Raw genomic sequence first — 144,179 nt, forward strand, 5'->3', positions numbered from 1 at the left:
ATACAGAACAGTGTGGTAGAAATGACATCTGTGTGGCACAGTGAAATGGGTTTAGCCCATGTCATATGTTAACCAGACATTACATTCATTTGTATGAACTTGGACATGTCACTTAATTCTCTTGCAAAATAGTTTGAACAAACTGATCTCTTAGTTTTTCCGGCCAACTCAGGGCCTGATTTGGGGTAAATTCTTACTTAAAGGAGACAAAAATCTCAACGTAGACAAGTAACAACTATAATTTATATAAAAATATTCACCCTCATAGGGTTCAAATTGTCTGGTTTTATTTTTTTCAAAATGTAAACTCTGAGGCCCTTGGTTTATCTGAGATTCCTTTAACTAGTGAAAGATTTGGCTTGAAAATGTTTTCAACCAAGATGAGAGACCCTCACATTAGCATGCATTTAGGAACCAGATAAATAAACTTTCCACTTCCTTCAGCTCACTCAGTCCCTGGATCTGCCCTCTTTCCTAGAGTTTGGCTCATTAACAGATTCATTTGATACTTTCCCTGGGAATTTGCCACCTTTGTTGGGTGACTTGGGGCAAACAGCTTATAAGAGTCCTGCCTCCCTCCGGATGGTCCCGGATTGTGTTAGTGAGTATCAGCTCCCTGGAGGACCTGATAGGTCCTTAATTAGTGTTAGCGGAAAGGCTGCGAGCACTCCCAGATGGCATCAGGAAGTTGAATGAGTACATCTAGCTGCTCATCTTTCAAGGCAAACTGGAGGAAAAAGAAATGGATCCCTAAAGGCAATCCAAGGGAGAAAACTTACAAGTGTTTGCTAAGAGCACTCTGAATTTGTATTGGGTTTTTCTTTTGGGTTATTTCTTTATTACAAAGAAAATGCATACATATCAGGAGATCACAGTGCAGTGCTACATGAAGAGATCAAAGGTTTAATTTCCTTTGTATTTGTCTTTCTGGGATAACATGGCTTAAGCTTTCATGCCTGTTTTCCTACAGCAAAGATTTACAATTGGGATTGCTGAGAGATTCCCTAGGGATCAGTTGTTCTCAGATACGCTCCAGGGAGCCCTGATAACTACCACTGTGAGCCCCTCCTCTGGGTGGTCAATAGTCTCTCCTCCAGTAGTATTAATTGTATAAATTCTAGTACATCCCATTTAGTTAGTATATCCCATTGAGTTCAAAATTACACCACCTAATCAATATCTCATTGATGGGGAAGCAGGCATCCCATTCCTTCTGATAAAAGTCTTAGTGGGAACTCACCAGTGGCAGGTGATTCAAAAAGTCTTTCTTCCCAGCAAAAGTAATCTCTAAACCAGAGAGGCTGAGGTATCAATGTTTTCAACAATAACAGGATATCTGCATTAAGCTATGAGTAAAATATATAACAACAATTAACAATAGATGTGAGTGCCTGGTACTTTTTTTAGTTTCTTTTAAGCGATGTAACATACTGACAAACTTTAAAAAGTCTAATTATATTACACACTTTATAACAAAAGTGTCTACGTTGGGGCCACAGACAATTCCATGGTCAGCAAATTAATCTGAAGAAAATATGGGCACCGTTGAGAGAGTGGGTGCAGTATGGCTGCCCCTAAAATGCCAGTCTGGGGTGTAAGGGATTAAAGGATAGAAGGAGCTGCTCATAGTACTAGTCACACACTCAGCCATGAGGATAGGGTCAGTCCAATTTTCAGATTCAGAACCAAAGGGAGCTGTGGACATTTTTTCTTCTTTCTTGTTTTACCATAAAAGAGCAGCTTAACAAAAGCCAGGGACATATTACCACAGAGATGATTGCACCACCCTGTTAGGTAGATCGATGTGTATAGAGCAGTGGTAGTTTCCAGACATGAAATGTGTGGCTCCAAGCTCCAGCACACCTCACAGCTGGTCAGCCATGGCTGCCTGGCTTCTCGCTGTCACTCCCATGTGGCAAGCACGTTTTGGGGCTAATGAGCTATACAGGCTAAACCCCAGCTTCTGCCTGAATCATACATAGAGGAGACCTGAATACTTTGAAAATGATCTTTTTCCTTTTGCAGGCCACATGGAGCTTTATTTCTCATTGCATATTACCTCATCGAACAAACACCATTCCATGTGGGAAGGACAGTCAAAAATTTTGCCAAGTACGTTTTCGTTTGAGTGTATATTACTGTCAGAAGCGAAGCATTCTCTCTCCCTCCAAAGTCTTTGCCTCCCTTCATTGTGCATTCCACTCTATCACACATTTCCATATTTTTATAGGCCCACAAAGCACTTAAGGTGCAATGATAAATAGACCCCTGTCCAAACACATTCCTTTCTATTCACATCTTCTTCCATCCATTCACCTCCAAGGATGTCTTTCTACTGGTTGATTAATTTTGTGATTTTTAGCACTATGGTGCAGTACAAAGCTGTTTAAATCAATGATAGATGTGTCTACCCTCAAACTCACACTGACAGGCTATTGTTCATTCCTGACCACAGCTATCAAGGCAATGAGAAGAAATTTGAACATGACAGCAATCCTCAAAACCCACCTATAATAGCTACACCTATCCGGCTGATTCTGGATCCAATAGGAGTCATTTCTATCAGACTATGAAAAGCTATTGGGGAAATTCTTCCTGGGAGGTGTGGATATCTCTGTGCACTAGTTCTGTTCTACATAAAACAGAATTGCCCAACTAGCACTCAAAGATATTTCATAGTTATCTCAAATCTTGGAACCCATTGGGCCCACGCAAACATGTAACATACAGGCAGATGCTCAGGAGGAATGAAAGAATAGGACTTCCTGTCTCTTCTTCACTGTCTTAACACCAGCCATGGTTTCAGTTTTCCACATCCTGTAGTTAAGCCCATGGGGTTTCATGCATAGAATTGCTTTCAATAGGAGAACTCTCTCTGTGCCAGAAGATAACAGCATTCACAATGAGGCATTACCTTTACTTACCTCTTCAGAGGGTTCAAATTGCCTTCACTTAAATTTCCTCACTTGCTTCTGATAACAGAGCTAGAAGAAAGCCAGTATTATTATACCCATTTCACTGATGAGAAAGGAGGACAGAAGGTTCAAGTGACCTGCTTTAGGTTACACATCTTCTGAAAGGCATAACTTGGGACTCCAACCTGGGAAATGAGTCCAGATCCAGGCATCTTTCAACTGCATCAATAATTCCATTAATGTTTATTGAGCACTGGGTAAGTGCCAGGCATTCTGCTGGAGTGTTCCCAGTAAAGCAGTTCTCAAGTTTTCACAACCCAGAGAGGACTAGTGGCTCCCTACCTAAGATCTTGGAGTGCTTTTTATGACCACATTTACCATAGTCTACTCCTCTAGTTATTTTCATATCTTTCTCCCATGACCCTGTGATTTCCTCAAAATCAAGCACTTGTCTTATTCAACTTTCTATCTTCAGCATCCAGCCCAGTGCCTGGAACTCAGGAGATAAGGGATGTGCCCATAAATGAACAGCCACACTCATAAAATAAGCTCAAATATAAATAGTGCTAAAACAGAGGCATGAACACAGTAATATGGAAACACAAAGGGGAAGTGACCAAGTCTGTCTAGCAACTCGGGAAGGTTCCACAAGCGAGGTGACATTTGAGCAGAACCTTGGCTCATTAGAAGGCATTCATGAAATAGAGAAGAGAAGGAAACGCATCCTAGATGTGGAAATTTCATCTTAAGAAAATTTGCCTCAAACTATAGCTCCAAAAAATATTGTTTTAAGCAAGATATTTAGTAAGGGGAAAAAAAAATCCACTCTTTAAGGTTGAAAGTGATGAGGCAGACACAGGCGACCTGTGGGTACCATGGCCTGGTGTCTCCACCCTGGGGCTCTGCCCCTGTCTCTGTCTTGGAGGAGCTGGCTGGCCCTCCTGGCTGGCTCAGCAGGTCCGCCACACCTGGCACGCATTCGAGCCTGCCGCCGCACCTTGGGGGCAGGCCGGCGTCTGAGCCGCAGCGCCCTTAGGGATCCCCAAGGTCCTCTCAATCAATAATCCCCGGGGTTTTTTATGGCAGTTGGATTATGAGGATTTGGGAAGGGGACGATTAAGCAGTACTTCAAAGACAAGCTCCAGCCGCACCTGCAGCATTTATGAAGATCTATTAATAGAAAGCACACGATTTTGCAGTAATCCCTAATTCATAGAAAATCGATGATTTATGCCTTTGTGCCCAAGGGCCACTGAGGACTTTGGTTCACGGACTGCCTGCAGGTAGGGTGTGCTGGCCTCACATCTGGTCAGGGCTGACACTGGTCACTGGAGGTGTGTGGGACCCTTTCTGCTGTGCTAGTATATGGAAAACAATTCTGCAGACCTGCAGGCAGTCCGTGCACTACCCAATATTTTATTTTATTTTATTTTTGTATGGTAGGATGTCAACTGTTTTGGTGCAGGATCCCGATAAACAGTTTGAGTTCTGATGGTAGTAGGATGGTGTCAGTTGACTGGAAACTCGCAGTTAGAACAGGGGTCTGTCCCTCACCAAGCTCCTCACCGCTCCCCCTTCCTCACCTGGACCTCCTGTTTTGTCCTCTGGAGAATGGTGGCAGTCACACCAACAATCGTCAGAGTACCTAGTGGGTGGCTTGGGAATTCTAGAATCTGTCTGGGTCCTATTTGATCCTAAGGTTTCTGTATTTGAATTTCTCACTAAAAGAGTCATGGAACAGATCCATTAATTAATAATGTCTTAGTTCGTCTTAGTGAGCCAAAGGCCAGATGCCCTCTGGGGCTACTTTTGCTGAATATAACAAAAAGAGAAAAACGTGTTTAAATCACAGAGGGAAGGATTCAGATTATATAACACTAAAGTGAAAATTCCACAAATAGCATGGATAGTCAAATAATCTTTTGTCAGTCTTTAAGAAAGGGACATTCAACAGAAAGTGGGGGGTAGGGAGGTGGATGTTCTCTTACTGAGTGGGAAATTTGAGACCAGAGGATTGTTCCATATTCACAGCTGTGTGATACTCAATGTGAAAAAGATCCAAAGATGTATTTCATGATAAATGTTCAACTATTTACAAATGAACAAATGTCTGTGGACATTTCTATTATTTAAAGCCTTGATATGCCTTTTCTTCCCCCCCGGCTCACATATAGTCTCTATCTGTTACCATTTATGTTAAATCCCTTTAATTAAATCATCATGCATATCTTAATTCAGCTACCAAGTATCACCTCTGCCTTATGAACAGAAATCTGATACACAAAACCAAAGGTTCAAAGCCTCATCATTTAGGAGGTGGTTAACCTTACTGCAAAGTCTGCACCATCCCAGAGTTCACCACAGGGCTCCTTTCTGTGGACCAAGATAAGTTTATAGAACACTGACATGAACAGGAAGAAATGCCAGGGATGAGCGGAGGGGATGCAAGCTGAACCACCCCCCTCCACGATGAAGCGTAGCCAGTAATGAAAACAGTGGTCTCAGGATGGAATGCACTTAATGAGAAAGAAGAAATCAGGTTCAACCACATCATTTCCCTACACAGGGATTTTTTTTTTTATTATAAATATATTAGGTGCAGATTCTTTTTAGAAAGAGGCAAATATGAAAAAGCGTAAAGAAGAAAACTAAAATTACCATTCATCCCACTGTCTGGAAATAACCACTGTAAATACATTGGTGTATTTCTTTGTATTGTTCTTTTCTACGTTTACCTATTCAGAGATAGATGATACAGAGGTAGGTACAAAAGATTTTGTTGTTAAACAAAGTTTGGGTCATAGTCTATGTTGTTTTATGTTGTACTTTTTCTGTTGATACCATCTCATGAAGACTTTCCTGTGCTATTGAATAACATTTTAAAACATAAATTTTTATGCCTCTTCAACTTAGGTTACATAATTTATTTAACCATTTTCCCCTTTTGCTGAAAGTTTACTATTAACTTTTCACTATTTTAAATAAGACAAGCATGAACATCCCTGTCTAGCCCAGAAAAGTAGTAAGATGTAGTGTTAAGACCACATACTCCAGAGCCAGATTGCCTGAGTTTGAATCTGAATTCTACCACTGGCTGTGTGTCTTTGGGCAAAGTACATAACTTCTCTACACTTCAGTTTTCTCACCTGTAAAATCGTGCTATAATAGTCTAGGGAGTCGTTATTGGGGATTAAGGAGTTAATATAAACAAAGTGTTTAGAACCTTAAGATAACGCCCGATACATCATAAGGTCTATATAATTGTTGGCTGTTGCCATTAAAGTGAGGCAAGCTTGCTCAGCTTTTCTCTAATTTATTCAGCTGCACCCATGCCAGGGATTCAGAGCACTAGTCATTGTTCATCCTCCTCATTGGGTGCAGTCTTGGTAGTAGAAATGGGGCAGTCATGGGTCTCAGTTACTTGCACTCCCTTTTCCACGACTCTGTCCTCATTTTGTGTTCTGTCATCATTTTGTGTTTTTGGATTGTCTTCACAATCCAAAATAACATCACTGAAGACAGAAACTGATGATCATTCTTTTTTCCCTTTCCTCTTCCCATCCTCTGTCTCTCTCATCCACACCCCAACCCCTCCCAAGACAGGCCACTCCCTTCCCACTACACACTAAAATAAATCTTCAATCCCAAGTAGATCAAGGGGAAAGGAGTCAATCCTGGGTCCACAAGACCTATCTTTGGAGTAATTTCTAACCATAATATCCAAGAGTTTTTGTTTCTTTCTCTTTCTGGGTTTTTTTTTTGTTCTCCTCAGGGCTATGATTTATGCTTTAGGCTGCATTGTCTTTGGAGGACATCATTCCTCCTTTTATTGAAGGGATTGGAAGGAGAAGAGGAAAAATGTACTATACATACATATCTACAGGAAATGAGGAACTCTCTCTCTCTCTCTCTCTCTCTCTCTCTCTCTCTCTCTCTCTCTCTCTCTCTCTCTTTATTCTGAGAGCTACAGCTTGGCAAACACCTCACCTCAGGATTTCTGACATTAATGAGGTAGCAAGGAGTGGAGAATTGCCTGCTGGGAGACAAACTTCAGGAAGATAGCTCAGAGCATCTTGCTCAGCAGAACTGATAAGATTAAACCAACCATAACCCAGTAAACAAACCACATGGGAAAGACCAGAAATATTTTGTGGTTTTGCTCCAAGAAACGTAACTTTGGTGCTCTGGGTGTTGGACAAATTGAGTTATGTGGAAAAGGACTAGGTCAGAAAGCAAACCAAGAGGCTGTTTTCCTGTTTAAAAATCTGCAGCCTGGGATTAGCTTTTATAATCTTGTGGAATAAAACTCACAGGAAAGGAGACTCCTAAAATAGTACTTGCTGAGATCACTCTTTCCCTTTTGCACTCTCTCTGTTCTCTTTCCTTCCTTTGCTTTCCATGGAGCTCCCTACACCCCTCTATGGGCCTGAGGCTAAATTCCCAGCTGGCGCTGATCCAGGCAGATACTTTTTATAGGGTAATTCTATACTCTGGGCACTCATTTCTGTCTAAATGAGTCAGCAAGCCTTTAACAACTTTGTGTTTATATGCTTGCTGATAAGGGAGGTCATGTTCTCTCTCAAGGAGAGAGTATATGGTTATCTGTGGAATGCAGAAGGACCTGTATGCAAATACTGTTTCTGCCCCCATGCAAATGATGAGGTGAGGGGAAGCTACCAAGTCTTAACTTACTCATCTGTAAAATGGGAATCCTGCCTGCCTTACCTACTGCATAAGATCATAATAAGGATTAAAAGAGAGAATGCTTGTATGAAACTCTTCATAAATTGAAAAGGGCTCTCCTACAGACCACAGTGACTGTTCCCACACCCAACTAAGTCTTCTGAAGTAAGCCAGTCCCAAGGAAGAATTTAAATCATATTTCACTCTTGGCCATATGACATGCCCCAGTCACTTGTGCAGTCTCAGTCTTAACTGGTTGGCTCTGTGGGTTGGGCTTCTCCTTTCTGTTCCTGAAATTGTTTGTCCTTGCCCTTTGCATAGAATTCTTTCCTCACTTCTGACCAAATTAAAAAGTCATTAGAAAGCAGTCAGGTCTATATTAGCTCTGAATGTCAAATTGCTGGTCAATTGACTTCAGAGGACAATGTATCTACATACCAGGAAAGAAAAGTTAGCACTAAGTGGCCAGCTGTGAGAAGCTAATTTTCAGAGGGGCTTTTAAGTTCTCCTCTTGCCTGAGACAGTAATTGGATGCTTGTGGCCATAATAATTAGCCAAAATAGCCCTGACCACTTGTCAGGGTACTGTCAGGTACCTTGTAGGGTGATAAGCTGATGAAAAACAGGAGATGCCTGACCATTCACCCTTGGGCATTCACTCCTACACCTCTTCATCTGACGCCCACCCCAAACTTACTAAATTATAAAGCCACTTTCTGAAGTATTAAAGGTAAATCCAGGAACAGAAGATTTGCTTGATAGAATGGAAGTAAATGGAAGTAGTTGATAATGTTTTCATAGCGCCAAGGGCTCTCCAAACTGGATCTCATCACCTTCCTTCTCTTTTAATTTACAGGGCGACAGACACATACCAGGACTTAAATTTGGCCCATCTCTGAAGAATGCCACCTACTTGGGTAAGTGACACACCCTGGGAAACTTGAGCTTGCAGACTGATTTATTTATTTACCTAAAGAATGTATCCACTATACAATAAAAACAGCCAACCAAAGAACATGTAACTCCTAAAACAGAATAATTGGGATGGAAACACTAACATAAAACAAACACAATAAAATACTTCAAGAGATAAAGATATTAATCCTATAAATCAGGGGCCAGTCCTGTGGCCTATTGGTTTAAGTTCTTTATTCTCTGCTTCAGTGGCCCAGGTTCTCTTCCCAGGCGTGGTCCCACACTGCTTGTCGGCAACCATGCTGTGGTGGAGACCCACATATAAAATAGAGGAAGATTGGGACAGATGTTAGCTCAGGGTGAATCTTCCTCAGCACAAAAACAAAAACAAAAACAAAACAAAACAAAATGTAAATTGGGAACAAGAGATCATAACAAAAGCCAAGTAGAAATACTATGTATGAAAAACATAATAGCTGAAATAAGGAATCCAATAGACAGAATAAATAAAACAATGGATAAAGGTTTGGAGTTAAGTAGACGTTTGGGTAATCAGATGGTGATAAGAGAAAGACAGAAACCTTTCTTTTATACAAAATATAAAGGAAAAGTAATGGATATAGAGGGTATATGTGGAAGTATCAGTGTATAGATAATGAGGGTCCTAAAATAAAAGAAATAAATGGAGGAGGAAAACATAAAGAAATAAACTTTTCAGAATTAACAAAAGACAAAATAATTCAGATTTAAAAGGTTCATAGCACGCCTAAATCCATTACAATAAAATCTAAGAATATCAAAGATAAAGAAATTATTCAAAATGCTTCCAAAAGTAAGAAAAAATGAACTACATGAGAAAAAGAATCAAATTTATATCACCTTACTTGGGATCAACTTGAATGCAAAAAGTAAAAGAATTTTTCCTAAGAAAAGAAAAATGCTTAGAATCTTACATTTCATATTCAGGGGTATTGTCACTTAAATATGAAGATGTAATTAAAAATATTCTCAGACATATGGGTTCAGAAGATTTTTCATAAAACTTCTCACTTTGAAAGAAATTATTGAAGAATGTATGCAATTAAAAATAAAAGGATAGGGGCCAGTCTGGTGGCATAGTGGTTGAGTTCGCATACTCTGCTTCAGTGGCCCAGAGTTTGTGGGGTTGGATCCCTGGCACGGACCTATGCACCGCTGATCAAGCCATGCTATGGTGGCATCCCATATAGAAAATAAATAAATCAGAAAGATACTGGAAGAGATATAGGAATTAAAGGTGGTCAAATAGTTCATCTAAGTGGGAAAATTTTAAAAGAGAGAGAGAGAAAGAGAAAGAGATTTTGTATCCATAACAATCAGAACTAAAATTTTAGACAAATTGGTATAATAGAGTGGGGATGGGTGAAGAGTTTTTCCAAGGTAAATAAGACAAGCCAAGATGCTTGCATTGTTAGATTTAAATATAGATGTTGATAAGCTTAAGAAATCTATAGAGAAAATAAACATGGGAATGGATCTTGAGTTAAAAGTAACCATTTTTTAAAAAAAAGAATATCTAACTTTCAAACCTGAAGGATAAAACTTAATAGATCCAATGGAAATCAGAAAAGAAATTTAAAAAAATAAAAGTATAATAAATGGAATATATGGAATTAGATGGTACAAATATGCTTTGCCTTAATAATAATTACAATAACTAACCAAAAAAAGGAGATAGTCATATTGGCTAAAATGAAGCCCGATCTAACAATGTTTAAAAGAGACACGGTTCAAACAAGAGGATATAAAACTGGTGAAAATAAAAGAATGGAAAAAGACAATAAACAAATAAACCAAATAAAGTGGAATGACAAACTTCATATTTGATAAAATAAAATGTAAGACGGCAATATCATAAGGTGCAAAGAAGAATGTTATACTCAGAACGAAACAATAGGGCAGGATGATACAATCAATATCAATCAATGTGTACCAAATAACACAGTGCCAACACGTCAGCAGTAACAACTGTCTGAATTGAAATTGGAAACTTTAACATGTATCTTTCAGAACTGATGATTCAGGCAGACAAAAAATAAGATATATAGAAGACTTGAGAAATGCAAGTAATAACTTTGAACAATTATACATAATGTATAGTCAAATATATACTCAAATCACAATGTATAATATATATGTATATACATAACTCTATTCCCAATAAACAGGGAATATACATTTTTACTATAGCACACATGGGATATTTACAAAAATGTGCCACATACTAAAATATAAAAGAGTACTCAGTATTATACCAAAGAACACAAATCATAACATTAAAAGGATAGGGGCCAGCCTGGTGGCATAGTGGTTGGGTTGAGTTTGCATATTCTGCTTCAGCAGCCCATGTTTATTTTCTCTGTAGATTTCTTAAGCTTATCAACATCTATATTTAAATCTAACAATGCAAGCATCTTGGCTTGTCTTACTGACATTGGAAAAACTCTTCACCCATCCCCACTCTATTATATCAATTTGTCTAAAATTTCAGTTCTGATTGTTATGGATACAAAGACCGTAATACAATAAAATAAAAGATAACTTTTAAAACCACCCATATATCCAGCAAGTACATAACATATTACTAAATAATCCTCAAGATGAAAAATTTGTAAGCTGTTTCAGTGAGAATAAACTAGGCTGTGGTGACATAACAAGAAATTGCCAAATAGTGTCCTGAAACAACAAAATTTTAATTTTTGCTCATCTTATAACATGCCCGCCATGGGTTGACAAGGGTCTCTTCTCTAAGTCATTGTCACCCAGGGATCCGGATTGAAAGAAGCTTAATCTTTGCATTTCCTCGATTGCTATGGCCGAGTAAAGAAATTACCATGATTTAGACAGTCACTCTTAGAATTTCAGCCAGGAAGTGATGTCAGTTCTGCTCACGGTCACATGCTCAAAGCAAATCACATGGCCATACCTAACTTCAAAGGATTTGGAGAAATGCAATTCTACCATCACCTCAGAAGGAAAAGAGCCAGAAATAATTGATGGAAAACACTAATAATTACCACATAACAAAACTTACAAACATTTAGAACTAATCTACATTGCAAACACTGTAAAATGTGTGAAATGCAGATAAAGTATTGAAAAATAAATTTATAATTTTATATACAATTACTATGAAATTTAAAAAACTTGAAAGCATATTAACTAAGCATTCAACCCAAATAAATAAGAAGTAAGGATTTAAGAAATACAAAGATTAAAATGAGTGTAGGGTCATTAGCTGGTGTGCCCTTTTAAAAAATCATGTGTCCTTGAGGCTCCTGTCTGGGCCAGCACTCCCAATGATAACAGTCCTGGGCTTGCCTGACCTAGCTGCTTTCTCATGGGAGAGTTAGCACAAAGACCCTCGTGGTCTGAGGGAACATGGAGGCCATGGTCGGGGGAGCTCTGATCCTCGGAATACAGGTCATACAGGGATGATCCCCCTTGGCAAGCATGCAGGCTTTGTCCCTCTGCCTACTTAAGAAAGCTTCTCTCAGGGCGTGGCAGCAGGTGCATGCTGCTGTCCAGGCGGCTGCCACTGGACCTTCCCTGTAAGTGACTCCACAATAAACCCATAAGTCTCATTTCTTGTCTCCCGGTCTTTTCTTCCCTCTCTCAGAAACCTATCTCACACTGCTCACCCAGATGGGTGTGAGGTGGAACAATGAGCTAGTGAAATGGAAAAAAGGCAATAGAACAGATTAATTAAATTAAGCTGGTTCCGGAGCCGACCCCATGGCTGAGTAGTTAAGTTTGGGTGCTCTGCCTTGGTGGCCCAGGGTTCACCAGTTCAGATCCTGGGTGTGGACCTAGCACTGCTCATCAAGCCATGCTGAGATGGCATCCCACATGGCAGAACCAGAAGAACCTACAACTAGAATACACAACTATGTACTGGGGGGCTTTGGGGAGAAGAAGAAAAAAAAGAAAAAGATTGGCAACAGGTGTTAGCTCAGGTGCCAATCCTTAAAAAATAATTAATTAAGCTGGTTCTTTGGAAGAATTAATGAGGTATAACTCTATCACAACAAATAATAAGAAAAAAAGTTTAAAAAACGTGGAAATACAGACTAAACAGATATTAAAATAATATTAAAAAGTATGTGTATATGCTAATAAATTTCTGGAAAAAACATAACATGGCAAAATAGGAAAAAGAAAAACGGAAAACTTAGTCTAATAAACATTAAGGATAATTAAAGACCTCTTCTGCAAAACACTCAGACTCAGACATCTTTACAGATGAGTTCCAACAAACTTTCAACAGATGGTTTATTCTTGTCTCAGGTAAGTTTTTCCAGAAATTAGTCAAAAAGCGAAAGCTGTGCAGCTCATTTTATGAGGTTAGTCTGGATTCCAACACTGAGTAAGGAAAATCAGCAACAAAGATTTATTTCATAGGCCCATTTCACTTTGAACATAGATATAGAAATCTTAAAGTATTAACTAACCAAACCCAATAGCATATTTTTTTAAATTACCTCAAGATTAAGTAAACTTTATCTCACACAACCAAGGATGACTCACCAACAGAAACGTCAGTCACTACAATTTGCCGTATTAATACACTAAGGAGAAAACTCAGGAAGAGCGTTGAATAAACTTCAACATGTATTTATGATAAAAACTTAAATTAGAAATAGAAAGAAACTTTCTTAAATGTGTAAAGGTTATATAGCAGAAATATAGCAAAAATGTTATTTTTACAGAAATTTTAGACTCATTTGATCAAAAAGAAGAGAATGACAAATATCATTGCTACTATTATCAGACGTTTGTAACTGATTAGATATCTACTGTTATCTCTGGCAAATTTTATAAAAAAATAGAAAAGAAATAAAAGGTGAGTATTGGAAGAGAAGTTCTTATCTGCAGAAGGGTCAACGCTATGGGCACGTCACCTTTGCAGTGGCACAGTGCCCTGAGCTCAGAAGGTCTCCATGCTTGGTTTACTGCTCTGCTCATGCTGGGATTCCTAACCATTTGATTTTTGAACTTTTGTTTGTAAGTGAAATCTAATGAGACAATGGAACACGCATACTGAAGTGTGTAGTACGCTGTTCCCTGCCATTCCATCTGCATATGGTGTTCATGATGCCTCATGAGCACAGAATTCCAGTGGATCCATGAGGCTTAGGAGTTCAACAATACTCACAGCAAGTGTAAGGTAAGTGTGTCTATGTGCAACTAACTGGGGTCCTGACAGCCCAGAGAGGAAATGCTTTCAGTTCAAACCAGAACTGAATTCAAGTGCAGAAAGAAGGCAATGGTGTTCTAAGAAACACAAATGACCATGGAAACCTATCATATCCTTCCTTACTCGTGTTACTTCCCTGTATGAGCAAACTACTTATGCTGAAAGTTATGACATAGAAGGAAAGGGAAAGACAGAGCAACCCGTGGTTCCTTTTTCCTTCAATCCTTCCTTATCTGTCAGTCAGCAAAAGGTGGAGCATGTTGGTAGAATGCTCAGCACATGTCAAGAAGTGAAATAAAAACAGTTGAGTTTGTTTTGTGCAACATTTCCACTATTCTGGCTATTTATATATGTATATATGTACACACACACATGGATAAGCTAGGAAATATGAATTGTGTAGTTCTGAATACAAGTCAAATGCTCTCATATCTGCATTTAAAACTGGCATTGCACTATATAGAAATGAATGGTAAGATTTATGCTAATTGTTAAAAAATTTAGCCTCACATTACTTAGAGCAACATTAAATAGCAAATATGAAATACCATGACAAGCCAGTACAGAAACTGCTGAAAAATTTTATATTTTGGGAACTTTAAAGCCCTTTTTTTCCCCTTCCCCCTGAATTTGTATCTTTTGCGCTGAGCCCTGCAATCTATACAACTGGCCTTATTTGCAGATGATATGATCATCTACACAGGAAAAAAAAAAGAATAACAAAATTCTTAGAAATGATAAAAGAACATAGGCTACAAGATTTGTTTTTAAAAATAACTATTATTTATCCAAACTGTTAATAATCAATTATAAAATATAAAATATTTATGTTTCATACTAAACATAAGATGCTATTTACAAAAGCAAACAAAATATCCAGGATCTAACTTAACCGAAAGTACACGAGGCCTCTAGAGAAAATTTCAACACCCTCATAAAGGATCTAAAAGAAAATCTGATTAAATAGTCCAAATTCTTGGGTGAACAAACAAATATTATAAAGATACCAATTCTGTCCCTAATTAGTCTACAAATTTAACACAGTCCTCATTAAAATCTTTGCGGGAGTTTTCCTTTTTGAGGTCACATTGATTTACAACATTATGTAAATTTCAGGTGTATATCATTACATTTTGACTTCTGTATAGGCTGCATTGTGTTCACCACCAAAAGTCTAGTTGTCATCTATCACCATACATATGTGCCCCTTTACCCCTTTCACGCTCCCCCACCCCCTTCCACTCTGGTAACCACCAATCTGTTCTCCATATCGATGTGTTTATTTGCTTATCTTCCCCATATAAATGAAGTCATACCATAATGGTCTTTCTCTATCTGACTTATTTCACCTAGCCTAATACTCTCAAGGTCCATCCAAGTTGTCACAAATAGCATGATTTCAACTTTTTTATGGTTGAATAGTATTCTATTGTGTGTATGTGTGCATGTGTGTATATATACATATATACGTGCATATATACCGCATTTTCTTTGTCCATTTAAGATCTTATACAAATAAGCCCTCTAAAAAGATTAAAACCTTAAATGTGAAAAATGAAGTAATTATAGTCATAGAAGATGATATAGAAGTACAGCAGGCTTCACGAGTGTGGGACATGCTCAAGGGCCAGCACCCAGAAGTGCCCAGTGCTTGGTTGAATGCTCTGCTGTTGCCATCTTGAAATTCTTAATTTTTGAACAAAGAATCCCATGTTTTCATTTTGCACTGGGCTGGCAATTTATGCAGCCAGTCCCAGGTAGGAGTGTATATTTGTGACCTAAAAGTGAGGAAGGAATTCTTTTAAAAAGCCAAAATTATAAGGCAAATGTTGATTTTTTTCCCAATAAAGAGTAACATGGATAAAAAATTAGACATCTTGACAGATAGGAAGAAGTTATTTGAAAGGTCCAAAACTGAGAAGAAACTAATGCTCAGAATGTACAAGCTACAAGGTAGCCACTTACCTTAGTCTTTCCAAATAGAAACAATAATTCTATTTTATATTATTGTTTGTAACACTATTTAAGTTACCTAATTTCGTTAACAGTTACAACCGACAAACATGTTTGGGAATAAACACAACCACCTCTTGGGAAGCATTTTATAGAGAGATTAGAGTCAGTAAATCCCATGAGTCATTAAATGCAAGTCATTTAATACTACTCAATTATAGGTCCAAAAATTGTTAGATTTCTAAAAGCTTGTGCTGGTTCCCAAAACTTCCCCTTAGAGACTTTGACTTGTTTTAATTTTCTTTAACAGTGAGTTGACTCCCAGTGTGATTACATTAGGTTCTGGGACCCATGGTCAGTGTCAATTGCATGGCTTCCATAGAGCATAAGGGTCCATGGAAACATCTGATAATGCATTTGAAGTGTTTTCCTACAATAAGACATGCACTTAAAGCCAACTTTTAATTTATTCACTCAATATCACTCCTGTCCTATGAGCTATGCTCCATAGGAATGTGGCTAGCAAACTACAATTACACAAAAGAAAATTGAGCATTGCCTAAGAATAGTTTTCCTTCCTTAGAAGGGAGCATTTTTAACAATGTCACAAAAAAACAGGTAATTACTTTGGTTAAAAAGTATGCACAAGTCTCATTTGGAAGTTACACATGGAATAGGAATGCTTTGTGGAAATATTGGCTGACTCAATGCTTTTTCTTTCTCCAATCAACAAGTTGTCTCTTGACACATGTCATTTTGGTGGCCTCTCGTGCTTTATCCTGTTCTTACTGCCAATGGGAAAACTTCTGAAGTTTCACGATATAGTTCGGTGTTTCTAGTAGTTTCCTGGTAGACATTCCTTATGAAACTGAAGATGATTTCTTTCTATTCTTATCTTATTAGGAATTTTTATTAGATAGGCGTTGGAATCTCTATAAAGATTGTCTTATAGTTTTGTCTCTTTTAATCTGGAAATGTAGCACATTGCGTTAATACATTTCCCATGTTGAGCCATCCTTGCACAATATGTTACTGTTTTTGCAAGCTGCCAGATTTTACTGGCACGTATTTATTTATGCTTGTTACATCTATGGCCATGAGTGAGGTGTATCCATAGCTTTTTGATACTCTCCTTGTTCAGTGTTAGTGTCAGGATTACACTAGTCTTGAAAAATAATTTGGAATGTGTTCCATACTTTTCTATCTCTGAAAGAGTTTAAGTAACAGAAATTACGTGTTTCTTGAAGTTTGATAGAATGTGCCAGGAAAATCACCTTGGACTTTTCTGTAATGATAAACAAGACTTTAACAATCATTTCAACTTCTCTTTTGACTATTGCTCTTTTCAGGTTTTACACGTCTTCTGCAGTCACCTTTCTTACATTATATTTTTCTAGAAAGTCATCAATTTCATCTACATTCCAAATTCAATGATAGAAAATAATAAATATATTTGAAATTTTTTTGTATCTGAGTTGTTTTCCCTCTGCTGATTTTCAATGTGATTTGTGTTTTTTTTACTTTAAATAGCTAAATATTTATCTATTTTATTGACCCTTTAAAGAAAAAAGCTTTTTGTTTAATTGAAGGTTGTGTTATTTTTGCTAATTCCTTAGTTTCATATTCCATTAATTTCTGCTTTTATCTTTATTAACCCCTTTCATTTACCTTCTGTTGGTCTATTTCTTGTTTTTATTTTTGCCTTTTTAATTAAATGCTCAATTTTATTTTGGTTCTTTCCTGTTTTCTAAAAAGATGCGCTTAAAATAATGTACAGTCATTTCAGTACTGATTGTCATTTGAGTACTCTCATATTTTATATGTGGTAATTTCATTTTCATGTATTTCCAAATAACCTATAATTCTAACATGATTTCTTCTTTAACCCTAGTTTTATTTAGAAGAGTGTTTTATTAATTTCTAACAAGATACAATATTTGGGTATCTTTTTTTCAATATCTAGTTTTATTGCATTATAATCAGAGAATACCCACATACTGATTTGTATTTATGGAACTTTCGTCATAGTTAATATAGGGCCAATTCTTAAAAAATATTCTGTCTATTTGAGTAAAATGTATTTTTCCTGTTTCTTAGTTAATGAGTTACATACATGTATATTTAACCAATATTAATTCAATTTTAAAAATTTATATCCTTAGCTATGACTATGTATCAATTTCTGAGAGACAACATTAAAGCAATTCATCATCACTGGATTTCTGAATTTCTCCTTTTATTTCCACCAGTTTTTGCTTTGTCTATTTTGATGTTGTTTTGGTGGATTGCTCTTGACTCACAGCCTTTTCACTTGTGTATGCATTGTATGCAGAGAATGCATTATGCTATTTACTCTGCCTACATACATTTCCACACACCATACTGTAATAAGCACATGACTTGCTCATTCCATTCAGGTCACCTCCTTAGAAAGGCATTCCTGAGTGCCCTAGTAAAGTAGAAGCCCCATCACTCTCAGTCTGCTTGACGTCCTTGACTATTACTCATAGCTCTAACCACTATCAATTATATTTATACACCCATAAATTTATTTTGTATATTCTTTCACTAGATTATAAGCCCCTTGAAAGCAGCAAATGTGTTTGTCTATATAAGTGTTATATTTCCAGCACTTTGACAATGGCTGGCACATTGCAGATGTTTAATAAATAAATGTAGGTGTTAATAAGTAAGTGAATGAATGTAGATTTTTCCCATAAGATTTATGTTTAACCAATTTAATGATTTTTGAGTTTTATTTTGTCTACTATTAACAGTTTTAACATTTGCCAGGTGTATCCATTTTATCCATATTCAAAATTTTAGTAACATTTTGTTTTAGGTAGATCTCTAGTAAACAGCCTATATCTGGTATTTGCATCTTTACTCACTTTAGGACTCCGTGTTTTAACATGAAAATTTAACCCACTCACATTTATTGTGATTCCTGATATGTGTGGATGTATTGCTGTCATTTGAAGTTGTCTATTACTATTTTTCCCCCCTTTGTAGTCTTAATAGCTGACAGGTATGGATATCTTACAATGTATTAATCTATATTCCAAGTATCTCCTGGTTTTTATCTCATTTAATGTTCAAAATAATCCTATGATTCATGTTGCAAATAAAGAAATTGGGGCTTGGTAAGGTTCAGGAACTTGTCCAAGGTCCTATGACTGCCAAACAGCCAAATCAGGTCTCAGATATTGTCAGAATGTCTCAAGAGCAATGATCTGATCTCCAGGTGATGCTGCTCCTCTTGTCTGAGTTTTCTTTTGTTCTCTCTCTCTTGCAAATGATTTGACCATTACACCTTTAATTTTTATACCTCTAATGGTAACATGCAGCCAGCCTTGATGGTCTAGTGATTAAGATTCAGCCCTCTCACCACTGCCACCTGGGTTCATTTTCTTGTGAGGGAACCACACCCCCTGTCTGTCAGTTTTCATGCTGTGGCAGCTGTATGTTGCTGTGATCCTGAAAGCTACGCCACCAGTATTTTAAATACCAGCAGTGTCATCCATGGTGGACAGATTTTAGCGGAGCTTCCAGACTAAGACAGACTAGGAAGAAGGATCTGGCCACCCACTTCCAAAAAAATTGGCCATGAAAACCCTATGAGTAACAGTGGAGCATTGTCTGATACAGCAGTGGAAGGGGAGAGGATGGTACTAAAAGATTTGTCAAGGTTCCTGTATGATGTACATAGGGTTGCTTGGAGTCGGAATCCACTCCACAGCACTGCCAACAAAATGATAATATGTTAGTTTTGATCAACCATATTTCAATATATTTTCCAAGAAAATGGATAATTCTTCAGCATCCACAACCCATCACTCCTAAAAAATACAGGGATACCAGCATGCTTCCACTACTGATCTTATGCTTAAAATTTTATTGACATAATCTAGAATTTTTATTCCAGGTTGCCATATTCTTATTAATTTTACTTTGCATTATGCATCTTCAAATTTTTGGCCAATATTTCTAGCTTATATTCTGAAAAGTTTCTTCCACTTACTTTCTTTGTAACTAATATAATCTTCATCAATGTCCATTCTATTACTGGGCTCCTTTCATTTAAATTTGGGGAATTGATTACAGGACCATTAATATTTTAATTTCTTATTTTTTTTCTTCTTCTCTGATTTATCCTCTGTCATACTAATCTGTTCTTGGTTTGGATGAAATAACCTTTGAAATTTTCCTAAAGTTACTTGGGAGAATTTTTTCTAGTTTTCTCCTTTTTCACGCATTATTTCTATTTCCTCCAATGTCAGTTATGCTTCTTTGTTGTATCCTTCTTATATGCTCTAGATTGTTCTCAAATAATTTTCACTGTCTTTTCAGATTTATCACTAAGGTGATTAGTATTGATAGCTGCTATGGGTTTTCCCAGCCTTGTGGAAGACTGTTTCACCAACTTGTATAAGGGAAGAAAGACTTTAGCCTTTGTGTAAACGGGTGGCTATGTTAATAGACAGGCTTTAGGTGCATGAATAAGGAGCAGGAAATCCCCAGTTGCTAAAATGAAAAAGCCTTTCCTTGGGGAGTGCAGTGTCTTACAGCGTATTCCACCACCAAATATAATTATTTCCTATTGTCACCCTCTGCATTATTTTGGATTTCTAAAGTTAACTCAGGCTCTGCTTCACGTTTCTCCTGAGTCCCTCCAGTACAAGCATACTACAACTTCCCCAGATGATACGTGATATTAATCATCATGATGAAAATAACTTTTATTGAGCATTTTTTCTAGTTATTTAATTGGATTATCTCACTTTAGTCTCAAAACCACTGTATGAAGTTGGTACTTTTATTACTCATTGTTTTATAGATAATGAGACCAAGGCTAAGGGTCGTAATGAAACCCATGAAGATTAAATACCTTGTCCAAGGTTACACACCTAGTAAAGGATGTGGATCCAGACAGGCTGACCTAACAACAGGTCCGTACTGCTTCTCTCTGATATGCTGGCACTTTTTTGTAATGTACTGTGGGATATGGAATCTTTTTTAATTCTTGATTGGGTCCTGGAGTGTCGAGGAAAATTCCAGAGAAAAAAGTCTAGATGAGACAAAGGAATGGATTAGAGGAAGGTGTGCCTTATGCAGTGAGGCATGGATTCTTATATCTGAGAAGGCAGTCTTATAATGGCTTACCCAGGCCAACTTTGGAGATTTAAAGGTCTCTGATGGCTCAGTTTCAGGCTTTTGTTGCTATGATTTATAACCAGGATTCAGCCCTGCAAGTAACAGACGTGTGCCATTCTGTTCAGACTGTAGTGCTTGAAAGATTGCCCCTTGTCATTTCAACCCCAGTTTAATAGGAAATGCAAGCCTCCCTTAAGATGACCTATCTTCTAGACATTGACTGGCTGGATGTCCAACTCTTCAGCCCTGCAGAACCTTCTATTTTTAGAGTTTGATGCAGCTGAAGACACGCTGGGTGAGCTTTGTTTCAGGCCCCCAGCCAGACTCAGCTTGCCGCACAAACCAGCCAAAGAGGCAACACAGCAGGCCAATTAGCCAGCAGCTGTCTGTCAACTGAATAAATGAGGTGAGTGGACAGCAAGGGGCTGTCTTTGTCACAGACAGTAAGCAGAACACAAGGATTAACTTTTCTGGTCTTAGAGTCCTGTAGGGGAACATGCCATTTATTCTATCTGTGTGCACAGACTCCTTGATTTTTATTAAAGGGACTTGACCAAACTACCTTTGGCAAAGCACCTTAATTGCCATGGAGAAAATCTATTTTTCAGGTTATCACAAGACCATGCTAACATGAGCATGCTGTCAAAACTCTGGTTGTGAGAAATGATTTTTATCAAGAGATGCCTAAAAGTTGTGTAATATTATAGAGCAGAGTGCTTTAAGAGCATGAACTCCACTATCTGTCTGCCTGGGCTGATGTCTCAGTTCCCATCTTCCTGGCTCTTGTGGTTTTCGACAAGTTATATGACCTCTCTGGTCTTAGCTTCCTAGTTCGTAAATGGAAATAACAACAGTACCCACGTAATGGAGTTGCTTTGAGGATTAAATCAAATCACCCATGTAAACTGCTTAGAACAGTGTTTGGCATAGAGGAAGAGTTTAATGGATGCTGTTTATTGTTATTAAATATTCTGAATTTTCACTGAACAGTAGAATCAAAAGCGAGTATTATCATCACAGTTTTTACAAATGATCAGACTAAGGAAGAGGAAGTAACAGGATCAGGTTTACACATTTTGTGTTTAACAGAACCAAGATTCAATCATCGGCTATTTGATTCTAAAGTCTTGGAATTTTCTGTGGGCTTCACTGAAAGTTACTCCTGTAGAACAGCTTTTACTGCCTTGTTCTTTGGCATTACGCCAACTACCCACAAGAAAGGATGTTATGAAACAGACTCATTATGTCTGTGATTGGAGCTATTGGAGAGATCATGTTAGGACCGTTGTCTACCATATCACACAGCAGTTTCTGCATTCATGGGAGAAATTCCTTGGGAATCAGTTTTCGATAAAACTGTGCTTCTTCTGAACAAGTGGTTTGTTTTATTTTTCTTGTAGAGAACTGTGACTAATCATGGCCCTTCTTTGTTTTGGCTGTTAAGAAGCTTAGCGTCAAATCTGTTGCCTTTCTCTAGTCCTTCCATGTTCTAATTTTATTCCAGATTCATGATATTCCTTTTCTTATTTTCTCTTTACTCACATTCCCTTGATAATATATTTTATCCCATTGAACAGTGTATATTTTTATACATTTCTACAGTACCTTTTGGAGTAAAACAAGAATGAATGTTTTAAAAAAATCTAAAAATGTAGGTCAATACACACTCATCTCTTTTATCAGGATTTGGTCTTTGCTAGTCCTGTTGGATCAGATGCTGTTTATTTCCCAGGGTTGGATAAGTCCTACTAGAACATATGAACTCAGTTACTCAGAGCTTCACGATATCTAGTGTGCCAATAGCAGGAAGAGGCTAGGTTGACATAAACTATAGAAATTTATGAAAATCAAAATTTTCATATCCAACCATATGCTAATTTATTTTATACCCAAATGATTGGCTGCTAGGGGCAGAGAAAATCTGGGTTTTGGGACCAGAAGAGGAAGCAATTACATCAGTTTATGTTCAACCTCCTCTGAAAGCCCTCTGTTCTTTCAAGGCTGGTTCAGGTTCCCCTTCACTGTGCTCTCTGTTATCTTTAAATGGTTACACTGAAATGTAATAAGGATTGTTTCTTGTTTTTTTTTTAATTAATTTCCTAATGCCCAGGGTAGTACTATAGTGATAGATAGATAGATAGATAGATAGATAGATAGATAGATAGATAGATGATAGATAGATAATACAGACTCAACACACGTTTCTTCAATAAATGAATCAAGGGTGCAGAGGAAGGATATGCAATAGAGTGTGGTAGTTGGAAGACACAGAGGATTTCTGGGGAAGTAACATGTACACTGTGTCTATTAAATGAAAATATGTAAGCCAGACAAAGAAGAAGAGGAAAAAAATTCTAAGTGAAGGAAAGTGTGTGCAAAGTCACAAAGCTGTAAGAAAGCATGACATGCTTGAGGAATTGCAAATATTTCAATTTGTCTCCAATTTGGGTTAACAGGGAATAGAAGAGATGAACTGGAAATGTCAGTTTTATCTTGAGCCCTATAGAGAGTCACTGATGAATTTTAGGTAGGGGAAGGGGCAGGTTATGAGATGATCACATATGTGTTTTACAGAGATTACTTTGACTCCAGTAAGGACTGTGGATTGATGGCAGACATTTAGGAGGCTATTACATCAATCCAGAAGAGAAATTATGAAGCTTTTTATTAATTAGGTAGTGGGAGTTGTGATGGCGAGGAGGGAATAAATACATTTGAGGGGTTTTAAGGTGGTAGAATCAACAGACTCAGTGATCAATTGCATGGGGAGGATGTGGGAGAGGGAGGAGTCTATGCTTCCCACGTTTCTATGTTAGTTAACAGAATGGATGTTGGCGTTATTTTCCCAAACAAAAAATGAAAGAAAAAGGTGAGAGGAGAGTAATTAAGTCAACTTTGATGACATTCGCTTGTGATGCCATGGGTACAGCCAAATACTGCAGGTCTTTACATACAAGCATCCAGAGCTCCAAAGATTGATTTGACTGTATAATTTTGGAGGCATTGCATAGTTGATAGCTGCTGGCGTGAGTGGGATGTGTTTTCCAAGCAGATTAAAAGAGGGTAAAGGGTAGAACACGGTGGGACATTGACCTGTGGGAGATGATCCAATGAAGAAGACTATGAAAGATGGCTAGAGTGGGAGGGAAAAATTAATGACGTTTCAAGCCAAGGGAGAAAAAAAATCAGGAAATTGGGAGAGTCTTGCATTTCCAGCGATTTGACAGACTAGATATCCTGAGCAAACCTCCTACTGAAAACAAATGCAGGATAAAATTTTAAACGATATTTCAAATGAAATGCTGAGCAGTTAAGTAGTGAGGAATCCTCAGAAGCAAAAATCATAATGAAGGCATGGATCTGGAGAAACAAACTGGCACTGAGGCCCACTTTCTCAGAGAAATAACTGCTGAACCCCTGAGACTTTGAGCTTTTACTTTGACAGCCATGCAGGGTACACGAAGCAGGAGACAATATAGTGAAGAGTCTAATATGAGATGAAGTAGAAATGCGAGGATCCTAATATAAAAGTGAAAAATAAATAAATGAGCCCGGGAGAGGAGGAGAACACAGAATCTTGCCTACTTTGACCAGTTTCTCTCCTGGAAGAAAGAGGAAAATAATTTCACTCAAAGAAAAAAAGTTTCTAGTAAGAATTTAGAATCACAAACTAGACCTTACATGGTTTGAGCATAAAATCATAGTAAAAAAAGAAAAACACAAATTACTAAAACACACAGTAAACATCACACCAAAACAATAATCAACAGAAATACCAGAGATCTGAGTCACAATGACAAAGACTATAGATTCTGGAGTTACCAAGCAAAGAACAACAAAAAGTGTTTAATATAGGAAAGAAATAAAAGAGGGTATTAGAAATAGAGTAAAAAGTCGCAACTATTACTAATCAAAGTTACGGAAGGAGGCAAGTAAGAGACTGAGGGAGAGGCAATATTTGAAGACATTATGGCTAAAATTTTACAGAATTGATGAAAGAAACCAATTGTTAACAACCTAACAAATTCCTAATAGGATGTGTTTCAAGACACAGTAGTAATATGCAATATGCCAACGACAATATTGTAAAAGTAGACAGAGAGAAAAAAACACCCACAAAGAAAAAATGAGACCAACATCTGATTTCTCCACAAAAATAGGCAGTGAAATAATATACTGAAGGTGGTGAGAAAACAGAGCAATCAGTCTAGAGTTGTTTATTCTATTTCAAGAATGAGGACAAAAATACAAAATTTTCAGATGGGGAAAATAGAGTTTGCCATTCACAGGACTCTACTTAAGAAACTTCTAAAGTATGCCCTTCATAAAGGAAAAGGAAGTGGTTCCAGATGGAAGAGATGGTATACAAAAAGAAACAAAGCACAAAGATCTTAATGTGGGTAAACATAAATCATTGATTCTTTAAAAACAATCTCTAATTTACAGGTTTAAAAAAGATCAAACTGGAATAAAAGACCAAAATATGCATATAAGTTTGAAAGAACTAATTGAAGTGTCTCAAGATCCTTGTTTTATCTGAAGAGAGGTAACAATATCGACAATGTTTAGGTTTGTTAAATACATATGTTAAATGCCTAGAGAACCACTGAAACATTTTTAAATTTTTATTTTATCTTAAGTTTGTGCTTTGACAGGACACTTTAAATCATCTCTGGACAATACAGATAATACATACATAAGTCAATAAATATTCTTCAAAAATAAAGGACTAGCAATAGTGCCATAAGCACAAGAAAGTCAGGCAAGTTAAAGAGTCAAGAGCCCCTTGAATTTGGAACCTAGAAGATCCTTTGGCAACTAAAAACCTTGATGGAAGGAGTTTCAATGCAGCAGTGAGGATGGATGTCTGACTATGTGAGAAGGCAATTGTTGGTAAGGAAGTGGAGACGGTGATTATCAAACATTTTCTTAAGAATTTTGGCTATAAAAAGGAAAACAATATAGGGCTGTGACTAGAGGTGGATGCAAGAGCAAGGAAGAATTTTGTTGTAAGTTTAGAGAGATTTGAGTTTGTATATAGGCTAAGGGGAAGAACCAATTGACTGGGAGTAGTTGAAGATTTTGGAAAAAGAAAGATATTTGAAGAAACCGTGTCCCCAGGACAGGATGCAGAGCACAGGTGGAAAGGATGCACCAGAAAGGTGACAATGCTCCATTAATACAAGGATACAAGGTAAGGATGGGTACAGATAATTACATAATTATAATATATATATGTGTCTGTGTCTATTATATATATATAAAATATATATGTGTGTGTGTATTATATATATAATAGATAATTATATATATATATATATATATATATATATAAAATTGTGTAAGGACATTAAAATAAGGGAGAGAGGAAGCAGCCTAAGATAAATATTTAAGAACAAGGGGGATTGTTTAAATACTTCTTTAGGAAAGTGGAGAGAGAACTCATGCAACACTTGTAGAACCACTGGGCATCATTCAGAGCCTAACTGAGGTTTAAATTGCCAGATCTGTATGGGGAACGACAGGCATGGCAGTATGGTTTTTCTCCAGCAGTGCTCAGCAGGACATCGCAGAGAAAACAGAAGTCTGAATTCAGAGTTGGGATTCTGCTAGAGTTTGGGTCAGAAGTACAAGGAAATTGGGTAGAGGTGCATCAATAGTGAAGCGAATGAAATTTAAGCTCCAGGGCCTCTAAAATGCACACCTGAGAGAGCCCAGCAGAGTCCTCACCTGATCATATGGTTTCTTAAATTTTGCAAAAGTAAACTATTTAATTGGTGAAAGCCACCATCTTTTTTTCATTCTAGCTTCACGTCTGTCACACTTCCCTCTTGTCAGGTCACAGGCATTTTTGTGATCCACCTTACAGGATGTTTAGTCAAGGGTTGGGTTTAGCAGAACATGTTTATGTGATTTGCAGACGTTTCCATCTATAGTTAAGTTACGGTTATATAGTTTATTCCATGGTAGGATTGGCTTTCAGAAAACTCCCACTGCTCCTCATCACATAACGCTGTTATGTCATTCTGGACCAAGAATCCTCCTGGGGTGTGCATGTGTCCTACACTTGCCCACCACCAAAAAGAGGTGGGAAGTGATTAATCACTGTTGACAATTGAAGAGCATTGAAGATTAGTCATTGCGAAAGAAAACCTGAAATGCCAGGACATATGAAAGCTCATAAATGAAAAAGATGTTAGAAATTTCCCCAAACTTGACAAAAATCCTAAAATTTACATGACATCACCATAAGAAGTTGTACAGCTGAAAGAAAATTTTCTAAACTATGGATCATTAAAAATAAGTTTTGATCAACCAAACTACGTCTCAGCCTGTACTTCAGGTGATCACATTCACTGTGTTTCTACCTGCAGGTGGATGACTACTTCATTTTCTCTTCTAATGGACTTGTGCCTGCATATTTATGTATTGAAATTATTTTATTATACATTTCCCTTTCATAATAGTTAGGGCATAATATTAATTTTTTTTAAATCCTGTGCTTACACAGATCATATTATCTATGAGGGTTTCAGGATAATGAAAAGGATCTTATACAATATGATTGGATGCACCTGCAGCTTAGATTCCATCCTCCGGACTCTGCTCTGTGTCTTTCATCTCCTTACCTGCCTCCTTCAATGGATGAACTTCACCTGCCCTTGCCAGCTTTAAGGAGGGCAGGGCTGTGTACAGAGGTCTGCCTCAGACCATTCTAGTTCCCCCTTCCACTTAGCGTAAATCCACCTCAAACCCCTTTTCTCTCATTCACACTGGCCTTCTTTCTGTTCCTGAAAGACATTAATTTGTTTCTGCCCCAGGACTTTTGCATGCCCTCCTTCTCATATCTTTGCATGGCTAATACCTTCTTGTTTTCAGGTCTCAGCTCTGACATCACTCCTCTGAAAGGTCTTCTTCTTCTGAACGCCCTATCCAATGCAGATCCCACATACTTTCCATTACATCACCCTGTTTTTTTCATAACACTTCATAACACTTACCAATCTCTAAAATTAGCTCGCTCATCTGTTTACCTTTTTAGTGACGTTTTCCTTTTCATTGTCATGAAATGTAAGCTCTATGCCAGCAGGGATCCAGCTTGTCTTTTTTAGCTCTGTGTTTTAGCTAGACATCTAAACAGTATGTGGCATAGAATAGATATTCAACAAATTGTTGTTGACTGAATTAATGAACCGATGTGTATTAGTCTGCTAGGCAGCCATAACAACATACCACAGACTGGATAGCTGAAAGAACAGAAATTTATTTTCTCACACTTCTGGAGGCCAGGAGTCCAAGATGAGAGTGCTGGCCGAGTTGGCTTCCTCTGAGGCCTCTCTCCTTGGCTTACAGATGGCCATCCTCTTGATGACTCTTCACAGGGTAATCTCTTTGTACACGTGCACCCCCAGTATCTCTCAGTCTGTGTCCTAAGTTCCTCTTCTCATAAAGACACCAGTCATATCAGATTAGGGCCCCACCTTAACGGCCTCATTTGAACAATCACCTCTTCAAATTTTACCTCCTAATACAATTACATTCTGAGGTGCTGGGGGTTGGAACTTCAACACATGAATTTTGGAGGGACACAACTCAGCCCATAACATCTTGAATAGCCCCATCCCTGTCCTTAATGCACTATCAGTGTGGGAGACAGGAATCACCCCAGCCCCAGGAAGCCTTTAGATAATAGCCTGCGCCAGCTAGCTAGTCATCAAGTCTCCCCAAGGAAGTCCTAGGATGAGGACAGTGGAACCTCTAGTTAGTTTTTAACTCACCTGAAGTATGGATAGAATCAGTTGTTTAGAGATAATTTTAAAGCATAATAAGGAGCACCACTACCCCCCACCCAACAGTTGTCTCCTGGGCTGGAGTCTACAGATGTTTGCCCTTGGGTGGCCCGCTGTGTGCTTGGCCATCTCTGAAACAGTGGGGCCAGCTCACCAGGCAGAGATAAGTTGTGAGGGGCCACACAATACAGTAAGCTGCCAGTGGCGGGGACGTCCGGCTGGCAGGGTGCAATCAGCCTGCACTGTCTGCAGCTGTCTGGGGATCCGATTTCCAAATCACCTGCTCTGGCCCAGGCTGCAGGAACTGAGCTGTCAGACAAAGCCTGGTAATTACCCCAGACTCATCTACGCCTTCCCCGCCTATGTCCTAATTGAGGTTTAATGGCTTTGGTCACAGGAGGGGGCTTTTCCTGCCTTTCTAGATTTAGATTCTTTCATCTGAGCATCAAGCCAATTAGTTTAGCATCTGGAGTAATTGACAGAAGTCAGGCCTGACTGTGTGGAATTCCCAGACCAGAAAGGTCTTTGTGGTTGGTGGTGGTGCTGGTGGTGGTAGTGTGTATGTGTGTGTGTGTGTGTGTTTTCAATATTATTGGGATACAATTTGGAAGATGAAGACTGAGGTAAAGATGGGGAAAATTGGAGCATATGAGTCATTTATGATTTAAGTTGCACGTGACTTTTTTATTTTTTGAGGAAGATTAGGCCTGAGTTAACATCTGCTGCCACTCCTCCTCTTTTTGCTAAGGAAGACTTGCCCTGAGCTAATATCCATGCCCAACTTCCTCTACTTTATATGTGGGATGCCTAACACAGCATGGCTTGCCAAGCAGTGCCATGTCCACACCTGGGATCTGAACCAGCAAACCCCGGGCCGCAGAAGTGGAATGTGTGAATTTAAATACTGTGCCACCAGGCTGGCCCCCTAAGTTGCGCATGACGTTTATTTACATCTTCTGTTTCTATCGCAAATGCTTCTTCTACCTGGTAGGCAACAGATTCACTATATAAAATTGGGTATGATAACTCAGTTGAGTCTCCTTAGATCTTATCCTTTCAGGATAATTTATAATCTATTTGGAGACACAATTCGGAGACTTAATTATCACATTGAGTGGTGTTTCTTCTTGCAATTACCTATAAATATTATTCTGACCCCTTGCCTTTTCCTGTTGCCACTCTCCCCTCTGCTGCCCAGTCACCAACCCTGGCAAAGACATTCAGCTAAACAGATTCCACAAAATTTGAACTGAACTGAACCCAGGAGTAGGCTGCACCAAACTAACTAAAAGGCCTGGAGACAGAGACCATTGTCTCCCAAGTCTTCTTCCTTGCAAGCCAAGAACACATGTGGAAATACATGGCCTCCTAGAACCTTTGGAGCCACTGTGATGAATGGAGATGTTGTCTCAGTAATCAGCAAGCACACATTTGGGGTTCAGGCCAGTCTGCTGGACCCCCTTTGTTTGGGTTGGATTGGCTCCACCCCAGAGGCAGGCAACAGCTTGGGAGATGGATTATTGCTGGGTAAATGGTTGCCATGAAGCCAGGTCCTGATGAGATTTTAGCTCTGCTCTAGACTCTGGAACCAACACTGTGGCTTGAAGCAGCCCCCAAAATAGTCTCACCAAGAGTGAAATCATTATCACCATTAGAGCTTGGCTGTGGAGCAAATGGTTAGCTCAGATTGTCCTAAAAGTGTGAAACAGAAGATTATAACCTTCAGAAATACTGTTTTGAGAAGGGGGAGGTGTGCATGCTTATTGAATTATTGGGTGATGTTCTAGTACTGAATGGAAAAAGGAAGCGGTGGGTAGACTTTGGAAAGCCTGTGAATGAGCGTGTCCTCTGCTGATTCATATATTACAACTTTAAGCCCAAAGTGGCCGCATCATAGGTCATATTATAGGAGGAAAGTAACAGATATGCATAAGTTTCTACTTTAGATATTCAGACATAGATGAGGGAAAAACAATGGCGGTCATATATAGTTAATTTTTGAAAAGACATTCCAATCAATCCACTTAAAAGTACTCCCTAATTGATTCAAATACACCTGGGGTGCTACAGAGCATATGAAGAAGGATAACACAAAGTGCCTGCCCTCAACGTGTTTACAGCATCATTGAGGAGAAAAAGAGTATCACAGTAGAAAAAAATAACAGACAATTAAAGAACCGGCCAGGGTCCAATTCAATGTTGAATTATATAATTTATAGCAAAAGTGTTCTAGGGAGTTCAGGAGAGAGAGATGAAGATAATCACTAACATTTATTGAGTGCTTACTATGTGTGATGCACTTTGTAAATACCTGACAGGCATTAACTTACATTATTAACCCTCACAATTCTCTCTAATGTAGGTACTATTATCATTCCATTCTACAAATGAGGTCCTGGTGCATAAATAAGTTAAATAATTGTATGAGGTACACACTTAATGAGTGACTTATTCTTTTTCTTTAATGAAATAATTCAGTCATACAAAAAGATGTAAAGAACCATGTTAAAAAGAAAATCTGTATCCTCATCACCCAGCTTGAGACATAACATGTTACCAATAGATGAAGCTATCTGAACACCCCTCCCTAATCACATCTCTTCTTCCTCTCCCTGGAGTTAACCTCTCTCCTAAATTTAGAGCTCAGATTCTTAACTACTACCTTAAACCACATCCCAAAGAAATCAACAAGGATGCTAGCCATCAGAGAGATGTCATGGAGGTGGTTCACTTGAATGGTGATGGGGATTTGGGTCAGCAAAGAAAAGGGACTTTCTGAAAGGGAGAAAGCATGATGAAGGACCAGAAGGCTGGATTACAGGAAGGAGATCTGGTAAAAGCCTTGACTGGAGGAGATGGGACACACTGGGGAATGCTCAGAATTATAGCTTTTATAGACTATGTTATAAAATCAGATCATGAATGGTCTTAATCAAGGCATATGTGTGATACAAGAGAAATGATAGAGCAAACTGAGGGAGTCATGAATAAATCATGCTTCCCCAAACTTCACCAGTCAATCACTCTTGTTTAGCACTGAATAGAGGGCCTTTCTCAGGGCCTGACATATAGACGTTTAACAGATGTTTGTTCAATGAAAACTTGTTGAGTTTCTAGAAAGCCTGTGTGTCCCTGTGGTTCATCAGAGTTGCCAAATGTGAGAAAGAGAAAGGAGAGGAGAGGAGAAGAGAGGGGAAAGGAGGGGAGGGGAGATAAGAGGACTGAAGACTAGCATTATTAAATGTGAGGAATTTTATTGCACAGTCAAAGAAGTTGGCAAGAGGCAGATGCAGAAAACCTGAGACCTTTCACAGGAAACATTAGCACATCCCAAGTGTGAATCTGAAGGAGATGTAAGTCTTTGTTCCATTGATGGAAGTGACTTGAGAGCCATTGGTGACACCTGAATTTAGCTCCAAGAACCAGGCTTCTTTGCTTCCTAGAAAGACCTAAAGAGGGGACACAGCCATTCCCCTAAAGGGCTCTAAGTTCAGAAAGTTCCAGTCCTATGATCTCTTGTACTTTCCTTAATATTCTATTCTATTATCAAATTTTCTAACAGGAGCATTAGCCAGTATCTCATCTTCATGACTTTCCATTGTTCATGGGCTAAAATCCAAATTTTCTAGAATGGCGTATAAGGAAGCATCTTTATATTTTGGCCTGCATTGATCTTTCTAGCCTCATTGTCCATCATTAAATGTATGTCACGCCAGAGATCCTTGCTGTTTCCCAAGTAGGCTATGTACTTTCCTATCTCCAGGTATTTGCTCATATGGTTCTTTCTAGCCAACATGTCCCCAATTTCCTGTACCATCTACAGCAATCCTACATCTTTCTCAAGGTACAAATCAGATGGCACAACCTCTATGACCTCTTCTCAACCTTCCTCAAAATTAAATTAATTTCTCCCTCCTCTTGGGACTTATTTTTATTATAGCTTATATCCCATTGCGTGGTAAGTATTGGCCCATGTGTCTGCACAGCTAGACTATATAAATTCCTCAAGAACTGAGCCTTATGTCTGAAACACCAGTGCTTCTCAGCATATAAAACATCACACACTTATTTCTAATTAAATTTCTTGACAGATAATAGAAGGGATATATACATTCAGTTCTAGGGTAATATTGAAGAGGTTTAGATATACATCCAGAGTCACTGTTTACTCACCTGACCAACCTTCAGTCTACTCCAAAAATACCACTTGTTGGTGGTACCAGCTTTGGAAAAACACTACCATAGCCCAGGAGAGGCTGTACCTGTGAGTGTGTGTTAGAAAGTTGATGTATTGACCACACCCCTTCCCATCAGAGAGAAATGGATTGAGACTGTCCCCTCCCCTTGAGTAAGTGCAGGATGAAGTTATTATGTTCTAGGGTAGTGTTCATGAATTAGCCCTATAAAACTATAATTCTGATTCTCTAGAATCTTCATGAAGATCTGGGATTTGGTGATCAAACAAATGCCAACAAACTACATGGTCCAAATGCTTACAAAATACAATATCAAGGCAGCAAACTTTAAACACTAATCTGAATATGATGCCACACAACTTGTCTTGTACATCTTTCCCCAATGAATAGACCTATGTATCCATTTTCTCAGAGGCTCTAGATGTGGCCATAAATTCTTAAGATTTTTAAGGACAAGGTTTTTCAATTACAAACACCTACTACCTTTATGGGGGCAATTGACATAGAAAGTTGTATAATAGGAAGTATCAGGTCTGTAGAATTCAGGTCACCTCTGATTTATCAATGACCCCAGTGAACACAGTAAGAGCCATGGACCTTCCTTTTTATTTTCTCCACCTTTGCCTCCAATGCTGTGCACTCCTCCACCCATCCTCCACCTCCTCTTCACTATCTCAGCAATAACTCTTAGAGGCTTCAGGAACTCAGTGCTGGGAGAGAGGTTTGCTTAGGTAGATTATTGGCTGCAAATTATAACATCTCAGCTTTGCGTTCAGTAGACATTCATGGGTGACTTTGGGAGCCTAACCTGAACCTGTAGCACCATCACTCTTGGAAGATGCCTTTTCAGTTCCAAACAATAGGCTTATAAAATAACCCCTTAAATGTGACCTATTTTGAAGGCTGCCTGCCTCCAACTCATGTTGAGGAACCACATAGGGAAATAAATTCACATGTCTCTTGGACCCCATACTGAAGGAAACCTTTCATACTAAGACATGAGGTAGCTGACTCTTGCAGTGCATTCCTATATGACAGTTGACAGACAGTTGTTCATTTTGGCAGCAGTTAATACTTTTGCCCAGGAACAGATTTTTACATTGCTAATAAGACATATGATGCATTATTGAGGTTCCCAACATTTCAGGAAGTCAATGACTTGTTATTTGGCTAAATGTAGGGTAGCCAGTTCAAGAAAAATGACTCTATTTGCTATTATAGAACATATGCATCTTCAGAGGAAGAAGAATGATCAATTAAAAAAGGATGAAGACATCCAGGCATTTTGTTTCCCTTTGGGAGCTTTATTAACTTCACAAATAAGCATGCCTTTCAATTTTCAATTAGAAATAATTTTGAGATAGATTTGTCTGTGTGAGGACTGAAATAATGGGTTCAGAATTGGTTCTGGATATTGCACCCTCTGTCAAAGGTCCTCCTAGCCATCAAGGGAAAAACTGACCAGAGATTTGGAAGTTACTTATCTCATGGGAAAGGAAGAGAGAATGTCTGTAAACTTCTCCAATCACAATTTCCAAAAAGAGAGATTGAAGTTGTCTTGCCAAACTTGGTAGGCCCATTGCTTCTTTGACAAGTCTTTTTAAATGTCTAACCAGGAGGAGTCAAACAAGGGGAAGAAAGTAAAAAAGAAGGAGAAGGAGGAAGAAGAGAAGGAGGCAGAGGGAGAGGAAGGAGGGAAGAGGAGAAAAAGAAAAATGGACTCCAAATAAAAGTGTTTAAGCATAAACTTCTTGACACTTTTCATCTGGAGAATGTCACTGAATAACATAGTGTTCCTCATTTTTCAGGCTCTATCTTATCTAAAATATTTGTGTGAGTTCATGATTTTCTTTATAATTCTTAGAGAATCTTGCTTTTGTGACTTGAAGTATTAAGGCCTGCTGAGTCCCAACTCATTCATCACTGGTTAGAATAGTCAAGCCCCTTATTTTTATAGATGGGTAGTATTTTGAGTGAGGTCTCAAAGCTAGCTGGTGGCAGATAACACTTTTTCTCAATTAGATTGTAAGTTTCTTGAGGAAGGAGCAGGTCTTCCACTCATCTTTAACCTATCACATGCTAGCACTGCATCTTATCTATCATATAGGACTAACAAAGTCCTACTAAATGAGTGGAGATTCCATTCTGATTTGATCCACTCCAAAAAGCTACCAAACGCAACTGAGACTGGAAAAGTTGGCCCTTCTGAGAATAGAGGGAATATCTCTCTAACTCATAACATCATAGTCTTTGCCAATATTCCTTGTATTCCAGGTACTGTTTCAAGGATTTTATATATGCTAAAGCATGTAATTTAATCCTCACATTTAATCCTCACAACAACCTATGTAGTGGGCTCTTTTATCATCATCACTATGCCCAACATCATCAACCTTGTCTTACAAATAAGGATAGAGGAAAAAAGATTTTAAGTAATTTGTCCAGGACCACATAGCAGGTAAGTTGCAGAACCAGGATTTGGGCACGGTCAGTCTTGCTGTGAGAGTTGTGCTCTTAAAAACATTATAAATGTATTTATACTATACATTATAAATACCATACATTATTGTCTCTTGACATGACACGTGTGAGAATGGAAGCATTCTCAGAACAATGCCAATAGCAGCAACAAAAATCTCTGGATTTTAAAAAAGTAACCTAGTCCTAATAAGACATGGGCGAGTGCTCAAAATTGTGGTTCATCTTATCGAATTTCTCTGCGGGAAATTGACACCTGCTGTTGAATTTGTATGTTTGTTTGCTTGTCAAATTTTGCTATAGTGCCTACTCCATGCAAGTTTCTGACCACATTCAATGTTTACTGACTGAGGAAACATGACAACGAGTGATGCTAATGGACTGCAGATTTAGAGAAGTAGACAACATCAGTACCTTTGACATATTGTCCTGTTCCAAAGGACAATTTGAGAAACAAAAATTTTAATATACATATATATCTTATGTATGTCTATGTATCTTACATATGTATATTTTAATATATCTTCTGTATGTATATGTCTTATATATGTATATATAATCTTTGCCTACTAGATGCCAGGTGTTTGCACATTTTATCTTATTCATTCCTCACTTACTAATTGACAGAGTCAATAAGTGATACAAGGATGGAAAGTGAAGATTGGCTCCAACTTCTATGGGTCCCCTATCACTGGGAGATATGGCCTCTATTAGTTGGTTAGCAGTCTGTGCCTCTTGATAACTCTGTCAGCTCAACCAAGTTACCTAACTTCTGGGAGCCCAAGTTTTCTCACACGTGGCTTTAAGATGGTAGAGGCCACTCTATCATATTATTATGAGGAAGATAAAATGGAAAAACATCCAGCATGTAGAAACCATTTAACAAATTTTAGCCCTCTTCCTTATAAGTATGACATTTGAAATTTCCAAGGATCTTACTTTGTCCCAAATGTCTCCTTCCATCTTGCTTGCCAACTCTTCTCCCAGAAAAAAAGTAAATAGGAGGAGGGCCTTGATACTCTTCACAGATTCTGAAAATCTCCACCTCAATTCCTTTCTCAAATGTGAATTGAAAGGCACAGAAGCTATGCTTTCAAGAAAGCATGCCTGAATTGCATAGCTAAAGCAGATGGTCCATGACTCCGTCTTATCCAAAAGCCAAGTCATTCCCAAAGTCAGCAGTTCAGTCAGCAGGTCCTGACTCATTGGTGGGTCATAAAATTCATTTACCGGTTGCAATCAGCATTTTTAACAATAAAATAGAATAAAGATAAAACCAAATAGATTTTGAAGTAGAGTTTATTGCACATTGGTAGGTATGAGAAAATAAGTTGTGTTTTGTGCAACTCTTATTTCAGTTGTGTTTAGTCTCTGCATACTACATTGCAATGTAATTCTTATTTCAACTCATTGGTGGCTTCTGGGAGATGATGTCAAAATCAAGACACTCTTAAGGAAATTCTGTTATAACCTAGGCTAATACAAGTTGATACCTTTATATTAATTTGGTTCAGAAATTGTCTAAATCTTTTTAGTAGTACTGATCCACCTGTGATGAAGTTTGAGATCCAAAATTAATTTACCAAAGGATTAGAATTCAAAGGCCCAGGAAGACTGGCATCTGACTTCTCCATTATTGATTTCTGATATAGTTCCTGTCTGCAGTTCCTGTCATTTCATTCTCAGTATTCTTCAGTAAATTAGGGAGGGCTTTACAAGTAGACGGACTTGACAAATGTGTTATGAGAACTCAACACGTGTCTTTGTAAGTGGTGCTTTAAAACCCATGACATTTAAGATTCACAAAGACAAGGTCTATGTTTTTCTCAGTCATCCTGCCTTCCCACCTCCCTTAGTCATTCTGTATTCCCAAAGCCCAGCACAGTGTGTGGTACATATAAAAGCTAATGAATATATATTGAATGAGTTAACAGTAAGTCAAACTCCAGATAGGGAAGAAAATGATGATTGTCCCTAATATTCTAATCTATTTACCTACCTAAGTATGTTTCTTGTTCATTTTAAGAGTGAGGCATTCAGCCAAACTTTTCTGTAACCAGAAATAGCCCTGACAGGACAAGAACAAGTTAAATGACACCTCAAGGAAGCAATCAGTCAAATCTCTAGTGTGGAACATTTCTACAGAACAAAATCTGTGTATCACCAAGAAATCTATGGCATAAAACTTAAGAAGAGGAACTGTTCTTTCGTAGAACAAAAGAGACTGAGAAACAAAACAACTAATATAACGAGTAGAACTTGCTTCGATGCTGAACTATAAAAAGATATTTTGAGGGAATCTGGAAAAAATAAATATGGACTGGGTATTAGATGATTTTAAGAATTATCATTAATTTTGTTAGGTGTGATATTGATATGGTGATTATGCTAAAAATAGAAAGCCCTTATCAGTTAGCAATGCATACAGAACTGCTTACAGAGAAAAAGGCATAATATCTGTGGCTTATTTTTAAATCTCCAAGTTAAGAAGTCTATGCATGGGAGGAGGATAAGATAACATAAGATTGGACAAATGTTGATTATTGTGAAAGTTAAAGGACAGATACATGGAGCTTCATTATACTGTTAGCTCCACTTTTGTGTGCATTTGAAATTTTCTGTAAGTTAAATATAGTTAGCCCCGGCAGAACAGAAATGACCATGAAAAACTTCAAGACTACAATTTCATGCAGTCTTGTATGGCCATATTCCAGGGGGGACCCAAGACAGCATTTACTGAGCTTCATGCACTGACTTTGAACACTTTCCAAACGTGATAATCTGGTGCAACTTGCTCATTATTTTTTAAAAAGAAAATATCATATGCACTGTTAGAAGCATCAAAACTTCATTCTATTCATCTTGAGCAAAATGTTCCTCTGAGTACAGCTCTTTCCTTGAAAGAGGAGGAAGGCAGAGAGAGGCTGGGGTGAGAGGTCAGCAGGAGAAACGACCATTGAGTTTTCCACTTTCGGGAGAATGGCAAGATCCTTGGGGAGACAGTAAATTGAAATTAAGGCTGTTTCAGGCAGGCTACAGGATGTGCCTGCAAATGTAGACATATCTAAATGGTGAAAAAGTCTGTTTGTGCCCATTCATATGAAGTGAATGCCTTGTAATGTGCTCCAGCCCCTGGGAATGGTGGCTGGATTGAGGAACGGAGGCCGGAAGAATGGGATGGATTTGACATAAGTACTTTTAAGTGCTCTGAAGGCTGGGCTCCTCCCTGTGGTTTAATAGCAAGGTCCACTGGGAGCTACAAGGAAGGAGCCGAGTGAATCCCTACAGCTTTTCATTTTAAGGATAACAAATCTTAAAACAGGTGTGAGCTCAGAAAGATCCTTTTACTCCTGGTTTTTAGTCTGCTGTGGCCAGCCAGTTCTCTGTGTATTATTATCATTCCACAGAATGAGGTCTGGGGCAAGGGAAGGGAGGAGAGGAAGAGAAGCTGAATAAACAAAAATTGCTTCAAGTGACTAATATTCATTAAGTCCGCTGGTCATGCGCTATGAAATTTATTAAACTGTGGTTTCCAAGAGAACGTATTAGTGGAGCTAATGAACACAAATAAAAAAGAGGCCTCCAGGAAATGGTTTCCTGGCCTAGATGAGACTGCTGAGTAATGTGACAAGAGATTATAACGTTAAAAGCTTCTATTATAGTCTAGAAGGCTGATTATTGAAAGGGGTTGCCCTCAGTGGGGGAGGGGAGATAGGATGGAGACTAAAAGTCTGATTTGTCTGAAAAAGGGGCCTAAAGCTTTCCATTTATTTTCATTCAGGAAGGAAGCTCCCTGCCAAAGGCCTCTGAACTTCAGTGCTGCCATCTGGTGGAGAAGGTGCTCAAGAGGCCACAGAATGAAGATGGCTACCGCCATCTTTAATGTATCAGGAATTTAAGGGGTCGCTTCACTGTTTCCTGAGTGATATTGATAGAAATTCTTTGTAACTGTGGTGTCAGGAGTAAAGACTAATGCTCACAAAGTCAACAGCTATGCATCATCTGACTTAAATAGTGTATAAAGAAAGCTCAGTTATCCCATTCTGCTGTTCTGTTCCATCAGGATCACAGCAATTAATTTTACAGGACCCTACCTGCAGTCTTAGGCTAAGGTGTTACCTCCTAGGGACATTTCTTTCATAACCGACTCCAGTTTCTCCAACCAGAAAGCTTGGGATCATCCTTGACTCTCTTTCTCCTACACCTGGCATCCAATCCATCAGCAAATCCTGTTAGCTATATAGTCACGATATCCCAGGACCACTTCTTATCATGTACACTGCTATTACCCTGATTTGAGCCATTACCTCTCTCTCCTGGATGACTGCAATAGCCTCCTAACTGTGCTCCTTGGTTCCAACCTTGCAGTCTCCAGTCTGTTCTCTACCAGCTGCCAGAATGAACCATGAGAGCATGTTAGATCATTTCACTTCTCTGCTCAAAACATTCCCATGGCTTCTAAGCTCACCCAGAGTTAAATCTAAAGTTCTATAATGTGTTTTAGGCCCTAAATGATCTGACCCCAGCTCCCTCTAATCTCATCTCATGCTCTCCACTCAACCAGTCTGTTCCAGCCACACTAGCCTCCTTGTCAGTCCTCAAAGAGACTACACATGTTCTTGAGTCAATTCCCTCCACCTACAATACACTTTCCCCAGACATCGGCATGGCTCTCCCTTCCTTTCTCCCAGGTCTCTAATCAAAGGTTACCTTATCAAGGAGGCCTGCCATTACCATTCTATTTAAAATAACAGCTCCTCGTCTTCCCTTCAGAATTTTTCATTTCTTTTCTTTGATTTATTTTTGTTAACAGCACATATCAATTTCTAAAATGTTATATATTCATGTGCCCATGCCCTTATTTTCTAACTTCCCCAAACCCCCTACAATAGAATGTAAGTTCCATGAAAAGAAGGGGTTTGGGGGGAATATGGTATATTTAACACAGTTCATTTGTTTCTGAAGCTTCAAAAGCAGGCAATGCCAGCCTGCTCAAAATCCTTATAGACGCTTGCTAATTGTAAGCCCGGTAGGGGAGGGATTTTGTCTGACTTAGTCTTCCTCTATTGCCAGTGCCTAGTACTGTGTCTGGTAAATGGAATATATACAATATGTATTTTTGTATGTGGGATGCTGCCACAGCATGGCTGACGAGTGGCGTAGGTCTGCGCCCAAGATCTGAACCCGCAAACCCCTGGCCACTGAAGCAGAGCGTGCCAAACTTAACCACTACACCACAGGGCCAGCCCCAAATTCAGTCACTATTAAGCATACAATTCAATTATTATTTAAATCAGAGTTATAGACTTGCACAAACAACACCATGATCCGATTTAAGAACATTTCCAAATCTCCAAAAAGTGCACTCAAGCCCATTGGTACAGTCATGTGTCACTTAGCAACAGGAATATCTTCTGAGAAATGCACTGTTAGGCAATTTTGTCACTGTATGAACATTATAAAGTGTACTTACACAAACCTAAATTGTATAGCCCACTACACACCTAGGCTATATGGTACTAATGTTATGGGACTGCCATCCTATATGCTGTCCACTGTTGACCGAAATGTTGTTATGCAGAACATGACTGTGGTTCATCCTTACCACCCTCAGCCCCAGGCAATCCGTGATCTGCTTCCCATCTCTATAAATTTGCCTTTTCTGGAGATTTCATATATATGGAATTATACAATATTTTGTTACTTATATCTGGCTTCCTTAAGTTAATATATATACAATATTTAGTTATTTATATCTGGCTTCCTTAAGTTAATATAACGTTTTTGAGGTTCATCAATGTTGTAGCATGAATCAGTTGAGTTTTTATTTCCTTTTCATTGCTGAATAGTACTCCCTTATATGGATAGACCATTTGTTTTAATCCATTCATCACTTGATGGACATTTGCATTGTTTCCATTTTTGCTATGGACATTCACATACATTCCTTGGTGTGGACATCCTTTTTTATTTTCTTAAGTAGATTCCTAACAGTAAAATTGCTGAGTCATAAAAATTTATGTTTCACTTTTTAAGAAAGTACCAAACTCTTTTCCAAAGTGGTTGTACCATTTTATATTCCCATCAACAATGCATGATGGTTCCAGTTTCTGTACTTCCTCACCAACCTTTGCCATTGCCTTTGTTTATAGCCATTCTAGTAGGTATGTAGAGGTATATCATTATGGTTTTAATTTGCATTTCTCTTACATCTAATGTTGAACATATTTTGTTCACAATAATTATTAGCAATTTGAACATCTTCTTTGGTAAAATGTCTATTGAAATCTTTTGCCCATTGTTATATCAAATTGTTTGCCTCCTTATTATTGAACTATGAGAGTTTTTTATATAATTTAGATACTATTCCTTTGTCAAAAATATGACTCGCAAATATTTTCTCCGTGTGTGTGTCTTGTCTTTCCATTAGCTTAATGGAATATTTTGTAACACAAACATTTTAAATTTTTATAAAGTTCAATTTATCAGTTCTTTACGGATCATGTTTTCAGAGTCATCTTTACAAATTCTTTGCCTACTCAAAATCACAGAGATGTTCTCCAGTATTTTCTTCCAGAAGTTGTACAGTTTTAGCTCTCACATTTTGGTCTATAACCCATTTTGAAGCAATTTTTGCATTTAGTGTGAGATAAGGTTCTAAGTTCAGTTTTTTAGCATGGAGAATCCAATTGTCCCAGCAATATTGTTAAAAAGACTATCCTATCTCCATAGATTGTTTTGGCATCTTTGTTGAAAATCAATTATCCTTTAATGAAATGGATTATTTCTGGACTCTCAATTCTGTTCAATTGACCTATTAAGTGTATTCTTGTACCAATATCACGCTGTCTTTTTAACTGTCGTGTTATAGTAAGTTTTGAAATCAGCTAGAGTAATGCCTCAAGATTCGTTCTTCTTTTCCAAGCTTGTTTTGGCTACCTAGATCCTTTGTATTTCCATAAATATTTTAGGAAAATTTTGTCAATTTTTGCAAAAATGCCTGCTGATGTTTTGGTAGAGATTGCTTTGATTCTATACACCAATTTGAGATGAATTACCTTCTTAACTGTATTGAATTTTTTGATGCTATTAGAAACCAACTTGTTTTGTTAATTTTATTTCAGGCTGTTTATTGCTAATATATAGAACCATTTATTTCTGTGTGCATATATATATATATCAGTTAAAATATTTTTGAGAATTCCTTGAAATTTTTTACATTCATATCATCAGCTAGAAAAGATGTGTGTTTTGCAATAACCGGTGTAAAGTGTTCTGAGTACAGCGTTCTTTTAAAACAGAAATTGAGTTGGTTGAAAGTATAGTACAAATCTTCTATGTTTGATGATTAATTGTCTAATTGTTCTTTCAATTTTTAAGAGTAGAATATTGAAATCTCCTACTGTTACTAAATTATCAATTCTCCTTTCAATTCTGGTTGGTTTTGCCTCATTTATTTTGAGACTCTGTTGTTAGATGTATATATGTTTAGAATTTTTATATATTCCTGATGTATTGACATTTTTACCATTACAAAATGCCCCTCTTTCTCTCTAGTAATATATCTTATCTTAGATTTGATTGTATCAGGTGTTAGTATGATCATTCCATCTCTTTTATGGCTCCTATTTACCTGGTATATCATTTTCCATCCTTTACTTTCAAGCTATTTCTGTCTTGAGTCTAAAGCACATTCCTTATCAACATATAATTGGATTTTGCTTTTTGATCCATTCTGACAATCTTCTCCTTTCAATAAAGGCATTAAGACTTTCCACATTTAATGCAATTATTGATATAACTGAATTACATTTGTCATTTTGCTATTTGTTTTTTATGTTTCCTGTATTTTTAGTCCTCTATTCCTCTTTTAATGCATTCTTTAGTTTTAAAAATATTTTTTAGTGTACCATTTTAATTCCTCTATTGGTTACTTTTTCTAATACTATTTTATTAGAGACTATTTTAAAGATTACTATATGCATCTTAATTTATCACAGTATACTTCATAGATTAATACTGATAATTCTGGTAAAATATAGAGACTAGTATAGCCACATTCCATCTCTCCTTATTTGTACTATAGTTGTCATATATACTGCTTATAGATATGCTCAAAACCTAACCACACAGTATTCTACTTATTGCTTCCTATAACCATGACAGCAAGTTCAGGCTACTAGAGACATAGGCCCTTCCACTGCCAATATCATCACTTCTACCACGCTTCACATAGTCATTGCCCACCACTCCAAATCAAATGATACCCCTTCAATTGTGGCAATAAAGCTCATGTTTTCTTGGCCTGCCTGACTCCTCCAGATCCTCCATGCAGACTGAGCTGGGGGCTGGGTGGGGTGGAATGGGTACAGCCCCAAGCCAGAGCATCACAGACTCCCACTGTTCTCACTTGAAGTTCCGCAGTGTTTCAAGCATGAAGGATTCGCTGATTGTTGCATGCTTTTGGTTGAGTTCCAGAAATAGCTGTTTTTATCAATTTGTCCAGTTCCATATTTGCCTTTGGGGAGAGGATTTGCTGACCCCCTCACACAAACATGTATATGCATTCTATAAGCCCAACTGAACTCTAAGCTCTAGGAGGCAGCTACCATATTTTCCACTACTTTTGCACTCATTAAGTAAGGTAAATTGCCTTCGCTATCACACAATGTCCTGAGACAGAAAGGATTTAATACACTTTAATAACATTGGAGACTATATTCTTGGAGATATGGCAGGAAGAATTGCAAAATAAGCATTGTCATCTTTGGAAAGAGAGAATGTCTGAGAAGTTTCACTGACTGAGGTCGGGCAAGGATCTTGCACAAGAAATCATGGATACCAATCCAGCATTCCAGAATTTACCTCTTTCAAAGACAGGGAAAAAGAAAATAAACTTTAATTCTCATAAAATAGAATTTGGTTAGTTTTATGAGAACTTCTCTAGAGGAGAAAACATAGAAATATTTTTCTAAAGCATGTTGAAAAAAATTATCTAAGAATTATTTAAGAAATGGGACTGTAATTACATTTCTGTCATGTTTTATACTGAGATATGTGTAAGGCTAGGGAATGGGTTAGAGGGATTTTCAAAAGTCCCTTCTAAGAACCTTCAAATCTTGATTTATGGATCCCTCTACCACATCCATATCCATAGTGGTATTTTCTGAGTTAAAGCATAGAAGATTTATCAGTTTTCAACATCCAAGAACCTCACACATTTATTTCTCAAGTGTCATAATGGTGGACTTTCACAGGCCCAAAAGTTTGGCACAGACTTTGAATTGTGTTCTTATTTTTATACCTTTCCTGAACTGAAAGACAAATAGTAGAGAGAAAAGCTAACTCTGTAAGAGAGGGAACACAGCTGATATCCAGGTTGGGCCACCCAGAATGCACCAGGATTAATGACAACTTAGCCTGACAGCATCCTGACCGCAAGAGATGAAGTCACCCTAGGAAGTGTTTTGTAGAATAAAATAAAATCAGCAGAGTGAAAAAGAGAAAAAAAAGAAAAAAAGCATAAAGTATGAAATATATATTATCCAAGTATTTTTCCCCATTAATTTTGGAAGCCCTTGAGTGTTTCCAGGGAAATTTAATCTGCATGTTTCTGAGCCATTTACACTTAACTCACCACAATGTTGTTTTGTAAAAGTCATTTGTTGTCCAAGAAGCCCTCTGAACCTTGTTCATAAAGATTTTTATTAAAGTGATTGTTTTCTTTTTCCTTGAAATGAAATGATGCTTTTCCACATTGAAAGGAACATTGAAATGAACCTTGAATTCAAAATCTGTGAGGCACAAGACAGATCCGCTTTTGATCAAAATGTATCCACATTCAAATTTCCAACCCAAGGTGTTCTGGTTTTGGCAGCATCACAGTAAAAGGTTCAGCTGAAAAGATACAGGTTTATGACTCCTTGGATAGCCAAAGTGAGCCTCCTAAGGCCTTTTAAAAAGTAGAGCTTTTAAGGAACTCAGCCAGCCTAACAATCAATTCCGCTTTAGAATCCATCATGAATAAAGCTCTGAACTTGAGTATGTGAGACACTGGAAGAACTAGATATGCTTCATGATCTTAAGGACTTTGTAGTCCAAGGGACTAAAATGTAAATTGAGGGCAACAATCCCTCCTACCCATAGGATTGTAGTGAGGATTACATGAGATAATTGTGTAAGGTGCTTGGTATTACCTAGAACACAGTAAGCCTTCAATATATTTTAGCTAATGTAATAATAATTACAATTTATCTTTATAAATGTTTGTCTTGACAATCAAACCCTAAAACAGGCATTTCGAAACAAAACGTCCATTAATATAAAAAGATCACTCTACATAAATTCTCATTCATGCATTTACTCACCTGTCAGGTCCAAATAACCCCTGTGAGAACGAATGACTTCTGGGGCTCAAAATAGTTTTGTACTCAATTTTTAAGTCACAATTGAAGGCCTATCTAGAAAACCACCATGAGAAAAGCTATTATCATATTAGGACAATCAGGTTGAGTCTGGCTCACGAATCCACAGATACAATGTATACTGTATATCAAAAGATTACATGAATTTAGGGCCATTTGTATCATTTAATCTTTAATACCTATAAAGAGTATTGGAAGAGGCTTTTGTTAAATTAACTACAGAATATTGGTGTATTGTACTTTTAATATCATATCTGTGATGGTTAATTCCACGTATCAGCTTGACTAGAGAATGGCTTAGATTTATTTAACCAAACTAAGCTAGGTGATGCTGTGAAGGTATTCTGTAGATGTGGTTAACATCTACAATTAGTTGACATTAAGTAAAGGAGATTACCCTCGATAATATAAGTGAGCCTCATTCTATCATCTTAAAGGCTTTTTAAGAGCAAAAACTGAGGTTTCTGGGAGAAGAAATTCTGCCTTATGACTCCAGCCTCAACTCCTGCCCCTGCTTCTAGCCTGCTGAGTTGCCCTGTGGATTTCAGGCTTACCAGCCCCCACAATCTGATGCAATATCTATCCATCTTTAAAAGTACTGATAATTAATATATCAGAGCAGAGGCATGACCGAAAAAGTAATAAGTTGTTTTGCCCAATAACTTCTGAAGCAACCTAAATTGTTTCACTTTTCCATCTGGAGGAAGTAGCGTTGTCTTTGCTGCCTGTCTGTCACCCTGTGATCCAAGGTTATATAGGTTTGCCTGCCCTACTTGTTGCATAATGCTACCACGCGGCACGTGATACAACCTTTATTCAGTCAACAAATATTTATTGAGAGACTATTCTGAGCCAGGTACTCATCTAGGCACTGTGGAATATAGCTGCAAAAAAAGCAAAAAGCCCTTGCCCTCATGAAGCTTACATTTTCATGGGGGCAGATAATGTGTAAACAAATAAGTAAGTAAAATATATTATAGATCTGATGGTGAAAAACTAGTCAGGGAAGGAGATAAGCAATGCTAGAAGTAGGATATAATTTTAAATAAGTTGGTCAATGGAGTCTTCCTTAAAAACATGGCTTTTGAGCAAAGCCAGTGTAATGATTACGCTATTTAATATTGCTAAATACTTCTACTTAAAAATAACAGAAAATCCTATGGTTTAAACAATAAGGAAGACTATTTTCTTCATAAAAGTAACAATAGCTAGCATTTATTGAGTGTCCACTGTGTGCCAGCCACTCTTTTAAGCACTGGAATATATTAATTCACTTAAGGCTCATGATAGCCTTATAAGCTAAGTACTGTCATGATTCCTGTTTCACAGATGGAGAGACCAAGGCTCTGAGAGAATAAGAATTTTCCAACAGTTCTGTGACTGGTAAGTGGCACAGCTCTGCATGTTTGTCCCTGGCCAAGTTTCCTCCCTGGCTCAGACTCCCACCCACCTGAAGGAAGGCAGGTTCCAGGTAGAAGGTATCAGGGCTCTGTCTCAGATCTTCAGTGTCTCTCCTAGCTGGGATCTCCTCTCTGTGATGCCTCATCCTCAGCTGAAGTGAGATAGCTGCAGCATTTCCATGGGCCACACCTAGCAACGAGGAAGAAAGAGATGGTCTCTCGCGGGAGCCTCTCGGAGCACAGGCTAGCAGTGGGTCACAGGCGTATTCCTAAACCAACCACTACTAAGGGGAATGGGATTAACAGGTTTAGGTCAAACTAATTCTTTTAAGGGGATGAAGGGATGTTGAGGATGCAAATGAAGAGATTCTCCAATGATGCATTAAGGGTTTGTGTCTGTGTTCCTTTCATCAGCTGAGGTCCAGTAAGAAAGAAGAGTAAACATCAAGTCTTTCACAGCTGGAGTGCAAGGCTCTGTCCTATTGTCCACTTGGAGAAATTGAATGTTTGATGCATTTGATCCTGTGAGTGGATCTTGGACACGAATCCAGGGATAGCCAGGGGATGTAGTCACAGCTCTGTTTGGGGCACACCCTGCAAATTCTGTTTTCAGTCCTCAAGGTTTCAGTATTGAACTGGTTTACAGTATTCTCTTTTAACTGACATCACCAGAGGTGTTGATAGCAAGAAGGGCTGTTTGTTTTGACCTCATGTTTCAAAGTGGCTGAATTTCTTAGCAGATATTTTCAAAAGCTTTTAGTCTGACTAAAGACCATCAAGAGATTTTTGGCTGTATGCTAAAAGTGAGAGCAGAGAAAGGTCATTGGGCATATTTCTGAAGCCAAACTTGAGTGAAAAAGCAGGAAATATACAACTGGTAATTATTTTGAAATTTATCTGAAGCTAATACATGATTATTCTAACAATAACTTGTTTTATAGACTGTGGTTGATAATGTTTATCTGCTCCACTATAAAGCCAACCAGTTAAAATGCCTAATCACCCATCCAATTTCATTTGATGCCAAACACTGATAGGGAGATTTTCATTATCAAACAAACTTGGGTTTTAGCCCTGTTCAGCATTTGTCTCCAACCAAACTTACTATCTCCCTTCTCAGTTTGGCATGGCAATATAAGTATTCCAAATACCTATATTGTCCCAGAACCTTATCATGGTATTACAATGACAATTTTATTAGGCCCATAAAAATTTTGCAGCTTCCCTGCAGCACACTGTAATTTCACCAACAGTTGTAAAAGGTCTTAAATTATATTTGTGCAAAATTGAGATGAATGGGCTTGAGCATTAATACATTTCTCATTGTGTAATAGGGATTTTTTTCTTCCCTCTCTCTTTGCCAAGTACAGAGAAAAAGCTATTCCCTTCAACTATTTGTCAACTCCCATTAGAAACATTTAATACTAATAAAATTTATGGATTCAGTTTCCAAATGATGCTGCCAGAAGACTTCATGATTACTATATCGGTACTTAAATACAAGCATTGTTCACCTTATAAAAATCTATATGCAGCCTGACAGGTATAAAATGTAGCTTTGTATGCTGAGTCAGCATCAGAGACTTTTTTGGTTGAAGTAGAGTTCATGAAATAAAAGTAAATGTGTTCTCAAGTCAGTGAGGAAAGATTGATCTGAAAACATTTCTCCAATAAATATGAAACTGACAAACTATGGTACTATATGCCCATTCTCAATAGAAAAAAAATAAAGCATGATTCAATCGACTGCATAAGTAGGAAATAAGCTAATTCGTCTTAAACATTTATATACACACACTCATAATTCACATATGAGCATGTGAATTACAAATTTTAAAGTGCTATCTTTCAAACAGGAAGATTGTGCCAACAGGTCCTTGGAGTTGCATTTCTAGAAGTTGTGATGGCTTTGCATTTTTCTACACTTATGCATACTGTCACTCTTGGGACCTGAGTCTTCAAGTCACAACTAATTGTTTCCTCCTCTAAACTCCCTATGTATTCAACTTCACATTTTCTCATTTGTACCATACTTATCTGTGTACAAGCCTTCTCATTTCCACAAAATACTAGCTCCTTATTTTATCCCATTTTTATCTTCAGCTGAGCCACAAAGACTTGCAAATGGTAGGTGTTTATCATGTATTTGCTGAATTAACAAATTCAAAAAATGAATGAAAGAGATGTCTGTCACATAGAGCTAAGCAATCCATAACCCACGGAACTAACCAGTTCATAAGAAATACCTTCAGGAAAGTAAGGCATTTAAAACTGTGATGTCACCATAAACTCAGTGTGTATTAAGCTAAGTGGTGAAGGCTCGGAGAACCATAAGATAGTAGTCATTAAGCTGGAGTGCGTGTGCTTCCAAGGGGCAACCAGCATGGATAATTTTAAGAGAATACATTTTCTGTTCCTCGACTTCCATATTTATTCTTTTGAAAATTCGTCTTTGAGGAAATGTCTGGAGTCGAGATTTCCCATCAGTTCTCCCTCCCACTGATTGACAAAAGACAGACATACTTAGGACGCTGAACTTTATGATGGTGCATTGTCCTGAGGTGTAAACCCCCCCACCCTGCCTGTCAAACAGATCATTTAAAATACGGTGTTGGTGAAGGCTTCTGTGCCCACCAAAGGTGCCATAAACCAGTGAGAGAGCTTCTTGTGTTATCTCATCTTATGCATACATTTGTAAAAGCAAAGTGTGGCATTAGACACTAGGTATTATCAACCCATTTGGGATGTTCTGAATTTAGATATATTTTAGAGTGGAATTGCAAGTGGATGAAGATTTTTATTTAATGACTTTGTCTTTTCCGTCCTCCAACTATTTTCAAAAAAATGCACTGCTCTTGAGGGGGAGTTCTGAGAGAGCAAAGGAGAGCGAATGCTGGATAAAAAAAAAAAAAAAAAAGGAAGGCAGCTGCAACTTTATATACCCAGGCACAAACTCATGGCAAGGTTTCATGCCTTATTTATTCATCTTAAAATTAGAATTCAAAAGTGAAATGGTTGTCAAAGAGAAGTGAATGGACAAGTTTATTTAAATTGAAATATGAAGTCAGGCTTTCATTTAAATTGAAATATGAAGTCAGGCTTTCTTATAGATAGTAAATCTAATTTAGAGAATTTGACAATGAGAACTGAGATTGCCAAATGATTATATGGAAGATGGTTTTCACAAATAAAACTACACCTGCAGCTCAAAGATCCTGATAAAAATACATTTAAATTTGTGATAAGATAAAACAATCTGACTTTAAAAAATACTGTATGGGAAAAAAGACGTATATTTAAGTACACATTATGTTTATTCCTCCAGTATCTCCCAAATATTTTACGTTGAACAGATGCCTCTAAGTGAAAGAGTAACAGGTATAATTAATAGTCTTGTTAAAACTTTTTCTTTGAGAGGAGATGTACTTCCAAAAAACTAAGAAAATGAAGGAGGATCTAATTTAATTGCCAACTGATGAATTATTAAAAAGAATTTTTGATGATAGATCTCCTACATGACTTTTAACACTTAATTCAAAAGGAATTCATTCCTATCTAATTTTTATGTGAATGAAATATCTCAGTGCTACATCTATTAAAATGAAAAATAGAAGTAGAATTGATTCTGAATTTCATTTCAATCTGGCAATGAAGAGAACAAACTGAAAACTAAAAATCTCCTATCATTGAAAAATGTACTTCCCAAGAGTCTAAGATGGTGGCATAGGAAGCCTTTGAATTCACCTCCTCCCATGGGCACACTGAATCTGCACCTATGTATAGAGCAATTCATCTTGAAGAAGAACTGAGGGCTGATTGAACAGCTTCTGCACAACAAATGATAGAGGGACCACATAAAGACGAGTAAGAGAGAGGAAAACATAGTGTGAATGGGAGCCCCAACCCACACCCATGTGGCAACCTGCAGCAGAGAGGGATAGCACTGAGCGGCAGCAGGCAGGCTTCTCTGCCTTGGGGCACAGCAAAAAAACCCCAGCAGTTTAAAGGGCACCTGCACTATACCGGAAGAAATCCATTTACAACCCTGGAGCCTCTGCCAAATGCTGGGGGTGGGCTAGAACTTTCTCGAGGGTTGGAGGTGCAAGAGGACACCATTTTTTGTGTTCCCTTTCCACCTTGACAGTGCAGGCAAGAGCACAGTCCAGATGCTCTAGCTACACTGCTAATGCCCTCCTCAGCTTGTCCCTGCCCCTGGCCCACACCAGCTCCAGCCACACACACACACACACACACACACACACACAAGGTGGCCTCAGGGCAGTGCAGTCAGCCCCCCCAACACACACACCCGCCCCAGCTCCAGCTATCCCACCAAGGCAACCCAGGTGCCATCCACTCCAGGACCTCCATGGCTCATGCGTGCTCCACTTGTCTCAGCAGGGCACCCCTGCCCAGCATACCCCACATCCCCCTGCTGCACCTACTCTAGCTACAGTCATCTCACCAGAGCAGCCCATCTGTGCCCCAGCACTCCCCCAACCCATGCTCACTCCAGCTCTGGCCAGCCTGACAAAGCCACCTAGTACATGCAGTCCACACAGGGACATTCCTACAAAAGCCCACTCCTTCGAGACCTGGAGAGGTAGCTGTTTCATTAACTCATAGGAACAAAAAGAGAAAGCCAAACAAAATGAAAAGATAGAGGAATATGCTCCAAACAAAAGAACAGGAAAATACCCTAATTAAACAGAGAAAAGTAATTTACCTGATGAAGAGTTCAAAGAAATAGTTTTAAAGATGCTCACTGAACTTGGGAGAAGAATGGATGAACACAATGAGAACTTCAAATAAAGAGTTAGAAAAAATAAGAAAGAACAGATCAGAGCTCAGAATATAACTGAAATGAAAAATACACCAGAGGGAATCAACAGCAAATTAGATGATACAGAATGGATCGATGATCTGGAAGACAAAATAGTAGAAATTACCTAATTAGAACAGCAAAAAGAAAAAAGAGTTTTAAAAAGTCAGGCTACTTTAAGGGACCTCTGAGACAAGCAAGCATACTAACATTCACATTACAGGAATCCCAGAAGGAGAAGAGACTGAGAAAGGGGCAGAAAACTTATTTAAAGAAATAATGGCTGAAAACTCCCCTAACTTGGGGAAGGAAATGGACATGCACAGAGTTCTCAGGTCAAGGAAGCATAGAGAGCTCCAAACAAGATGAGCTCAAAGAGATGCACATCAAGACATATTATAATTAAAATGGCAAAAGTTAAAGATAAAGAGAGAATCTTAAAGGTAGCAAAAGAAAAACAAGTCACGTACAAGGGAACCCCATAAGATTATCAGTTGATTTTTCAACAGAAACTTTGCAGGTCAGAAAGGAGTGGCATGATATAAAGTGCTGAAAGAAAAAACTTACAACCAAGAATACTCTACCCAGGTAGGTTATCATTCAGAATTAGGAAGAGCTAAAGAGTTTTTCAGACAAGCAAATATTAAAGGAGTTCATCACCACTAAAGCTAGCCTTACAAGAAATGTTAAAGAGTCTTCTTTAAGTGGAAGAAAAAAGATAACTAGAAATAAGAAAATATATGAAAGGAAAAATCTCACCGGTAAAAGTAGATAAAAAGTAAATATGTAGTAAAGGTAGTAAATCAGTTACTTAAAAAAAAACTAGAATGGAGGTTAAAAGACAAAAGCAGTTAAGGGATACACAAAATAAAAAGATGTAAAGTATGATGTCAAAAACATAAAACATTGGGGGGGGGTGATAAAAATGTAGTGTTTTTAGAATATGTTCTAACTGCTTTATATATAGGTCAATATATATGATAACCACAAACCAAAAACCTACAATAGACTCACAAAAAATAAAGAGAAAGGAATCCAAACATAACACTAAAGAAAACCATCAAACCACAAATGAAGAGACCAAGAGAAGAAGAAAGGAACAGATAAGAACTACAATAACTACCTAATAACAACTAATAAAATAGTAATAAGTACATACCTATCAATAATTACTTTAAGTGTAAATGGACTAAATTCTCTGATCAAAAGACGTAGTGCGCTGCATGAATATAAAAATAAGACCCATCTATATGCTGCCTACAAGAGACTTACTTCAGATCTAAAAACACATACAGACTGAAAGTGAATGAATAGAAAAAGATATTCCATGCAAATACAAACAAAAGGAAAGTTGGGGTAGCAATACTTGTGTCAGACAAAATGGACTTTAAAACAAAGACTGTAATAAAAGACAAAGAAAGGCATTACATAGTCATTAAGGGGTCAATCCAAGAAGATATAACATTCATAAATATTTATTCACCCAATATAGGAGAACCTAAATATATAATGCAAACATTAACAAACATAAAGGGAGAAATTGAAAGCAATACAATAACAGTAGGGGACTTTAATACCCCACTTACATCAATGGATAGATCATCCAGACAGAAAATCAATAAGGAAATATTGGCCTTAAATGACACATTACACCAGATGGACTTAATAGATATTTACAGAACATTCCACCTAAAAATTGTAGAATATGCATTCGTTTCAAATGCACATGGAACAATCTCCAGGATAGATCACATGTTAGGCCACAAAACAAGTCTTAATAAATTTAAAAAGATTGAAATCACATCAAGCATCTTTTCTGACCACAACAGTAAAGAAAACCTGAAATCAATTACAAGAAGAAAACTGGAAAAAAACACACACATGGAGACTAAACAACGTGCCACTAAACAACCAATGGATCAATGAAGACACCAAAGAGGAAATCAAGGAATACCTTAAGACAAATGAAAATAGAAACACAACTTTCCATAATCTATGGGATTCAGCAAAAATAGCTCTAAGAGGAAAGTTCATAGTGATACAGGCCTACTTTAAGAACAAGAAAAATCTCAAATAAACAATCTAACTTTACACCTAAATGAACAAGAAAAAGAAGAACAAACAAAGATCAAAGTTAGTAGAAAATGAGATAATTTAGTAACATTTATAACAAATGTAACATTTATTAAAGTGATTCATAAATAGAAAAAATATAATTTCCGTAAAATTTGTATTATTGTAAGAATAATAATTATAAATTATAGTATAAATAGTTATCAAGTTGTGATATAATCATGTTTTTTTGACTTACTATGCACTAATAGTGATTGAATGATGATGATTCAACCCAGCAGAAGTTCTTTCTAACAGCAAGCCTTGTGGTCATAGAAAATTTAAGCTAAAAATTAAAATTAAACATTTTAAATGTATAATTTGCTAAGAAGAATGATAGAGTGCTCAATAAATGACTTTCAACCATGAAACAATTTTAAATTAGGACAAAATTCTTTGAGAGAAGTGGAATGAAAATATAAGTTCAAGGGGGAAAAAAAGAAAAAAATGTAAAATTTCCAACTGTTATAATAGGGCTTATTTACGTACTTTTAAGTTGTTGATGGTAGGATCGAATCGCTACTGTATATAAAATCCCATTGATATATTTAAAAGAGTGATATAACGGTCTTACATTAGCTTTCAATATTGGCAACGTACAAGAGATTTCCTTAGTTTTACTTAACTTACTACGTAAAATTTTAGATGTCAATATGAAAATGAGCGAAGAGGCATTTTGTCAACATTCTTTTGAAAACTGTAAGCGAAAAAGTTTGAAGTTCACTAATTTCAAACTGGTCCCTGTGTTCAGAAAAAATCTAATCTAGTGGAAGAGATAGAAAAAATTAGTTGATGATAAATATGCCCAACATTCCAGCTTTAGTTTCTTTTTTCTTTCCTCTCAGGGGCTGAGAGTGTAAAACAGATCGTGGAGTCTGGTCAATCCATTCAACAATGCTTCGCTCAGCCACCTACGCACCAGGTCCTCTGCCATATGCTGGGGATGTAAAGGTTAATAAGACAAAGATGTTACCCTGATAGCGTTTCACAGTCTGTTGGGTGAACTCAGCACAAAACAAACTGACCAAGAAATTGTCTAAGAATTTCAGCTACATTAACGTACTTAAAGGATTCCTATAATATGGATTCTCTCTGAGCAATGTTTTATTTCTTATAAAGATGGTAAAATTTGTACCATGTTCATAGCAACATTATTCATGAGAGCCAAAAGGTGCAAACAATCCAAACATTCATGGATGAATGGATGGATGAACAAAATGTGGTATACACATGTAGTGGAATATTATTCAGCCTTAAAAAGAAGGAAATTCTGATACATGCTACAACGTGGATGAACTTTTGAAGACATGCTAAGTGAAATAAGCCAGATTCAATAGGACAAATATTGTATGATTCCACTTATATGAGGTACCTAAAGTAGTTAAATTCATAGAGATAGAAAGTAGAGCGGTGGTTGCCAGAGGCTGAGGGTGGGGGGAAGGGAGAGTTATTGCTTAATGAGTATAGAGTTTCAGTTCTGGGAAGATAAAAATCTTTTGGAAACGGATGATGATGATGGTTGCACAACAGCGTGAAAGTACTTAATACCACTGAACTGTATATCTAAAATGGTTAAAATGGTAAATTTTATGTTATGTATATTTGACTGTAATAAAAAAGATATTAAAAATGAACTGATAAGCTGTTTAACTATACGTTTTGTTCATAATGTATTTATTAAGGACCTACTACATTCAGGCACTGTGCTACTTGTACACAAAGACTAAAATATGATTCCTGCCATCAGGGATCCTTTCATCTAGCTCTGTTTGAGTGTAAATCCAGATTCTACAGCCAAGGAATGAGAATTTTTAATTTAGGAGGAAACAGACAGATCAATTCTCTAAACTAAAATCGAGCAGCTTCTGCAGCCTGATTATTCATTTTGAGCAAAATAACTAAAGAACTAGTAAGTGCATACTTATGGCCAGATGTCTTTACCTACATGCAATATTTTTTAAGTAGAGATTAGTCACAAAACTAATTCTTGAGAATAATACCTGCTTCTTAAGCTACATTATACAATAAGTTGTCTTTGAAATGATCAGTAATTGCACTAATATCAACTTTCCTAAAAACTCTAGGACTAGCATCAAGCCAAAAAATAAAACATAAAAAATTCACCCCTGTTTAAGTCAAATCAAATGAACTGGAGAGCTGCCAAATTTTTCTTTGTTTTATGCTCTTTAGGGACAGCCTTAGTCCCTCAGTCCCTCATCTTTTCAACATTTGTGGGAAGTAGAGAACTCATGAGTATTTTTCTCCTCATGTAGATGGAGGAAAAACAGTTCTGTTCTCTGCCCCAATCATAGGATAAATTGAAAATTCGGTTGTAAGAAAATCCTACCCAATTCCCTTCTTAAGGAAAACAACAACAGCGACAACAAACAGGGCATCTAATGTTATTCCAGGAAGTGACCTCAGAGAGAATGAATCCTTTCAAATCACAGACTGGGAAACAGAGGCTGAGGGAAAGTAAACGACATCTCCAAGGGACCAGAAAGGCAGCAAGACAGATGGTTTTTTAAATCAGTCTCCCTGTGCCCAATTCTGTACTTTACTAACTTCATCCTCCTGAATCTAAGGGGTAAAAAGTGGAAAATTCGTCCCAACCAGTTACTCAGAATCACAGAGAGCAAAGTAAACAAGTAACTGTTGATTTCAGTTGGTAGTTGATTGCGTTTATGACATTTAACATCAGTACTAGGTCTGCTCAGAGTCTGGATGGCTGTTCCGACACCTTTCATCTGCTATGAGCTTGGTGAGGAAAATCAAGAATGATAGCAGCTAGCAAGGACCATCCAGCATGTCTGAGGCCTTTCCCAGAGCAGAACTCTTCCTCCTGATATGAGCACATTGACCATCTGTGTGTCATGACTATTGGGGGAGGAGGCTGGTCAGCCACAAAACAGCCTGTGGAATCCAAACTGTGACCTAAACACAAAGAGGAGGAGAAATACAGGGCAGACAGGATTGCCCAACACCCCCACAAATCTGCACAAACTGGAAAGACTAGGGAGAGAAACCTAATTTCCAGAACACATTGGGGAGAGGGGAAGAGATGCAAAGATTTTCTACATGCCTGTTCAACCCAAATCCCACTTGCAAAATGGAGTTGTTACAAAAATAGACTTCATGATAATGGGGGCCTTGTAGCTGGGGGAACAGAAAGGTATAGCTGACCAAATTGAGAAATAATAAAGACTTTCACAGTGAGGTTTTTCTGTGTTTTTTGATTATCAATGACTACTCTGATACTTTTTTTCCTTCTCAATATTCTCTACAGTAAATCAGAAACCACATGACTGTCCTTTCTCCTGCTGTAATTTACAGAGAAACAGTATAGCAAGAAAAACAAATGATACTGACTCAGATTCCAAAGGACCCAATAGGATCAGATTTCCAGGCAATAGTTGTGAATAGCACTTATCCAGCCATATAATTTTTTTTCAGTGTATGACTGTGTGTGTGGGTGTTTGTATGTATGTATGTAAGCCTGGATCTAGCAAATAGAGGGTGGAAATAGGAGGGTAAAGGGAATAATAATTTTAGTTATCTGAAGCAAAATCTTTTTTATGCTATACGTAAATGCTAAAAATCCCACCAAGATTACTCAGGGCTCAGGAAGGAGAAGAGAAAGTATGAAAAGAGAAGGAAGGAATGGAGGGAGGAAGGAAGGAAGGAGGAAATGAAGGAAAGAAGAAGGGAGGGAGGGAGGAAGAAAAGGAGGAAAGAAGAAGGGAGGGAGGGAGGAGTGAAGGAAGAAAGGGACGGAAGGAAGGAAGGAAGAGTGAAGAAAGAAGGAGAGAAGGAAGAGAAAGAAAGGAAGAAGAGAAGAAAAAGACAGACTTAGGTAAAAACTACCACTTAAGAGAAAACAAAGTGGAGGCCACATGTTGGGGAGTAAATGTGTTTCCACATGTGAACGCCAATATATTATTGACTTACCCTGAGTCATAAATATGACAATTTGCCTCATTTCATAGAGAGGTCAGGCTCAGCCCAAACAAGCAGCCATCCTCTGCTTACTTAATGTTCCTAAATATGAGCTTTCCCCAATGCTCTCCGCGCATATAATATAACGCCATGTGCATTTGCAGTAGGGAGGAGGGATCGGGGAGGTGACAGAAAGCAAGCTGTGAACACAAAGATACTTTTAAGCAGAATACTTGTACATGATATATAGAACAGAAGATCGTCCATCATGGTTATTGAAACTGTGACCAGCGAAGCTATAAACCTGACACGAAAGAAGAGAAAATATGACTTGTTAGGTTGAAAAAGCACCAAAGAGGGAATTATAAAGGGGAAAATTTCATGACAAATTAGTTTGTATTTTTTGTTTTCATTTCTGACACATGGAAGGAAATGCTATATGTTTGCTTAAGGAAGTGCAAATTTCTCCACTTCATCCATTTAAAATCCTCACCCTTAGGCCTTTTGTACTGAAGCATAAAGTTTGGAGACCTTAAATAGTCATAATGTTTCCCTGAAGAATTTGGCCTCAGAAACATATTACAATTCAGAAGGGCTAAAAAGGAAAACCATTTTACAGCAATCTGGTGATGTCTGCTTAAGACGGCTCACAAGGAGCATCAATCCATTCTCATGGTTTCTTTACCATATTTGATGAAATATTAGATGCAATTGGAACAAGCGGCTCAAGCAAGAAAGCCATAAACTTGGAAACAGTGCTGTAAAACAAAAGTGTGTTAACATGAAATAAGTTTCAGATTGGAAAAAAATGCCCAGTGGCTTGCTCATAGAATAGTCACACAACGGGCTGCAAAGTTACAGATGTTGAGGGCCAATCTGGTGTTTCATACACCTTCCCCTTCTGGGAACTCAGATTTGGAGCTGATTAATAACAATTCTCCAGCTCTGGGGAGCAGGTAAAGCAGAGCAAATAAAAGAAGAAAGCTCAAGTTCAAGAGAAAGAACTGAAAATCCCCTATTTTAAAGCGCCCTGCAATTTCTGTGTGTGTGTTTGGGGAGGTGAGGGGTGAAGAGAAGACAAGACGATAATAAGGAAATTCCCCCAAATGTAACATATTAATAGTTACAATAACAATAATACTGTATTATTAGTAGAGTAATCACAACTTTCAGTTACAACTTCAATTTTCAAAGATGTCAATTCACCCTAAATTACTCTTTTAAAAAGTTTGTAGAATTCTACAATCCCAATCAAAATCTTAACAAGCTGTTTTTAACTTGAAAAATGATTTTAGAATTTAGTTGAAAGAATGAACAAGGAGAAATAGCTAGGAAAATTCTGAAAAGGAAGATTAATTGGGAGCGGGGTACTTACCCTAATAGATATTAAAATTACCTATGAAATGACTACTACTGAAACAGTCTAATTTTAGGACAGGAATTGGCCTGAGTGGAAAAAGGGTACCAAGTATGTATGTAAATTTAATGTATATCAAAGGTGGGATTTCAAATCAATGGGAAAAGGTTGTGTGTGCTTAAAATAATGTAGAACAATCTGTTAGTAATTTATAAAATGAATTAAGCTGCATCCCAACTCACTCCTGATTCCAATATAAATTTTAAATGAATCAAGTATTTAAGTAAAAAAAATTCAAATATAAAAGCACTAGGAAAATATGGATGAATACTTTCATAGTTTTGTGATGGAGAGAACTGTTCCAAGCATAACATAAAATTCAGAAACCATAAAATATAATGCAATTTTGCTGCATAAAAATAAGACAAAATGTTATTGCACAAAACAGAAGTTAACGAAGTCAAAATACGAAAGACAACTGGGAAATACATATGAATATTATACTTCTACATTTATATTAGCTAATTATATTTGTATAAATAAATTGATGTCTTTAAGTTAATATACCTAGCATACAGAGAGCTCTCAGAAATCAATGAAAGGACAACCCTCCATTAGAAAAATGTATGAAGAATATGTAAAAGCAGTTAACAGAAGAAACACAAATAGCCAATACTACTACAAAAAATATTAAACCTTACTATTAATTAAAGAAATGCCAATAAAACTCCAGAGAAACATCATTTTTTACCAATCAGTTTAGCTATGATCTTTTAAAGGATCATTGAGAATTTACCAGCAAATCATTCTATGCCACTTTTCACCACCTTTACAGCTACCAACAAGTCAATCAACTCTCTCCTCTAGGCTCCTATAATGGACTCCAAAGGGACAGCTTCCATCCTGCCCCTCTACAGGCAACTTTTCTTACAAGAGGCATCATTTTAAAACATAAATCACATAATTCCAGGATCTGGAGCCTGATTGCCTTGCTTTGAATCCTGGTTCTGCCTTTAACTCACTGTGTGAACTGGAGCAATTCATCTAATATTTTGGGGCTTCAATTATGTCATTTGTAAAATCGGGATGACAGCAATAGTAGCTAAGTCTTACATTGGGAGGATTAAGTGAATTAATACCAGGAACATGCTTAGAACAACATCAGGCATATAGCAAACATTTAATAAGTGTTAGGGATGAGGAAGATGCTGCTGCTACTGCTGATGATGCTGACACTCCCCTGCACAGAATCTTCCAATGGCATCCCATCACACTCAGAAAAAAATATGAAATATTCATCACAGCCTATGAGGCTCTACATGATCTGCAGGTAGGATGTGATAGGTCCCTACCTATCTGCAACCTAACTTCTGGGCCTCCTTTGCTCACTTGCAGCCATAGTACCCTCCGGTCTTAGTCTCTCTGTGTTAGTTTTTTTCTTGCCTGGATCACACTTTTTTCAGACATCGTTCATTGCCTTTCTCCTCAGGTCTCTGCTCAAATGTCACCTCTCCAGAAAAGACTTCCCTATCACCCAACCTAAAATAGTGCTTGCCTCCAACCCAGCCATGTTGGATACTCTCTACATGATTGATTAAACCATTAATTAATCCTACTTTCCAGGGAGCAATTTAGCTACACATGTTATAACTTAAAACGAACATTCTTTTTGATCCAGCAATTTCATTCCTAGGCAATTCTACTAAGAAATTCCCTACAAGTATATGAAGAGCTATATAAATGTTTTTCATCAAAGTATTATTAAAGAAAAATTAGAAACAATCTAAAAGTCCATCAGTAGGTGTATCAATTATCAGTTTGCAATAAAAACTAACAACCCCAGAGACCGCCCCGGTGGCAGAGTGGTTAAGTTTGCCCACTCTGCTTTGGTGGCCTGAGGTTCGCTGGTTCGGATCCCTGGAGCAGACCTACGCACCACTTACCAAGCAATGCTGTGGCAGGCGTTCCACGTATAAAATAGAGGAAGATGGGCACAGGTGTTAGTTAGCTCAGGGCCAATCTTCCTCAGCAACAAGAGGAGGATTGGTAGTGGATATTAGCTCAAGGCTAATTTTCCTCAAAAAAAAAAAAAGGGAAAAAACCCACCCCAAAACTCAGTGACTTCAACAAGAACCGTTTATGCAGCTAATGAGTCATGGGTTGGCAATTTGAGCAGAGTTTAGCTAAGAGGTTCTTCTGGTTTGGGCTGGCCTCACTCATGTGTCTGTAGTTAGCAGTCAGCTGGGCTTGTTCACATGGCAGTTTGGCAGGATTTCAAGAGAACAAAGAGAAGCACCCAAGGTCCCTTGAGGCCAAGGAACACCTTGCATGATATCATTTCCACTTCGTTCTTTCATCCAGAGCAAGTCAGAAGCCCAGCCTGGATTCAAAAGGTGAAGAAATAGATTCCACTTCTTCATGAAAGGGACAACAAATCACATAGCAAAGGAGCATGGATATAGGGGGAGGCAGAAAATTGTGGCCATTTTACAATTTGCCAACATAAGGAACTTGTTGAATAAATTATGGTAATAATTATATCAGACTATTTCGCAGCTATTAAAAGTAGTGATGTTGGTCTATATTTATTGTTTAAGAAAGATGTTTATGGCATACTTACAAATAAATAAAGCATATTACAGATATTACAGACCTTCTGATCTACATCCTGCATACAAACGTGCCTATACACACAAAAGGTATTGGGAAGGATGTTTTCCAAAATATTAATAGTGCCTAGCTCTCAGTAACAAAATCTCTCCATTCTGCTTGCCTTCCTTCCTGACTTTCATCCTGTTGTCTTTTCTTCATTCCTGATATCTTCCTTCCTTCCTTCTTTTCTTCCTTCCTTCATCCTGTCTTCCTCCTTCCTTCCTTCCTTCCCTCTTTTCTTCTTCCTTCCTGCATTTCGACATCCTGGCATTCCTTCCTACATGAGGCGACTAGACTCTGTTCCTTATACCTCATCCTACAGCAGGTTAGTCTAGACATTTTCTTATGGCAAAAGAAGACCAAAAACATTAGCAGAAACTTGCAAGAGCCTCAATTCTCTGCTTGCATCAAAACTACTAAAGCAAGTCCCATGGCCAAACTCAGAATCAAAGAATGAGGAAACAGTCCCCCACCTCTTGATAGGAAGAGTTGGAAAGTCACATTACAAAGGGTATAGTTCAGAGGATGAAGAACTGTGGCCATTAATGAAATCAGTTACCACAAGGATAGAGTGTTATCCAGCTGGAAAGAGAGGGCTAAAGGATTTTGTCCTGAAGCTGTATTTGCACAGCAAACATATTGTTTTTTCTTAGAAAAGTTATTTATTTAGGAATTGATAGGAGGCTAATGGGGACTATATAAAGTAAAGCATCCCCAAATACCACGGTCTGACATCCATTTCTGTTCAGTGTTACAATAGAAATAAAATGAGATAAATTTTACAGTGCTTTGAAAGTTTTAAAGCTATGTACAAATAATTATTCTATGTTGAATTCTCATTGCCAGTAAATGTCTTCTGGGCCTCCTTTCCTTTGAGTATTCAGGCAATGCAAAAATGGTTTCAGTAATAAAGTAAGCCAAACATGATTGGGTAGATAAATTTGTTGCTGCAAAACAAAGGCACCATCACACAATATCTACCGAAGCCAAACATAAATTTCTTTGGGGAAATTGACAACATTAGTGTGGATAATTGAAATTTAGATAGATTATCATCATTATTCCTTCTAATACTTTTGTTTTATGCCTATCAAAGGGCTTGGTGATATTTAAAAATCAGAGAAATTCCATCAAACTATTGCTTTCATTAACATGAGTCTCTTTGCCTTCAGGGATTCTAAAATGAGTCATTCTTCCTTGAAATGCATCCAGTTGCTGTAGCAGCTGTAAACTGTAGGAGTTGATGCTCCTCAATATTGAGGTGAAAGAGTCACTGGACCCACCCTTTGGAAACTACTTTGGCTACAACACTCATACAAAGTTCAAGGCCTTCATGATGAGGCCTAAAGCCTTTAATTAATCTATTTGCCTCTTCAGCTCCTGTGGGCTCCGAGCACTTCACCACTGCATAGCAACAACCCCTTATATTTATTCGCCTCTCTCTCTGAGCAGCAGTACACATTTTTAGATGTCTTACCTAGAGTCTAGCTATGGAAAAATAAAACTTAGCAAAAATCTCTCCAGGAAGATTTCTACCCCCAGAATAGGGAATGTAGAGATACTTTGCAAAGCCCCCCTAAGATGTAAGCAGTCTCTCGCTTTCCTTCAAATAATTATCTAGCCCTCAACTGCTCATCTTTTCCATTCATTTTCTTTCCTTTGTTAATTCAACAAATATTTATTGAGTCCTTTCTCTGTGCTAGACACGGTGATAGGCACCGGCAATCAAATATATGTCATAGCTTAAATTAAAGCTCAGGAAGACTTCTCAAATCAGTTCCATCTATCTTACAACTCAGCAAAACTAGTCACATCTCCTTCCTCTGCAGTGAACTTTTGCTTCAACTTTTGTAGAATATAATGGGTGAGGTGCTCCACTCTCCTATATCTTGTGTGAGCAACCAAGGTGAGCCCTGAACTAGGCGATGGCCTGGGTGTGCTGTCTGTCACAACTGTCTCTCTGGATCTGCTGAGTTGACTACAGCTGGCTTTCCCCAAGCATACAAAAACACACGCACACACACACACAAAACATAAGTGATTCAGGCATGGGCATTAAAGGGAAGGTAAGATACATTGAACAGGTTAGACTGCTTTGGTTTGAGATTATTTTGGACTATCTTAAAATAAAAAGAGCCTCTCATATGGTCTAATTTTCTGATTAGAATCTTGCCTTGGAGTTTAGGACTAATAACAAAGTGTTGCTTAATTTCCTTACTTGTCAATGTTCTTGGTACAGATTTTACCTGGAGATATATTGTTTGAAATCTAGGGCAATTTGGGGTGTTGTATAGGTCCATCTATAAATGTTCTAATCTCACTATTATCTCTAACACTTTGAAAATAATCCCCTCACACACATATAGTCATATATCACAGCACCTGTATATAAAATGTCTTTATTTTACCTTTGCTACAACTGAATGAAAATTTAGCAGGATTTACAATTGTAAATTAATAGGGTTTTTCCCCCCATTTTTTGAAGATATGATCCCATCTCTTTCTGGTTTCTACTGATGCTTTGAAAAGTCAGCTGTGACTCTAATTGTCCTACTCTTGTAGATAATCTCCCTTTTTCATTGCAGCTGACTTTAAGATCTTCCCAAAAGTTTAATCACAACATTTAAGTGAAATTTACTGTTATGTATCTTGGTTGGAAGATTTACATCTTTACAAACCATGGAACATTCTTGCCTTATCCTTTTTTTTTTTTTTTTTTGAGGAAGATTAGCCCTGAGCCAATATCTGCCACCAATCCTCCTCTTTTTTGCTGAGGAAGACTAGCCCTGAGCTAACATCCATGCCCATCTTCCTCCACTTTATATGTAGGATGCCTGCCACAGCATGGCCTGACAAGCAGTGCATAGGTCCACACCTGGAATCCGAACCAGTGAACCCCAGGCTGCCAAAGCAGAATGCAAGAACTTGACCACTGTGCCACCAGGCTGGCCCCTCTTGCCTTAGCCTTTAAAACATTGCCTCTCCTGCATCCTCTAAGTCTTTTCACCTGTATATATATATATACCTTTTTCTTTTCTTTTCCAATTTCACTTTTATGTATCACTGTGCTGCCTCTGGATAATTTCTTCACATCTATCTTTCAGTTTACTCATTCTCTCGTTAGTTATATCTAATCTTCTGTTTCATCTAGCTACTGAGTATTTTTTAAATGATTATTTTTTTTTTTTTTGAGGAAGATCAGCCATGAGCTAACACCTGCTGTGAATCCTCCTCTTTTTGCTGAGGAAGAGTGGCCCTGAGCTAACATCTGCACCCATCTTCCTCTACTTTATACATTGGGATGCCCACCACAGCATGGCTTTTGCCAAGCGGTGCCATGTCCATACCTGGGATCTGAATTGGCAAACCCCGGGCTGCTGAGAAGCTGAACGTGAGAACTTAACCACTGCGCCACCAGGCCAGCCCCAAATATGTTTATGTTTTTAATCCTTTCTTTTTAATATCTTTCACCATCTAATATATACCTTTTTTTATCTCTAAAGGGTAGTTTTATTATTTGAATATCTTGGTCCCCTAATCTCTATTTTTTAAATCTGATTCTTGTTTATGGTCGATTTGTGTTTTGTAATTTCTGATTATGAGTTCATCTTCAGCAGGGGTTATTATGGAAATTTATATAGCCTGGATTGAAAGCATGTCCCTCTAAAGAGGTATTTTGCCTTCTGCCAGTCAATCTAGGTATGTCATCAACCCAGGACATGTTTTATGTTGATATCATAGTCTGGGTATCCCTGGGCCACATTGGTAGTAAAAATATTGAACTATAATCCCACATGAGCACAAGTATCTGTTTTTTTCAAGGCAGACATTTTTGGGTTTGTTGTTGTTGTCATGTGTGTTTATTCCCTCATGAGCTTTAAATCCTAGGCCCTCAGGTCATGAAGATGAAACTCCTACTCACAGCCAAGGTAGTAAGAGCAATAGCATGCTTACTATCTCTGTTAGTTGTTTTCATTTTTTTTTCCTAGAAAATTTCCTTTTCTTCTTGCAAACTTGACTATACATTTAGTCCAATGTTTACTGTATTTTAGTGTATATCTCTGTGTTTCTAAAAGAGAATTTTCATGTAGTCTAATCCAAAATATGTTCAGAAACTGAAGTTCTCCACCATTTTCTTAATAAGGTTAACTCAAAATATCACCAAGCATCCCGACATGTATGCATTTTAACATAGAGTATTTACAATTGTGAATTAATAAGTGACCTTCTCATAGTTAGAGGCAATGTCTGTGTCCTAATTCAGTTATGTGCCAAATAGGTGCTTCATAAATACTATCCTAGTTAATTAATTAAAATACTGTTACTGATAAGCCTCTATTATGGGTACCCCTTGTTTCTCTATGGCTAGAATATTTTTTATTATTATTTTTGTTTTTAAATATGTAAGTGGGTATACTCTAAAGTAATAGGATGAATTGCACAAACTATGCATGAAAATTGATATTAGTAATTTGCCATAGTCACTCCTTGTATGGCAAAAACTTGCTAACAGCTCAGTGAGCTATATCTTGTTGCTGCAAGAAGGAGACATAGAAATGGAGATCATACTTCCTACTTTTCCTTTTAAAAATGATGTTTAAATATATCCTGAAGAGTGGTTGATTTTCAAAGCCCACCATAAAACGTAGATTTAGAAATAAAGACTTCATCTCTCTGGTAAACTGAAGATGCTAGAACAAGTTCTGTGTACTGTGAACTAAGCAAGGTACTGTTTAATTATTTCCTTGATCTGCATATGTCTAAAAATAGTCCCTCATGTTTCAAACAGGATGGCAAATGGAATGACTGATGTTTCTACTTCCGCAGGTTGTGGCAACAGCCCAGCATTTACATTGCTGCTTCCTTGCCAACAGGATGCAAGAGAGCATAAATTTACCATCAAACCTGGATGCCAGAGAAACAGGGATACCTTGCAGGGAATGCCATAGTGCAAGTAGGAGATGTCATTCTTGGGGGGAGTACAAAAAAAGTTAAATAAAAAAGGCCAGAGAGTAGTAAGGATATAGGCAACTTTCAGTAGCATGTTTAACAACCTTGAGACTCCATTTATTCATCCATTAAGATAATCAAATAAAGCCCGTTCATCTCAACTTCATTTCCAAAGTCAAAAAGCATGAAATTTAGAATCAAGACAGCCTGGACCTCATCCTGTGCTAACTCACTGTCTGAGTAAACTTAAGACAAGTCTCTAATGTTGGTTTCCTCATCTATAAAATGGAAATAATAAAAATACCAATATCACAGGATTGTTACTACAAGATAATGAATGTAAGCAATTAACACAGCGTCTGACATTAGTAACTCAAATATTTGCTATAACTATTATATCTACAAGCATTTAAATACTTAAATGAGCAAAACTTTGTGCTAAATACTTCGGTGGATATAGACAAATCAGATATGTATTGTGTCTACCAGGAATTTACATTCTAACAGAAGAGATGAGAAAAGATAAAGTTATAAACTCCATGACAGCAAAGACTGTATGTGTCTTATTCACTCTTGTGTTCCTAGCATCTAGAACAGTTTCTGGTATATAGTAGGCATCCAGTAAATACTTGCTGTATATAAAACTAAATAACTCTTTCACCTCATAGAAAGGGCTAAAAGTGAATAATTACAAGAGACAATCTAGGTAAGAATCAGGACCTTAAAGGCCAATCAAAGAAAGAATTTATCCACAGTTTTTAATCTGTCAAAGGATGATAATAATTACACTTGCCCTGCTCCCCTCATACAGGTTACCGTAAAGCTCAAATAAGAATGTGTTCACCTGACAGCAGCAGATAGAGGAGGCAGGTAACAGAGGGATAATGAATTAACCCATGGAAAATTGATGATAGTTGCCAAGAGTCATGCTGTGCTTACTATGTGCTAGAGATTATTCTAAGCATTTCACGTGTGTTAACTAATTTCATCTTTGCAACAACTCTGTGAGATAGGTCTTATTATTATCCTCATTTTGTAGAAAAGGAAACTGAGACACAGAGAAGTTAAATAACAGGCCCAAGGTCACATAGCTAGTAAGTCACAGAAGCAGGATTTCATCCCTGGCAGGGTAACCCCAGAGCCTGCTTTATTAAGCAAAGGGTGTCTTGTTTACCAAGTAGTGCAGCCAGGGGCTCAGACCCTCTTTTGTTACCTTTACTGAGAAAACGCTGGTCCTTTTAAACCAAGACTCCCTGAACTCCAGGTTCAGCTTCTGTCCCCCTCTTTCTAGCAAACTTCTCCAACACTTTCTACCACAAACTTAATTTCATTATCCCTGCTTCCTGGGAGGAGGAGGAAGGGGAAGAGTGAGCTATAAATATCCCTTCCTAAGTGCCCCCAAAGTAGAACCACCTGCTGGGCCTGTGTGAGGTAGGGGGAGAAGCAGAGCCTTCTCTGTGGGGAGAGGTTTGCATCCCATCTTTCAACTGAAGGTTTTAAAGACCTCCTGCGGAGCTGACTGCTACAAAGCGGAGGAAAGCAAACAAGCCATAACGAATGGGATCCTTACAGGGTTTTATCATCTACCTCCTTAATTACGTCAGTCAGAACTCAAAAGCAAGTGTTGGGCAGATAAAGCATCCTGAGAAAGCTGAGCATTAGGTTTACTGAGCCCCCAAACTGCACAGCCCTCTCTGAGGTCCTGGGCCCTTAGGCAGTTCTTAGGAATATCCTGTTTTCTTTCACCCTATCTTTGGGTATGGGAACACTTTGTAAACTGGAAACAGAACAAATGTTCTTATGACCAAGTAACACAGAGGAAAGGCATTGATGGGATCCAGCTTTCTTTTAAACTGGACGAACAAATACATTTTCTGCAGGTGTCTGGGTGCAGCCCTGCACATATTGTAAAAGACAATTTTTCCAAGGTCAGAAAGTAAATCAGTGAGTAAACTCATTTTTCCAAGTCCATCCATGGTGTTAATTCGTAGCCACGTAAGGCAGGTACAGTGATGAGCCAACCAGCTCTTCTGGGGATCCGCTCACCCTGGGCAGACCATTCTGAAGGTCATCTCTAGAGCAGAACCGAGTTAGCGAAAAGTCGTGCCTTCTCTTGCCAAAGAGAAAGATTTCTCTTCAAACACCCACACACAATCGCGGGTGCGCCACTCACACACGCACAGACAACTACAAGGAATTTTTATTTTCTGCAATCCCAATCCAGAGTCAGAAACGGCTGCCAAATGAGTCCCTCTGACAGCACCTCCTACACAACGAGACGCCGGAGCTGCAAACTGTGCTCTGCAGGCGTTTTAATTGTGAATCCAGATGCTTTACCCCTTCGGTTCTCTGTGCTGACCTTTCACTTGAAAGTCAATTTGTCAGTCTGCTCCATGTGTCTGAAGAAATCATCAAAGCCACCCTGCCGAGGAGATCCCCATACGTTTCTCTGGATGTGGTTGCAACACAGCTAGGCTACACTAGGGGAAAAATGTGGGGGTAGGCTGGCAGCTCCCTTCCCCTTAGGGCTGCTTGGGCATATTCTGTTTCTCAGGGGAGACTGCATCACCAAGGGGTGGACACCAAGTATCTTCGGAGATGGAAGGAGGAAGCGGAGGCAAGAAGCAGCCTCTCCCGACATCAACATGACCATCAGGAACCATTGAAGCGAGAGGAGATAAAGACCCTCCAGAGGCTGCATAGCCCAGGCATGTCTGATTTTCACTCTGAGTTTCAATATTCTGCCAGCACAGCCAAGGGCTCAAGTCTAGAAATAAATGCTCTTCTGCACAGAGGGCCATGGAAGACAGGTATCATCAGAGATACTCTAAGTGTGAAATCAGCTTGAGAGGCACAAGGGGCTGACTGAGGTCAACTCCCTCACCTTAAATTAGAGAACATTTGTGGATTTACTCTCTGGTTGCTAAAAGGAACTAGACAGGGGCAGTCCCAATAGCACACCTCTGTCATCCCCAGGTACTTAAAACTCCCTTTGTAGTTCCTGTCCACCCAGAGCAGCATCCCAGCTCTCGATTTGCTCTCCTACACCACCCACAACTACACCCGCCTGCCACCACACACACAACACATAGACACACACAAACCACCATCACCACCACAACCAAGGTATAACTCCTTCTCAATCCTGTTGAACTTTGTTGAGTGACCAATCTGAGACTTGTTAGTTATTGCTAAGTGTGTGCACTGGGAAAGCACCCTCTGGGAACCAAACAACCAAGATTGTAGCTAGTTCTGCTGTGGCTAGCTGTGTGAGCTCAGATACGTCCCTTAACAACTTTGAGCCATGATTATTACCAAAACATGGTGGAATGCACTTGTTTGGTTTTGCTTTGCTTTGCTTATGTTAGATAATGGTCACTTGAGCAGACCTCTTAGCTGCATTAATATAGGGAAAGTAAGCACTCATTGTGCTGGAATTAGGATTTGACAGAATTTTTTTGTTGTTTTCATATTGCTTGTTTGCTGTACAGAGTATTGGAGAGAGGAGAGGTAGAGAAGGTGGGCCAACTTGCATTAGAAGCTCAGGACATTCCGGGAGGAAAGGGACAAGAAGCCCACAGCTTGAACACCATGATTTTCATCTTGGGAGATGATTTTGGATAGATGAAGAAAAATCCAGTTAGGATCTAGTAACAAAGAAGAGCTATATGGCTACAAAATAAAATTTTCTATAGGAAAAAGAGAAGGTAGGTTGTCCAGTCACAGAACCAGTATCTAAGGCAGTGTGGCCCACAGACCAACTATGTTAAAACCATGAACGGGGTGTAGGGAAATCTGCTTAAAAAGGGATTGCTTTGCTTCTGGTCATGACAAAATAACTGGTACCAGACTAATCTTCACACTATAAATAACCATAGAACTAGAAAAATATGTGAGCAACTATTATCAGGCATTGGACAACAGACAATGAAACATCATGATCTCTGAGCAAAAAGGGAAGCTACACAACTGTGCTTGGGATAAGTTCATAATCATGGAGCTGAAATCTGTGCAGAGCATGGCAGTCCCACTGAGTTGAATAAGCATACATCAGAGCTCAGGATAGTAGAATCTACTATCTAAAATAATTAGATAGTTAAATTCTAATAGTTAATAGTTAGCTAATAGTTAGCAGCTAGAATCTAAAGGACAGGTAATCAGATAGGGAGAAACTGTTCAAAAGTCCAGGTGAGGAAACCAATGAGTCCTTGTTGAGGGCTGGGCTAAATATGCAGAAGAAAAGACTACTTGAGACTATCAAGAGAGTGGCTGCTGTGTGTTTAAGAGTAAAACAGAGATATTAAAGGGATGAGCAGTACTTGGAGATGTTGAAATTCTGCTACAGCCCGAGTAAGAAACTTTGTTAATACCATTAACACCCCAGGCAACTAGCTGAGATGTGAGGAAGGTCAAGCCTTAGGAATAACGACCACATTCTAGAGTAGTCCCCACTGTGTTTCCACCCTAAAAATGTTTAAACTAAGCTGTGACAAAAGCCTTAAGGAAGACAGAGTTTGAAGATTGCTTCTCTTCAGCCACAAGTTAGAGGGGGTTGGAAACACTTTGGGGTCTCCATAGATCTGCCGTAATAAAATAGAAAGCCAAGGCTTTACAAGTTCAGTGTAAATGGCTAGTCATTGAACTGCCTACCAAAACAAAACTCAGCATCCTTTAGAGACTCTGCAGTGTAGCATCCACTAAGTTGAGCACATGATCAGAAACGTCAAGATATGCAAAGAAAAAAGAAAATGTGACCCACAATCAAGAATAAAAGCAAATAGTAGATACCTATCCTGATTAGATATAGCAGACAAAGACTTTAAAATGGTTATTATAAATATTGTCAAGAAAATATGTTCAAAGTATTCTAGGAAAATATGACCTTAATGAAGAAGATATAGGGAATATCAAGAAATAAATTCAACTATAAAATAAAGAATCAAATAAAAATTATTAAACTGGAATGATAATTTAAAAATTCAGTGGATGATAGAGATGGCAGAAAAATAGACTGGAAATGGCAGAAGAACAGAGAAACACCAATTGAAAAAATCAGCAGAGGCTCATGTACTTATGGGACAATTAAAACCATCTAATATATGTGTATTTGAAGTCCCAGAAGAAGTAATAACAGAAATTTCCCATATTTATTCAAAAATACCAACTTACAGATCAAGAAGCTCAGCATATCCTAAGCAGACTGAATCCAAAAGCACACAAAAAAATCACATCTAGGCACATCACAGTGACTGCTGAAAACCAAAGGTAAAGAGAAAAACCCTGAAAGCAGCTGAAGGGAAAACACACATTATACACAGAGGAACAATGATACAAATGACAGTCGACTTCTCATCGAAACAATGGCAGTCAGAAGATAATGGAATGTCATCTTTAAAATATCAAAAGGGAAAAATCCCACTATCAACACAGAAGTATATAACCAATTAAAATATCCTTCAAAAAGGAGGGTAAAATAATCACATCTTCAAATAAGCAAAATTTGATAGAATTTATTATGAGAAAATCCTTTGGATTTCTGAAGATAAATGACACCAGATAGAAACTAGAATCCATGGGAAGAGATTTAAAAAAACACCAGAAATAATAAATGATTTACTATAAAATATCATGTTTCTTTTCTTCTTATAACTTCCTTAAAAGAAATTGACTATTTAAAGCAAAACTAATAACATTATAAGATGAGGTTTATAACATGGTGTAGAAGTAAAATATATTGCTAAAATTTAAAAAGCTGACAACACTAAATTTTTCAGAGCATATAGAGCAGCCAGGACTCTCTCACATTGCTGATGGGAGTATAAAATGGTACAACCCCTTTGAAAAACTTAGTCAACTTCTTATAAGGTTAAAGTTACATTTACTCTATGACCCAGAAATTGCACTTCTAGGTATTCACTAAAGAGAAATGAAAACGTATGTCCCCCCAAAAGACATGGCAGGAATGTTCACAACAGCTTTGTTAATAATGACAAAAAACACAAAGAAACAAAACAAACAAAATAATCCAAATAACTGTCAATAGTACAATGGATAAATGTGGTGCAGTCATACAATGGGATACTAGTCAGCAATAAAAAGAATGAACTACTAGATGTTTTTCCAAAGAAGACATATAGATGGCCAACAGATACATGAAAAGATGTTCAACATCACTCAAGATGAGGGAAATGCAAATAAAAACCACAATGAGATATCACCTCACATCTGTTAGGATGGCTATTATCAACAAGACAAGAAATAATGAGTGTTGGCAAGGATGTGGAGAAAAGAGAACCCTTGTTCATTGTTGATGGGAATGTAAATTGATGTAGCCACTATGAAAAATAGTATGGAGGTTCCTCAAAAAATTAAAAATAAACTACCATATGAGCCAAAAATTCTACTCCTGTATAATTATCCAAAGACAATGAAAATGCTAACTCAAGATACAGGCACCCCCATGGTCACTGCAACATTATTTACAACGACCAAGATACGGAAACAACCTAAGTGTCCATCGATGGATGAATGGATAAAGAAAATGTGGTATCTATATACAATGGAATACTACTCAGCCATAAAAATAAGAAATCTTACCATTTGTGACAACATGGATGGATTTGAGGGCATTATGCTAAGTGAAATAAGTCAGACAGAGAAAACAAGCTAATAGATACAGAAAACAAATTGGTGGTTGCCAGACGTGGGGCATTGGGAGGTGGATGAAATGGGTGAAGGGGATCAAAATGTACACACGTCCAGGTATAAAATAAATTAGTCATGGGGACACAATGTACAGTATGGTGACTATCATTAATAATATTGTATTGCATATTTGAAAGTTGCTAAGAGAGTAAATCTTAAAGGTTCTCATTACAAGAAAAATAAATTTTTTGTAACTATGTATGGTGATGGATGTTAACTAGACTTATTGTAGTGATGATTTTGTAGTGTACACATTTATTGAATCTTTATGTCATACACCTGAAACTAATGTAATGTTATATATTGATTATATCTCAATAAAAAAAATAATGAGCTACTGATCTGTAAAACATGAATGACTCTACAAAACATTATGCTGAGTGGGAGAAGCCAGCCACATGAGAGCAGATACCTATGATTCTATTTCAGTAAAATTCTAGGTTAGATACAACTAACTTATTGGGATAAAAATTGGAATAGCTGGTGCCTGGGGGCAAGAACCGACTGGGAAGGAAAATTAGAAAAGTTTATAGGATGATGAAAATGTATTTTATTTTAACAGAAGTGTGGTTACAGGAATGTATACATTTGACATATTGAACTGAGAGTACACCTAAAATCTGTGATTTCACTATATGTAAATTTTACCCCCCCAAATTGTACATGTCGTTGTGAAAAAATGTAAGTTATATAGTGTCATTTTTTGATTCACACTCTCAAATTCTTTTCCATCTCGAGCCCAAAGCCTGAACCCTTACCATGCTCTCAAGGTCCTACATGTTGTGGTACCCCACGACATCTAACATTCTCCCTATTGCTTACTCTGAAGTACATTGGCCTTTTTACAGTTTCTTGAATGTGTAAGCATGCTTCTGTCACACCCCAAAGCATTTACCCTGCTCTATTTCTCTCAGTGGTAGTTACCACCATTGAACACAGACTTTTCATTTATCTGTTTGCCATCTATAGCCCCCAAATAAGTGTAAGACACTTTATTTTGTTCATATATAAATCTCCAGTGACTAGAGTAATGCCTGGTGCATAATAGATACTCAAAAAATATTTGTTGAATGAAAAATTTAAATGAATGACAATTTTTTATTGAAAACATTTTGGGTTCCCTTTATTCTCAATGGGCTGAAAGTTCAAGAGGTCTAAGCTAAATTGTATTGCTGAGTAGATCTCTGGCTATCTAAAACTATTACTATGGCTAAGTACTACATGCTAAGGCCCCCAAATTCCTTGTGCTGCTACTGGGGGAGAGTTTAAATGCATCAGAGTAAGAAACACCAAGGAAATAAAATGTTTAATATCCCAAGGGGTTGTCTGGGAAGAAGGTTGGAACTTCTTGGAGTTAATTGCCAGATCCAGGAAGTGAATTTACTTTATAAAAATGGAAGGCAAATGAGTATACCTTTGTAGGTTACATCGTGTTTACCACCGAAAGTCTAGTTGCCGTTCATCACCATACGAATGTGTTCTGTTACCCCTTTAGCCTTTCCTCTTCCCCCTCTCCCCTCTGGTAACCACCAATCTATTCTCTATGTGTTTGCTGTTGTTGCTTTTTTATCTTCCACATCTGAGTGAAATAATACAGTATTTGGCTTTCTCCATCTGACTTATTTTGCTTAGTATAATATCCTCAAGTTCCATCCATATCGTCGCAAATGGCAAGATTTAATCTTTATGGCTGAGCAGTATTCCATTGTATATACCTATATATACCACGTCTTCTTTATCCATTCATTCATTGATGCCACTTAGGTTATTTCCAAGTCTTGACTACTGTGAATAATGCTGCAGTGAACATAAAGGTGCATATATATTTTCAAATTAGTGTTTTTGTTTCTTTGGATAAATATCCAGAAGTAGAATAGCTAGGTCATATGGTAGTTCTATTTTTAATTTTTTGAGGAATCTTTATACTGTTTTCCATCGTGGCTGTACCAGTTTACATTCCCACCACCAGTGTATGAAGGTTGCCTTTTCTCCACATCCTCTCCAACACTTGTTATTTCTTGTCTTTTTAATAATGGCCATTCTTATGGGTTTAAGGTGATATCTCATTGTGGTTTTGATTTTCATTTCCCTAGTAATTAGTAATGAAGATCTTCTCATGTGCCTGTTGGCCTTCTGTGCATCTTCTTTGGAAAATTCTCTGTTCAGATCCTCTGCTCATTTTTTGATTGGATTGTTTGGTTTTTTTGTGTTGAGTTGTATGAGTTCTTTATGTAATTTGGATATTAACCCCTTATTGGGTACATATTTTGCAAATATCATCTCCCAATTGTTGTCTTTTTGTTTTGTTGAGGGTTTCCTTTGTCAGGTAGAAGCTTTTCAGTTTGATGTAGTCCCATTTGTTTATTTTTTCCTTTGTTTCCTTTGCCTGAGGAGACATGATATTCAAAAAGATCCTGCTAAGACCCATATCAAAGAGGGTACTGCCTATGTTTTCTTCCAGGAGTTTTATGGTTTCAGGTTTTACATTCAGGTCAAACTATAATGATGTACACCTGAAACTTACATAGTGCTATAAATCAATGTTACCTCAATAAAAAATTAATTTAAAAAAAGAAGAGCACAAACCTAATTTTACCAGTAACCAAAGAAATGCAATAAAATATCACTTTTCAGCCATGAAATAGGCAAAAAATATCACAGAGATGGACAACATTTTATGTTGGCAAGAGAATAAGAAAAGGAGCGCTCATTCATTGCTGCAGTAAATATAAATTGCTGTTGCTTTTCAGAATGCAGCCTACTGTTTATTAAAATAAGAAACACAGAGATTATTTAAAAAATTAGTATGCCTTTAACCCAATGAGAAAGGAACTTACCTTTAATCAAGGTAGTCAAAGTTCATCTAGTTAATCCCCACAAAATGGCTGGGATTAACTTCAAGGATAATTTTGCTTGCTTCATGGTGATGACTTCCTCTTATTGTCTCCTAAACCAGTCCTAAAAATAAGCACACCATGCTTTCAGAGGGAAAGCTGCTTCTATACTGAAAGAGGAAGTTTAAACAGCCACTACATAGAAAGCCAGAGGAGTAACAAGCCTTTGGTGAAAAGAGGAGTCTTACACCAAGACAGTAACCAACCCCAAAGTGACCATGGTGTCTGCCAATTTCACAAGAAAGGGCTGCAATGAGGTTATCCAGGTAGAATGAATGGCACTTTGAGCCATTATACTGCTGCACAAATGAGAATTAACTCTGGCGATCTTAAGCAGGAAAAGAATTTATTGGAAGGATATTGGATAGCTCCCAAATCAACATGAAGGCTGGAGAATTTCACTTAGAAAATGGATGGGAATCAAGGAAAGCTGGGCAGCCAAAAATGTAGCTGAGATCACAGCTCTGAAACCATCTGATTAAAATGTCACCAGCTCTCAATACATGCTATTGTTTTCATTGTCATCAGATTCACTCTGAACACCAGCTGATGGCACCTCAGGACTCTCTCAACTCTGCTGGCCCTGCCATCCTAAATAGCTTTCTACCTGCCCCTTGATCTGTACATCGCTCCCTCAGGTTTCAAAGTCCTGGGTGGGATCCTAAATGTGATTGACCAAGTCTGGGCCACATGGACATACTAATGTCAGGAAGCATGGAAAAGAACTATCTGCTTCCTTTGTTTTCTTAGTGGACAATAGGATCCTACTATCCAACCTATTTTGGGATTCCTCCCAAATAAAGAGAATGTTGAGATTCTGGATAGTCAGATCTATTATAATATATCCCTTTGACTGCCTTACATCCTTATAAACACTTCCTTTCAAGCTTATACTTCCAAAAATATTTCTACACAATGTAGGTAGCCCCAAAATCATGCAGTCAGAAACACATTCACCCTTGCTCAAAACAGAGAAAATACAAAGTTTTATTATTTATTCCCTCCAGTATCAGTCCAAGTTCTCTGGCCATTGCTCACTCTTCCTATAACAATCCCACCTTGAATTTCTAAGACTGAAGATTTAATAGTAATTATAACCACAACACATTCTATACACAACAGGCATCTCTACATATAGACCATAGCTGGTATTTGCAGCTTTTTCGCCACTGCCATTCCATGTACTCTCAGCCTCAACTAGGACACAGTGGGGCAACCTAAACCTAAGTCGTCTCTCTTTAAAAATCCGAAGCTTTGCTGTTCCTCCTTCTATAAGCTTGCAATAGTCTTCTATTCATCTTTACCTCTCAAAATAATAGTACAAGAGGTGCCCTTTGGCTATGTCTACGGTTCTTCCTCTCCTTCATTTTAGTAGTCAGGATCAATGAATCCAGCAAAAATCCATTTTCCAGTGGCATGAGAATCCCTGGATGTCCAAATGGCTGGTTCAACTCCCAATTTTATACAGTTCCTGTAATGTCTCTTAGTGAAAGCAATTCTCCATTGGGTACTAAAATCGCTAAACCAGCAAAGCCCAGCAGCAGAATGCAAAATTTTGACAGGGGTCATTAGACGTAATTCTGAGTGGTTCCCCATGTTTCTTCCCCAAAGCTCCTGAATCTGTGTGCTCTAGAACAGGAGAAAGAGTGCCATTTATTCACCATTAATTCAAAGTAAATGCTTCGTCCTGAGGAATAGCACCCCAAATTTACAAGATCTTGTCTACCAGCTGGTAGTCACTTTTGGTACCATGTCTGAGGCTTCAATAGATGATTCTACCTTTCTGTAAGGTCAGTTGCTTCTGAATAGTGGGACACATGTTTAGACCAGTGAATTCTATGGCCATTAGGCCATGGCCTTATTTCCTTCTCTGTAAAGTGAGTTCCTTAGTGCACTCTATTTACACTTTTAATTTTTATTATAGAATGGTTTTTTAAAATTATTTCAAAAGTTTATTTGAAGGGTACTATCATATATTAGAAATCATCTTAAACATTATTTCAAGAGATTTGGAAAATAAATGTCAAGAAAACCACAACGATTATAAAACAAAAGAATCTAGAGTAGGGATTCCACTATGATGTTCAAGAATTTAAGTAAATTCTTCTGATGGAAGTGTTAGCAGAAGCACAGTGGAGTAGTGAAAACAAATCTAAATATAGAACATGTGTCTATCCCAGTGGTTAGTTTCTGCCCCTTCCACGATGAAAGTATCCCATATAATCAGTTTCTACCAAGTAGCTGACTGGCTCTCCTGGCCATAGGGCCATCCTGGTACTCAGGCCTGCTTACTACTCTGGCTAGTGGGGGACTCAGCTGAGATACTAGCCAGGTCACCATGATGGGAGGAAGTCATTATCATTAGGTTCATTCTTGCCACCATAGCTGTTTTGTTAAAGAGCCCATTAATTAAGTACCAGGGAAAAAGTCTGATGGACAAGTTCAGGGAAAGTCATTTTGCCCTCCTGATTATTTAAAATCTCTCCATAGTGGGAGAGTTCTGGTGAGCATGCAGATTGGGCACGAACAGTCTCATATTCTGGGCTCATTTGAGGAGTTTAGCCAGCTTCTTCCCTAAACTTCCCCATCACCAAGTCTCCAATATTTTTCCTTCTGAGTCCCTGATTGTCTAGCCAAACCATTAACTACTGTCCAGGAATTGTGTCTTGATCATTGCCATAGGCAATCTGTCTTGGATAAATAGATGTATCACTAAACATCTGCTCCTAGGGGAGTTTTTATTTGCCATTGTGCTTTTGGGACCACCCTTGAGTAGAGTTAAAGCAGTACAGCAATTTACAACTAAGAAAATTGACTGGCCCACTGCCATATGCTAGAGAGGAGAATTTGCCTAGCCACAGGGAGAACACTGTATTTCTCTAGGACCCTGCAGGGGGTGGGACGAGGATGTGACCTGGGTGGGGCATGACTTGGGATTCCTACAACTGCATTTAAGGAACCCTGGAACAAGGCTACCGATGTTGTGGCTCACATTCCCTTTGGTTCTGGTATCACTGGAAAACCTCACCAAACTACGCAACACACTTGGGAGGTGCACCCACCAATCCTCATCCCAGGTCTACACTCCAACACAAACAGAGGCTGTCAAAATACATCCTGTCTCTGTGGTGGGCAGAAATCTGGAGAAATTCAGGAGGAAAAAATGCTTTGGAAATGGTTTTAATTCTGAGAACTCTAATTTCCAAAACTTCCCCCATTAACCACATTTTCTTGGAGTTCAAGATCAGAGATAGACTACCCTGGTGGCCTTTTAACCCTAATTAACCCATAAGTCCATTTAGTGCCCCCACCTCATTTAACTATATGATGTAGCTTATAAAAAGATGTGGCCTCTAGTCTGTCAAATGCTGCACATTCCACAGATCTTGCTCAGGCCACTTCCTTCCCTACGGAACCGCTGCCTGACTTTTCCAAAGCTGATATTAATATCACAGACCATTATAATATAGTTATTTTCATGGAAGGCAGGGAGGAAGTCACGTGGTGTTAATTGGTCCCATGGGGTCCTGAAAGTCTCCATTTAGCATGTTGTTTTTACTCACATAAGCAGCAATGAAGTAGAAACAGTGAGGAAGTCACTGTGATTGTATTAAATGAGTATTTTTTTCTAGGACTTGTTTGGTTAATGAGTCATTATTCCTTTTTAAATTGTGTGAACATATGTAGTAGCTAGGTCAAAGGTGCACATGCATTTTCTTAAATGCACACATACATACAAATGCGCACACACAAATGCACACAAACACAAATGCACATACACACAAATGGACACACACACACATATATCTTGGCCACTGTCTGTTTGCCTTATTTTAACCCCTGTTGTGATGTCAGCTTATTGAAAGGATAGGGCACAGAGAAGTTAACCAAGGTATATGAGTTTTTGTAGTTTTTGGGGAAAAAGAATTCAAAAGCTCCCCAGCACAAAAAGATGTATTTTGTCGGGGCTGGCCCCGTGGCTGAGTGGTTAAGTTCGCGCGCTCTGCTGCAGGCGGCCCAGTGTTTCGTTGGTTCGAATCCTGGGCGCGGACATGGCATTGCTCATCAGACCACGCTGAGGCAGCGTCCCACATGCCACAACTAGAAGGATCCACAACGAAGAATATACAACTATGTACCGGGGGGCTTTGGGGAGAAAAAGGAAAAAAAATAAAATCTTAAAAAAAAAAAAAAAAAAAAGATGTATTTTGTCCTCTTTAAGTTACTGAACCAGGCGGGCTTTATATTAAAATGTTGATATCACCACAATCCACTACTTTGTGTTTGCATCACAAATTTTACTTTTCAAAAGCCCATCCCATACATCATCCCTTTTGACCTTTATCATGGACCTGTGAGGTAGGTAAGGCCAGAATGATTATGCATTTTTCCAAATTAGGAACTGATGTCATAGAGGCACAGTGACTTTTGGAGATCATGTAACTAATAAGTGATGACCTGAAACCAAGAGAACCGAAGAAACAAGTTGGGGCTCTGAAGAGACTTTGCCATGGCTTAGAGGTCTTGGTGGGTTATATGGTTAACACGGCAGACTTTGGAGAATGACCCTGAGCTGTTGCCAAGTTCTGCAAGCCCTCCTCACTTCCCCAGGTAACTGCACACACTAACTCCACATTCTTAGGATTGTCCCCACTCACTGCAGTGATGAAATTCTCTTTCAGTCAACAAGTCACATGAAGGCAATCATGAAAGCAAGCAGATGATGAAAAACCCTCTTGAAACACTTTCTGTTTGAAGGTGCTGATATTAGAACAATTCATTGGTTCCTTGGACACGAGGAATAATTCTTTTGACAAGGATGTGCCAGAAAAACATCTATTATGTATCCTTCAATACAGCAGATGTCATGGATTGTGAGCTCTACTTCTCTTGAAGATTCTGAAATGATAAAAAATAAGATTCTGACAAGGAAAATTATGGTTTTTCTCACTCAAGAAGACTTTTAGTGTGGTTCACCCTGAAAATTGGAGATTAACATGGATAAAATTTCATAATTCTTTATACTATACTAATGAAATTTCATCCTCACGATCAACAGGTCATTCAGTCAGGTAGTAAGCAAGTGCATGTTTACTTACTTTAGTTAGATCGAGGTACTAAAAAGCTGTTCAGATCACACAAAAGCCAATTACCTTTACATAAGAGCAACCACAAATAAGTGAAAACTGCCCCATGACCACAGATGTGACACCTTTTCCTGGGACTCTGTCACCCAATCTTTACACAAATGCTTACATGTATTCCCACCAGAAGCCAGGGCCAAAGGCAGCATGGCTCCATTCAAGTCATCGCCATCACCAGAAGCATGACTGAAAAGGCTGCTCCTCCAGCTGACTGTTAACCACTTCATCTTTACAGAGGAGAGCATATCACCACATTGAGATTTAAGAGCCTACAGAGGTTAAAGCCACTCTACAGAGGAAGTCCAGAATTTCCAGTGGGACAGCTTGAGATGAAGTTCTGCACAAGCTATGGGAAATGAAGGACAGCTTACTGATCCAGCTTGTGAATGGACTGAGACCTTTGGTTCCCCTCCCCCGCCTCCTCCCTCCTTGGCATTTAACCGCTTATAAAAGGTCTATGAGTTCAGTTGGAGGAGTCAGTGAAAAATAAACTCATACACTCTATTTAGTTTCTTTCGAGTCGTTCTAGTCAAAGAGGAAAAGGTCCAATCTATCTGCTGGCTTGAGGTATAGGGGTCTTTGATGGATTTTGATTGCCCATACTATCCATGTCCAAACCAAAATGAGAATCCCAGAAGCAGAGAATGAGGAGCTATAGAGATAGGGTAGAATTATTTTTCAGTTTTTCACGTTTTACAGATATAGAAACTAATGCCTAGAGAGCATAAAAGCCTTGGTCAATATCACAGAAGTCATTATAAGTGCTAGAATAAAGCACAAAAGTTATTTAATATTTGATAACTAGTATTGATTATACAGAACATATATGTATGGTTGTTTATTGAATATATATTCAATGTATTTTAATTGAACATATATATTCAACAAAAATTTCACCTTTGGCTTAGTGTTTTTAATAAGTTGTTTTCCATCACAGAACTGCAAGGATGATTTTTATAAGTCATCTGTTAATAGTATTTTGTTTCTGGAGTGCAGTATCCATCAGGTGATCATAAAGTGTGCTGTGAGGTGGCATGCTGTTTGTTTTACAGAAGGGAACAGAGTGAGGTATATCTGGTGACTAAAAGCACGAAAATGCCAACCTGCTACTGTTTCTGTAGAGATCTTACAGGACCTCACAAAGTCAAGACAACTGTTCCCCTTGGGAGGTAAGAAGGGGGAGGGCGGGGGCAGGGGAGTAAGAATAATGAATCTCTCCATCCACCCATTTTCTTGTCACCATACAAACTCTCCCTTCTTACATCTGGAAGGTGTGATTTTAAATTTTGCAAAATCTTGAAAAAGTCTGTTGACACTGGAGAGGTAATAGGCCTTGGCATTAGGGGAGATGAAATTCTAGTTACACTTGGGAAAGCTTTAATTTCAATTTATAATAAAACTCTAATTCAAGGCTGTACTACAGACAGTTAGTAGAAAACTCAATTCAGGAGCAGAAAGACCTCTGGGCAACACAGCGGGCACAGGAAGTGACTCTTGCACAGGAGAAGGCAGGAGGAATATAAGAAAAGGAAAAAATAACAGCAAATAAACCAGGTTCTCCTCAACCCTTGGAAAAACCAAGACAGGAATATTAACAGCACTGTGGATTGAAGAAAAGCCAAATAAACAATCCATAATGATAGCTTGTCCTATAGATTCACAAAAAGTAACCGCCGGAGAAAATGACAGGACCAGCATAATTCCAGAGGAAAGTGAAGTTAGAAACATACCTTTCATTTTCTCTCATGGGCACAGAAAAATGGGTTCTGGCAACATTGAGTTGTCTCAGAAATCTTACTGGCCAAATTCACTCCTCTCATTTAAATTTTGATAGGTGTGACACAGTATTTTCTGTTAATTAAGCCTCTTAACATAACTTTGTGGGAAGAGTGCTTGTCTGGTATTTCAGACATTCCTAGGATTCAAGGGAAGAAGATTCTACAACCCAGCAAATTTCCAAGAAACTAATTACCTAGAAGAATTCACCAAACTGTGCTTTCTTGGCTAAGCTGCTTCAGTCTTTCAGAGCAGGTGAGAAACTTCTGAGCGGTCTTGTTGGTTTTTGTTTCCCTGTCCTTCTCCTCACCCCAGTTTGCTTTTCGGCAAATTATAGAAGGTGCAGTGTTAGGGGGAGTCAACAAGTGTTTAGGGACACCAAAGAGAGTGTGAAGATACAGGGGAGAGGACAGAGGAGGAAAGAAGGCAGTTTGCTCAGTGTGAGAGAAGGGAGTCTGGGAGAGGCAAGCGCAGAGCCTCATGGGAAGCCTCTGCCCTCCCACAGCCACTCAGTTTATCACATCCAGGAAAAGTGCTCAGAAGAAAGAACAAATAACGGTTCCAGTTTCCTTCGCTCTTAATATAGAAGGCCCCCAAAGGTCCAAAACAATTTTAGAAAGAGAGCTGCTGGGTGGGGAGGAAAATGTATTGTGCACCTCTGAGGAAATGAAAGGGAGGACAAACAATATTGTTTTAATGTGACTGCTACAATCTTTGTGGGCTCTCAGCTCTGATCAACCGCATCCTTCTGACCCTAAGACATTTATTGTTAAATTTTCTAAAGAAAAAAAATCTGCTTTGGACACAACTCTCTGAGTTATTCTATTTCACAGCAAACTATTTAAGGCTAAGCTATTAGTACTTTGGCACATTTGTGTTGTTTAGGGGGATGAATAGACAAAATCACGTCTCATTTCCCTTCTCACTGAGTCTATTTATAATTAAAGTGATTGAAGAAGGACAATCTGACTTGATTTTCTAGAAAAGGAATTCTGTAAGTTCTCAGAGAAATATAAATCTGGAAAAGTCATCAGAAATCAATTTAAAAAATACACTTCAAATTTAATTTTCCTTCCTTATTTCCTTCCTTATTGTTCAGTCATCTTCTCTTACTTTATATGATTTTGGGGAAGCCGAATCTCATGTAAAATGGGGCATTATCATTACACACACACAATATGTTTATTAGCTCTAGAACCAAATAGCCCAAGCCTGTCTTCTATTGGATGGGGACCTGGCTTATTATGCCTGCCAAAGGCTACAGATCTGTGCATTTGATCACTGACCATGCTTAGGAATAGTTAACTCTGTGATGTTTAACCAACAAGAGAAGTAGAAATATGTATTAGCTGTCAATTGCTGTGTAGCAAATTACTCCAACACTTAGCAGTTTAGAATAACAAACATTTACTATCATGATTTCTGTGGGTCGCAGGCATGGCTTAGCTGAGTGCATTCTGGTTCAGGATCTCTCATAAAGCTGCAGTGAAGGTGTCAGCTAGGGTTACAGTCATCTCAGAGGGTGACTGTGGGTGGATTCACTTCTAATCTCACTCATGCGGCTGTTGGCAGGCCTCAGGTGCTCACTGGCTGTTGACCAGATTCATGAGTTCTCTGCCATGTGGGTCTCTCCATAGGGCTATACACAATATGGCAGCATACTTCCTCCAGCATGAGGGTTCCAAGAAAGAGGGAGCACAAGAGAGGACATCCAAGATACAAGCTGTAGTCTTTTTGTAACCCAATCTTGGTACAGTCACCCCATCACTTCTGCCATATTCTGTTCATCAAAAGTGAGTCAGTAAGTTCAACCCGCACTGAAAGGGAGAAAATTGCACAAAGGCATTCATACCAGGAGGCAGGGATCATTGGGAACATCTTAGAGGCTGATTACCTCACAGAACATAACCCACAACAGTAGCCTGAAACATTCAAGCTTCATAGAATCAATATATAAAACCAGGTAACTTCTATTAACACAGGAGAAATACCAGCTGAACTGAATTTATGGTGATTTATATATAGGTAACTTGTAATGGCCATAATCTGAACGATCTGCCAAATATTGGAAACAAAGTATGACAAATTCCCTGTTATCATCACTATCAAATTAAGAGACTAAAGAGAAATGGTGTATTCATTCTGATGCATTGGTCATGCTCATTGGTTATGGTTACACTTCAGTCATTTGGTGAATGTAGCAACTTGACATATGAACTGCCTTTGAGGGAAATTTGGTTTAGAAGCCTCAAGACTTCATCCCAGAACAATTTATCACTGAACCTACACAGTATAAATGTAACTAATCCTACCTCAATGCATGTGTGTGTGTGTGTGTGTAAGAAACAGACAAAAAGGTTAACCAAGTTCTGTATATGAGGCTGAAGATCTTTTCAAATTATTATAGCCAAAGGCTCTATAGTACACTAAAAGCTTATCAACCACAATTCAGAAATTGTGGATCCTGGCCACATTCTCCTGGATTAATGGGAATTGCAAAAACCAAATGAAATTTAGATGTAGCTAAAATATTATTTTTTAAAAAGAAAAAAAAAATAAACAACTACAAAGAACTTACTAGCCTATCAAAATTTGGTTTCCTAATCTATTAAGGAAATTTACTCTTTCTGATTTGCTCGTCTACTCAGAGTTTGCAACTTAGAATTCATCTTCTTATTCTTTAGAATTTTGAGGACAAGGCTTACACAAGTATAATACGGCTTCCTATATCTACAATGATATCATACATTCATAAAGTGAAGTGTAGTATATTTGGGGCTCATCATGTAATCTTTGAGAAACCCAAGTGTGTGAGACCATCCAGCCATTAAGTGACAATCTGGCCACCTGTCCCAACTACCGGTCACTTTCTCTAATCCTCACATTCACCTTTTCCTGAACCAGAATACTTGGTGCCTTTACTTCTGTAAGTGTGACATGATTACAACTCTGAGAAGACTTTTGTTGTTCTAGTATTTGGAATCCTTAAAATAGTGCGAAATTGCACAGCTAGAAAATTGTTGGGAATATAAAAGCATTTGGCTCCTTTCCCCTGATCCAGAAGGTACTATGTGTTCTTTGGATCCCAGACAACTTTCTGGGCAGTTCCAGATAAGGTATCCAATAACTTCACTCCGTGTCCCCGTTTTTCTTGCCCTCATTCCAGAAAAAGTTGGATAGTTGCCTCCCAAATAATTTTACTGTGAGGAGAGTTATTAGGAAAGCGTACTCCACTGGTTTTCACTGACCTCCAAAACACACTCCCTAATTAAGTGCAAATGGGAAACTGACTTGGAGCAGGTTGTCTCCGATTTTGGACTTGGGAGAAGTATTAAAGTTTATGAACTCGATATGCAAGCTCCATCTGCCAAATGAGGAATTTCTTGTTTCATTTGGTAACTGCACTGAGATTATATAATGCTCTTCAGAAAACTCTGAATGCTGAAGATGCGTAAACCATCTGTCTGTGTTGCAAAGTCAAAAAATACACTACCCCCACAATGTGTCTCCGGGCATGACTAATTATTTATCCAGAGAAATTTCATCATAGAGGTTTTTTTTAAAACGTTGAGTTTCTACATAATCATAAAATTTAACAGCACTAAAGAGGCAATGATTATATTCATGCTCTCATATCCTTTTATAGGAGGCTAGGGTTATTCAGCTTTAATATTGAAAGAAATCCAAAGACCTGTCTGAGAGAAGCGAGAGAAGGGGAGGAAGAAGGATGGCAAACTGAATTTCACCTCCACCATCTCCTCTTTCCCTCCCCAGCCAGCAGGGGGCAGTAGTAACAGAGGAAGCGAAGCCTGCTTTGTCCTCCGAGTCAGAGATACATGAACAAGGAGAGAGGATGAAAGTTGGGTGGGATTTCTCTACTCTCCAGTGGCTTCCTACTGGCAGGAGTAAGCATCAGGTGTAGTTCTGAATTCCAGTTCTGTCACGTACTAGCTTAAGTTATGACAAATATTTATGATAATAATAGTAACTAATATGTTTGGAGACCATACTCTGAGCCAGGCACTGCATTAAGCACTTTACATGCATTATTTTATCCCATCTTTTGGCAAAGTAGGATAAAGTAGGTTTTATTATTATTTGTGTTTTAAAAACAAGGAAACTGAGGGTTTAAGAGATTAAGTAATTTACTCAAAATTACATAGTTCAAACTCTAACAAACCAGCTAGGAACTAGAACTGGAATACTCGTGTTTAACCCAGGCATCAATTCTTATCCCTGTGAGTTGCTTTTGTGTACTTTAAAAAAAATTTTCTTAATTCTGTAACCTTACGAAGCAGTTAATATTCAAAGTGTCGTGCATGGAATACACAATTATCAGGTGAATTTGAAAGCATCTGTGATGCCAATCAGAATAATTCAAGATAAGGACAATTTTTCCCAAAATTACCAAATTGGCTAACAATGGTGATATTTCTGAACAATATTTTCAACTTAGATATTGCACAGTCTTCCTTTCCTTTAATAGGATAGCCACAAATTGGATATACACCATTTCTCTGACTCTCTGTAGTTGTTTTGGCAAAATGGAATATAGTTAACAGCCCAGAGTTCATAATCAGACAGACTAGGGTTCTCCTCTCAGGTCTGTGCTTTCCTCTCTGAGCCTCAGAACCTTCCTCTGTAAAATGAATACATTCATCATTCAGGACTCATTTAATTGTTGTGAGGGTTCACCCAGCGAGTGCAGGTAAAATATTTAGCATGGCTCTGACACAGAGGAAGTACTCCATAGCTATTATTATTTTGACACAACATCAAACTTGGGAAACAAGTGGAAAATTCAAACAAACGTCCAGATGTTTTGGTTCTGGGTGCCAAATGTCCAGATGTTTGAGAAACCCCAGATAATTAATTGTTGTTGGTGTTCACTGGTCTAGTTGGCACAATGTGATCAAAGATTACATCCGAGGGCAAATGGGGGTTAATGTTCTCCCCATTCACGCACAGGCGTCCTTTGTTAGGAACTAAAAATGCAGAGGTATAAAGGCTTCCCCTTTCCACGTCTGCCAAAAAGATTACCGACAGTCAAAAAGCAGCTTTCTTTTTACAGGCACTTAAATTCCTTTTAAAATGCTAAATGAAAAAAAAAAGCATTTCTTTATTTCCTATACCTTCTTTTCAGCTTTCAAATATATTACGAAAGTCTAAATATAATCTAAGGTTATTTTCTTCACTCTGCTTTAGTCCTAAACAGCCCAGCATTGAAAATAAAGATCCAAGATTTGCCAGTCTCCCTTAGTTAGGGTTTTTGAAGTTGTTGTCTGTACACATACATATTATTTTACATAACCAGCTCCTAGCTCAAAAGTAAATAACTATTATGAGCTATAAATCCCTTTAAACAGAAAGCTCCTTCTTACAACTCTGCCTCATTTAGTAAAACCTTACATAGAAAAATCAGAACTTACACAGTACATAAATTAGAAGGTAATTATTTGTATGATAGAAGAATTGACCAAAGGGAATAATTAGATAAATACTTGTCCTAATAATTGTAAAAATATGACATTATTTCACACAAAATTTTCTCAAACATTTCTCTTTTATTGGCCCTATTTCTATTTTTCTCAATCTCTTTATTTATTCCCCATTTTTTATAATTTTCAGAACATACATTGTTTAACTTCAAAAAATTTTTTCATGCTCAAATAAGACGAATTTATTCCTTTTTTTATAATGCCTTGGAGTAGAAGAGAAATAAAATGTAGAATTTTCCTAAAATCTATCCCAAATCTTAGATGCTGTAGTTAATCGGTCAAAGGGAAGTGTGTGGAGAGCTTTGAAATTAAGATTTTAAAATATTATTTCCTATAAAAATTATAAATTACCCAGCTCCTATAAGTTCCGCCTTTCTAAAGTTAGAATCTGCTCCTGTTTCTGCTTTTAAATGTCTAAGAAGGACTATTCTAGACAAACCAGCAGACAAACCACTGTGCTGGCCCCAAAGTCAAGCGGTGAGCAGGAACATCATTCTGGAAGGGAGAGATCCCCAGATAATTTGTTTCAGTAGGTTGGCGTAACCTGGGAACCAAAGTGATTACCTCAAGTGTCCTTGGAAACCTCTTTATTATTGATTTGATTGATCAGAACTGGAGAGGACAATTCTGCCCATCTCCTACGTCTGTAGGACAATCTGGAGGAAGAACCAACAGGATGAGGCAGCAAATAAACGCAGTATTAATCATAGAGATATATGTATGAGGGAATGCCTTTAATTCTCTTTTTATACTCCGCGGGACTGTTTGTGAACTTGCTTAACCCATTAGTCAACTCTGTGGCTAGCAATTACCACATAATAGGTGTTCAATAGAAGTCTGATGAATTAAAAAATTGAGTCCAACTCTACCTTTTTTTTTATCTTGATGGCCTCAAAAGTTTAAGTGAATTACCCAGCCAATCAGCTACTGAGACATATAGCCATTTTTCCAGGCTTTCAGCCTAAGACTTGTAAATTCTCTCCCAGGTCTCCATTGTTTCTCTCCTGTTCAAGACACTAGCAAAGAGGGCAGTAGGAGTGGAGAAAGGACCTAGACCAAAGGGAAGGCTTGCTAGCTCCCTGTGGAGGTGAGAGCCATGTCAACGCTTCTGGCTCTTCTCTAGTGGCTTTATCCCATGATGGTGCAACCTTAACACCCTCACAAACATCTAGAAACATCACAGTGTCACTTCTCAAGTGCTGGATTCCAAATCATTTGGTTTGGATTTAAAAATAATGCTGTATTTAAAAATAATTTATATCAAAATCTGAGTAATTCTATTATATAAGGAAGGATAATCATAGTCTTTAGTGTAAGCTAATATAATGAGAAAAGCAATACATTTTATGAAAGACTAATAATCATAATTTTATTGAGATTGGGCCACCTGTCACAGCAGGAAGTGAGTGTTGGGAATTTCCCCACTTCCCCAATAATCCAGCAGTCCTATCTAAGATCTTTTAAGTGTAGCACAGGCACAAAAATAATAATAACAATTTTAAAAAACCAACCAATCAAACAAAAAAACATTATTTGGTCCTATTATTAATATAACAGTTCCCACCACTTCTTTGGTAGCCAAGTATGTGCTAGAGGCTTCACAAGCATTATCTCTAATCACTGCATAAGACTTGTTCCAGGATCTTGAATCATTGTTGAATCATTATTCAAATTTTTAGAAGTTGCAAAGAGACATTTACCCTTTGTGAAAGGGTAAATGTAATTGTCAAAATATGACATTTTGTAAAAGGTAAAATGCAGCAAATGTACCTCCAACTCCTTTGAACTGTCTGGGCTACAGGAAGAAGAGAGGTGGCTGGTTCATCCACATTATCCACCAGCTCTCTGATATCAGCACCTCTTATACTCTCAGCCAAGTTCAAACAGGATTTGAGTCAGGAGATCAAGAGAGTAGTCCAGGTTCTGTGGCCTTGAGCAAGTCCTTCAACTTTTATGGGCCTCAGCCGCTGCACACATAAAAATAAAACCAGTTGGATCAGAATATAACTATTAATGGGGTAACTTTAAACCCTTGTCTTCTACAACCAAGATGTGTGGCTGCTTGATCCAGTTTGGAGAAATAGATGAAGTAGGCAGTCATCGATGTGGCACCTGAAGTTCATTTCTCCAAGGACAACTCAGAGGAGAACCTATCAATTCCATGCTTCTCAAACTGAGGTACACGTGCCCTCCTGGGTCTTTGGCACTCTTATTAGCAAATATGCAAGCCCAGAAGCACAAAGTATCTCGTGCATTAATTTTTCTGGAAAATGTTTGAGGAAAATCCATTCATTAACGTTAAAACAAAGAATTGATGGCGTACAATTCAAAATTCTCACAAAAGTGTAAGATAAAACAGGACAGTAAAGCTGTTTGTCACAAAGAGTGTGGCTTCTTTCTACACGTGTACTCTAATATCCTCTACAATAGGAGTTCTTTGGTGAAAAAGCATGTTAGGTTGTCAGTGGAAATATTTGGAGGGTAAGAACACTAATGCTTGGCTTTCTTTCAGAGCCCATGGAAGCCATTAAGAGGGAATTTTCTTGTAGGACATCAGAGAACCCTAGGATAGGATGGGGATCTATCAAGGCCTGGGTAGTGCTGTCACTAGTAAAGGCCTCTAGAGTGTGGGAGAACCCATCAAAATGGTCTGTTTCTTGGTTTTGTCAAAGGCAGATTCTTGGGCAAGATGCTTGGCTTTGAAACCCCATTCCCTGAGACACTTGGCTACATCTAGATTTATCCCCAGACTCAGCCTCTAAATGAATTTGGTTCATCCCTGAGATCCAGAATTGATATTTTGCAAAACCATAGAAACCATCATCCATAACCGTAATTATCTTTACTGGTGAACTGCAGACTCATTTGGTTATCTCTTTGCTATTCCCTTCTCACTATGCTAGGCAAGCGTATCCTCTATAACCCAATTCTCAGGTCAAACTGTCACAAGGTCTCAGGCCTGTTTCCTTGTCTGGTAGGAATAGGAGATCGTGAAAATGTTGCTGAATGGTGTGAAGGAAAATAAGTATATGTTCTGCTTGTTCCCTCCAAAAATGTCCCAATGGGTGAAGGAGGAAGGAGAAGAGTAGGATGGGGTGGAGGAGGAGGGGACTGGACTACAGGCAGGCGAAACTACACAAGGTGTAGACCAAAGCAAGCTCATTTCCAGGGGGCCAATCCTCTAGGCCGACTTGCCAGGTTTGGGCAGTCATTATAGGTCCACGGCCCCTTATCCACTTTCCAAACCCATAAGTTTTTTTATTACTCATTTGGTGGCAGTATGTAACCTGACCTGAACTCATTTGGTAGTGAAACTCAATCTGAACTGATATTAGCCATTTATAGTCTTTATTTGTACAATCTAATGAGAATATTAATTGATATCACCAAAGAAATATCCATTTATTTGATTACAGATTGTTGCATCAAATCCCACTGAGGGTTTTAATACAATATACTATATATGCACCATCATATGTGTATATGCATATTAGCTTTCTAAGATCCCAGAATTCTGAATCCTGAAATTCATCTGGCCCAAGGGTTTGTATAAGAAGATGTGAGCCTTTACTGTCCCCGACAAACAACCTGGAGTAGTGCAAAGAGACTAATCTTAACCCCTCACATTTCAAAGCATCTTCTTAGATGTTATCTCAATGCTAGGATGCATTGTGAAGGGGCAAGAGATAGAAGTGTGATCTGGAAGAAGTGACTGCCCAGAATCTAGTATTTTCTATTGATCTCATTCTTTCTTCACAGCCAAATCAGCACAGAAAACCAATTTTAAATCAGAGTACATTCACCAACCTTGCCATGACAACCAGGACCCACAATTCTGTGAGCATCATTATTTTTTCTTTATCAGTGGAAGAAATCAAAATTCAGAAAACTTTTCTGTGATCGTAAGTTAAGGTCCTTGCTCCCTTGATTCTAATGATGAAATAATAATAATTTAGTATGTATCCCCAGACAATGTTGTAAGTGTTATTTGTATGTTACTGCATTTAAACCTCCTAACAATCATAGGAAGTATGTTGTACAGACTGAGGAAACTAAGGCACAGTGAGATTAAGTAACTTGCTCAAAGTTACCCAGAATTAGATTTGAATCCAAGTAATTTCACATGCCTAAGCACTTAGCCATGCTGCTACTTGGCATAGTTGCTCCCCTGTTTTTTTAGCAAAGAATGCAGGTAACCTCTAGTCAATGATTGGCTGGTAAATATTTACTAAGTGTCTCTCTGAAAATAAAAATGCATGTATAAGTACACACACATAAATTCATTATAAATTTTACTGATATAAAGGATGCATAGCACATAATTTACAAATAATAATAAAATATACCATAGTCCATACTGTAATTTCCATTTAGCCAATTGAGTCTCACAGAATGCTTTCATTGATTTTTGCTAAACTTTCTTATCCATAGCCAACCTATGGCTTCAGTTGACCAACTAGTGTACTCTTCACATGAATGTTGATTGATATTTTCCTTTATGTTATTAACAAGTTACTAATGAGTAAAAAGAAAGTGAAACAATTAAGACTTACATCAGAACTTCACTCATTTGTCAATTACTTGAGTGATTTCTTTGCTGAACTGGATTATAGTTTTTGAATCCTCAAAATGTTATTGTATCATTTTTTTGTGCTATTCATAATGTAACAGCTAAAGACACTATATACTTTTTTAATTTAATTTGATTTTTAATTTTTTTAATCGAAGTCATATTGGCTTATGACATTGTGTAAATTTCAGGTATACATTATTATATTTCAATTTCTGTATAGACTGCATTGTGTTCACCACCAATAATCTTGTTTTTGTCCATCACCATACATGTGCACCCCTTTATTCCTTTCACCCTCCCCCTACCTCCTCCTCCTCTGGTAACTACTAATCTGTTCTCCTTATCTATATGTTTGTTTATCTTCAACATATGAGTGAAATCATATGGCATTTGTCTCTCTCTGTCTGATTTATTTTGCTTAGCATAATACCCTCAAGGTCCATCCGTGTTGTTGCAAATGGGACGACTTTGTCTTTTTTATTCCATTGTATGTATATACCACATCTTCCTTATCTATTCATCCGTTGATGGGTACTTGGATTGCTTCCATGTCTTGACTATTGTGAATAATGCTGTGATGAACATAGGGATACATAAATCTCTTTGAATTGTTGATTTCACGTTCTTTCGATAAATACCCGGTAGTGGGATAGCTGGATCGTATGATATTTCTATTTTTAATTTTTTGAGAAATCTCCATACTGTTTTCCGTAGTGGCTGCATCAGTTTGCACTCCCACCAGCAGTGTACGAGGGTTCCTTTTTCTCCACATCCTCTCCAACATTTGTTATTTCTTGTCTTGTTAATTATCACCAATCTGATGGGTGTGAGGTGATATCCCATTGTAGTTTTGATTTGCATTTCCCAAAGACATTATACACTCTTTAATATGAATTATTAACATTTTCTCCATCACTTCCCTAAGACTAGATGGTCAACAACACAATGAATCAAACCCTTATTTTCATCATTTATTTATTTCCATGGTGTAAATACTCAAACTTCCACCATGACGTCACTGAATGTGGCATAGGAAAGAAATAAGCAGTAGCACACCATTATACAGTATTTCCACCATAATGTTATAGTAGACATAAATAATCTCCAGAGCTTACATAATAGTGAAATGTATTAAAATAATTAGGAAGTAAAGAGTTTTGAGTACCCATTAGTTTGTTTTACTTATAATTTAGTGTAAGCTTTTATAATTTAAATTTTAATAATGGCTGTGTTTAACAACTGGCTCACAGAACTCCTAAAAATTTAACAATAGTCTCTCATGAGCTGCTCTGGCTCCAGCACATGTCTGCCTCTAGCCGCTGGACACTTGGCTGGACCCACTCCACTGACTATTCCCAGAAGCCATTCAACTCATGGCTGCTTTTATTACAACCTGCTTCTCAAGTAACTGTTTGCTCCTTCTTCTGGTACCAAGAGCCTTCCTGTGCCATTGTTTCTTTCTTTATTCACTACTAAGGACTTTCCCAGAGACTGTCCTAATCTTTTCAGCATTCAAAATCTTATTATTGAAAATAAATTTAAAATAAAATTCTTGCCAATAATCCTCTTTGCTATGATGCCTGGACATCAGTCAATATGGTTCCCTAATTATGTTTACAGCCAATATTTTAAAATACATAAATGGTCTAAATAATAAATTGTTTCATTCAAATTTGTTCATTTCAGGAAAAGGGTTGCTCACTGTCAAAGGGAATTATTTGGAATATAATCTGGACAAAGCTTCTTTCTTGCCTTAATTTAAACAGGCCTGACGTCCTTAGTGAGGCCCCTCTACCACCCACTCTGAGCATAAGATGTCACTAGAGTCAGCTTACTTCCTAATTCAGGGTCCCTTGACATGCCTGCTCTTGACTTTGTCACCTCATAAATGTGTCACTTCCAGGACCAGCTTCCTTTTTGAAGAAAATGTTCTGCCCACCCTGAAGAGATCTGGATATATCTCAGAAATGCTGAACCTGAGCCAACATAAAGGAGTTAATTTACTCAATCAACTTATAGTAAGTGGTTCCAGTACACCAAGCCCTGTGATAGGCCCAGGAATAACAAGGAGAATCTCCATCTTCAAAGAGGATACACATTCAACCGGTGGTTCTCAATCCAAGGGGCACATTCAAGCTTTAAAATCTACTGATATCCACTCCAAATAATTAAATCAGAATCTCTCGGGGAGGGACCTACGCAGTAGAATTGTTTAAAATCTCCCCATGTGGTTTTAATGGGAAGCCAGAATTGAAATCCACTGGAATAATAGTTAATAGCTCCCTTTTGCATAAGCACCATCAACCATGTTGTTCTGGATTCTGAAAGCACAAAAGAACCCAGGAAAGTCTGGCTACTCCTTGTGGGCCAAGAATCAGTGCTACCAGCATGACCTGGGAGCTCGTTAGAAATGCAGAGTCTCGCCCTATTTCAGACCTACTGAATGAGAATCTGAATTTTAACAAGATTCCCAGGTAATTTGGATGCGCGTTCATTTTGGAAAATACTGAATCGAGGCAACAATCCTGTTCTCAAGAAGTTTCCAATCCACAGGGGGAAATACACGTAAATACAGATAATTGCAAAACATCTTGTAAGCTCCATGATGAGAGGTGTAAAAGTTATTCCAGGAGGACCTACTCCAGGAAGATTGATGGAGTGGACAGTGCTGGATAAAGTTGTACGTGAAGAGTGTAGATTAATCAGGAAGAACAGACAGCAGCAAACAGTGTTGCTGAAACAGAAGTGGAGACAAGGAGTGTGAGAGAGGCAGGTACGGTCTCCCAGATCTTCAGGTGGCCCTCTCTAGGCCTCGGAGTCAAACTTGAGTCATCCCCTCCTGCTCTGAAAATACTCTTCCAGGCTGGTGATCTTCAAACTCGTCAAGGTAAAGTTTGCTCACAAAGTGCATTGGAAATATAAAGAAAAAGCTTAAATTCATTTTTTTAAAAAGCAGAGGAAAAATGAAAGCGATCTAGTACAGCAGTGATGTTTCCTAAATAGGCTCTCATGCTACCTGTCCTAGTCAGCTAGGGCTGCCATAACGAGATACCATGGACTGTGTGGCTCAACAAAAGATGTGTATCTTCTCACATTTCCGGAGGCTGGAAGTCTAAGATCAAAGTGCCTACGGAGTGGATTTCTGGCGAGGACTCTCTCCTTGGCTGGCAGATGGCTGTCTTCTCGCTCTATCCTCAAATGGCCTTTCTACTGTGTGTGTGGAGGGAGGGAGAGATCTCTGAGTCCTATTCTTCTTATAAAGACACCAGTCCCACTGGGTTAGGCTCCCTTAATATCCATTCCCACACATATTCCCCAGATCTCTGTCTGTATAAATTAGAACACTCTAGTTATTTTGGAGTGTAGCATGTCTCTTTATTTCATTCACACTTCATTCCTCACCTTTAGGGCCTGCTGGGACTTGAGTCTAGTTACAGGCTTAGAAATAAAGAGGGGTTGTGGGGGTGGGTCCTGGGGAGAATCGGTTTTGTCTTGCAAGGCAACTGCTTCAGAGAAGGCCATTATAGTTCCTCAGGCAATTAAAGGTTAATCCCCTCAGACTCTCAGATCCTCAGATGCGGGTGCAAAGACTCCAACTTCTGGCAAAGGAGATTCATCAGAATTTAGGAAATCATATCCCCAGGTCCACCAGGGTCTTCGCACATGTCTGCTTTCCAATTATCAGGATCCCGTTCCTTCCCAATCCATCCTCTCACTTTACCAGTAGACACTCTACAAGGCTGCGGATTCAATTCACTCTGTAATTTAGCCATTGGCAGGAGAGATCCTCAGCCTTGCAGCTGTAGGACATAAGGGTTTCTTCCAGGGCAGACATAGAAGGTTTAAGGTCATTTATTTGACAGGAGCTAAAAATTGGAATCCCTGAGCTCATCCTATTCTTCCCCCACTTTGTCCAGCAACGTTAGGAACAACCAGCCAGGCTCATTATACTCATTAGGTTGACAAAAATGTTTGAAGGTATCATATACAGGATCACCCAGATCCTTGTTTCTTATAAGTCTTTGATTGGGAATATCAATGGTGATATTTTGCGTATCTCTATTACCAAATCACACTGTGGATTATCGGTGCTCACTTTACTACTGGAAATAGAGTCATTAGTGTCTTTAAATCTAATCAGATTAAAGAGCCAATTCCAGAAATCCCAGAATCAATTTAGAAAATTTATCTTAAGATTCTGTTCTTCTAGAATCACTCTTGGTATCAGAATTAAGGGTGGGGCCCTAATCCAGTAAGACTGGTGTCTTTATAAGACAAAGAGACCCTGGAGAGCTCTCCTTCTCTCCACACACATAGAGGAAAGGTCATGTGAGGACACAGACAGTGGACATCTGCAAATCAGGCAGAAAAATCTCACCAGAAACCAACACTGATGGCATCTGGATCTGAGATTCCCAGCATCCAGAACTGTGAGAATAAATGTGTGTTGTTTGAGCCACCCAGTCTGTGTTATCTTGTTATGACAACCCTCGCAGACTAACACACCACTCATCACCGTTCCCAAGGGAGTATCAGTGGAAAGGCTGTTGTTGGGCCTAAAAAAAAAAGGTATCCCCCTCATGTTCTGCCTAAGTCAGATCACCATCACAGTACCTCTTCATCCACACCCCCAATTTACCTCTCTAATCATTCACCTCTTAATCCATTCATTTCTTTAAACATTTAACCAAAATTTATTGAGTGCTATTCTTTTCCAGGCACCGTGCTTGTGTTGGAAATATAAAGTTATCTGTCCTGTCCTCAAAAAGATTGCAATTCAGGTATGTTCATTGATACTTTTTAAAATTAATACTTAATTCCACAAGTAAAACATAGATATAGTCACCTTTAAAAAGCCACAACCAATAAATAAAACTCCTTTCTTATTTCAACTCCTTGTTGGTGGTAGCCCTATTATGACTTTTAAAGTTTTTTAATCATATATACCCACAGAAACTGCTACTTCATGTGTCAGTCGTACTTTTTTCACTCAACAGTACATTTTTTAGCACTATCCATATTGTTATGTAAAGATCCAGTCTATTCCTCTTAATCATTATATAATATTATGTCTTAGGATTGCAATGCATTTTGATGAGCATTCTACTATTTATCGGTTGTTTAATTCACTGTTATTCCAAAGAACATCCTTGCACCTGTTTCGTTACACTTGTGTGCAAGTGTAGATTACATATAAAAAAGGGAAATTATTGGCTATGTGCATTTTTAATTTTTTTTTTTGAGGAAGATTAGCTCTGAGCTATCATCTGCCGCCAATCCTCCTCTTTTTACTGAGGAAGATTGGCCCTGAGCTAACATCCGTGCCCATCTTCCTCTATTTCATATGTGAGATGCCTGCCACAGCATGGCATGACAAGCAGTGCATGGGTCCGGTCCACTCCCGGGATCCGAACTGGCGAACCCCAGGTTGCCAAAGCGGAATGTGCCAACTTAACCACTGCACCACTGGGCCAGCCCCTGTGCATTTTTTCCTTTAATGAATACTGTTAAGTTGCCCTCCAAAATTATATACTACGTCACACTCCCGTCAGCAATGTATTGGAGTACCCACTTCTCCACAATCTTTCTGGCACTTGTCGTTCTTTACATTTTACTTATATGTTTGCTTAATTATTTTTTGCCAATTTGAAGGATGAAAATGGTGTCTCATTTAGTGTTTTATTTTACATTTTCCTAATTAGTACTTAAGTTGAAAATCTGTTCATATTTTATTGGCCATTTGTATTTCCTCTTCTGTGCATTGCCTATTTATATATTTTGCCCATTTTCTATGTCAAGATGTCTGTTCTTTTTGTATCAGTTTGTGGATATTCTTTATATATTTAAAGGACAAATATTTTGGCCATGACATATGTTGCAAACATCAGTCCCAATCATTACAGAACAGAGGCTTTCTACAGTATTTCTCTCCACTTATCCAGGTCTTCTTCAATGTCCTTTAGTAAAAATTTTTATCATTTTTTTCAAAAAGATCTTGCTTAATTTTGCATGGACAAAGAGAACAGATTAGTGGTTTCCAGAGGGGAAGGGGGTTGAGGGGTGGACATATGGGGTAAAGGAGCTCATATGTATGGTGACTGACAAATAATAATGTACACCTAAAATTTCACAGTGTTACAAACTACTATGACCTCAATAAAATAATAATAATTAAAAAATTACGATAAGAGAAAGAAGCCAAACACAAAAGACTACATGCTGTATGATTCCACTTACATGAAATCTTAGAAATAACAAAAGTATAGCGACATAAAATGGATTAATGGTTGCCTTGGGCTGTGGGCCTGGGGAGAAGATGAACTACAAAGGGGGCACAAGGGAATTTTTTGGAGTGATGGACATGTTCTAAATCTTGATTGTGCTGGTGGTTTCATAGATGTCTACAATTGTCAAAACGCATTATATTATATTATATACTTAAAATGGAAAAATAAAGATCCTTTGTAATTTTGTTAATTTTATTTGCAATTGCTTTATAGTTTTCATGCTATTGTGAAAGAGATTTTTTTTATCAGTCATATGTTCTAATTGTTTTTTGCTGATTAAAGGGAAGCAACTGAGTTTTGTACACTGATCTTGTATTAGTCCATTGGTGAAGTCCATTTTATTAATCTTAGTATTTTGCTGGTAGATATGGGAGGGGTTATATTAGATCATGAAATCCTCTGAAGGGATTTCAGGACAAGTTCCCTAGGAAGCAGACTCTGAGATGGAGATTTTCATGCAGTAGCTTTATTAGGAAGAACTTTCCAGATTAACCCCTGTTGGGGAAGAAAAGGTATCAAGATTGGGCAGAGGGAGAAGTTGGGTTGTGATGCTGTCACAACAAAGGCCACAGAGTTTTCCCCCGGAGAGTTCCAGAACTGGGATGGCCCTGCAAAGTTGCACAGTTGAGGCAATAGGACAAGGTCTTTATATCCTCACCTTATCTAGTCTTATATGAACCACATCCAGGAACAGGGTATGACCTTAAATAAGGCAGCTCTCTTCAGCCAAGAGCCACCACCATAAAGGAGAACTCAGCTGTGAGCGCTCATCCATCAACACACACTACAGCTGGGAGAGTGAATGCTTCATGAAAGGGAGAGATCTGTGTGGCACACCACAGCATCCACTACAGAATAAAATGAAAAATTTTATCTTTTTCCTCAAATATTTACATCTCATTTAATTTTTCTTGCCTTCTAGCATGTGGCTAAGCTCTCCAGTATCTTGTTAAATTAGTAAGTAAGAGCAGGCACCCTCATCTTTTTCCTGGGCTTTAATTGGACTTCTTCTAAGAGTTTACTCCTACACGATATTTTCTGTAAGTTTCTAGTAGATGCCTTTTTTGAATTAAGAATGTTGTCTTTTATTCCAAAATAAAATGATAAAATATTTTATCACTAATAAATACTGTAATGTATCAAATGCTTCTGTAACATATAATGAAATGAATGTATGGTATTCTCCTTTAATCTGTCACTGTAGTAAATGATATTGATACTTTTAAAAAATGTCAAACAATCCTTGCATTCCTGGGATAAACCTTACATGGTCATAATATGTTATTCCATTAAAACACAGCTAGATTCTTTTTTCCTAATAATCTCAGTTAGGATTTTTACACCTGCACTTATAACTGAGATTGATCTATAGTATTGTTTTCCCTTTTTGCTAACTTTAGATTATGGTCATACTGGTCTCATTAAAATAATTGGGTAATTTTCCATCTTTTCTATGCTCTAGAATCATTGGTATGATGAGAATTAGTAGGCCTTTAGATTTTTGGTAAAATGTACAATTATCTTGACCCAGTGGTATTTGAAAATTGATAGGTGAGTAGATCTTGAATGGCTGTTTCAATTCCTTTTAAGGTCATTATGGTCACATGTTTTTAAATTCTCCTGCAACAGTTTTGATAGGTGTATTTTCCTAAAAGGTTGGCCAATGCATCTAGGTTTTAAATTTGTTGCTGTAATTTGTTTTATTCTTAGTAAGCTCTTAAGTTTTTTATTTCTTTTGGATGTAGAGTTATATATTTTTATTTTCTTCTTGACGCAGTTTATAGGTTTTCTTTTTTTCTTTATCATACTTGCCACAGGCTTTTGTTTGCAGAGATCTAGCTTCTGGGTTATTGATCAACTCTATTTTCAATCTTTAATTTCTGCTCTTGTCTTTACCATTTCCTTCTCTTTGATCACTTTGTATTTCTATTTATTTTTTTGTTTGCTTGTTTGTTTTTTCTAACTTTATAAGTTAAAAGCCTAGTTCATTTACGACTTATTCCTTTGTAAATGCATTTCGGAGTATAAAATTTCCCCCTAAGAATGATTTTGGCTTCCTTCCCATAGATATTAGAAACTCCATTTGTTTTCTTAAGCCCTGAATATTTTATAATTTTCATTTTAATTTCCTCTTTGCTTACAAATTCATTAATTTTTTTTAATTCACAGATAAATGGTGTTGGTCTTAGGAAAACCAGGATTGGATTTCTTTACGTGTTTACGTTTTTTTTCAAAGATTGGTACCTGAGCTAACATCTATTGACAATCTTTTTTTTTTCCTTCTTCTTTTTCTCCCCAAAGCCCCCCAGTACACAGTTGTATATTCTAGTTGTAGGTCCTTCTGATTGTGGCATGTGGGACGGTGCCTCAACTTGGCCTGATGAGCGGTGCCATTATTGGTCAGGATTTGAACCAGCAAAACACTGAGCCGCTGAAGTAAAGTGAGTAAACTTAACCACTCAGCCACAGGGCTGGCCCCTGTGTTTACTTTTGAATGTATTGAATCATGTTTTCTTTTGAAACCTCTTTTGTGCCGTAGGGCACATTCAATTTATGTAAATGACCCATATGGGTTGAAAGATTATATATATTCTCTCCTGGATGTAAAACTATATATACGCACATACACACACACACATGCATAAATACCCATGCATGACTTTACATATGTATGTACTTATGTATTTACGTATTACATATATATATGCGTGTATCCAAAAGAGCTAATTGTGTTACTTAAATACTCTCTCTATACATATTTTTTTATTTCCTTGTTTGTTTTTGGTTAAATCTTTCTGTCATTTTTTTAGAAAATTGGGTTAAAATTTCCCACCATGTTATAGATATAGACATTGTCCCTATAGTTGTATTAGTTTTTGTATTATATATTTTGCTTGTTGCTTTTTTTGAGTGAAGAAATTTTCTTAATTTGCATGTCTCTTGCTGACAAATTCAGCGTACTTATTTTGTATCTTTGGAATCACAATTATAACTCTCAAGGGTAACTCAAGAAGCCAGCTCTGAAACCTCAGCTTCTTATCAGGCTTCCTTCCCAGATATTCTCTTCGGAAGGACACGGGTAACAGAAAGCCACCGTTAGTCATCAAGCGTTCTAAAATACCAATCAGTAGACCCTTTTCCCTTCTTCACTCTCTAAATTCCAATCTTCTTTTTTCTCTTTTCCTCGCCCCTTCATCTCCCTCACACACACACGCACGCGCGCACACACACACACACACCACTCCAGCAAATACTCAGGCTGTATACTGGTAGGCTTTCTAATCTAGCTTAGCAACAAAGAAAAGCCAACTAGAGGTTTTTAAAATAAGAGCTATCTGTGAGATTAAGGTGTTAAAAAGACTGGCAGAAATGCAAGGTTGGTTCAACAGTTGAGAATTGATCAATATGATTCAGCATATCAACAGATTAAGAAAAACAGGATTATCAACAGATTCAGATAAAGCATTTCAAAAATTCAGCACCCATTCATGACAACAACTCTCAATGTAGGAATAGAAGGACACTTCCTTAGCTTAATAAAGAGCACCTAAAAAATTCTTCAGCTAAAATCATACTTGATGAAAGACTGAATACCACTGTAGGAATAAGAATAAGACAAGGATATCTGCCCTTACCACTTTAATTAAATATTGTCTTGAAGGTACTAGCCAGGACAATAAGGCACAAAAACCAAACAAAAGGTGGAGAGACTCTAAAAGAAGAAAAACAACTGTCCCTATTCAGAAAGGACATAATCTTCTATCTAGAAAAGAGTTTGAGATAGGAATCAAAGTTACTTAGTTTTCTCTCTTCTATCTATAATTCCTTCATTTCATCTAAGCTTTCCTGGGAATTTTTCCTGCAGTCCTTCCAAATTAATAGTAACAAAAGGAACATAGATTTTGATAGTCAAAGGAAATGTAGGTGACCCAAAAGCAGAAATAACAATAGTGGAAAATCAACATACTTGATTACAACAAAATTAAGAGTTCTGTTTAACAAAGGATACTGTCAATAAATTTAACAGAAAATGAAAATTAAGAAAATATATTTTAAACACCTAAAGCAGTATATGATTAATGCTTAGAATACGAAAAGGGTTTTGAAAATCAATATGCAAAAGAGAAATTTCAGTAGAAAAAGGCAAAGAGTATGAACAGACAATTCAAAAAAAGTGAAATTCTAATAGTTATCAAGTATATGCAGTGATATTAAAACTCTCATGTAATCAGAAAAGTTTCAGGTTGACAAGAGGAGAGAAGTTGTTTAATACTAAGACAGGAACTTTCACTCCTGCAACTGGGAGTATAGCTAGGTTACAGCCTTTCTGATGAGCAATGTGGCAGTTTGTAGTCAAATTGAGTCCACATACACTCTATGACTGAGCAGTACAGTTCTGAGAAATCCACCACAAAAAGCCGCTCTTGTTTGTCCACTGTGGATTTGCACTATGACGTCTTTAAGCTAGAATTACTTTTCTAAGAATTCTCTTCTCTGCATAGTTTTTAATTAGTCTCGGCCATCGGGACATTTCACATGAGATTTAGAAGGCAGAAGGGAAGCAGCCAAAATAATCTTTCACACTTGGAGAGTCACTGCTGGACACCAGACACTACGGTCACTCATGTGCATTGTTGCTGATCTGACAGGTCACCTTGTTGGCCAGCATCTCTCGCAGTTCCTGCCGGGTTTCCTACTTTCACTTCTCCATCCTGTACCAGCAATGAGTCTGTCTTGGGCAGCAGCTGAGCCCACGGCTCCTCCAACTCTTTTTGAGTCTCCTTCTTCTACTTCTCCAAATCCCGGGCCAGGTGTGCATTTAGTTCCACGACGGAGCTCCAGCTTCTCCTGCAGGTCACCTGCACCGCCAAACTTGCAAACTTATAAGTAATATGAGAATGATGCAGGTTCAGGTTGTCATTGCAGGTGCCAGTTTGTCCTTGCTCTCCCCTACTTCATGCCCATTTTTTCTTCCCAATTGTCTGCCCTGCTGACGTCAGGCCCAGTACCAGACACGGAAGCAACAGCTATGCATAAACTGTTTAACCAGCTACCACAATTACATAAACTCAAATCCCAATAATAAATCCCTTATTTTATACCTTCCTAGTGGTTCTGCTTCTCTGATTGAACCTGCACTAATACAGGAGTGGATGTTCATCGTAGAGATTTGCAGTATCAGGGAAAAGTAGGCAATCTAGGGGCTTATTATGGGCTTAATGTGTATGTCCCCGAAAATTCGTATGTTGAAATCGTAACCCCCAATGTGATAACATTTGTAGGTTGGACCTTTGGGAGGTGATTAGGTCATGAGAGTGGAGCCTTCATGAATGGGATTAGTGTCCTTAGAAGAGGGACCCCGGAGACCTCTCTCATCCTTTCCACCATGTGAGGACACAGCCAGAAGATGACTGTGTATGAACCAGGAAGTAGGCCCACACCAGACATCAAGTCTGCCAGCACTCTGATCTTGGACTTCCAAGCCTCCAGAACTATGTGAAATAAATGTTTGTTATCTAACCCCGATCCCCACCCCAAGTCTATGGTATTCTTATTATAGCAGCCCAAACAAACTAAGACAGGGCTCATCACTCAAGAAATGGATGAACAAAATGTTATGGATACCCACCATAAAGTACTATACAGCAGTTAAAAATGGTATGTCTTATAGATGGCAACATGAATAGGTCTTAAACACAATGCTGAGTAAAAAATTGAGACAGTATGAAATCGATAGCACAATGACTTTTATGAAAATTTAAAAATGCATGCATATATACAGAAAACAACACCATACCAGGGTACATACAATCTCAGGGACATATGCCAAATCCCTTAGAGGGAGCCAATAGGGCATGGAGAATAAAATGAATGGGAAAAATAACTGAATACATATAGACACACCTATATAGATCAAAGCTAGAAAGAACCCTTCCCCAGAGCAATGATAATAATCTGTCCTGATCTGAGGCTTCAGATTAATTCATTGCCTTGCCCCTAAAGTCAAAAAAATAGAAGCCAGCATCTGAGGGTTTCCTTGCTCCCAGTTCCTGTTGACTGTCTGCCACTTTCCACATCTCCAGGTGTTATCCAGGCTTTCGGAGCTCACCTGCCATCACTGACCCTTTAAAGAGAGGTTTTGCTCAGCTGCCTCAGACCAGTGTACTTCTTACACAGTGGGTGGAGTCACTGATCCTGGGTTTCCCCCCTCCTACCAGCTTGGAAGCAGACTGCTCCAGAACCACTAGGAGCAATACCTTTCCTGCTAGTAAAAGCCCCAGATGAGGAGAACATAGAAGATGAGAGAGGGAAGCAAGAGTTGGAGCTGGAGATAGGGATGCAGTGAATTCCAGCTCTATGGGCCTGTCTTCGGACTGCCTGCATCACTGTTTTTGACTCTGTAGGGTCTTCGCACATGTTGTTCTTTGTAGAACACTCTCTCTTCCCCCTTACCTAGTTATCCCCTGTCATCCTGTTTCTCAGGCTCATTGTCACTTTGGAGTGAAAGACATCTTCCTTTAACTCCTTGACTATGTTTGACAACGTTATATTTTCATAAACACACGTGAACCCTCCTTCAAAGAACTTATCACAGTTCCAGCTTTACAATTTCTTTTTGTGTTTGTCTGAAATGTATCCCACTCGATTGTAAGCTCCAAGAGGGCAGAGACAGTGTGTGTTTCTTTCACCACTGTGTGCCGAAGCATAGCCTAGTGCCCCGTGCTTAGTTAATGCTCAAAAATATATTGACTGAATGAGTGAATTTATTTTTGGTTGGTTGCTTGCTTGCTCAATTAATTTAAGTTCATGGTGCAAGAGAGGAGTAAAAAACTGGCTTCAATTGTGGCCAATTCTTAGCCACCATCTGGCATTCCCAGGCCTAGTTCCAGGGCCGTGTACATTCATAGACTAAATTCAGATTTGTGTATTCTATTTCTGGGCTTTACTGTTTATAAAATTGCTGACAATTGTGAAACCTGTCCTCTGTGTGTCCATCCCTCTCTCCGTTTTCTTTTCTCTTCCTCCACTCTTCTCCCTTGTTCTTTCTCCCGCCTCTGCAAAAGACTGTGAGGATGCCTTATGATTAGTTTTGTTAAAAACCCTTCAGGCCAAAGAGACTAAGTTATAATCAACTGAATAACTCTCTATCCAGGAGATGGACCACAATATATTAATAATCCTTTCTAGACACCTAATTTGATGATTGCATATCACTGCTTTAATGCTCCTGCTAAGAAAATTATAAATTAAATCCCTCTTTATTAAAAAAAAAAAAAGGGGAGAGAGATTGCTATTTCACTAACCCTGCTGTTAAACTGAGATTAATGTTCTGTATCTAACGTATAAATTACCTAATAATTCCTCCCACCGCACAGCTCAGGAATTTAGAAATCCTGTATCAGGATTTCCTCTGTAAATGCATATCATGAATCTCTGCCTCCTTAGGACACATACCAAAATGGCATTTTTGAGTTGTCAAGGACAGCTAATTCCACCCCAAATGTCTCAGCTTTGATAAAACTCAAAAGCATTGCACACCAGGGCCCTTTCTCCCCACTTTTCCTTTATTCTCTCCCTCTTCCCTTGTTTAATTCTTATGGACACACAAAAATATTATATACTCATATATTTTTATTTCAGCTTTCCATTGTAAAAAGAAATATTAGTATTTTTAAAAAGTACTTCAATCTATTAGTATTTCTTTATAAACCAGATCCTAAAATTTAAAAAAATAAAAACAGAGAGAAACTCTTTTCACTCTTGATTTTAAGGAATGTTGAGGCACTTCCTGGACTGGATTTCAAAGCCTGAATCCAAGCCTCTCTGTGATTTAGGCTCAGAATTTTACCATCATCCTCAAGAAAAAAATCAGTAAAACTTCACATAAAATATTAAAGTATTAATCCTATCGAAATGCACATTGGCATGTAGTGACCTGTGCACATTTTTACTAAGATTATCTTTCTTTCTCTACTAAGAAAGCTTGCTTTGAAAGCTGGTAGGGAATCATTTGGTAAAATGAGGAAGTTAGTGACAATGCAAATGATTGTCCCTTAATTTGTCTTTGAAAATGCGGGGAGTGTTGAAATGCTTTATAAAACAGAGACCTAAAGTGAGTCTATAAAATGTTAAGGATGGAGTTTAGGAAATCAGGAACTTCTCTTTCTTCAAGCCAACTGTTCTATTGATTGCTATGTAATAAACTACCTCAAAATGTCATGGCTTGAAACAAAAATTTAACGTTATCTCTCAGAGGTTCTGTGGTCTGACTCTGGCTCCCAGTTCCCTGGTTTTCCTTTGGGATTTCTCATGGGGTTGGTCGAATCAGATATTAGCTGGGACTGCAGGCTGAACACTCAACTGGGCTGGGCATGTAAAGTGGTTCCCTCAGATGGCTGGCAGTTGATGCTGGTTGTCAACTGGAAGCTCATCTAAGAGGCTGTGGTTTCCCCTCACATGAGTCTTCCACCAGAGTCTTGGGCTTCTTACAGGAAGAGGAAATCCAAGACACTAAGAGGTCCAAGTGGAAGCTGCAAGACTTCTTACGGAGCCTAGCCTCAGAAGTTCCAGAACAGTATTTATGCTGCATTCTGTTGAGTCACTAAAAAGAGCCATGGTTGACGAGGAGAGGAATTAGATTCCACGTCTTGGTGGAGAGTGACAGAACCATATTGCAGAAGGACATCTGGGAAGGGAGAGGCTTTAGCCACCATCTTTGAAAGATACAATCTGCTTCACCAATTCAGCCCACTTTAAACCTAAATGAGATAGAACTCCTTCCCAATAACAACTCAGATGGATCAGAGATCGACTGTTTGACCACTACATTTTACCCAAGATAATCTAGGAAAGTAATGTTGTGGGGTGAATTGTATCCTCCAAAATTGATATGCTGATGTCCTAACCCCCAGTACCTGAGAATGTGACCTTATATGAAGATAAGTCTTTACAGAGATAATCAAGTTACAATTAGGCCATTAGGTTGGGCCCTAATCCAATGACTGGTGTCCTTATAAAAAGGGAAAATTTGGATACAGAGACACACACACATACAGGGAGAATGCGACATGAACATGACTTTGGAGTTTGTGGTGAAGCATCTACAAGCCAAGGAACATCAAAGATCGCCACCAAACTATCAGAAGCTAGGAGAGAGGAATGGAACAGATTGTTCCTCACAGCCCTCGGAAGGAACCAACACTTGATCTCAGACTTCTAACCTCCAAAACTGCGAGACTATAAATTTCTTTCATTTAAGGCACTCAGTTTGTGGTACTTTGTTACTGCAGCTCCAGGAAACTAATACAGGTAACAACGTTAAATCAACAGATCTGACCTTTCCACAGGAGTTACACACACCCACACTAATATTGACCTACTTCTTTATAGGTACAATCACAGGCAAACTCAAAACGAAACAGAATATTTAAAGGGGGTTTTCTCCTGAGCCCAATAAAAGATCTAAAAATTGTCCAGCTACACCTGCCTACTCATCCTGAATTGAATAGTTCCTTCTCTCTTTCCTTCTTTCTTTTCTTTTTTCTTTCTTTCTTTTTCTCTGTCTCTCTTTCTCTCTCTTTTTCCCTCTTTCTTTCTCTCTTTATTATATCCACTTCCTTCCTTCCATCCTTCCTTCTTTTCTTTTTTCTTCCTTCCTTTCTTCCTCTTTCTTTCTTTCTCCCATGTGATCCTAGGAGCAACTCTTCCTTTTAGGATTTCAGGCTGATGTCCTTAATAAAGCCTTTGGTTTTCCTAATTGAGTTTTACCAGATGACTGTGAACCAAGGTTGAGCAACCTGCAGAGAGAGAATCAAAGGACTGAGTCTGGACTTTGAACACCAAGGTTTGTGGAATCAACATTAAACTGTGGCAAAGAAGACCAGAGCCTCCCAGGAATGTGCATTTAGTACCCGGCAGTTTCCTGAGGGTGAGTCTTCGGATCTGGTGTTAAAGTTGCGATTCCTCCCAGATGTTAAGGGGGCAGCATTCTCCCAGGACCCAGAATCACTTCAGCTGGAGATTATTAAAAGTTTTCAGCATGCGTGTTGACAAGACTTTGCAGGTGTGTTGATTAGCACCTGCAGGCCATTGCATAGACACCCAAAGGGAAGACCTCAGCAGGATAGCTCCCAAACCCTTCTCCCCTATGGCATAGGAGAAAGCTTAACTTGGCATGGCTGCCCCAGAGAAAAACTTTGTCCCTCCCCAGCCAAACTCCTCTACTGTACCAAGGTATAGTGGCTGGCTTCTGATCGAGCAGCTCTTGTAACTACATCTTTCTTTAGTATACTCTGCAGTCACTGTACATTTAGAAAACTATACATTAAGGTGGCATTGCTAACTAGGACCACTTGTGAATCTATTCCTTATAAACGTTTATTGAAAACAATAGGGGCTAAATTAAATATTCTAAGTAGGAATGGCAATTTCGCATGTTCAGATAAGTGAAGAGGCTTATCTTTCACACAGGAAAATCATTTTTTCCAGTTAACTGGCTGAGGGACTCTAAATGAATCAGATAATCAGAGACTGTCAAAGAATCTCACAGGTCCTCTTGTCCAACCTCCCCTTTTTACAGATGAGAAAACAAAGACCCAGTGAATAAAGTAACCCAGGTTACAAAGAAAGCCAGTCAATGGCAGCATTCTAAGGGCTGGAAACTTCCTTATGTAATAAGATCTTCTGCAGACAAACCTTGTTAGAATTCTGTAATGTCCACCTCGACAACATGTCGTTGCTAAAAGTCCTGTCAAGAGATTTAGACAGTTTTGTTTTGTTCTGAGAAGTTGCTACAATCAACTTCCATAGGAGTGTAAAAACTGCTGGAGCTTAGAATATAGCTTTCAGTGGTTTTGACAACATGGACCCTCTGAGTTAAAACACCCTCTCCCACTTTGCCTTCTACATCTATGTACAGGAGCAGGAGTAACAGCCCATTAGAAGGATGCCTTCTTATCAGACTTTCACCGGACTCTATTGTTTCATTTGAGGAACACCACCTATGGGTTAGATCTCAGAAGTGAGCCTTGAGAGTTACGTAAAGCTTTGGAGAAGACAGACGTGTGGCTGTTGTGGTTTATCATAAATGGAGAAAATAACAGCCTTCATCTGCCAGGATCAAAGCAGCGAGAGTAATTTTGCATGGTTTGTGCTTTTGTTGTTTTAGTCCCTTTGAAAGTACTCAGTATAGTTGTCACTCCTGTGCTGAAAGTCCCTCTCTATCCTAAGCATGATACTTCTTCCTCCATGGCCAAGGTTCTCGAGAGTCAAAATCAATGGATGAAAGGACAACATTGTTGGTGTGGAGCAGTGGTCCTTCAACTTGAGCATACATAAGAATCACCTGGGGGACTTGACAAAACAGATGGCCAGGCTCCACCTCCAGAGTTTCTGTTTCAGTAGGTATCTGAAAGAGGCTGAGAATTTGAATTTCTAACATGTTTCCAAGTGATGCTGATGTTGTTTGCCTGGGAACCACACTTTGACAACCATTGGTGTAAGTGTTAAGCTCAGAAACTACAAGCCAAACTACCCTTTCATACACCTTCACCTATACCTGAAAATGACACACATTTACTACAGCTGCCTTTCTTCTGTGCACCTCATTCCTTTCAACTGTCCCTTTAAATTTGGGGAAAATGAGAGGGAGAGATTTTGGAATCTTAAAATCCATCCCTAAATGAGGAAGGCCAGACATAGTTGGCTTTGTGTCCCATGGATGAATATTGCTCACTTCCTACACAGTCCAGTCCAAAAGACAAAAGAAATGTATTCATGAGCAGATTCATTCCTAGCAGCCCTACAATCCTTCCTGAATGCCTTATAGAAAAGAGAGTAGAAGGAGAGGCAGAGGAGACAATTTCTCCAGGATTAACTTCCTTCAAGACCAGCTAAGTGCCTCTTAAGCATTGTGCAGGAGGCACTTGACCCACCTTTTTGTGTCTGTGAGGAAGTCAGTAATGAGCAGGTTGTCTTTGACCTTCAGCCCCAGCAGCGATGGAGCAGGCCCCCGCCATCTGTGGTGCACATTGGCCAGTCCTAGGCCATTACTGTCTCCCTGATATTTGCTATTTAGAACCATACTCTGCAGTGGTGAATTGGCCAAAATCAGACTTATAGGCAGCAGGGCCAAATAGAGCTATAAATAAAACAACAAATATATATCAAAGGGACCTAATTCTGCTTCTGCTGGAATCCTGGTGGAGTAATGTGAGCTCCATATGGGCCTGGGACCTGCACAGTCTTTCTTTCTGTGCCGTCCCGGCTGCAGGGCCCTGTGCACGTTAAAATCCAGCAGGTGCACCTCCTCGGTTGTTTTTCTTCCTTAGCTCCTGAGGAAATCATAAACCAAATATATTACTAGAGGATGGTTTCTGGGGTGCCCTGTGAACAAACGGAGAGGAAAAATGGATCAACAACCAGCCAAAAGGGACAGTAAATCAACAGACTAAAGGAGGAGTTTGAATAGACTCTCACGGGCCTCCAGGGCTCAGCCAAGGACAAGTCCCCTGTCAGTCAGGGGCTGAGCACTAATGTCAAAGCCAGCTGGTGCCGGGAGCCTGCTGGCCCTGAGGAAATGATTGAGCCGTCTGTCAGCTGCTTGTGGGCCACTAGAGGCCAATGTGATGCCGAGGGCAGAGTAGTGTTCCTCAGCCCTGAGCTGCACTTCCCCAGAGCTCTAAGGCTGCATTCACATTGATCCATTTGCTCAGGGCCTGCTATTCTCAGCTCCTTCCTACATCAGAGGATGTGACGGCCACAAGATTGATTTGTTCAGGTCACACGTACTCCTTCCAAGCAGATGAAAACCATTTTCTTCCTAGATTGTAGGAGAACTCAGCACAAGGGGTTAGTGGAATTAAGGGAAATTGGGAAGACAAACAGAAGGCTTTCAGGAAACCCTCTCCCTAGACTGTGGGGTGTGACTCTGTGGAAGCTATTGCAGTCTTGGGCACAACTTTCAATCTTGACCTATGTTCAGAGATTCTAGCCCAAATGAGATGGAATAGGGACAGTGGATAACATCCAAAGCAACCTGATCATTTCTTTTCCTTTTCCTTTTTTTTTTCAGAGTGTGGGTGTGAGGGTCAAGAAATGTGTGCTCTGGGTTGAAGCTGAGTTTGGTTGTAATTTGAGCAAGTCTTTGAATCGCTCGAGCCTTCACGTCTTCATTTCTACAGTGAAGGACTGTGCCACAGCAGTTTCGCCAGAAATCAAAATTATAGCAGCACTTGCATGGCATTATCATGTCACAGTCTCTGTTTCATGCATTTTATTTACTTATTTTTAATTTTTTACTGATATAAATGACATATAATATTGTATTAGTTTCAGCTGTACAATATAATGATTTGATATCCACCTGATTATTTCTTAAACACATGATTAGATGTGCGATCTGAAAATCAAAAGATTCTTGATACTTTAGTCTCCTATTTATATAGAATGGAAGCAATTACCATAACTATAATAATAGTTACAGTTACAATGTATTTTCTATGTGCCCGACGCTGTAGGAAGAATTTTAACTGTACCAACTCTTAGTCCTCATGACCACAATAGGTAGATAATATTCTTATTCTCATTTCACAGATAAGAAATCAGAGGCACAGAGAATTTTAGTAAAGATTATCTCCCTGCTCTTTATCACTTTGCTCTGATATCTTCATGCATTTCTTCAAGAAATATTTATTGAGCTGCCACTAAGTGCCAGAAACTTGCTACACACTAGCTTTCGAGCATTGCGGAGGAGATACAAACCAGCCTTCAAGACAGGGACTCTTTGTACCCTTTCCTGAAGGGGATCCAAACTATACCTCAAAAACAATCAATTAAAAAATTCTAGCTATTATAGAAATCACTCACTATTTTCCCAATGCTTCCTGACTTACTAAAAAATTTGTTTACTTTTTAAAATAATGATTTTACAATGGAAGGATAGCAACCTCAGCATTATTTACCATGTTGACAGAAGTCAATTTAAAAGTGACAGCCTGGTGGCCAAGTGGTTAAGTTCATGCTCTGCTTTAGTGGCCCAGAGCCCAGGGTTTGCTGGTTCAGATCCCAGGTGCAGACCTACACACTGCTCATCAAGCCATGCTGTGGTGGGGTCATACATACAAAATAGAGAAAGATTGGCACAGATGTTAGCTCAGGGCCAATCTTCCTTACAAAAAAAAAAGTGAAGGAAATGATTAACTGTAAGGGATTTGAGCACCTCAGGAACCCTAAAAGCATTGCTTCCTAGTGCCACCTAAAGAATGCCTGTGTCTATGTGCCATCTCTCTCTCACACACACACACACATCACACCATACGCACATGGCATGAGTCTTTAAGCCTGTCCTAAAAGCAGCAGTGCAAGTTCCTGAGCTGTTTGTATTATTCCAGTCACAGTAATTTCTGAGATCACGAAATCATAATATCAAGGGACCATGTAAACATTCTTTTAACAGCCCTAGTTTTTGGCTCATGTCCAGTTTGAGAAAGTTTTTCAATAAATTGGAGCAAATTTCTCATAAACTTGAGAGAACTGAGTCCAAATTTGCAGGTCTCCATTCTTCCATTGTGTGTGGGTGTTTGGGGGGAACTTGGTTACAAGTGGCTGTCAGCAGTAAGTCTAAAACTAAGAAAAGAAGGAAGTCCTGATTTATGACCCAAAGCGCTGAGTCTCATTTCAGAAATGTGAAGAGTGTAGGCATAAACATAGCACATATACACATGCCTGCATGCACACACACACAAGCACACACTCCCCACTCACATACATACTCATACACACAATCATATGCCACTCCGACATACACTTACATACACACACAGACACACACCACATATATACATATATGCATACACACACATGCACTTGAAAACATACTTTGATATAGATGTTCAAAAATTATCTAGAGACGCTTCATGCCCAATTAATACTTAATATTGGACAATTAATTAATATTGACAATTAATACTTAATATTGAACTGTTCAATAACAGGAATGCAGAATTTAGCCTTAGTCTTTCTTTGAATTTCCAAGTGAGATTGGTAAAAAGGCCATCTTATAAGACTGTCTCATCCATGCAAGAGAGTCTTTTGTCTATAAATACTAAAACAATATCCTTTGGGTTGAAAAACAAGACAGTAGTTATCATTTATATAACCACTTACTACGTTCCAGAAACCACTAAACTGAGCTCCGTTTGTTCTTGGTTGTTTGGAGGTTTGTGTTATGTGAGAAGGGGTGGTGGACAATTATTCTCATTGACTTGCAGAGATAATTACCTTGCAGACAGGATAAAGGAGATATTAATCTATTTCCTGATTCCTTGAGGTTTAAAAAGACGCTAACCATGTTGAGAATTGCATTGCTGGTGAAAATCAGGGAAGAAGCTGCAGGGATAAGAAGTAATGTAATTTCTACTTTTTTGCAGGTTTCAGTTACATTATGAGATCATGAAACCCTAAATCTCCTCTGTCACTTTTTATGGTTTCCTATTTCCTGTAGATATTTTCAAGCTTTTTGTTTAGTACTTAAACTTTGTAAGCATAGTTTTTTTTATAATCTAGGTCTGACAATTCTAAAGTCTGATAGCTGTCTTGACTGATGTCTGCTGCTGACTGTTGTTTCTGCTAATTCTAACCCATTGCCTTGTTTCCTTGCGTGGCTAGTTATCTTTGAGTGCATGCTGATCATTACCCCTGAAAAATAATCTACAACCGAGGATGAACAATTCCCTCCACCAAAGAGGCTTTGTATTTGCTTCTGCCAGATATCTGGGACACTCCTAAACAGGGACCACCTCAAACCAAGACTTGAGGTTCTAGGGTTCACCCAAGTTATATACGTCCAGGGTACAAATCTGTACCAGTCCCTAGCCATCTCCGAGATAGGTTTTTATTGTTTTCCTCCTTTCCTTCTCTTCTTCTGCTATGCTCAGCACTGATGAAGTCTCTTCTACACTCCCTAACATTAGGCGGAAGAGAGTGGGTTTAGTTCTGGATCAGCCCTAAGTATATAGCTCTTTGAATTCCTGCTTAATTAGTGAGGTATTCCATAAAATTCCTAATCTTCAGCATGCTGCCTTGGGCCTTTACTTCTGTCCTTCTTACTCCACTGAGCCATTGAACCCAAATCCAAGTGCTCTGCATGGGAAAATACTTTAACGGCATAAGACACCTAGGTGTTCCAAGATTCTACTTACCTTTCTGGGTACTGGCTTTCATCCATATATTGACCTCATTACATTTTTAGCACTTCAAAGATATTATGTTGATTTTTAAACGAAAATTTTACCCATAATTTTTTATTGTTTTTGACAAAAAGATAGATCTGAATAACCTAGACTACAGTTACCAGAAATAGTCTATAAGAGGATACTTTCAATTTGGAAGTTAGATGAGAAATCTACTGTTTAAATGAATCTAAACTGTTTATCTCCCACAATACTCTGAGTCTCATCAGAGAGCTTTGTGGTGTACTGTACATAAGCTCACATTGGTATCATACCTGAGACCCTTGACAATACTGATTATAAATGATGTATAGATGGATTGAGAAAACCCAAAAATAAACTCCAAAAAGACTCTTGCATTTGCTATATTTCCCACATTGTGTATCATCTGTCATGTGATATCTAGGTCTATTGACAGAAACCCTCCATACCATTTTCCAATATAGGACATTTTTGAAAGCACAGTGTGAGCGTGTTGCAAAATGGATGGTTTTAGGGCAACTTATCTGCTCAAAGCTTTCCCCAGATTTATCTTAGATTATATTTTCTCAAATGACCACATAGTCCCACTTAGACTCAGTCAACTAGTAATTCATTGAAAAGGCAGACACTATAATTTTACCTTACAAGGAAAAACCTGTGGTGTTGTCTGGTTTCTTTACAAATGAACTAATTTTGATTATTTGTTTTTTTCCCAGTTCTAATATCAAAAACAATAGTCCCCGAGTAAAGAAAATGCCAAGGAATAGAAACAAGCCAATGCATTTAAATTGTAGAGTTACTTTTTAAAAATAAGACTAGACTAGACTGTAATTTTATATCTGAACCACATTTTAATTCTGTCTTGCACAAGGTCACTGCACACATGATTTGAGTTCTCCTTAGAGCTTTCCCATCTCTTCCTAGGAGGCTGAAGAATTTATAGAGATAAAATAGGCAAGGACATTTCTTAGAGAACATGCAATGCAGTTCATCCAGAATGACATCTTGGAGGTTATTTTGTCCTCCCTGGTCTCACATAAGTCATGCTGACGCTGTAAAATATTTGTAAAATTCATAACCAAAGTATTCTGTTATATAAAAAAATTAAGTACTTCCAGCCAAAGTCCTAACGAGACCAGTCTCAGCTTTACATTCCCCGTGAATAATGAAAATGCTCCTCTTGAGAAAGTATGAGATTTTAATTTTATGAGTTCTGATACTAGAAAAATCCCCTCATGTACTCGTCCTCACTTTAAGGTACCTTTTCGATTATTATTAGACAACTCAGGACTGAGCATTTGAAAATACAGTGCTTTTCATACGGTAAACCACTCAGCTCTTTAATCCATCTCAGTTCTAGTTTCTAAATATGGCAGTCACAAAAAGATAGATCCCGTCAATGTGTCGTATTAGAGAAAAAGAAACTGGTTTTCTTTTGATTTACCTGCTACCACTGAGCATTTCCAGAAAACCATGCTTTTACAGAGCACATTAGGATCATAAATGTGTTAATGCATAAAACATCCCATTATTCTTGCTATCTCCTCCAGAGAAGGAAACGGTGATAGAGAGAGAGATTAATGGATGGACCAAAAGCCATCCAGGAAATTAGTAGCAGGTCTGGGATTAAACTTCTGAGTTCCTGCCACCCACTGTTAAGTAGAAGTCAATAGTCCAGGCAGCCTCGCCAGATTCCATTTAAAGCTGTAGTGGAAATGTGGGAAGGGAGGGCACTGCTCATTAGCCCTGGCAGCCTGGTATGCAAATCATCAGCTAAAACACAATGGTGAAAACAGTCATGGAGCCTGTTTCCATTCCAAGTTCCTTAGAAGCCTCCTGCTGTCTCAAAGATGTCGTCCCAACAAAGGAATCTGAAGGCAGAACATGGAGAAACGCTGAGGCTATTTGAAATGCAAACTGCCAAACTACATTATTTCCATATCCATGCAGAATGATGCTACAAATTGTCTGACAAAGAAGGGAATACTCTGAGAGTCACATTAAAGTCATAAAGAGAATATAGGATGGGAAGATAGGGGCCCAGGATTGCCTCAATGGCGTCTCCATTGACTTTTTTATATGATGGCGACTGATAGCTCACAGTGGTCTCATGTCGGTCTTCAGGCACATGAGCCAAGTGTCTTACGCGGAGAGTTGTTTGTAAAATAGTGAAGAGTGAAAAGGTCTGCCACTTTCCAGCGTGATGAACTTGGACAAGTTGCTTACCTTTCCATGACCTCATTTTTACCATCTGTGTCTGGAATTCAAATTACTTAAGTCATACATACTACATAGGGCTATTGTGAAGATAAAATGAGATGACAAAAGATATAGTTGTTTATAAAACTGATAGCCTTAAGTCCACAAAAGCAATTATAATAGTTGCATGTAAAAGCATCCAGAAAAATTCTTTAAAACTTCAACCTCTATACACCATAGATATACACTTGTAGATCTATGATGAACTGAATGTTTTATTTTTTAGTTGTTTGCTTTTAGAACAGCAGTGTGTTTGATGGCAGGAACACAGGCTTCAGAGCCAGAGTCCTGAGTTCAAATCCTGATTCTGCTACTTTCTAGCTATGAACTCTTTGATTACTGTCCTAGGTTTTCTGAGACTCAGTTTTCTTCACTTGTAAAATAGGAACACCAATACCTACCCTACAGGATGTTGTAAAAAAAAAAAATGATATTGTATGTGCAGGTTTGGACCATTGCACATAGAAGGTACTTAAAATGTGTCAACTATGATTATCATCAAAATGAGTTATATAGAAATGTGTTCATTCTGCACATACCAACATATAAGTTGTATAAGTAGAGCCATAGGCCATCCAGCTCAGGGTTCTGGATTCTGTTAAAGATTCTGATTTTGATGGTCTGATTTACTAGCCACTGGCCCACTATGCTCAATACAGTAGTGTAAATCTCTGAAGTGGGTGGTGAGAGAGTTGCCCTGGGGTACACCTGAGAAAACAGAATTATGGGAAAAAAGTCTGAGGGCATAGTGAGTGCACCCAAGCCTGGACCTTTAGGGAAGTGAGTTTATGACAATATAGCAATTGCAGAGTATCCAATCTGAACCTGTCTTTCATTAATTAAAGTATATCTTAAGTACCTTTTGTATACTGTACTGGGTACAGAGAAAGATTTGTTTGTTTGTTTGTTTTTGGTGAGGAAGATTGACCCTGAGCTAACATCTGTTGCCAATCTTCCTCTTTTTGTTTGAGGAAGATTGGCCCTAAGCTAACATCCATGCCAATCTTCCTCTATTTTGTATGTGGATGCCACCACAGCATGGCTTACTGAGTGGTGTGTAGGTCCACACCCAGGATCCAAACCCATGAACACCAGGCCACCAAAGCAGAGTGCATGAACTTAACCACTACGCCACCAGGCTGGCCCCTAGAGAAAGATTTTAAAAGAAGTGTCAATTTTTAAAGTATAATACATGGCCCCTACCTTCCAGAAACTCATAATCGAATTAGTTAAATCAGGTTAATACTCGTGAAACAGCTAAATAACAGCCTCCTGCTGACCTTGGCCACGATGAGACCAAGCAAACCATTGGGTCACTCTTCTTCTGCAAGTCAGATGCAGAGTTCAGAAGGTCATTGATTGTTATGCTGCCTTGTAGTGCATATCAATGTCTCTCCTAGTCCATGGATCTAACTCTTGCTCCCTGAGAAAGTCAGCAGAATCCGTATGTTGCCCTACACCACCGCTCACTGGGTTGTACAAAAGATTTCCACTTTAAGTCCCTGATCATCCAAATGAAGACATACTGACAAGGATGAATGTGCTTCCAAATTGGGTTAATGCACACACGCAAGCATACACACGCTTCCAGCTGCTTCTTTTAACATGACTCAGTGCACAATGCAACGCCAGGGCTCTAGTCCCTCTAGGTAGGTGCTGTCTTTCCAGTCACACAAACTGAGCACATCCCATTATGCCAATGGATCAAATGTTTGGCCTTCAAAAGAAGTGACTCCCCTATATTTTCATTATATTTTAGTTAATTTCTGTATCAATTGTTGGAATTTTACTGCAACTTCAGAGTTACAGCTATTTTTTTCCCATCTGTCTGCTAAAATTCTCTTGATTTTCCTCAGTACCTCTTCCTGGCATCGAGTGAGTTACCTTTATCAAATGCAAAAACTGGGAGTGGAGTTGAAAGCAACAGAGTATTTGGGGAAGTATGATCATTTGCTAAGCCTTACCATTTTAAAGTGATTAGCCAAGGTTTGAGAAATTTCTCAGAGTGACTGTAGCGTGGAACCAAATAAAAAACCACAGAGATATTTGTAGTTTAAATGTTCTTTAAGTAACTGCATTATTACCACAGCACCTCTGAGCCTTCCCCTTTTTGCAGATTGCACATTGTCACCACTTCCTAAATAGCTGGCCTTATTAAAACACTACAGGCTTTTATAAAAATATCTCATGCTTTGAATAATTTAATAACTGTGTTGAAAGGGGAAGACCTGGTTTTGTCCTGCAAAATCCTAACTTTGGGTTTACCATCTGAAAGAAACAAATCGATTTAAAACGTGTGTATGTAGTATGTACTGTGTGCCCAAGACCACGCTTGACAGAGAGGCAGATGGAGAAGAACTTACAAAGGAGATGGCAGAGATCACGAACACCCTCAAAACGATATAATTAGAGTTTCGGGGGTTGGGTTATTCAAAGGGTCAGACAAAGGAGAAACCATTGAGTACCAGCCTCCTCCTCAAGCTTTTGTTCACCGCTGCTCCTTTTAGTTATCAGTTTTACCCTCGACTGTTCTATGAAGCCAAGTTGTCACAATCTATAGTGGGATAATGTTTTCAATAAGCTCAGTTGTATTCTTGTTCTTGTGTAAATATCGTTTTGATATTTACTGGTTGCTCACCAAGAGATTAAAGGTGGTCAGAATGCCCAGTGTTATCCCAGCTGTGTCATGATCCAAGAGCAGTGGCTATTGATGGGTAGAGGCCCATTGATATACAGGAAAGTTGGTCCTTTTCCAAGCAGCCTTGTGCCCAAGTTAATGATTCTACAATACGGGTTTGTTACCTAGGAGAAAGTGTCCCCTTAGAGCAGGGATGGGGGAGACGTGAGTATTCTCAGTCTTCATGGCAGAATATTTTGCAGTAGGCTTTTTTTTCCTTTCTGCTAATTCTTGGCCTCAGCAGACAAGTCGAAATGAGTCTCAGGTAAGTTAGAAACAGTTTTAAATACTTCTCCCAGGGGCAAATGTTATATAATAGGAGACCCAAGGAGAATGTTTCTGCCCGAGTCCTGGCCTTGGTCTTCGTTCCATAACATGCTAGTTAAAATTCTTATCATCGCCTGATGACAATCAGTCCCTGGGAATTCTGGAATGGCTGCAAACCCGCCATTTCCTGCAATTCATCAAAACCTGGGCTCCAAATGGTTTTGACTTTCTTCAGAAATATCATCATATATCACAGTCATGGGAGTCCCCTGTGCTCCTCTTCCCCACTACGGCTGGGTCACCTTTCAGAGCGCTTATTTTCAGCAAAGGAAAATGCAGGATGGAGTGACCTCTGATGAGACATGTCTAATCTAAGAGAGATGGTTGTTCATGATCTAAATTGCAGAAAAATTGAATGAGCTTATCTCCCAGAAGAGCGAGAGTAGGACCAAACCAAACCAAACCAAACAACCAAAACATTCAGCGAATATTCAAACAGTCTGTGGTTTAGGAGAGAATAAACGAGATTTCCTAGAGTGAACAAAAACAGGATAAAGATTAAGGGCAAGCAAAGCAGCCTCTGGGGCAAGGTGGGGAAAAGAATGCTGGACTGAGGAAATCCTATTATCAGGGTTCTTGTTCCAACTTGCTGAGTAACTTCTCTCTGGTCTCAGTTTCCTCAGTTCCATGACCCTCCAGAACTAACATTCTGTAATTCAAATCAAGAGATCACTGTAAAATCTGCGCATGAGTCCCCATCATTTCTTTCCTCTGAGGCATGGGAAGGAAATGAGACAAAAGCAGATACTACACTGAGTAGCTAGTTCTTCCCATTGACATGGCCTTTGCTTACATCCTGCCTGCCATCCTCCCATCTTATCCAGGGACCTCTTTGGAACCTTCTTGGGCTTCACTGAACAAATGAAAAATGATTCAAGTCCCTCTTCCTCCAAAAAGGCCCAGAGCCTCCTCCCTCTGGTTCCAAGCTGAGAACAATCTGCAGCCCTTTTATCCTTTCGTTCTTTCATTTCACATTTCTTAGACACCTGCTATGTTTCATTCCCTTATGTGGGTACATGGTCAGAGGTCAAATTCAAGACCTGTTAGAGAAGCATTCTAGACCTCGTGGGTAAGAGTCAGCCTGTTTGGCATTTCTGCTGATCCAAATCAGATTCCATTGCCTTTGCTCCCACTGTGGGCAGAACCTTACTGGATGCACTAGAAGGCTTGGATTGTGCCATGAGGAGGTTGCCATCTAGTTGGAGGGAGAAAAATGGAGGAAATAAGGACCTCTGTACAAGTGGAACATGAATCCAAAATGCCAGCTAGAAAGAGCAAAAAGCCATTAGGAAATGTGTGAATTGTACTTCTGTTTATGCTGTTATTCCCAAAACTATTTAAAGTCATTAGACTCATTGTGTTGGAAGGTGCCTCAGAGACCATCGAGTCATCTCTTTTATCTTACATAAGAGTTTTTCTTTAATTATAAGTTCTTATTTACATGTTCTTATTGCAAATTCATAGCATTTTATATATGCTTGAATTTAATGCTTTTTCTAATTCATACTTGGGAACGAAGTTTGATGATTATTTAATGTACTATAATATAATTATAATTAAGCACAATATGATTAAACATAATTACACAAACTAATGTTTCAGGTTCAGAATGGAAGTATAACCAGAAACACAATTATATATATAATGCTATTTATTGTTTTCTGTTAAACTATTGGACTACAGAGAGAAATGACACTCCCTTGCAGGAAAATCTGTGGGCTACATGAAAATTAGATCTCTTTAGCTGCTTCTGCTTTATTCTCTAATAATCTGTGCTTTTAAAACTCGCCTTATTGTCCATTTCTTTAGTTATCCTTCCTTTCTCACTTACACAAATTAAAATGTCTTCTGATTAATCGTTTTATAGCAGAGTTCGAAATTCCAGTGTCATGAAGGAAAGCTTTTAAAATTTTAATTTATTTTTATGGAAAATAGCTTTTCCCTGTTTGACCTTTTCTTGTTCACATGTAATGCTACCCGAACCGTGAGTCACATATCTAATCTGCTATGCCTGGCCCCCAGGATCCCCTTCAGTCTATGTGGAAAATCCCTGGCCTACACAAGACCTTTGCTGTTGTAATTTACTGGCTGATAAATTAGAAAGCCAAAGTTCTGACTTGTTTAGTCCCTGACTAGGAAAGGGGAAGTTGCACTTGATTAAACCAGTTCTAAAAAAAGGAATGCTATCTAATCTATATTGCAGTGGGGCCCTAAGCCCAGCTGGGGGACTCATCCACCACAAGGCCTGTTTCAGGAAATCACATCATGTACCATAGAAACGCTCTGGTTGGGATTTGGTTGCCTTCATTTTAATAAGGCAAGTTGCGAAAGAATGGAGGTTTGTAGCTCCAAATAAAACTGTCTAGGAGTATACTCATCCATTTAAGAACTTTAATTGAATGCCACAATAGGACACACTACTAGTTGCTGGGGATGCAGAGATGAATAAACCATTACTTGAGCCCAAGGAGCCCATAGTCTGGGGTGCCCATCCTCTCCTGGAAGGTAGGCACACACCTGAACTTATCCATTCAGACTTCAGTTCTTAAAGCGAAGCTAGGTCTCACTGCCTCTTGGTTGAAGGGAAACAAAGATTCTATAAATTCATTGAGTCCAGTTCATAAAGAACAAAAACTTAGCAACTCACAAAACTTTATCACCACCCCGTTCTCAGGATATTCCCCAGGTTTCAAAACTTGATAACAAAAATCATTTGTTTCTGCACTTGTGTAAAATACATTTCTCTTTCACCCACAATCGAGTGAGAAATTTTTTTACAAAGATGAACCACATGTGTCGAAGCCTGAAAGTTTTAATTCCCTTCTCAATTTTTGCTGATCCCAGAAGAGGCGTGGCTGGGTATTGGTCTTGTTGCTGCTTTTCAGTTTCCTTATTTGGGTCATAAGCATACAAATGGCTCCTTCCACATATTTACCAAGTGATCACTGCCTTCCATGGGAGGGTGATGTCCTGGGGAAAGTTCTGAATTTGGAATTGGGAGGCTAAGGTTCTAGTCCCAGCCCTGATGCTAACTAGCTTTGTGACCTTTTAACCAGTCACTTCATTTCTCTGTGACTCACTTACCTTTTCCATAGAATAATGGGTTATATTACACCATCTCTTTATTCCCCGTTCCATCCTATGAGTCTAATATTTGTAAATTTTGAAACAATAACATCTTTGGGGCAAAGTATGAATGCCCCCCTCTCCAGTGTAGTATATCAAGTGTTGGCAGACACGCTCGGGAACTTTAATCTCCATTCATATTAGAAATAGACAAATAATTAGAACCATTACCGTTGTCTAACTTATCAGAACCACTACCTGTTTTTTATAAATATTCTTAAAAATCAGGGAATTCCAATTTATTCGTCTCCATCCCTCTTCATTCCCTAAGCCCCTCTGCTGACCAATTTATCTGACTGCACCACAGTCCAGGCCTCAGCTCAAATGCCACTCCAGCCAGGAAGGCTTCCTCAATTCCCCCAGTCAGAAAAAAACTCCCTCCTTTGTATTCCTCACCCATTTTGCTACCCTCTCTTTTGTTATTAAACTTTCTACTTTATAATAAGGATGGATATTTCTTTAATGTTCTTGAGCTTCCTAGAAGGAAAAGCCTGAGAAATTATGAAATCCCACTCCCTGGGCCCTTGCCAATGTTCTTCTTAGATACCAAGAAAATGTGTAAGATTTAATCTGATTGGTGGCACTATTCAAGGCTGTGGTAGTTCAGAGCCATAAACAAGTTGACGGTCTGCGTCTTGCTTGAGTCTCAGTCACTTAGAGTTCTGTACCCAGGGGTGGCTCAGCTCTCAAGGTGAACTAAATGCCCAACAGACATTCTGGTGAGACTTAGAAATCTGACTTTGTATCTCCAGAAAAGCTACCTTTTGGCCCAATTCTTTCCTTAGCTATTTCTTTCTTCCTTCCTTCCTTCTTTCCTTCCTTTCTTCCTTCCTTCCTTCTTTTCCTCCCTCCATATCTCCCTCCCTTCATCTCTTTGTTTCTTTCTCACAAAATAAACACAATTATGCTACTTTATTTGAATTCTGCCCCACGTGAAGAGGAAGTCAAAAATCCTACAAGTTGCTGAGGATTGAACGCCAACTGATTTCATCAAACAGTTTGAAGATTTACCGAGACAGATGGCCCATCTTCCAAGTCTTCCTCATGGAGTCTGCTACCTGACAGCAGAAACGACAAATAAGCTCATGGCCAAGTAGCCAGGAACACTTGGACTTTCTGTATTTTCAATTATTTAGGCCAAAATGAATCACTTGCTTTCTTTTCTTTTTTCTTTTGGAAACAGTTTTACTTCCCATTTCCTCACTGGGCACATAATTTTGATTTATAAACCCAACAGTCCTGAGTAAAAGGAAGTTTTAAACAAAGCTGATGCCTCTGCCTTGGGTTGTTTTTCTCCTTCCCCTGCAATATTTTCAGAAAATACTTTGACTGGCCTCCTTGAAGATGCAAATCCAACTTGTACCTAGCAAACCCCATGAGTCTGACTCCCCAAGGCCTCTGAGTTCTTCTTCTTCAAGGGCTTCTTTTTATAAATTCCACTGAACTTGCTTCAACGGCAATGCACTTTCAACTGGGATAAATCTGTCTTCCAATATTATGTCTTGTAAATCTCACTTCGCAGGGGTATTTACAAGCCAGCTACTGCATGCTTACTTTATTGACTAGGAATGAATAAATCAGTTTTCCATTTCTCTCCATTCTCCATTGCTGATATTTTGATTTGGGGGCTGTTCAGAAGTCTCTGATCAAAGTACATGATTATAAAAACATCTTTTGACCTGAAAATTATTTCAGAAACAGGCAGTGGAATGTGCATCTCTTTTTGCTCTATTCTTAAAATGAACCTCTCTATGCTGAAATGGAAGAACGAATAGTAGATGGGCAATTTGCCTTAATAGCCTAAAGATAACACATCTATCCCCCCCACACCTAGATGTTGAAATGGATATTGATTATAAATAACATTTATTGAGTTCTTATTATATTTGCATGTATTAACTTGATTAATACAAAAATCCTTTGAGGTAGGTACCCTGATAGTCTTCGTTTTACAGATGAGGAAACTGAGGCACAGGAAGGTTAAATAAGTTCCCAACGGTCACCTAGTCAGTAAATGGAAGAGTAAATATAAACCCAGGTATCCTGGCTCCAGCCTGCATGCTCTTAACCACTATGCTAAACTGTCTCTCTAGTTTTAACCGTGCAACCTCAATTCTATGTTTTTGAACATTATACTTTACAATTATATCATGCTTTTCAGTCTCTAGACCATTATCTCATTTTTGCCTTAAGCCTGGGCAACAAAGCTATCTCCATTTTACAGGAGCAAACTAAGGCTAAGAGAAGTTTAATGACTTGCCTTAAGACTAAATGGTAAAGCTAGTTTCCAAGCCCCAGTTTTCTGTCTTCCAATATGGTCCTCTTCCTTGGCTTCAGTCTTCTTATTTATATGCAAAGTAGCCAAGGAATCCTCCAGTTCTTAAAGATCTTGGATGTCTGTACTAGGTATGCTTTCACTTATTTATTGAACATCTTCTCCAGACTGTAAACTCCATGAGAACAGTAGCAGGGCCTAAGTCATTGCCTCTTGTGACCCCCACATGCAGCATAGACGAGGTGCTCAGAAAGCATTTCTTGTAGCTATCAATGTGCCAGGCATGGCGCTAAGTGCTGAGCATGCAAAGACGAATGAGGCTTGGCCCTTTAGTCACAGGTGAGGTACTCAAGAGGCCCCTTGCAGTTACGTGGGCCCTGCAAGCCCCCAAGTCGTTACATGGACAATGGCTCCCACTGTGTTAAAGTCCACCAAGAGATAATTGACCGTGACGTGAGTTATGTGTCCCAAGCTGAATGGCGTCAAGGTCAATTACTTTATTTTAGAGGCCAAAGCAAAGAGGACCATTTGCAATGTGGGGTTCACATCATTAAAACAACATTTAGAGATTTTATTTTAATCTAAGTGACGGGTGTCCAGTGCTGGGTGGCTATCAAACTAAAATAACCTGTGCTCGAAACACCTCCCCAAACTCTCAACACGACTTGGAGAACACCAGGGAATATAGCTGTGGTTGATAGAAATGCCATATCTGATCTATTTAACTCCGTCTCAAGACAAACTTGACCAGCATTTCATCTCCAGCCTGACAAACCTAAGGCAAGTTGTTGCTTTTTTCTTACCATCTCCAAGAGAAGACAGTGATTTTTATAGTGTTGGCATTCAGGTTTGAAGCTCAGCTTATTTAAGATTGCCAGATAAAATACAGAATGCTAAGCTAAATTGGAATTTCAGATGAGCAACAAATACTTTTTCATACAAGTATGTGCCATGCATATTTGGTATACACTTAAAAAAATTTTGTTGTTTATCTGAAATTCAAATTTATGTGGGCACCCTGTGTTTTTGTTTGCTAAATATGGAAATCCTAAGCTTCTTGCAAAAGTCAAGCAAATAAAGAATCTTTTTTATATGATTGACCTCACCTATATGAAATTGGGTAAGATATAGAAGCCAAGGAATAATGCGAGATTAGGCTTTGGGGGAGGTCTATCTTATTGAGGAGACAGACATATTGGTCCAGGTACTGTCCTAGTCATTCCTGCGTGTACCATAGTGAAGGGTCATTTGGGTGTTTAAGAGTAATAATTAAGAGGTCAGCTCTGGAGTCAGACTGCTGGGATTAAAATTCAGCATACATCAGTTACTAGCTGTGTGACCTTGGGCACATTGCTTCTATTTAGTCTCGGTTTCCTTGTGTAAAATGGACATCAAAATAGTGCCTACCTCATAGGATTTTGTGAGGATTTACTACAGTGGCATTAGTGAGCATTCAACAAATGTTTACTGCTACCACAACCACCATCATCATCATTCTCACTTCCAAAGCCAAATCAGTCTTCAACTAGCTGTTCAACCAGCTTCAACTTTTCCTTTCGATTTCTCTGTTTCCTTATTTAAAACATCTAACTGGTAAGGAAGAGCTGATTCTACTATTGGCTGGTCACCGCAGTTTGCTCTAAAAATCTCCACTGGTGATGATGGTTGGGCCTACATTGCACTAAAACAACCAGATGAAAAATGAAAAGTCAGCTGAAAAAATTCAGTGGAGATCACTGTTCGGAGCACCTTTCCATCTCCCCAAAGATCTTTTGGTGAAGATTTAGCGTTTAGTGAAACAGGTTTCTGAGGCCAGACACAGCCCACGAGTAACTCAAGCATCCATCCGTACATCACTAAAGACAGCTAATATATTGCTGGCATGTTTGTTCATGCCTTTAAACTCACACCTTCTGTTCAAATAAGTGGAGTCCAGTAGTAATTCTCACTGGAATGCTGCAAAAGTGTGAGAAGGAATGATATTCCTTTAAGGGACTCCATTTGTGATATAAGAAGCCATTGTAGCATGTTGTTAATTTTATGCACATGGTGGACTGCTGGACAGCAAGGAGCACTTGTGGGGAGCCAGAAAGAGATCTCCCGAGATCGCTGCACTCTGTGATTGAGTGACCTTGCCTGGTGATTTTCAACAGTCAAGACGAGCTAGATATGCGAGCCACATGCTGCACACTACTTTACCCTTTGAATCAACTTGGTAACTCCAACTTTCCCATGATTCTTTAGCGTACCTCATAAACCAGTTGTAAGGTGCCAGAAGTCTTTTAGCCAAAAATACTGCATTTACTCATAATGGAAGATCTTTAAGCTGCTTTGGGTGATTTCTTTTGTAGTCTCAACATCTTAAAGATTTTTTAAATAAAACTAAGCCCCAAAATATTTCACTATATTCCTGGTTATACAACTCTGATACCTCGTAAAGGATATTTTGATTCATTTTCAAAAACGTCTTAAAATTGCTTTCTAATCATTCTTTTAGATCTGCCGTAAAGCAATGTATGGGCTTGACTAGTATTTCTTTCTCTAAACTATTAAAGTTTGAAGAATTTTATGCTATGGAGCTCTGTTAAAATGATGTTAACGAATGAGCAGGTACAACAACAAGAAAATGTTTAAACAGTCTTTGCAGATAAGGGTCACTGAGGAATCATTCATATGTTGCATCATTAACTCTGCTACAAATTAGAAAGTGAGAAGTGGTTTATAATTTCCTCATTTTATTTTGATATGTACGAAATACGATTTGCATAACTCTAAATACCTCTTCTGACCTTCTCTTCTAACACAGTATTTTAAGCAGTGCTTCTCACTACTGACGTGGACTTGATGATGTCTACGCCAGAGGAAAAAAAAGTTTAAATATTAAGAGCCACTAGAATAGATCACAATGCAGATCTCAGTGCCCACAAACACCTTGAAGTAGCTTCGCCATTTGAGGAAATTGCCTATGAGAACCTATCTATCTTGTTTTCTTCAGCTGTGGTCTGCTTTTGTTTTTGTTTTCGAGGAAGACCTGAACTGTTCTTCACGAAGGTACTATAAGCATGTTGTCCCCACTTGCCCTCATGCCCACTCTATAGAAAACTCCCTTCTTGCCCCACTGACAATTCATGGATTGTACTTCTGTTTAGCATTCTGTTGCAAAGTTTGATTGTTTAAGAAAATGTTGATGATAGCAATATTAAATCATGTTATTTCAATTCCTGAAGATTTTTCTTTTTCACCAAAGATCCAGGCTCACCATCACGGTTGTCATCAATGGAGTGCTGGCAACCTGACTCTCAAAAAATAAAAACAACACTGATTTGTAGCCTTTGCTGATTTCCATGGTGTAAATATTCCCAGAAAAGCCAATTCCGAGTTACCAATGGTTTAACAACTGGTTCAAAACATTCCTGAATATTTAATAATCTTCTCTCAAATCCATACAAACTGGCTTTAGCACATCAGCAGAAGTTTTGTCAATAACTATTCTACAGACAATCTGTAAAACTTTGGCTTATTTACTTACATTGGACATTAGTTGACATTTGGTCCTTAATTGTGGCACAGACAATTTATTTTAATTTATTTAACGTTAAAGAGTTCTGGCTATATATGAGGTGCTATGCTACTTTTGTGGGAAATGAAAAGATCCAAACATGGTTCCTGATTTCCAGAAATGCACAATCCCTCAGAAAGGTCAGACAATATACAAGAAACTATACAAATCTGACCATGATCAGGGCTATAATAAAAGCACCAAGTTAAACAGGAAAACGGGAAATAAATAAATACCATGGAAATTTAGCAGAGGAAAATACCTGTTTCTAATAGTTTTAGATTAAGTTCAAGCAGATCAATGATTTTTTTAAAAAAGAAGTAGAACATTCATGCATACTTTTAGTCAAAAGTAATAAGAAAAAGTTTACCAACTTTTCTTGGGTTTACCAACGGGCATAAAACTGTTAATCAAGTCTTCCAAAAGGTGAGGTGATGATTCTGTCCCAAACTGATTGATAATCATCCTTTTTCTACTATCAAAGTCATATTTCTTTCTCTGTTCCTACAATTGAGCTTTAAATGTTATGTGACTAGATCAGCATAGTATTTAGTTTCACAGTCTCTAGATGTTGCAAGGTATTCCCATCCCAACCTCCCAAAATATCTTCCCGTAATAAACCAGTACTGAACAGCCGTAATTATTAAACACTTAACATGTGGCAGCCACTGTAAAATGCTTCATACATGTGATCACATTTAAATGTGTGAGGTCCTACTCTTTCTGTGGCACCTCTCTCCCCTAAGCACTTTTCCCTAAGAAACCTTCCTGGCAATATCAACTCAGCGTCCCCAGAAAAAGGAAAAGTGCCCCTTGCAATGGTTGTGAGCTGGAGATGCCTTACAGGAATGACAAGGCCACTGGGATTTTGGGCTGTCAGTGGTGGAGAGCCAACAAGAGCAAAGACATCCCAAGAAGAAGAAGACAAAGTAGTGGAGATGGTATTAGAGAAAGACGACAACATTTAACCCAGATGTGAAGAAAAACTTTGGTGCAGGGCCAGAGAAAACCAAAGAAGAGAAAAATAAAATAAAAGGAAACTATGTTTAGCTTGAAGAGTTTTGGTTGTGCTAAACTGGGAAATCCAAGATGGAAGCAACAGTTGCCAAAACTCTACCCAAACAAAACACTTGATAAGAAGATCAATGATGTAGCCATGAAAAGAAAATAGGAGAAATGAAGAGCAAAATGAGAGCAGGAGGGTATAGGAGAAGTCAAGTGGGAGGCTACTAAAATGATCCATGAAAATTTCAAATAAACATAAGCAAGTTTGGAGACAGATGACAATGGAGAGACCACAGCGACAGCAGCAGATGTTTTCCATCAAGGACCAAGGCAGATAGGAGACCCTAAAAGAGATGGTGCACAGGGGCATCTGAGAGCATCTGTCTTCCTCATTCTGGCAGACACTAAGGGCAGCAGTAAGAACAGAACAGCCACTCCCCTTCCTCCTTCATCCTTCTCACTCCAGGAGAAAAGATAGATTCCTAGGCCAGAAGGAAAAGAGCAAAGTTCTTAATTGTCTTTTTTTTCTTATAAAGGAGGAGAGAGCTAATATAAATTGAACTCCTTTTGCATTTATTTTCTCAGGCAAGTCTACTACAGCTCTGAAACAGATGCTATTATTATGTCCATTAGGAGATGATGAAACTAAAATTCACAGAGGTTAAGCAATTTCCCCCAAATTATTTCCGTTTGGATTTGAACCCAGATCTACTTAATTCAAAGCCCATGATCTTTCCTCAACAGCACACCACTTCCTAATCTAGCACCTACGATTTTCATAGTCATTTCTTCTTTATTGGCTTATGTTTACTCTTGTGAGTGCCTTGTGACATCCAGGACAGGTACCATAAATCCATTTTTGAACAGTTGAGGAAACAGAATCTCAGAAAGTCTGTGGTCATCTCAGGGTGAAGCTAAGGAAGGACTGCTACCAGGGTTCTCATTTCTAAGCCTTGTTCTTTCCAGGATAAGATATCTTTCATGTCACAATAAAGCTCAGTAAATGGCCATATCCAGAGAACCCACTAAAACACACTTAAACTGGGCATCTTTTACCCAAAGTGAAAGTTTCAAGGATTTGCTGAAGATATACCATGTTCCTGGTAGTGTGCTAGACAGGGTTCAATCCCCTGCACCAGTATCATAAAGAGATTCCACTGACATCCAACGTTAGGAGACAAATGCTTTTTTACTTTGAAAATAATCTTTTTTATGATCAGGTATGATTTTTAGAAATGATCTTCTTTCTAAATAAATAATAACCATTTTACTCTCGTATAAAATCAGATTACTTTATGATTGCGTATTTTACCAAATTTGAAATCCTTTTCTTTTCCATCCCCACTGCCCCTACCCTGGTTTAGACCCTCCTCATTCCCAGCCACTCCTCCCAGCTGAACCCCCGAAGATCTCCATGCTTCTATTCTACCCTGATCTATCATCCGTAGAGCTCATGTGACAGTCTCTTAAAATACAAAGGTGATAAAATCGCTTTCCTGTTGAACATTCTCCAATGAGCCCCTCTCCCAGCTTTTATGGAAAGTTGAATTCCTTAATTAGGTGTGTGAGGTTCTTCAAGACCACTTTGTCCTAATCTCTCGTCTCCCTATTTACATGCTTTTTCTTCAGCCACCCAGAGTTAAACGCAAGTCATACTGTTTCTTGCTTCACTGGATGAACATATATGGTCTTTTGCATACAATGCCCCTCCCACCTTCTTCACCTGGCCAGCTCCCACTGATCTTCCCAGACTCAGGGAGAGTATTGCTTCTTCCAGAGAGACTTGGTGGAACTGCAGGTCAGATTTCCATCCCCAGCATCTGTCCTTCTAGGGCACTCTGGGCCAACATCTAGCATAGTTTTTGTAATACTCTGATGTTCAATCATAAGCTTATACACGGGCCCCTTACAATTAGACCATGAGCTCCTTGAGGACTTGGAACTGCTCTTGTTGTGTTGTCAAAACAGCTGCTCCAACAGGATGACTACATGCATGTATCACAGTATTCCCAAATTTTCCCCAAAGGAAGAATTTTCTCCCAAATTCAATTCAAATATATCTCTCTTACAGAGAAAAAAGTGAAGCAATAAATAAATATCTCATTACTTACTTAAAATAAGTGCCTGATTAGTTAGCTCCTAATTAATGGTCAGCAGGTGGAGTCAGCAATGCTGAAGCATTTTCATCAGTTATACTAATAACATTCCAGAAGAAACTAAAATGTTACAACATACAAACTTTTCTGTCCCAGATTTCTGTGGCTGGCCCGGTGGCGCAGCAGTTAAATGCACACGGTCTGCTTTGGCGGCCCGGGGTTCGCAGATTCGGATCCCAGTGTGGACATGGCACCACTTGGCAAAAGCCATGCTGTGGTGGGCGTCCCAAGTAAAAGTAGAGGAAGATGGATATGGCTGATAGCTAGGGCCAGTCTTCCTCAGCAAAAAGAGGAGGATTGGCAGTAGTTAGCTCAGGGCTAATCTTCCTCAAGAAAAAAAAAAATTCTTAAAGTTAAAAAGTGATTATTATCAAATTATATGACTGCTATGGTTAAGGAATAGGAAAGGGACATGAATTCAAAACATACCTAGACAAAGTGGCCATAATTTCTAAATAACCCAAATAATGCTAAAACACAGGGATTCCTCCATATTGACAGATTCAGTTGTCAATGACTAGACTCTCACTTTAGTCCAAAGGCCTTTGATTATCAAGAATTCGCCATCCACACCTGGCCATCCTTTTCCAATCCACCCTCCATAACCAGAGCGAAAACAAAAGTCATATCATTTAACTCCTGTGTTCAAAAACTCTCGATAACTCTAAAACACAATCACTCCACCCACTATTTTCTCATAATCTTTGTCTACTCTTCAATTTGTTAGTTATGATGCTAGTATGTCTTATTCATCTTTTTCTCCCCCTACCTAACACAGTACCTGGTACAAAGTAGATATAGCGCATTAACAATAGTATTTTGCGTATAAGTAACAGAAACTAAAAGTTTGGCTTATGGACCTGGGAAGACTTCCGGCATGTCTTATGGGACCTAAACGATATTGTCAAGGCTTTGTCTCCCTCCACCATCTGCCTCTTCTTCCCTTTATATGATGGTTTCTTTCCACAGACAGGCACTATGTTGCAGAGAAGATGGCTATACATAACCCTAGATTCCTATCCTCCCAGCAGAAAGTGGACTTCTCATTGCTAATCCGGGGAATTAACCTGGCTCTGCCTGAGTCACAATCTCATCCTTGATTGGTCATCACGATTGACCCAGTCTGTATTAGTACGCCAGCTATGGCTGGGTCTGGAGTTGGGGGTTGCTATAACAAACACTACTACTGACCACTAGAACCAGGTACAACTGGGGAGGGGAATTTCCAAGAAAATTATAGAGGTACTAAGCAGACAAAAATAGCAAATAGCCCTTAAACTCAGTAAACTGGTAAATCTTAAATCAATGTTTTAGGAGAGCATGCCCACATATATACAGAAACCACATACTGGGACCATGACGGAGACTGAATTTCATTGTCTGTTTGAACTTGACGATTAACCTCAAAAAGATTTTACTTGGGACAGTGCTACAGGAAGAGCTTTCCTCATGGGAAAATGCCTGTTGAGTACACTCAAACAATAGCCTTTGTTAGCCAACACTACAATGAGCTTTCCTCAAGACAGCTAGCTGAACCTAACTCCAACGTGGAACGTTGTGATTAAAAGTCCTTCCCTTTGTTTAATTCCCTGGGTTCCAACAAACACCCTTTCTGGGTTAGACATTCTGTCTGTGTGTGGAGAGGTGACTAAGATTTAACTGAGCAATTCAGGTCTAATCCAAATGCCTCTGAACATTTAATTCCAGCTGTCAGGGGAAAAAAAAGCATTTATAATGCAGAAATGATAGGGTTCAGAGGCTGAGTCTGGCAGCCGGCTCAGCCACCTCTGAATAGACCTTCCAGATGAGGGCGTATGGTCACAGAGTTCACGGAGGTGTTAAGTACAAAAGCATTCCTGAAAAAAAAAATTCTTTGGAATGAAGGTTTGAAAATTACACTTATTTGAAAATTGAGGGAAACCTAAAAAGAGAGACACTAGAGTTGCCTTCTTGTGGCAGATACAGCAGTCTGTCCCTGGAAGGACAAAATCCTGGCAGTGATGCCCATGTCTTGGGGTGCCCTGTCTAAAGGTGAGTCTGGTTACCCAGTGGCCTCCTGTGACCACTAAGAGAATGAAGGACACTCAAAGAAAGGACAAATGACCATCTTCCCTGACTCTCTGACCGTGTCCTGCCCAGCAGCAATGAAAAGTTTGTATGGCCAGAGAACAATGAGAGGCAAAATATATTTCCGTAAGAGATTCTCAAAACTCAGAAATTCTCTAAAAGTTATTTGCCCAAGATGATAGATTGGTCATCTTAAAAGAAATTTTCCAGACTATGTTTTCCTAAGCTATCCTTCATATCTTTATTCCTTCCATGAAGACTGACAGTAGAGGTGAAAAATAAAGACTCTCACTAAAAAATCCTGTAGACCACTTCATTTTGTCTGTTTGTTTCCTACTAAGTAAAATATGGATTACTGACTTCATTCAATGGTATCACAAACCATGGTGGCCAAGAGCTAAGCTTTGCTCAATGGTAGACCAGATTTCTAATCCCAGTTCTGCCACATGTTAGCCCTGATGCCTTGGACAAGTTACATAAACTTTATGAGCCTCAGTTCCTTCATTTGTAAAACGGGGTTAATAAACCTACTTCACAGGGTTGTTGTGAATATTAAATTAGACAATACATATCAAGTACTTAGCACAGTGTGTAGCATAGAATATAAGAACCAACAAAGGTTATCCTTTATTATTTATGTCACTCAACAGTGCTGAGAGTTCCCCACAAAAAATGTGCAGAGAATTTCAATTACTTCAATAATTTGTTTGTTTTGGTGGAAATGTGTGCTTATGATTGTGATTTTATTCTTTAAAAATATATAATAGTCACATCAATCCTCAGTCACATGGTAAAAATAAATATATATTATCTGACACTGTTCCATAAAAAGCATGGGGGATTGCCAAAGTTTCCATGATTTCCAAGGGCTCTGCCTCTGGAACAAATTGGAGAATCACCAAGTTAGGACATAAAATGGATAGCCACTCTCCATCTAGAATGGGTGATGACTTGAGAGGAAAAAGTTCAATATGAAAATGCTGAGGCACTTCTGGAAGCTGTACTACAAAATCCTTGTCCTATGAAAGACCCCAGCAAGGATAGGAAGTTAGAATTCATCTCCACTGATGATTGTTCTATGTACTGAATAACCCTTTTTGGTAGTCCCTAGAATCAGGAAATGAAAAATTTGTGTTTTCCTTCAATAATTATCTCAAATATTTTGTGGAACAAGATAGGCAGGTAGGCAGGAAGGAAGGAAACTAAAGGGAGAGGGTTAGAGGAGGAAAGGAGACCATAGACCTTTAGCAATAAGACAGAGATTTACTTTTTGAATATTAGGGGCAGAATTGGCAGGATCTCATTCATATCTTCTTAGCTGATCCCCTCTGTGATCAACAGCATCGGATCGCCTTCTGTCTGTAAGAGAGTTTTTCCAGCTTTGTGAACCATATTGGAGCTAAGTTTCAATACTTGGGTCTCACTGGCATGGTACTATATCTTACTTGGTTACATGTGGTGGTACACATTATATCTATCACAACTGGTGCTCTCCATCACTCTCCTGAGTCGTCTTCATGGAGATGCGGTTTCCTGATCCTTTCTAACATGGAAAAGCCACCTGCTCCCATATCAGATGCCCCATCCTCATATCTCTTCTTGACCTATTGCTGCCAAAGTTGCTTCTTTCCTTCCCCTAAGACTCATGCCAGCTTATGATGAGTCCAGGACAGATCCTGAGCCAATCCAATGCCCGGCCTTTGTGACTAGATTATTGAGATTCAGGAAAAGAGAGAGAAAAAGGGCAACCCCCAGCTATTCATTCATTTCCCTTACTTATGAGTTCCTCACCCATAATCCCTGTCTCTGGGTATATCAGTCATACTTCAGAAGACAAAGCCACAGTGGTCGAGACAGTATGGTACGCCCTAAAGATAGATATACACGTTGATGAACAGAAATAAACCTTTAATTTATAGTCAATTGATTTTTTATAAAGGTTCCAAGTCAATTCAATGGGGTAAGGATAGGCTATTCAAAACTGATGCTGGAATAATTGAATATCCACATGCAAAAAAAAATTAAGCCCTTACTTCACATCATAGAGAAAAACTAACTCAAATGTATCGTAGTCCTAGATATAAGAGCTTGAACTATAAAACTTCTAGAAGGAAACATAGGAGAAAATCTCTGTGACCTTAGTTAGGTAAAAAGTTCTTAGATATGATACGAAAACTGAGCCATAAAAGAAAAAAAATGGTAATTTTGACTTCATCAAAAGTTAAGTTTTGTTCTTCAAAATAAAGTTAAGAAAACAAATCACAGAATGAAAAAATATTTTCAAATCGCATATCTGACAAAGGACTTGTGTTCAGAATATATAAAGAAAACTTTCAGTTCAATATAAAAGGACTAACAACCTAATTAGAAAATAGGCAAATATTTGAATAGATATTGCATCAAAGAATATCTATATGAATAACTAATGAGCACATGAAAAGCTGCTCAACATCATTAATCATTAGGACAATGCAAATTAAAATAACGAGAATTTTACACTCATTAGAATGGCTATATCCAAAAAGAATGACAATACCAGCTATGGCAATTATGTGTATAAACTAGAATATTTTGGCCATTTCTTAAAAAGTTAAATATACACATCACGTAAGCCAACAATTCCTCTTCTAGATATCAACTCAAGAGAAATGAAACCATATATCCACACAAAGATTTCTGCAAGGATATTTGTAACAGCCCAAACTCGAAGCAAGAATGAATAAGAAAATGTGGTACATGCATGTGTACTGCGTTAAATAGGGTCCCCCAAAATTCACACCCACTCTGAACAAGTGAATGTGACCTTTTTTGGAACTGGAGTCTTCTCAGATGATCAAGTTCAGAAAGGTTACACTTGATTAGGGTAGGCCGTAATCCTATGAAGGATATCCTTATAAAAAGAGAGAAATTTGGATACAGACACAGAGGGAATATGGTCATGTGAAGATGGAAGCAGAGATTGGACTTATGCTGCCACAAACCAAGGAATGCCAAGGACTGCCAGCACCCTTCAGAAGCTTGGAAGAAGCAAGGAAAAATCCTTCCCATAAGGCTTCAGAGAGAGCAAGGCCTGACCAACACCCTGATTGCAGACTTACAGCCTCTAGAACCGCAAAATAATAAATTTCTATTGTGTAAGCCACATGTAATTTGTTACACCAGCCCTAGGACACTAATACAGTAGACAGCAATATTATTCAGCAATAAAAAAGGAATGAATGAGTGATAGAAGCAACAGTATGGATGAACCTCAAAAACATTAAACACACATAAAAAAAGCTACATATTATATGATTCCATTTACATTCACGTGCCACATAACGTTTCAGTCAAGGATGGACTGTATATACGATGGTGGTCCCATAAGATTAGTACCATACAGCCTGGTTGTGTAGTAGGCTATACCATCTAGGTTTGTGAGTACACTCTATGTTGCTCACACAACAGTAAAATCTCCTAACAGCAAATTTCTCAGAACATATCTCCATCATTAAGTGTTGTACGTCTGTGTATGAAATCTCTACCAAAGATAAAACTTTAGAAACAGCAGATCACAGGTTGTCCTGGACTGTGGTTGGAGTTGGAATTGACTGTAGGCATGAAAGAAATTTCTTGGGTGATGATGGTTGGTTCTGAAATGCAATTGTAGTGATAGCTACAAAACTGTAAAACTTTATTAGAAATCAAATTGTACATTTTCAATGTGTAAATTATACCTCAATAAAACTTCGAAAAATCAGGTAGGCAATTTTTTATCCTTCTGTATTTTCTGTAACAGCTAGTATAATACAGAATTTACTCTTCCTTGAAATTTGGGTAAAATTAACCTTTGGAACCTGAGGAGTTTTTTTGCTTGCTTATTACTGTTGAAGTTGGATGATTATTTGAGAACCATAATTTATTATTTGTTTGGTCTCTTCAAGTTTTCTCTTCTTGTGACAATTTTAGCATTTTATATCTTTCTAGAAATGTATTCATTTCCTCTAGTTCTCAAATGTGTCTGCTTCAAATCTCTGTTGTATTTACAATTATGTCACTTTTTCATTGTGTATCTTGTTTATTTGCTTCTTATTTTTCTTGAGTAATCTTATCAGAGATCTACTTTGTCAACCTTTTCAAAGAATCAGCTTTTGGTTCTGTTAATCTTCACTATTGTTCCTCTCTTCTTGATTTTCATGATGTCTACTTTTATCTTTACCATTTCCTTCCTTCTTGTTTTTTTGGGTTTGCTCTCTATGTTTTCAACTTCATGAGCTGAAAACTTAGCCCGCTTACTTTTAATCTTTGTAGTTTCATGTTATTTTTAAAGCTATAAATTTTTCTGCTTAACTGCATTCACAAATTTTGACAGATAATGTTTTCATTTTTAACGTGTGGATGATTTTGAAATACTTAGTTTCCAAATATATGAGCTATGTTTTAGCTATTGTTTTGGTCATTAATGTTTCATTTTATTGCATATAAAATTGAGAGAACTTATGGTCAGAGGACTCAGGCAATGAAATTGATTTATAGTCTATTCTTGTAAATGTTCCATGTGCCCTTATAAATAATGTGTATTCTCAGTTGGATGTAGAAATTCATACATATATATTTCTCTATATTATCAAGAGCTTATTTATTGTATTGTGTTGCTCAGGTCTTTGATCCTGCTGCTATTTGTAGTGGGTGGGGGGGAGACTCATGCATGTGCTTGATGTATGAGCTTTTGAGAGGTGTGTGTAAAATCTTCAGCCACACCTGATGATTTATCTATTTCTTCCTGAAATTCTGCTTCTTGGTGCTTGATATTATTTACAGCTGTGTTATTAGGTGCATAATAGATCAAAATAGCTATATCCTTCTGTCCTACTGCTCCATTTACTGTATGTTATTATCCTTCTTTGTTCCTTTTGTTTTATTTTGTCAGTTCTTAAATTGTCTACTCCAGATTTCTTTCAATTCATATTTTCCAGATGTGTTTTTTATTTCATTTTTTACCTTTTTGTATCCTTTATTTCAATATATCTTTTGAAATCAGCTTCCTATTGTATCTTTTTAAAATCCAATTGAGTCTCAATAAATATGTTTTACCCATTTACATTTAATGTAATTATTGTTTTTTTGTTTTTCTTTTTACTTATATTTGTTTTTTCATTTACTACATTTTTGGCCTCTATTTCTGCTTTCTGCTTTCTTTGAATAGATCAATTTATTTTTCCTTCTGATTTAAAAGACATACATTCTATTTTTGTTCTTATGTGATAGTTCTTAACCCATGCACACAACTATTTGCTCTTATTTATTTCTTAAATTTTCAATATCTAGAGTTGATATTAAAATATATAGCAACTTGTAATGGCCCTGACATCAAACAATCAAAACAATCATTGGCTAGTATGCTTATGAGTGTGTGCTGGGAGAATATCAGTATTATAGGCTGAATTGTATGTTTCCAAAATTCATGTGTTGATGTCCTAACCCCTAGGACCTCAGAATGTGACTGTATTTGGAGATAGCATCTTTAAAGAGGTAGTTAAGGCAAAATGAGGTAATTAGAGTGGCCTTAGACCAATCTGACTGGTGTCCTCATAAGAAGAGGAGATTAGGACATAGACATGCTTGCACACAGGAGGAAAACCGTGTGAAGACACAGGGAGAAGTTGGCCATGTACAAGCCAAGAAGAGAGACCTCAGAAGAAACCAAACCTGCTGACACCTTGGTCTGGGACTTTAGCCTCCAGAATTGTGAGAAAATGAATTTCCATCGTTTAAGCCACTTGGTTTATCGTGCTTTGTTATGGCAGCCCTAGAAAACTAATGAAATCAGCCTAACAAGATCTATCTCTTCTCCCCAAATAGAAAAGTGGTCTGGCAGGCTCACAAAGTCCCTTGGTGTCCCACCATCCACACTCCACATCACATTAATAGAGCCTAAGATCCCAAAATATTTTATCATTCTCGCTTTTAACATATCTGTTGCACAATCTTCTGAATGTGTTTCTCTTCGGAAATGAATACTTTTCCAAAAAGTATATTCAACGTGTGCTTTCATAAGCCAAATTGTTTGAGGCCTTCCAGACCTGGGGGTATTTTTATTACTCATTACATTTGAATGGCAATTTTGCTGGATGTAAAACTCTATATTCAAAGTTATTTTCTTTCAATATCTTAAAAATGTTACTTCATTGTTTTCTTGCATCCAGTGTTGTCATTTAAAAGTCTGATACCAATCTGACTGCTGTTTATTTTTAGATGATTTTCACTTTCTTTCTGGAAGCTTGTAGACTCCTTTAGAAAACTTTTAGAAACAATAAAGGAATTTTTTCTTTGTACTTAATGTTCTTGGATATTATCATAATATGTATCGGTCTGGGTTTTCCTTTTCTTTCATGTTTGATAATCCATTAGCTCTTTCTAACGGAGGTCTTCTCTCTTCTTTAAGTCTGAGTAATTTACCTCCATTATTTCTTCAGATTATTTCCTTCCATACATCTTCGCTGTTCTTCTGGGTGTCCTGTGACTAGATATTGATATTGGCACTTATACTTCTATTTTCCATACTTACTATCTTTTTTTGTTTGTTTTTTATTTCTTTATACATGTCTGCAGGCTTCTGGAAGAATTTCTCAATTTACTCTTCCAGTTCATTAGCTTATCTTTCAGTTGTATCTACCCTCCTATTTATCTCATATATTTTTCTTCGTTTAAACTTATACTTTATATTTCCACTTTGTTTTTATTATGATTTTGTCTTATGTATGGCTTAAGTATTTTTATCATGTTTATTTTAAATTCTTAAAATTTAAGAACTTCTAATATTTCTAGTTGAGAGGATACATGTAGCCCTCAGATATCTAGTTATTTTGGCCTGGAAGCTCATCTTTTCATGAAGATATCAGCTACTCTGCCCAGTTTAGATGAGTTAAAGAAGAGAGAATGAGCCTCAGTGTGGAATGTCCGGGCACCACCAAACCACCATGAATTACTCTGATTTGTAGCGAACTCATCAGGCAACTCCACACTTCAGGACTCCACCTTAGACCTCAAGGGGAAGATGCATTGTGGAGGAGGCAGTCACCCTAGGTTTTAATCCATGAGCCCTGTGAGTCAGAAAGATGGGAGGAAGGTAAGCTGGTCGGTCAGCACCTGTTTTCATGAACTCCTCCCCCAGCAAAGGTTTTGTGTTGCCCTGCCATTACCCAGGGTCATCTCTGCAAGGCCGAGGAAAGATGGAGAAAGACAAGAGCAGAATTGAAAAAGCTTCACTTACCACCTCAAGACGCCTTTGGCTTCCGGCTGCAGCTGACCTGCACCAGTGCAAACGGTCTTCTGTTCCCTCAGGAAGTTCTCAAAGTTTCTTTGTTGTTTGGCTTTATTCATTCTGGGTGTTCATGTTTCTCCTCTGTTTATTTATATTCTTTTCTCCAGGATTAATTTGAGGAAGAGGGCATCATGCTGGCAGGTACAAAAAATCTTCCTTCACAGGTTAGACACAGACTTAACGACATTTATAAATGTGTGTGAAGTTATTTATTCACCTATAATAAGATTGATAAATTATTAAGTTAAACGATGATGACACTCTAACTCCCACACACAGATCCTAAATGTCATCATTGTCATCTCTTTCCTTCTATTTAAAAGTCAATTCTCACAAAGTCTATGTCCTTTAACATCCTAACCCTGTCAGCCATGTCATTCATTTACTGCCTCTTTGTCAGGAGCTCCATTAGCCACATTCCTGACAGGATTTTGACAGGTTCTAGGATGTCAGACATGTTTATGAGCACCTGCTTTTTCCTTTAGCCTGTTAAGAATTTGCTAAGTAAAGTGACTTAAAAAAAATCTTCTAGTTCCAATCAGTCACTGGCATAAAGTTGTCCACATTGTTTCTGATATGGCACTAATTTTCCTCTCAGATACATTTCAAACTGTCACTTTCTCATTGCTCAGTCTCAAGCTTCCTCAGTATTGGCCAAACTCATTTAATACAAAATGGTTCTCTCAGTTCATACCCCATTAACTGAATTCCTTCACAGGCACACTCCCTCTCAATCAGCTTAGGAATGGCGTGTGGAGAAAACAGCACTAAACTTCAGGGTCAGAGTCTAATCTATGCTCTTCCAGAAAGTAGATGCATGACTATAGCAAAATCACTTCATTGTCGTCAGTTTTTTCATCTACAAAATGGGGTTAAAAGTGGAAAAGATTGACATAATCATTACAAATGCTCCAAACTCTAAAAATTCTGTGATTTAGTTTCAGATTATCCAGACTCATCTTAAGCTCACACATTTCTCTAGACCTAGTTAATGCCACTCTCTACAGACTCCTTCAAGCTGTCCCTTTTTCTGCTCATACAATTCAGTGACCTTGAACATCAAAAAACAGTGTAGATGGACATCCATATATATAATTTATTTTTGCAAGCACAAAAATTATACACTTAAAAAGTAATCACTTACCCACTCCCCAAAATACATAATAAATTCAAAGTTAGAGATTCGTTATCATAATTTAACAGTTCACTGGCTCTAACTTATAAACCACTAAGTCTACCATTAAAACTTTATTATGGTGAAGCTCCCAGCATTATCCAGACCACTATCTCTGGCCAGTTTGAAAATCTTAGGAAATACATTTCTTAACATATCCATTTAGTCTTGACCAATGAATCAGAAGTCAG

This window comes from Equus asinus, chromosome 30 (assembly GCF_041296235.1).
Source record: "Equus asinus isolate D_3611 breed Donkey chromosome 30, EquAss-T2T_v2, whole genome shotgun sequence".
Lineage (NCBI taxonomy): Eukaryota > Metazoa > Chordata > Mammalia > Perissodactyla > Equidae > Equus > Equus asinus.